The sequence below is a fragment of the Bos indicus x Bos taurus genome, chromosome 19 (assembly GCF_003369695.1).
Source record: "Bos indicus x Bos taurus breed Angus x Brahman F1 hybrid chromosome 19, Bos_hybrid_MaternalHap_v2.0, whole genome shotgun sequence".
NCBI lineage: Eukaryota > Metazoa > Chordata > Mammalia > Artiodactyla > Bovidae > Bos > Bos indicus x Bos taurus.
This window is the reverse complement of record NC_040094.1, coordinates 51342082-51444129: the sequence shown is the minus strand read 5'-3', so window position 1 is coordinate 51444129 and position 102048 is coordinate 51342082. Positions and strand designations below refer to the sequence as shown.

Genomic DNA, 102048 nt, shown 5'->3' with positions numbered 1-102048 from the left:
TCAGTGACTGCCGGCCTGCCCTCATGGAGACCGGGCTCGTCACTGGCTGTCATCTGAGTGAATGGCTGAGGCGCTTGATGAATAACACGTGTTTTCAGTTTAAAACCATTTCTAAGGTTTATTTCAGTTTATTTGTTTTGAAGTCAGAGAAAACCCCAACTCGTATGGAGAATGAGCTGGGAGGTTCAGACATTCGACACAGGCACAGGTCACACTCACTCAGCCTGCGCTCCGTGACTGTCCTGCCCACAGGCTGTAGACGGGCCTGCACTGGAGAAACCGCAGGACGTATGTGGGCAGCTCTCGTCGCCGCCACGGACCCTGCTGCTGGACACGGTGTGGGATGCCATGAGGGGACATCCTGAAGGGAATCACAAGGGGACCCAAAGAGGAGACACTATGAAGGGATAATCATGAGAGGATGCCACAAGGAGACACCATGAGGGAAACATCATGAGGGGATGTCATGAGAGGACACCATGAGGGCAGCCGTGAAGGGAACATCATGAGGAGCCGCCATGGGGAAACCGTTGGGTACACTATGAGGGGAACAGGATCAGGGACGCCACGGGGGGATAGTAAGGAGGAGACCCCGCGAGGAAGAAACATGATCCGGGGAATCCAGGAGGGAACAACCTGAGGAGATGTCATGAGGAGAATATCAAGGGGAACAGCCATGTGGGGGACATGAGGGGAACCGTGAGAGGATTCTCTGAGGGGATATCAGGGGAGTGTGCCATGAGGGGACATTGACAGATACACAAACGGCCCCACAGAGGCATAGCCACGCCTCCTACTTTATGCCCCTGTTCCTGCTGTGCGTTGCACTTTTGTTTAAAGACCCACGACTAGACAAAACCAGCATGTAAACACAAAACTGAATCACACCCATAAATCTTTGGGTAGTGAAAGGATTATGGAATCTGAGGGATTCCAGGAACCCTTGGCCTGCCCCACCGGCCTGTGGCAGGCCCCTCAAGTTCCTGGGGATCCCAAAGACATGGAGAAGCAGCCCTGGGGCGGCAGCATCCGCTCCCAGGCCTGGGACTCTGCTGCTGACTTAGTGTTTGCCAATGGCATCCCCTGGTGGTGACTTCAGGCTGCATGGACTGGTGTGTCCCCACCCCAAACCGCAGGCTCCAGAAAGGAGCCCCAGGCCAATGCCGGCCTGGCTCTCATCAGAACCAAAACTAAGAGCCTGTCCTTGGAAACGCTGAGAACTCCCGACTCTGATCTGTCTGGCCTCTGTTTTCTGATCTGTGGAATCAGGATGCTGCATCCTCAGCGTCCATTGTTCTCTCCCGGCAGAGCCCTGTCTGGTGGGTTGGGAACATGAGGAAGCCATCTCCAGGGCAGCTCTGCTGCATCAGCAGCCCCACAGACCTGCTGTGAGTGTGCAGGTGTGTCACGTCTGTGAGTGTGGGTGTGCAGTGTCTAACCGTGCATGCATGTGCCCCTGGTGTTAGGTGTGTTTCCAGGGCCCTTGGAGCAGATACCATGGTTCCTGGATCCCTCGTGCCTTGGCCAGGTCTAGTGACTGCAAGTCAATAGAAGACCTGATTAATAACCACAGGACCTTGAGATGCAGAGGGCTGGACCCCAAAGGCAGAAACCACACACTTAGAGGACTGAGAACCCGATGTTGGCCAAGGCCACATTTGGGAAGGATTTTCTGCTTATCTGTGTTTTCCTAGGCTTCCAAAATGAACATGAAATCTGTGGAAATAAGAAAACACACCACGGTAACATTCTCACCCAGTCTGTAGCCTATGTCCACAGTCTGGGTGAAGCAGAGACACGGAGAAGCATCAAGAAGGGCAAAGGGGCAACCCATCCAGCCTTCCCTTGCAGATGGAAACCCCAGGCCATGCAGAAGCCTGTGAGTGGGGTGCGGGTGTGTGGGTGCTATGTCTCTGTGCTGGGTTCGACAGCAAAGGGGCGGGGGGCGGTGTTAGTAAAATTACAATGGAGGAAGTCTTGTTCAGGTTTCAGAGGCTGGAGAGAAGGCCTCTGACTGACTTCTGATCTTGCCTGGACTATGTGCCTGCTTGCAAACACACAAATTGTTACCAGCAAGTCAAGGGGCACTTTGGATAAGAAAGGGAATGCGGCTTGGATTTTCTTGAGCCCCTGGAGTTCTGGCCAACTCCCTGGGGTCTGGAAAATCTCCTGACTCACAAGGTGCAACAAACAACAATGTAAAAGGTGAAGGAAAACCAGAGCTGCATTGTTGCACACCCACGGATGATGGTGTCAGCTGCACCCTGGGATTCCAAGTGGGAGTCTCCAAAACTGCAATTTGAAGTCTCCCCTGTGTGATGCGGACCTTTTCCCAACTGGGACTCCATATGCTGTTACCAAGGGACCTTCCAGCTCTGTTTACGTCTGGATGTGAGTCGGCCCCATGTGGTGATGTATGTGCTGTTACTTTTCTCTATTGTTTCTAATTTCTCTTTTTTTAAGGACTGTATATTGAAATTAAGCCAAATACTCTTCTAGTAAATACTGAAATTGTTTATTGTGTGACAAGTGGTTTCTTTTGTTGATGAATCCTTCGAACCAAAAACAAAAATTTCAGCAAAATGGTGAGGTGGGGTGGCTCCGAGGTCACCCAAACAGATGTGATGCGGCACCATCCTTGAGGACTGTTTTACCTCTTTCTGTGACAACTGAGATTCTCTGCAATCTCAACAGACTGAGCTGGCAGCATGGTGCCCACGAACACTCCCTGCGATGCCGGGAAAAGTGATACTGCGACAGGGGATGGTTTCCAAACTGGGTCCTGGAGCTCATCTATGTACTAAGACTCCAGGAACAGTCATGCTTGTCAGGGGTTCATCCCGTGCCCAGGCCGCATAGGACATGTGTGTGCTTACCACAGGGCATCCAACCCCGAGACACTGCGAGGCCAGTGCCTAGAAACTTCAAAACAGCCGAGTTCATGCCAGACTGCTGGGGCTCAAGGCCCCCACAACTGGGTGTGTCCTCTCATGGACTCCAGCCTGGGTCAGGCCCCCTGAGAACTGGAGAAACAGAAGGTGCCGTGTCAGAGTCCAAGGCCCCGAATCCTCAGCCAAAGGTCACTCTCATGTGGAGAAACCTCTACAGCCTGTTCAGGGTCTGGTGTTGACTGGTTCACACCCTGGGCATCTTGCCCTGAAAAAGACACTCTCTGCCCTAGCTTTCCAGTCACCACCAGAAACATCCACGACTGAGCGTCATTTCTGTTTGGCCCAGTCTCTTCATTCTTTCTGGAGCTGTTAGTAATTGCCCTCTGCTCGTCCTGCTCTTGCCCAGTATCATGTTGGACACATTCTGATCTGGGGCTGGGGTGCGGTGGGGCGCTCATGGGATATCATATCTTTTTGCCTTTGCATACTGTTCATGGGGTTCTCATGGCAAGAATACTGGGAGGAGTTTCCATTTCCTCCTCCAGTGGATCAATTTTGTCAGAACCCTTCACTATGTCCTCTCTCTCTTGGGTGGCCCCATGTGGCATGACTCACAGCTTCACTGAGTTACACAAGCCCCTTCACCACAACAGGGCTGGGATCTATGAAGGGGTTAAGAAGGTGTATGTGCCATAATCATGATGCTGGAGATTCTTAAAGGTGCTTTCTCAAACCCCTCAGCAGAGGCAGTGGCTGGTGTGCGCTCTTTTGGTGGACTTTGCTTCTTGGGATTTAGTGGCAATTCCTTTTCATTCTTTCCTGAATCTGCAGAAAGAGAAATTGTAGGAGCAAGTCCTTGGAACACTCCAGCTTCTAGAAGCACAGTCTTCAGTACCCCGGCTTGTCTTTGCCGCAGTTGAAAGGAGGTCACCATAGCAGTGACTCGGGAGTGGGCTGGGTAATCGGCCTGGTAGATGGAGGTCACACCCTAAAACACAATCTCTTCCCATCCAAGCCTTTCGAACAGACTGAGTAATGGGGCAGAGTGACACGCTTCCCTGTGGAGGGATGGGGCCTGCCTGGGGAGGAGGAAATGTGCCTTTTGCCAGCCACCCCCCGCACGGCCCTTGGTTAAAGCTGCACATTCTGCTCCTTTTTGGAAAGCAAGACTGTGGATGTTGGACTCTCAGGACATTTGGGCTAAAATGTACTCACATACTCAGACCCAGACGATGCAGGAATTCTCTGTCAATTTAAATGCCATTCTCTCAGGAATCGAAGTTTAAAAGTCATTTATATCAATAACTTAGGGAAATAGGATTTGTGGGTCGTCAAAGATGTTCCCCTTTTGCAACAGTCTTATAATTAGGAAAAGCGCTAAGAAGAAGCTATTAAACCATGTACGTGGTTTCCAATCTAAGCTGCGGGCAAACAAGACAAGGAAGCTCATTGCCCAGGTGTTAGGAAACCAATACCGAGAGGGCCAGGAATGCGGTGCAGGAGGTAATAGAATCACTCACTAATTAAAGCCATTGCTGCCCCCTGCCCTCCAGGCTTGGCTTCCAAGCCACTGCTGGAGGAAACAGGAGAGACAGGGTGGAAATGGTAAAAAGGGGCCAGGCTAGCTGCTACCCTGATTCTGGTCACTTGTGTTTGAAGGAGGAGGAGGAACTTGCTGCTTTTGCAATAGATTGCCAAGCTCCACATTTCTTCCCTGTGATCTTGACACTCCAATGTATCCTGATCCCAATGTATAGTGGATCACGATGGATTTTTTTAGACCCTCATCCTAAAGCCTCCCATTCTCTGGAAACCCTTCCACACCTGTGCCGGTGGCGCCCTCTGTAGGGTGGCTCAGCGACTTACAGGTTCATCATGCCCTCGCCCCGGGGGACAGGTGTGCTTTCCAGCCTCCCCTAAGGAAACTGGTCAAAGGAATGTCTCAAAATAAAACCTGGCAGGGAAAGTGCATCAGATGTTGGGTGGGTGAGTTGGAGCAGGAGAGAGAGACGAAGAAAGGTTGTGGGGTGATGGCCAAGGCAGGACGGTGGCAGCAGCCAGCCTGAGGAATCGCAGGAGACCTTATGGAGGAGCCTCAGCCTTGATGACACCTTTTCCCTGGCCAGCAGGTGGGGGCCCATTCCTCCAGCTCTGGTTTCCTTTTTGTGTGTCCTGAGGCTCTAGTGTCTTCCATCCCTCCAACCACTGGGACTCAGAACTGAAATAGAAACCCAAATCTCACTTTTCCACAATGAGGACAGGTTAACCTGAAGCCCCTCAAAGGAAACACAAATCAGAAAGTCAGAAGGCTTTAACTCTAATGAAAGAGAAACGTTGAGTCCTCTGGGCGTCTCTGGCCTTGATTTCCGAGTGCTGTGCTGTGATCTGCCTTGACTGTGTGTCCTGCAGGATGATAGAGAGAGCTCTGGCCACTGATCAGCCCTTGAAGCCGGGGGCCCCTCTCCTTCTGGGCTCCAGCCACAGGGGAAGGTTTTGCCTCTCGGAGGGCCGGCCACAGTGCCTGCCTGTGGAACAGGGTTGGATCCATCTGAAACAAGTCTGTGGCCACCAGGTTTGTGAGGTGTGGGCCAGCATGGGGCATGGCTCCTGGACACCTCCCCCGGTGTGGTCCAGGAGCAGCAGCAGCTGGTGAGCAGCACACAGCATCGCCGCTGTCCAGACCTGAAGAACAAAGCCACATGTGACCAGGTGCACCAGGGATGCACAGGCAGGAGACAGGTTGATCACAGCAGGCACAGTCCTGAGATCTGATGTGGTCTCCTGTGTGTTTATGAGCGGTGGACTGCCCTCTCCTCTTCAGCAGTGCTTAATTCTAAAATTAAATTCTACAATTCTCCTGACAATTTTAACCCCAAACCTGTCTTGGAGCTTTATTCTTTGTCTGACTCCAGCAGCAGAGATCGCTCCCAGCCCCGTGGCTCCATGGCATACACCATGTGAGCCTACGTGAGCCCGTGTCTGTGAGAGCACCCGGCTGTGGGTCAAGTTGAGCCCGAGGGCAGTGGCCACCGTCATGGGCCAGGTGGGCTAACGGAAGTGCACGGTGAGCCCGGCAGGACACCTCCTGTGGCATGAGGGGCTGCAGTCACACTGAGCTCCAAGGTCTAGTCACTCTGCAGAGTCTCAATGCTGTCTAAGTAAAGATTGAACATAAGACAAAAAAGAAAAAGATACACGCAAGTTGTGGCGAAGTCTGTTTTGAGAAAAAGGTGTAGATCTGGGTTGGAAGAGACACGGGGCAAACGTGACCCAGGGCGCTCCCTATCTTCCGTGACCTGCCCTGCAACACTGACAGCGACACACCCAGCCGGGGCAGGCCCACGTGCGATGCTGACGACGACAGTGTCACCAGCTGGGGGGGCCTCTGGCTGCCTGGACCCCTGAATGACCGTGTGGCACCGGCCCCCTGCACAGGCTCCCAGGGTAGGGCTGCTGCTGCTAAGTCGCTTCAGTTGTGTCCGACTCTGTGTAACCCCATAGACAGCAGCCCACCATGCTCCCGCGTCCCTGGGATTCTCCAGGCAGGAACACAGGATAGGGCTGGCGGCCCCTGTTTCCACAGATCCCCCACTGCAGACCGTCACCAGGAGGCCACTCTTCCAACAGAGGGCACGGGCAGCCACGGGGAGACCAGGTCAGGTGCATATGTGCGCAGGGGATCACCCACACATGACTCTCCCTCACCGTGAGCAGACCCTCAGACCAGGCCCCCCAGGCGTGCTGACTCAGACCTGCCAACAAGGGGCCAAGTTCAGAATCGTATTCCACCCCTCCTCCACCTAACAGCAGCTTCCTTCAAGGCCTGTCCAGTTAGAGCCAGACATGACACAACGGACTGGTTCCTTATTGGGAAAGGAGTATGTCAAGGCTGCATATTGTCACCTGCTTATTTAACTTATATGCAGAGTACATTGTGCAAAATGCTGGGCTGGTTGAAGCACAAGCCAGAATCAAGATTGCTAGGATTAACATCCATAATCTCAGCTATGCAGATGACACCACCGTTATGGCACAAAGCGAACGGGAACTAAAGAGCCTCTTGATGAAAGTGAAAGAAGAGAGTGAAAAAGCTGGCTTAAAACATGACATTCAAAAGACTAAGATCATGGCATCCGGAACCATCAGTCCAGTTCAGTTCAGTTGCTCAGTCGTGTCTGGCTCTTTGCGACCCCATGGACAGCAGCATTCCAGGACTTCCTGTCATTCACCAACTCCCAGAGTTAACTCAAACTCATGTCATTTGAGTCGGTAATGCCATCCAACCATCTCATCCTCTGTCATCGCCTTCTCCTCCTGCCTTCAATTTTTCCCAGGTTGAGGGTCTTTCAAATGAGTCAGCTCTTTGCATCAGGTGGCCAAAGTATTGGACTTTCAGCTTCCACATCAGTCCTCCCAATGAATAGTCAGGACTGATTTCCTTTAGGATGGTCTGGTTGGATCTGCTTACAGTCCAAGGGACTTTCAAGAGTCTTCTCCAACACCACAGTTCAAAAGCATCAATTCTTCTGCACTCAGCTTTCTTTATAATCCAACTTTCACATCCATACATGACCACAGGAAAAACCATAGCCTTGACTAGATGGACCTTTGTTGGCAAAGTAGTGTCTCTGCTTTTTCATATGCTGTCTAGCTTAGTCATAACTTTTCTTCCAAGGAGTAAACATCTTTTAATTTCCAGGCTGCAGTCACTGGTCCCATCACTCATGGCAAATCGATGGGGAAACAATGGAAACGGTGACAGACTTTATTTTCTTGGGCTCTACAATCACTGTAGATGGTGACTGCAGCTGTGAAATTAAAAGACATTTGCTCCTTGAAAGAAAAGCTATGACCAACCTAGACAGCATATGAAAAAGCAGAGACATTACTTTGCCAACAAAGGTCCATCTAGTCAAAGCTATGGTTTTTCTAGCAGTCATGTATGGATGTGAGAGTCGGATCATAAAGAAAGCTGAGCACCAAAGAATTCATGCTTTTGAAGTGTGATGATGAGAAGACTCTTGAGAGTCCCTTGAACTGCAAGGACATCCAACCAGTCCATCCTAAAGGAAATCAGTCCTGAATATTCATTGGAATAACTGATTCTGAGGTTGAAGCTCCAACACTTTAGCCCCTTGATGCTAAGAGTTAGTTCTTTTCTGGGAAAGATTGAAGTCAGGAGGAGAAAGAGACAACAGAGGATGAGATAGTTGGATGGCATCACCGACTCCATGGAAATGAGTTTGAGCAAGCTCTGGGATTTGGTGATGGACAGGGAAGCCTGGCACACTGCAGTCCGTGGGGTCACAAAGAGTCAGACACGACTGAGTGACTGATCTGGTCCTGAGAAGGCCTGCCTGGGTGGTAGGGGCCTCCTCCAGTGAACCTGGTCCCCATCTGGGCTCACAGCCTGAACACCCAGCACCTGCATCCTCGAGCAGGTGCCCACATTTCCAGCTTCTTCTGATTTTAGGCGTGAGGACACAGACAGCCTGTCAGACGAGAACTGTTTCCCAGAACAGTGGGCACAGTTCAGGGCAGCATGGTGAGCCTGGGGGAGGCAGGAAGAGGCTGTCCGGCTGACTCAGCTCTTCTGTGCAGATGCTGCTGAGGCTCGGCTCTACAAGGAAACATGGACCAGTTGTAAACAGTGAGGGAGGAACTCACCAGCACCCCACCCTGACAGATCTCCTCACCTGCCTCCCAGTCGTCTCAGCTTTCTGGCAGGATAGCCCTCACGGGCACACGGAGACAGGAGGCTGGGCTGCTCCGCAGGCTGGCCGTTCTGTCAAGGCCTCTGCCTAGTCCCTAGTCTGGCTTCTGAGACAGGATGACCTCCTGCTCCCGACAAGTGCCTTCCCCACCCACCTCCCCTCCCCCTCAGATCAGATCATATCAGATCAGTCACTCAGTCGTGTCCGACTCTTTGCGACCCCATGAATTGCAGCATGGCCTCCCTGTCCATCACCAACTCCCAGAGTTCACTCAGACTCACGTCCATCAAGTCAGTGATGCCATCCAGCCATCTCATCCTCTGTCTTCCCCTTCTCCTCTTGCCCCCAATCCCTCCCAGCATCAGAGTCTTTTCCAATGAGTCAACTCTTCCCATGAGATGGCCAAAGTACTGGAGTTTCAGCTTTAGCATCATTCCTTCCAAAGAAATCCCAGGGCTGATCTCCTTCAGAATGGACTAGTTGGATCTCCTTGCAGTCCAAGGGACTCTCAAGAGTCTTCTCCAAGACCACAGTTCAAAAGCATCAATTCTTCGGCTCTCAGCCTTCTTCACAGTCCAACTCTCACATCCATACATGACCACAGGAAATACAGAATGAAGCAGGGCAAAGACTAATAGAGTTTTGCCAAGAAAATGCACTGGTCATAACAAACACCCTCTTCCAACAACACAAGAGAAGACTCTATACATGGACATCACCAGATGGTCAACACCAAAATCAGATTGATTATATTCTTTGCAGCCAAAGATGGAGAAGTTCTATACAGTCAGCAAAAACAAGACCAGGAGCTGACTGTGGCTCAGACCATTAACTCCTTATTGCCAAATTCAGACTTAAATTGAAGAAAGTAGGGAAAACCACTAGGCCATTCAGGTATGACTTAAATCAAATCCCTTATGATTATACAGTGGAAGTGAGAAATAGATTTAAGGGACTAGATCTGATAGATAGAGTGCCTGATGAACTATGGAATGAGGTTCATGACATTGTACAGGAGACAGGGATCAAGACCATTCCCTCCCCCTAGCAGAGTGCAAGCCAGAGTCCTGCAGGAGTGATGAGTATTCCAGGCCCAAGGCCACGTCATTGGTTCCAGGTCCACATGTTCCTCTGTGTGTGTGTGAGTTGCTCAGTCATGTACAACTCTTAGTGACCCCATGAAATATCGCCCACCAGGCTTCTCTGCCTACGGAGTCCTCCAGGCAAGAATACTGGAGTGGGTTGCCATTCCCTCTTCCAGGGGTTCTTCCCGACCCAGGGATGGAAACTGGGTCTCCTACATTGCAGGCAGATTCTTTACCATCTGAGCCACCAGGGAATCCCATCTGCTCCTTTAGTAGCAAACAATCCCCACATTTTTTTAGCTTCTGAATGCTTTTTTGAACCCTTTATCAGCTGAGCCAATGAAAATCAAACAGCAAAATGGCAGCAGGGTGGCCGATACTCCATGCGCGAAAATGATGGAGTGAAGGAGTGTGGGGCCTCCATTCACATGCCACCAGTCAAGTCCCGAGATTTTGTGCCAAATGGCAACAAACCGGGATTTGTGACTAGTGTGCATATTTTATGAAGCAGGTGGGACTCAGTGCTCTTCGAAAACCATACTCACCTCCTTAATTTAGCAGTCTGCCTCCAAAAGCTTCCCAGGTGACTCAGAGATAAAGAATCTGTCTACCCAGCAGGAGAGGCAAGTTTGGTCCCTGGGTGGAGAAGAACCCTGGAGAAGGGAATGGCAACATACTCCAGGATTCTGCCTGGGAAATCTCAGGGATGGAGGAGCCTGATGGTCTACCGTCCATGACATCGTAAAACAGTTGGACTCAACTCAGCAAATAAAAGAGCAGCAGCCACCTCCAAAGTGGGGAGGGGCTGGGGAGCCGGCTCTGTAAACACTTGTTCCTCTGTCTCAGGGACACCCATGGCTGTTGAGCAACATTTACGGAGAACCCACTGTGTTAGGAATGGTTGGCCTTCACACCATGGAAGAGCAGGGACCTCGTCAGAACAAAACACCCTTGTTTACTGACCCCTCGAAGAAGGGAACTGCACGCTCTCTCCCTCCCTCACCCCCACCCCAGGGGGCCCAGCCTCAGTGTGGACAGTCCCCTGGGGTTCCCATGAAGCCTGAGTAGCTGGCTGGGCTCTGTTCTCAGCCTGTGGACTCCCCCTCAGGCTGACTCTGGCACATTCCGGAAGGTGGGGACCTGAACCCTCAGGTGTGTGCTGACCAGCTGACGCCCAGGCTTCTGGACCTGTCCCCTGGGCACCTGCCCTCAGCCTCCTGCTCACAGCCCTCCTCGGGGTCCCTTGTGGGAAAACACCCAATTTTAAACTTTGACCCTCAGTCACTCTCAGACCTGGTGGCCTCTGGCCTGTATTCTAGCCCTGGGCCTGGAAGCCTCTACCAGGAGAGGAGGTCAGAGTTCAGATGAGGATGCAGAGGAAGAAAGCACTGCCCCAGGGTTGGGGTGAGGAGGGGGAGGACAGGAGGGGCATCTGTGCTTCTGGAGTGTCCTGGTGCTGGGGGCCAATCTTCTCAGGCCAGGAGGATGGGAAGACCCTTGAACCTTCTGACCCCTACTCAAGGCTGAGTGAGCCTCTGAACAGGGTGGCGTTGGAGGAGTGTTCTGGGGGGATGCAGTTGACTAAAAGAAAACCACACAGTGAGAGAGCTATGATGGAGTGAGAGAATCCGTCCCAAGACACGGGGGAGGCCAGTTCGTGGGGCTTCTGGCCAGGAGTACAGGTGGGCTTTCCTGGTGCTCTAGTGGTAAAGAACCCGCCTACCAATGCAGGAACCGTAAGAGATCTGGGTTCCATCTCTGGGTTAGGAAGATGCCCTGGAGGAGGGCATGGCAACCCACCCCAGTATTCTTGCCTGGAGAATCCCATGGACAGAGGAGCCTGGCGGGGTACAGGCCATAGGGTCACAGAGTCGGAGACGACTGAAATGACTTGGCACATACAGATGGTCAAGGATACATCTGGGCGAAGGTGACTCTACTGCTTGCCACAGAGAACAGATATATCACAAGTTAAGGGTGAGGGTGCTTTTCTTTTTGTGGGAAATGCAAGCAGCTGGGGTCAGTGAAATTCTTCCTGAGTCACGCACCTAATCATCTGACAGGCTGCTTGTCCAGATACACAGAGTCCGTTAACGTCTCTAATTCCTGTCTGAGCACAGAAGTACACGGTGAGTCCTCGGCTGCAGCAGATCAACCTTTGCAGAACAGGACAGTGAGCAAGACACTCTGTGCTCCTCTTTTGTGTGCAGGGTCAAGCCCAGCAGGCTGCAGCCCTCAGCTGAGTCACTCAGGGATGGCCCCTCGGCTTTGGTGACCATCCAGGAGCCCCTGGGAGCTCCCTCTCTTCTCCAGATGGTCTTAAGATAACCTTCCACCCAGGAAAGGCAGCATGGTGGTGCCAGGGTTCCACAGCCCCTCCCTTGCGAAAGGCCGGGGATGGGTCAGAAGGGGGAGATGATGGCCTTCAAAGGACCCAGGGTTTTGCACTTAGAGCCCGTGGGCATTTCAGCCTGGTCCCAGCCCTTCCACCCACCACCTCGGGGCCTTGGGGAAGCCGGAGATAGCCAAGGAGGGATCATTCTACTGTCCCTTCTCCTCCCATCAACTCTGCTCTCTCTAACCCAATAAAAATTGCTGTTTATTCTTAAAGAACACGATATTCTCTGATTACTTGAGCACAGGACTGTTGTAGAAATTCTGGAGGAAAAAAAGTTGAAGAAACTGTAAAAACCTTTAGTTCCCAGACTCAGACTTACTTCCTGATGACATTCTATGTTCGTCTAGATTTTCTGGAAGTATATGTTTCTATGGATTCAAAAGGAAGGGGCTTCCCAGGTGGCACTAGAACCTGCTGCCAATTCAGGAGCTATAAGCACATGCAGGCTCGATCCCCGGATCGGGAAGATCTCCTGGAGGATCGCATGGCAACCCACTTCAGAATTCATGCCTGGGAAATCCCATTACAGAGGAGCCTGGCAGGCTACACGCCAGTGGATCCCAAAGAGTCAGACACCATTGAAACGAGTTAGCATGCAGGCAGGTACGCATTCAAAGGGAAATTGGGACGATGCTGTCTGCACAGTTGGGGGTTTAACCTGCCTGGTTCTGCTGATGCCCCGACTACTGTCAGGCATGCCCAGCCTCACCACAGCCCCTCAGTCCACACCAGACACGTCCACACACAGGAGCTGTGTATGGAACCTGTAACTGATGCAGCTGCAGTCACAGGAGCACCCCAACCAGATCCTCTGCTTCCCCGCAGACCCTCAGGTGGTCCCAGGAGCACTGGCTCCTCCAGGCTCAGCGGCACTTCCAGGACCAGGGCCCCTCTCTGCCACACGACAGACCCCAGGGGCCCTCCCCCTCGATGACCATTTCAAGCAGCCCCTGAAGAAGGTCTTTCCCAGCTCCTGCCTCCCCCAGGAACAGCTGAGAAGTCCCCGTCTGTCCCAAGCGCTCTTTCTGAGGTGTCTCTTGGAAACTCCCGTGGAGGAAAGGTGTCTCTGGGGATCAGAAGGAGCCGCATCGTGGGCCCTGGCCTGCCCTCTCTTTGGTCTGGGGTTAGAGTCTTCCCAGAGAAGGGTCTGGATTCTCGGCTAATTCTGGGAATGGAGGCAGAAAGTTGAAAGGAGAGAGCAGACTCTGTGTGTGAAGGTTCCTCCACCACCTTCTCTGGGGGTCACATGGGGTGACTGGGCCAAGAGAGACCCAGAAGTTGGGGCATGTGGGCCACTCTCAGGCTCAGTGGGATGAAGGGAAGCCTCTTTGAAGGGCTCTAACTTTTATGTATGTTTTTGTAACTGCATGTCCCTCTCGGGCCTGCTGGTCCAGGGACTTCCCAGGATTGGGGCATTAGCCTTACCCTTCCGGGCACTGGTTCCCACTCAGGCCTCCACAAATGTTTGTTGAATAAACAAGAGTTGATTTGGGAAAGAATTCACATTGTTAGAACAGAGTACTGTAAACAAATCAATAAATAACAACACAAAATGAACCAACCAACACAAAAATGGACTTATCCTACGCCCAAAATTCCCTTGCTAGGGATGCCTCTCACCTTACAGGTGAGGATGGTGTGGGGAGCAGGTGTGAACACCCCAAGTCATCTGGCACCCTGGCAGTTTTCGAGGATGCTCCCCCAGGGCCCAGAGTAGCCAGGCCAGTCCTCCAGGAAGGTGTGAGTCAGCTCAGGGACTCACGTCCGGTATCCCCAGCTCCTGTGCCTGCAGCCCCACCGGTGACCTTCCTGCCACAACCCTGGGTGATGCCAGGGAGCTCGTCACACTTGCACAGGACTTGCCTTTCAAGGTAAACACCCGACTGGGCCCCACCGGGGGAAGGACACCCACTCTGCGCTTAGAGGCACTAGAACAAGGGGGACCTTGCTCTTTGGGGACCAGGGGGAAGCGCAGGCTGGTAAGCCTGTTTGGAGGCAGGGGGACAGCAGCAGGATGGGTGCTTAACTGAGGAAAGCGGGCAGGCGGTGCCTCAGTCAGGGACAGATGTGAGAGCTGGACCATAAAAAGCTGAGTGCTGAAGAATTGATGCTTTTGAATGGTGGTGCTGGAGAAGACTCTTGAGAGTCCCTTGGACAGCAAGGAGATCAAACCAGCCAATCCTAAAGGAAATCAACCCTGAATATTCACTGGAAGGACTAATGCTGAGCTGAAGCTCTATTCTGTCGGCCACTTGATGAGAAGAGCTGACTCACTGGAAAAGACCCTGATGCTGGGAAAGATTGAAGTCAAAAGGAGGAGGCAGCAGAGGATGGGGTGGTTGGACAGCATCACTGACTCAATGGACACAAATCTGAGCAAACTCTGGGAGACAGTGAATGACAGGGGAGCCTGGCATGCTGCTGCCCACGGGGTCACAGTCAGGCACAACTTAGCAACCCAACAACAACAGCTTTTGTAAATGCTGGGCAATGAACAGGTTGTCAGGATAAGGGGGAAACAGTGCTCTAATGTTTAAATCACCTAGTGAGCCCTTCCCCTTCCAGGCAGAGCTGCCTCCCCCTGGCTACTGTGGCCACTGAATCTCCATTCCTGTTGCCCCATCAGCAAGGTGACCTAAGGTACACTGACAGGGCTCGTCCCCAGAGGGGAGAGGAGAGCGTCCAGTCGGCGGTGGCCTGCGTGCCAGGGTCTGGGCAGCCCGGAAGCATCAGGGACCCTGGAGGGAGCTGTGGGGACCACGTGGCTCAGCCAGACTGGCTGAGCCCACCTCCTCCCTGACTCTGAGGGGCCACTGCAGGAGTTAGACCCTCAGGACCGAGTTACTCAATGCAGGGCGGGGTTGGGTACCCAGACCAACCTCCCGTTCCCTGAAGCAGCAACAAGCACCCCAGTTATAAGCACTTCCATAAGTAAAATGTTATACTATGTTGAAGAAAATAAAAGAACGTTCAGATAAAGGGAAAGGCATATCTGGGTGTTGGTTGAGGAAGGATGAATACTGAAAATGTGATTCTTTCAAAAAATGAAGTGTAAAGACAAATAATTCCAAAGAGCACTGAAGGCTGGGGCAGCTGGGGACAAAATAACCTGATGTTGGAGGAATGCAGCCATTTCAGAAAGCAAACATCATGCTTCCGGGTGACTCCATCAGAAAGAGAAATACTAACGGGTCAAGAATTTTAGTCTTACCTTTTAAAACTTAGAAATGTCTAAAACAAGAAAGTTCCCTGGTCTCTAGTGATAAGGATTTGACACTTTCCCTGCCGTGGCCTGGGTCCAATCGCTACTTGAGGAACTGAGATCCCACAAGCCACGTGGCACGGCCAGCTTAGCTGAAAACATTCTGGACCTGAGACTGAAAAGACTGTGACGTGAATGCTGACATCTGGACTGCAGGAGCCCTAGGGAGATCACTGAAAAGGAAGAGGAAGGATGTGCATTTCTTGGAGTTTAGAAAAAGAAGAAAAGGAAATGCAAGATTTTGGTTGGAAGGGGGATATAGGCACTAGGGTGAGGAAGTAAGTAAACACTCCCCTCCCCTAACCAAGGGCTTCCCAGGTGGCTCAGTGGTAGAGAAGCTGCCTGACAAAGCAGGAGATGCAGGAGGCATGGGCTCAATGCCTGGGTCAGGACGATCCGCTGGCCGAGGACATGGCAACCCACTCCAGTATTCCTGCCTGGAGAATCCCATGGATAGAAGAGCCTGGTGGGCTGCAGTCCACGGGGTCGCAAAACACCAGACACGACTCAGCAACTGAGCCCAGCACAGCACTCCTCACCAGAGACAAGAGGAAAAGTTTAAATCTTCCCCACAAGGATGATGTACGTAGGAATGAGCACAAGCGGATTCTTCCTCAGCTGCTCTGGAAATAAGGCGACACTGGACCAGGGCTTTCGAAATATCGAGGAAACGAGAAGCCAGGATTCTGGGGCTGTGAACCCAGCCTCAAAGCTCACAAACACAAAGCCCTGTTTAAACACACCCTTAGGCCCATGAGCCCTTGGAGGGTCTGCACTCCGAGACCTGCCCTTCAGTGGGGGTGCCGAGTGTCTGAGATGCCAGCAGACATGTGTTCATGAACGTGGCCACATGCCTCGGGGAAGCTGCTCAACCAGAAAGAGGGAATACAAGTCTACACATGTCAGCATAGGATGGGTGAGGGCTGGTCCACAAGGATCCCACCCACACCAGCACTGTCTCTGCCCACCTGCCGAGGATTTGCCCAGCCTGGGTCCACAGCCTATGGGACCTCTCCCCTAGTGGCCACAGATACCTCTTTGCCCCTTACTCTGCTCTACACCTTGCCAGCAGGTCACTTTAGGTTCTAGTGGTAGGGGACAGTCCACATGGCACTCAGTTGGCACTATGGACCTCTGGGCTTCCTTACCCCACCTCCAAACCACTGATATCCGTGGGGTCTCCCTTCTCCATACACCTTCGAGGCTTCTGCTCCCTCATGGAAGGACCTTCAGATGTACTGCCCCCACCCCACTCCTGCCTTCCAGGGGGCTTTATTGGAAGTGCAGGTCTGATGAGGGACGTCCTACACTGAACAGAAACAAACTCTTTCTCCTGCCCCCAACCCCTGCCACAGCATCCCTGCTGGGTCTCTCTCTCCAAGCCTCTCTTCTCCGGGGAATGGGAACAGAGCCAGGCCCAGGCCTGCATGTGCCCCTTTGTCTCTGGTCACCCTTGACTCATGACTCGCTCCCCCTGGTGTGAGCTCCCAGGACACATGCTGCCCACAGCTGAGGCTGCACACCTGGCCCTCTGCCACAAGGAAAATGGAGCTGGGAGGGTGTACGCAGGCAGGCTAGGCAGCGGGATGATGACAGCAGCCTTCCTCCGGGTCTGCAGGAAATTTGGGTGCTGCTGGCGAGAGCCTGGAAGCTAGCGAGGCTGGACAGGGACCAAGGACTCTGGGTTCAACTCAACAACAGCCGCTTGCCTCCAGCAATTTGAAAAAAACGGAGCCTGGAGTCAAACAAAGAACAAAGAGTCGAAACACCTCTGTCCTTCCCCGCCCTTGTGACTCTCACACATTGCCCTTATTCCCCACTTTCAGAGTCTCAAAGAGAGACTTCTACCTTAGTGATTTTTATAAGCACCAAAACCATTTGTACAAGAGAAACATACATACCCCTGCAAGGGCACTCCCGGGTTCCAGCACTTCTCTGAGGTCAGCATCTATTGGACTCCACCCTCTGGGAATGAGGGCACTCAGGTATGCCCCAGTTTTGGCCACAGAGTGTCTCTATACCCAGCCTGCTAGGACCCTCCATGGAGAGGGAGCCGGGAAGAGGGGCTCCTTCTGCTCAAGGGCTAATGAAGGACAATTTATAGTTTAAACTCTTTACCACTTGCTCCTACTTACTCTCGCTCCTTATCCCTGCCTGTGTCCCCAGCATGACTTCTATCTAGGTGGACCCAACTTGCATTTCTGAAAGATGGAATCAGGCTCTGAGGATTCTCAATGGGCAGAGCTCGGCCCAGTGTCTGTGTGGGGGTGATGCACACAGCAGAGGACTGGCAGGTTCCCAGATCCACACAACGGGGTGAACACACCCGGCTCCCCAAAGGAGGATCTGTTCAGACGTAGCTTGAAAGGGGAGAACTCAGGCACTGGCTCTCCTGGAAAACTGCCACCTACCGTTTTCTTTACAACGATCATCTAATGCCCTGAGCCTAATAAAAATATAATAAGGAATGCACTGTCAAGAAACTCATCTTTTCCCCTGAACTCAGGGCAGTTTCTGAAATTCAAGTTCAGTTCAGTTCAGTTCACTCACTCAGTCGTGTCCGACTCTTTGCCACCCCATGAACCGCATTTGCCAGGCCTCTGTGTCCATAACCAAGTCCCAGAGTCCACCCAAACCCATGTGCACTGTGTCGGTGATGCCATCCAAGCATCTCATCCTCTGTCGTCCCCTTTTCCTCCTGCCTTCAATCTATCCCAGTATCAGGGTCTTTTCAAATGAGTCAGCTCTCTACATCAGGTGGCCAAAGTATTGGAGTTTCAGCTTCAACATCAGTCCCTCCAATGAACACCCAGGAATGATCTCCTTTAGGATGGACTGGTTGTATTTCCTTGACATCCAAGGGACTTTCAAGAGTCTTCTCCAACACCACAGTTCAAAAGTATCAATTCTTCTGCACTCAGCTTTCTTTATAGTCCAACTCTCACATCCATACATGACTACTGGAAAAACCATAGCGTTGACTAGTCAGACCTTTCTTGACAAAGTAATGTCTCTGCTTTTATGCGAAACTCGAGTGACTTCCCATAACTTGAGGTTTCTTTCCTGAATACAGGACCTGGGTATCAGAACTGAGGTGCATGGATTCTGAATCCTCCCCGCTTCCTCCTCTCCTGGCTCCGCCCTGGAATCATCATTAGGGTTTAATACAGGAGCTCGGACCTGTACACAGACAGCCTGCAGCTTCAGGCGTGGAGGAGCCGATTACCCGGTCCAGGTGAGAGCTGGAGGGGTGGTGGCCGGGGCTCCTGGTGTAGGATCGCACTCAAATAGGGGCTGGGTTGATGCAGATGGAGCGCTGAGCTCCCAGGCTCTGTGCTCTGCCTTTCCACTGAAGGAGGGAAAAAGACAAAGGCTTCCTGACCTGGTGGGGAACTGCGTCTCTGAGGGGCAGCTCCAGGCTTGACTCTGCCCTTGTCAGGAGGGGCAGAGAGTTGGCTTCTTGAGCTCCCGGATGTCCACCCATCTGCACAAAACCTACGTCCCGGACCACACCTGGGAACACCGGGACACCTGCTGTCCCTGACCACATCTGGCGTGAAACACTTTCATGTCCAGGCCAATGCTGCCACTCTCATACTTGCGCACACACACTCACTTTCATGCACATACACACTTGTGTGCACTGACAAGGGGCACACATGCACACTCAGCCCATTCTCTCATAAACACTCATTAAAACAGAGGAAACCTGGAGAGGGGCACTCCACTGACTCGTTCTATGCTCTCCTTTCATTTTTGGTTAAGCTGCAGCAGCAATCTAAATTCAATTCACCATCCACTACTGGTGAATAATCTGCAATTTGAAAGCCAATTTCCACTCCCAGTGCCTGGGGAGCCAGAGCCCCTGGGAGGCCCTCATCCCCTGGAACTAAATAGTGAAGGTGGTGGGGAGGTACAGGCCCCCACCTGCCCGCGGAGGGTGCCACCAGCTGGTGCTTTTCAGAGGAAGTGCCTTGTGAAAGAGAGTGAGAAGTAGCCCAGCTGATGGGCTGGCAGGTACTGATGGCCCGAGGGAGCCGCAACGGTTTACAGAGTCAGCCCTCAGGCCTGCAGGAACTTATTACTGCCCAGTAGGGATCCCTCCAGAGAAGGCAATGACAACCCAGTCCAGTAATCTTGCCTGGAAAATCCCATGGACGGAGGAGGCTGGTGGGCTGCAGTCTATGGGGTCGCACAGAGTCGGACACGACTGAAGTGACTTAGCAGCAAGGGCAGCAGCAGCACCAGGGACACTCCCTTCTGGCCATAGCAGCAGGGACAGGACACAGCAAAGGCTCCCTGGACTGGGGCATCCCTTCCCTCTGAGCCAGGGTTGGGGCTCCGTTTCAGTGTCTCCTGAAGGTGGTTGGTCGCCTCCCTGCACACTGTTGGTCAAAGGCCTGCCTGGACAGCAGGGTGCTCACCCTCTCATGTAAATATCCAGGTACATACACGTTACCACTGAGCCTTTACGTGGGAAACCTGGTCCAGCTTCTCCTGGTGCTGCAGGAATGGAGATCCCTGCTGACCGAGAACTCCTGTGCCCCTGGTCAGCTGATAAGCCTCAAAGCCACATACCTGCTGCTTCAGTTTCCCCAAGGTCCTGTGGCAGGACAAAGTGCTGGCAATGGCATGCACCTTCCAAGGTGTTCCACTGACTCCCAAATGTGATCATGTCCCCAGTGACAGCACAAATCCCAGCTGTGTGCCCCAGCTTAATACATGGAGATACCAGCAGCTGTGACAGTGATATGAGAGAATGGCGAATTGTTGCCTCACTTTTCCCAACTCCAGAAACCTCAGGGCCCCTCCAGGTCTTGCCCCATCATGCAGTCTTCCTGTACCACTCCCGACCCTCTGCCTTCTCATCCCTCTCTTCCCCTGTTCTGCCCTGGCCTCTCTCTCTCCCATTTTCCTGTCCTTTGCAGCATGAGAGAAAAGAGGAGGGACTCAGGCAGAGGAGTGGAAATGCCAAACTTAAAAACCCATCTGAATTTCAGATAACGAATCACTTTGAAATGTAAATATGTGGCAAATACTGCACAAAATACGCCTAAATTTAAAAATAAGACAGCAGTGGAACCCCAGACTGATAAGGCCGGCCAAGGTGCCTGAGGACAAGGGGAGCTCCTCCCATCCCCAGTCCAGCTCCTCCAGCCCAGACCAGCTCCCACATGCCCATTCCAGCTCATCCATGCTCAGACCAGCCCTTCTGCACTCAATAAGGTGGAAAAGTCTGTGTCTCCGATGTACAGATTTGGTTTAGTTGAGACTGGTCTATGGTTTCAAGGATCTACCCCAACCTGGAGTTCTTCCCAGCTCCTAGGCTGTATCATCTGACAATGAGGAGCCAGGCCCAGGGTGGTTGGAGTTTGGGGGCAGAGACTGGTGGGAAGGGACCCTGGCATCCCTGTCCAGATTCTAGAACCCTCCAGAGCCCTTCCTGGTGAGAACCTCAGTGAGCTCATGAAGTTGGACTGAGAGGTTCGTGTCGTGTGTGTGAGGGCAGAGCCCCGCCATGGCCTGGGGAAGGCTAAGGAAAGACTGGATGTTTGGGGGCAGCGGGAAGAGTGGCAGGGAGTCCCCACCAGTGCCCGTCTGGGAGCCCACACTTTCAGCAACCTTGGATAACATGACAAAAGATGGCCAGGGGTCACCTGTGCACAGGCCATACTCCCTCAGGAGGACTCCAAGTGGTGGTAGAAAGTCTGTGAGTCTCAGCACTGCTACAGGGAAATATCCTTCCTTATCTCTTCCAGCTTCTGGCGGCTCTGGCATCCCTTGGCTTGTGGCTACATCCCTTCAGTCTGTGCCTCTGTCAGTTCCGGGCCTCTCCCTTGTCTGTTTCTGAAAATTTTCTCTCTTCTTACAAGAAAGCCTGACACATTACACTGGGGCCCACACTGCTCTAATACAAATTCCTCTTTATTTATGGCTGCAAAGGCTCTATTTCCAAGTAAGGTCACCTTCACAGATTCTGGGTGGACATGTGTTTTGGGGCCACCTTTCACCCTTCCCTGATGGATCAGTGGTAAAGAAAGTGCCTGCCAACAACGGAGAGGTGAGTTTGATCCCTGAGTCGGGAAGATCCCCTAGAGAAGGAAATGGCAACCCACTCCAATATTCTTGCAAGGGAATTCCCATGGACAGCAGAGCCTGGTGGGCTCCAGTACATGGGGTTGCAAAGAGTCAGACATGGCTTAGTGACTAAAGAGTAGCATTCAGCCTAGTACATACAGTACAGAGGGTGAGAAGAGAGAGACAGTAGTGGGCTGTCTAACCTGATTCCACGTATGTAAAATCACATACATGTGTGTGCACAGAACACATGTCTCTCACGTGACGTCTTTCTTCCTCAACTACAAATGTTGTACTTATGTGAGAAAAGAAGGCTGTCCTTCTGACCGTAAATTAGGAATAGAAGCAAGTTTAGAAAATCAAGGGAAGCCAGAGACAGCAGCACTGTCACAGGGGTCTGGGGGCTGAGACTGTCCTTCGTCATGTCATTCTCCTTGTTTGACCCAGAGTCTCCTGGAGTCAGGACTGGGGCTGGTCACCAATGGCCCTCAGCTCCTGGAAGCGATTACATCCACACTTTCCTTTGCTCCTGGCCCTTCTGCCCAGTACCCCACAAAGTGGAAAAGGAAAATCAGACACTGAATTCAAAACCAGAGGGTACCAAGTCCATGGCATTCTGGAAAAGGCAAAACTCTGGACACAGTAAAAAGATCAATGGTTGTCAGGAGTTGGGGGGAAGGATGGATGAATGGATGGAACACAGAGGATTTTCCAGCAGTGAAGCAACTTTTTGTTGTTGAGTCGCTAAGTCACATCCCATTCTTTGTAACTCCATGGATTGTAACCTGCCAGGCTCCTCTGTCCTCCACTATCTCCTGAGTTTGCTCAAATTCATGTCCATTGAGTTGGTGATACTATCTAACCATCTCATCCTCTGTGTAGTACCTAATGGTAGCTACATGTCATTATGAAAAGTGAAAGTGTTAGTCACTCAGTCGTGTCTGAGTCTGTCCATGGAATTTGCCAGGAAAGGCTACTGGAGTTGGTTGCCATTTCCTACTTCAGAGGATTTCCCTGACCCAGGATTGAACCCTCATCTCTTGTGTCTCCTGCATCGGCAGGCAGATTCTTTACCACTGTGCCATCTGGGAAGCGCAAATATCAGTTTTACTGGATGCCAAAGCCTGAGATGAGCATTTGTTTCAGAGGAAGTGAAAGTTCAGCTTTTTGGACTGTAACTCACGAGTTTCACAACACTCTTGTTGTTGATACAAGCAAATCTGGAGAGTGGACCAAATGTCCCCAAATGCCAATCCTCAGAATGCAAGAGCCGAAAAGGGGCAAGGAGCATCCAAGGTGGTCTTAGGCTGGTGTCAGGTTCAAGTGGCCACACGAGATTCTGTGTGTCACGACCGTCTCTACAGGACACATGGCTCAGGAGTTTTTCATGTTTTATATAAAATTCAAGGTAACCCCAGCAATATAAATGGACTTTTCTCCCAGGGACTTGTTTCCTGTCTCATCTGTCTTTCTCATCCGTCTGACAGTGGTCCCACTGCAGACATTATAAAGGTGTCGAGAAGGGTCATGACACAGTTGGGTCAGGGGAGGAGCTTGGGGACCCTCACCCACCCTGGCCAGGCTGCAGCCCCTCTCACTGGCTTCCCAAGGAGCCTAAGGGAACTCTGACTCATCAGCTTTCCTTCTTCCAGGGAGTGTCCCAGAAACCAGTAAGGAGGACGAGGGACCCCTTAAAACTCATCCACGTCCTGCTGGCCATGCTGACGTCGGCATCCACTCTCCTCGCTCCCAGGATGTTCTGGGTCCTCTTGTTGTTGGCAGCCTTCAGGAGTGCTCAGAGTGGAAGTAAGTTGCATGGTCCCAACTCTGCCTTCGGGGGAAGGGGGTGGGGGGAGGGGGCGGGGAATGCAGCAGGGGCAAGATGGGTGTGGGAGGAGAGACCTAGATCAGGCCAGGAGGGGCCCAGGCTCCAGGTAGTGCCAGTGACCCCAGGAAGGGCAGCCACTGGATGTCCTGAGGTCCAGCCATGACCCACACGTGTGACTTTCCCCCCATAGCCTGGGACAACCCCAAGTGCACCAGGGGTGTGGTTTCTGTGCCGAGGGGCAAGCCAGCCACGATGAGCTGCGGCATCTCCAATGCCTTCTCCCACATCAACGTCTCCGTGAAAGTGAACCACACAGCACCCTGGAAGCTCATCTGCAGTGTAAAGCCGCCAGGAGACTTCTGCCAGGATGGATGGGATCTCTGGATTTGGGAGGGCCAGGCATACCTAGTAACTGATAAAGCCCGGGACACCCAGGCAGGGCAGTACAAGTGGACTCTGCAGGGACGCCAGATAAATACCGAAATCACCACACTGACCGTCGTAGGTGAGCAGGGCGGGGTGGGGGGTATTGACCCCAAGAGCTTCTCTTTTTGGCGGGCAGGAGTGCGGAGCAACTAGGGAGGAGTGACTCCTGCCCACCTGAGGTGCCCAGAGCCACGGAGATGAGGCCTGAAGAGGACTTCCACCCTGCCCCACGCACGCCACGGCTATGCCCTCTCTGAGCTTCTCAGGCCAGCCCCGGCACATGTGCCTGCTTACTGTCCCCGTGTGCTCAGGGAGCTGGCACCCCCTCCCTAAACACTGCCTATCCCCCCACCTCCACCCCTTGCTGTGCTGCAAACTCCCCAAGTCACCGTCGCTCCCTCCCTGCCCTCGCCTGTTCATACACAGTCAGAGTCACCCTGAGCACTGGGGACAGGAAGCAGGGCTCCAGCTTTGCCCCAGACAAGGAACAGTGGGAGGGGCTGAGAGGCACCCCTCAGCCTAGCCGGGCCCTGGGCGGGGAACTCAGTGGGGCCTTTTTGAGCTGCTGTATCAAGGGCTCATCTGATACCTGGGGCGGACGGGCTGTGTCAGGGCAGGCCCTGGGCAGCCCCCCGCCAACCTGCCCTGTGTCTCTTTGGCAGACTCGCATTGCCTGCCTCTCACACCTTCCGCAGGTAGGTGTTCCTATCTTCATCCTGGGCTACAGGAGGGGAGCCCCCAGAAAGCCCCCTTGGGTCTTCCGTCCACAGACACCCTCACCCTCTGTGCCTGGAGCCCTGCCCATCCCATGCACCCGTGCCCCTGTCATTCTCCCACCCATGGGCTTCCCAACCACAGGTGATGTCCCCCTCGAGGGTGCCCCCAAGGTGATGGGGGCTCCTGCACAGGTGAACAAAGGAGGGAGGGCCCGATCACCCATTTTTCGCAGGTTGGCAGGTGAACATACCCCATTCGGATCTTAATCTTGAATACACTGAGCCAGATCCGGTTAATCTTCCCGATCCTTGCCCTGGGTGCCCTCCTCAGCCTGCTGATCTGCACACTGGCGTGGTGCCAAAGGCCTGGCTCCCTGAACTTCAAGCTCCAGAAGGTATTGGCCGCTGAGCCTAGTCTGTGGGCTGGGGAGAGGCGGGGTCATCTCGGACATGGCATAGACACTCTGCCCCATGGTCTCATACCCACCGAGACCAGTGAGAGAGTGGGGGGAATCTGAGGTCCCAGAGAGCCAGAACACCTGCCCCAGAGGACCCCAGCCAGCAAATGCAGTCCTAGTCCCAGAACGCAGATGCCCCACCGCAGACAGGCCACAGAGTCCACACCACCCCTAGGACCCCCTAGGGGATGGCATGGGGGCTTTCTGCTTCTTCCAGGAGACCTAAGATGTGTGGGTGGGGGATGTTCCCAAAGGACGCACTTGTAGGCAAAGGTGTCTTGCATGGCTCTCATCCCCCCCATCCTCCCCACTTCCCCAAGTAAGGAGGCTCTGAGCCTGGGGTGGGGAGCTGAGTGCACCGTGCCCACTGGACTCTGCAGAGGGGACATGCAGCGAAGAGCAGGCTGAAGACTAGGAAGCTTGGCCACTTCCTGGCGTCTTCCTGATGGACATGCCAGGGAGGGCTCCTTAGCAGGTTCTGGGGCCCAAAGTGCAAAAATCTCACGTTCCATAACACTTGACCTAACGGGACCCTCCCCTTCTCCACCCCACCCAGGCCTGGGCTCCTCCCCAGGGCAGGAGTGCCATGCTGTGGTCACCTGGGAGATGCCCCAGTCTGGGGTCCTCAGCTGATCGTGGACACCCTCTTGTCTTTAGAACATGAATAAGAACCAGTTTGAGGGACCTTCAGAGAAGCACTTGAGGAACCAAAATGAGGAAATCAGTGGCCTGAGATGATGCATGAAGCCTCCTCCACCACCGCCACAGGGTAGAGCAGCCCCTCTGGATGGGAGGCTGGACAGGTGGCTGCTGGTGGAATCTCTGTCCAACCTCCCTGGTCTCCCCCAGCCCTGGGGCTCCCCTCTCTGCCACCTGCCCCACGTGCTGCCCCTTCCTGTTCCCAAACCACATCCCAAACCATATATGCCAGATGTCTTTACAAGCAAAGCTGTGCAACCCCACTGAGTGTATTCTTTGTCATTTTTTTGGAGGTGGGCTGGCACGTCTTTTTCTCTTCCTTTCCTCTTTTGTTCCCTTATGATTTGATGACTTTCGTGATGCACTTGAACTGCTTTCTCTTTTGTGTGTGTATACCTATGATAATAGACTTCCGGTTTGTGGTGACCATGAGATTTCCATACAGCAGTCTACATATACGTGCATGAGTGTTTTCAGTTGCTGATCTCTTCTTTCCAGTGCATTCCGAATGTCCTGCGTGCGTCCTCTCCTCCTCTGCTGATTCCTGGTTTTGACCTCCTGTTTGTGTGCGTGGATGGTGTCCTACTTCTACTGCGTGTTTGCCTTTACTGGTGAGCCCTCTTATTTCATCCTTTTCCTGTTTCTTGTTGTGGCCTTTTCTTTTCAGCATAGAGAAGTTCCTTTAAAGATGGAGCTGGTTGGTGGTTCATTGAATATGTTCCTAAAAGGTACATATAATGTGATAAAAAGAAGGTTTTTCTAGAAGTGCTACCTTCTGTGCTTTTCAAAACATCCACATTGCTAATCCTCAAGATGACTACACTAAACCTAGTTAGCGAATCATCGAATGAGCTGAGAAATATATCCTTAAGTGAAGAAAATAAAAATCTGAAAGAAGCTGCTGTGAGTCTTACAAGCGGAAAAGCCCAACGAGGGCTTCCCTGGTGGTCCAGTGGTTAAGAATTCGCCTTGCAATGCAGGGGACGCGGATTCGATCCCTGGTGAGGGAATTAGGATCCCAAGTGCTGTGTGGCAGCTAAGCCTACATGCCACAACTACAGAGCCGATGAGACCCAACACAGCCAAATAAATATATATTAAAAAAAAAAAAAGTAGTCCAAGTACATGCAGAAGGCCAGATATCTGGGAGTCCTCACTCACCACGAAGAATCTCAGGTTGGATCAATGCACGGTGCCTGGCGACTGTCCTCACAGGAGGGTAACGATCCCAGAACAGCTTCGCTGGCACCCAGAGTCCAGGTCTAGAACTGACTGCATTTGCATCTCCAGGTTAAAGAAAGGTTCGTGCCAGAAATGCTGGGTTTCTTCCACCCCCTGGGCCAGGCCCCTCAGACACAGTGGGCACGGCACGTGGGACCGCCAGGCTTTGGGGGCCGTGGAAATCTGTTCCGTTTTGCCTAAAACACACCAAAGGTGTTGATGCTTTGAAAGTCATTCAAAGGTCATTTTAATATTGCTATTATGGTGGGACGGGCTCACTTTAGGTCATTCAGCCCCTGCACACCCAAGGCAGGAAACCTAGAAAGAAATACTGTGTCTAGGTCTTTGACTAATTTTAATTTTCTACTTGTTGCTTATCTGTACGTTCAAGGATTTCTCTAAAGGAAGTTTAGCTCTGAGTCCTTGTACTGCCCTAGAGACCCTTCCCCCCAGACCCCCCTTGCTCATCCTCAGCCACACTGGCCCTCTTGCAGGCCCTCAGAAACCCCAGGCATTCTCTGGCCCTGGGGACCATGCGTGTGCTGATGCCTCTGCTTGGAACCCTGTTCCCAGATATGCCACCTGACCCTCTCTCACCTCCTGTCCTTTACTCCTGTGGCCCCTGAGGTTCGGCACCCCTCTCCCAACAGGTGCTGTGTGTCCTGCCGCAGGTCTGCTCGTCCTTCCCTGGAGTCGTCCCCAGTCCCCGGACCTCTCGTTCATCTCACCCTCTGCCCTTGGCACTGGCGCTGGCACACGCGGGCGCCCAGGGAGTGCTGGTGATGAACAAAGGCAGGATGAGGTTAGAATGGGGTGAGTTTGACAAGCCTGATGTTTTATTGGTTCCTGCCAACAGTTTTGTTAGGATCCTCTGGGCCTTTGGCAAGATCTGCCCCTGAAATAGATACACCCTCACTCAAGAAGTGTCTGTAGGTAGGTGGACAGCCCCTGCCAGGGGCAGGCACCCAGCAAACCTAATCTGCCCCCACCCCAAACCCCACCCAGGACCCTGAACTATCAGCAGAGGAGCGTCCAGTCAGAGGAGGGGGTCTCTAGGGAGGAAATCTCTTAGGGCTGTCTGGCCACACTTGGTCCACGCGTGAACCACACGCACACGCCCGGCACACCCACATGTGGCTTTGGGCCAACACTGGAAGCTTGGCCCTCTAGCCCAAGGCTGCCAGGACAGAGAAATGTCTTCCTGTTCCTGGTTGCCCAGAGTCTGTCTCCTCTTCAAGCACCGCTGAGCCCTTGGGGTCAGGGTCCAGGCATGGGTGTCCCTCTGCCCTGAGGGCTGCTCACCAGGACCCTGGTGCACCAACATACTGGATGGTAGCCCAGCTGAGCAGTTCCAGCCCTCGCACCCACAGGAAAGAGAATTGTGAGCCACTCGGGCAGCCACAACCTGGGCACATGCCCCGGGCCTTTCCCCCAATGAAAGGGTGACTGACTTGATACTCCAAGTTTCTGGACATAAATCGGGTCCCAGCAGAAAGTGAACCAGAAGACCCGGGCATCTGGAAGCGGACCCCCATCCCCACCTGGGGACCCCCTTGTCCTTCTCCTGGTCCTGCCCCTGCCCATTCTTGCCCTCCTTTCTCCTCTCCCTGGTGTCCAAGTGGGACAGAGTGGCAGGATCACGGGGCTACCAGTGTTATCTTAACTAGACACTCCTGTGAGAAAGTCAGCCCTGAGCTTCTGAGGGGGGCAGGGGCAGCTTGTGAGTTACCCTGGATGATCTGGAGGGGTCTCTGACGGGGACTCGACCTGAAGGCCATGTGGCTGGCCCCCAGCTCCTCCCCAGGCTCGCCCTAGAGTGTGGCAGGAAGGCTCACTCCAACCTGGAGCTCATCCACACCAAGAGGGGCTCTCTAAGGAAATTAACACAAAATCACCAGTACAAGTCCTGGGACAGAAGCAAATGCTTATTTGGAATGAGAAAAGAAATCACACATTTTATAAAGCATCCGAAATATCCAGGAAGTAACAGTATTTTAAAATTAACTGACACCACAGACCATTCTTTTTTTTTTTTTTTTGGCTGCATAATTTCACTGTCTCCTCTTTGGTGGCCTCTTCAGACGACCACAAAAGAGCACAGAGAAATGTCATTCTTATGAAAGCACAAGTCTGGCCGGAACAAGACGTTTATGATGGAGCAGGATGGGCTTGGCCTGCTGGGGTGTGAAACAAGTGCCTTGGCGCCCTACAAACACAGGAATTTCAGGAAATTCTAGTTTTCAAAGTCTCACACAGAAAGAAAGATGGGCAGCAGAGGGTGGGGGTGGGGGTGGAGTTGGTGCAGTTATAATTGTGTCTGACTGCATTGTGGAGAGCACTCCCGAAAGTGAAATGTGTGTTGACCAGCATGGGCGAGTACCACAGCCTCTGCCAACAATCTCACATCTTATACACCTCAGCTGATGCTGCCAGGCACCGAAGGACACAGGTCCCTTTCGTCCACCCCTTGAACCACACATCTCACAGCTTCCTGTGATGAAGCCAGAGAGCCCGCCCAGAGCAGGGGGCGTGTAGGGAAGAAATCTGTACCTGGAGGCCAGAATGATTGCAAATGTAGTGGTTTAAAACAACAGCAATTAATTTTTTCACAATTCTGGAGGCCAGAAGTTCAAAACCAGCGTAGGGTCAGTGCTTCCTGGAGGCTCCGAGGGAGAACCTGCCCCAGGCTTCTTCCAGCTCCTGGTGGTGCCAGCGATGCGTGCTTCCTGGGCTTGTGGCCACGTCTCCACACTCTCTGCCCCGTCACCGCATGACCTTCTCCCAGTATCCAAAATCGTCTCTCCTTGTAAGCACATCAGTCGTATCAGGATTAAGGCCAGACAGGATGGTTTTGTCTTGACTACATCTGCAAAGACCCTGACTCCAAATAAGGTTCCGTTCACAGGTCCGGGTGGATGAATTTGGGGGAGTACCATTCACCCTTGGCCTTTCCTGGTCCCTTAGCAGTAAAGAACCCTCCTGCAACGCAGGAGCCGTAGGAGACATGAGTTCGATCCCTGGGTCAGGAAAATCCCCTGAAGGAGAGCATGGCAACCCGCTCCAGTATTCTTGCCTGGAGAATCCCATGGACAGAGGAACCTGGTGGGCTACGGTCCATGGGGTCACAAAGAGTCAGACACGACTGAAGTGACTAAGCACATACGTTTTCAACCTCAGCTCACCATTCCTCTCCCAGATAGATAGCAAAACCTTCATTGATCTTAGAGACACTGGCACACCCATCAATAGACCTATCAAATCAACCAAATGTATTGTCAGGTCAATTTGCTCTTAACCAAGTCTCAGAGATGCTCTGGGCCAGACTGAGGCCTCCTGACACGCAAGCAGACTGGAGAGAGACAGGGGTCCGGATCACTGCGCTTACACATCTTCACCAAGTTTTACATCATATGCGATGCCCCAGGCCTTGGGAGCCTCTGAGGCCTGATTGTCAGAACCACATAGTAAAACCGCCTTGGCCCACTGGATAGGATGTTTCCAGGAGATGTTGTCCTTCCTGTGTTCCAGCTCAAACCCCCTACACACAACTTCTAGACACCGAGAGTGGATGGTTATTCCTATACAGCAGGTGTGATGGGGCCCAGTTCCTTGCAGGGCAGCACAGATCCCAGGTCAAAGACCCACCTCAGCCCCACACCCTGAAGCTTCTCTGAGAGTCTGCTGCGGGTCTCTCAACCATCAGAGCTGAGACCACCCCAGGCCTCTACCCCACAGTGGATCTTTCCAGCCCTACCTCATACCACATTGCTGTGGGGTCAGCTCTGGGCTCTACAAGGAGGGCATGCCCAGTTCAGGGTCAGTGGGTGCTCAGCCTGAAGAACACATCAGGCAGTGCCCTACAGATGCCTGACTGATGTAACCACATTAAGATCGAAAGACCCATGGACACCCCAGACTCAGTCCTGCTTAAGAGGAGATTTACCATCCTCTTTTATCCACCCTGGGCCAAGAGGAAGGCAGAGGAGGGGACTCAGCCTCCAGGCCACAGTCCTCCAAACAAGGAGGGGATGCCAGCCCCAGTGGGCCCAGAACGCCTGGGGAGAACCTGGCTGCTGTGGGAGCCTCGGCCCTGGGACAGCTGCCACGCTTCCAGCCCCTCAACCCAGGGTCCCACAACTACAGACTGAGGCCCATGTGGTCACCATTGTCCTGGCCTCCCTACAACACCCCAGGCTGGGAAGCACTGACCTCTCCACAACAGCCCCGGTAGCCATTAACAATGAATGAGGCCTTGGGCCTGGAGAGGAACAATGGTGAGTGGCCCAGAGACTGAGACATGGGGCCCACTGCAGCATCAGGAGAAAGGGACACAAATACCTATAAGTGAGAGGGAAGTTCTCTGTCAGATGGATTTTTTCCCATCTGAGACTCCAGGGAAGCCATAGAGTGACCCTCAAACATGCCTTTGCATCTGGCTGACCCTCCTCCAGTGTCTGGGTTTCCCAGCCACATCCCATGGCCACACAGACCAACTGGGTTTAACCCATTCATTTCCTTGGAATGTAGCAATTTTTTTTCTTTCATAAAGTCTATGTGGGCAGCTATCAGCTGAAACCAGATATAGCAAAATGTCCATCTTCCCATCACGGCTGAAAGCCACCTATTCTTGCAAAGGGTTCTGGTTTCAGACCACCTGCCCTCCCAGTTCATGCTGAGCGTGTCCTCATGTAGGAAGAGAGTGGCTGTGGGGTCACGCCCCTTGTCTCACGGGTGCCTCAGGCAGGCAGGGTCACTGCAGGCTGGGTGGGGGGTGGCAAATGAGGGGGCTGAAGGGACTGGGCGCCTGTCAGCACTGTCACTGAGAGTTGTTTGCCATCGATGGCTCCCTGCTCCCACCACTGGCAGAAAGCTCAGTCTTGTCACTTCAGCAAGAGTCAGGCCGTGACCTCTGCCAGCAGCCCAGTGTGCCATGGGCGTGGCCCTGTCGGTGCTCCCCGCCCTGCTGCCTAGAGACATGTGGAAGTCGGGGTGCCTGTGGAGTTGGGGCCACAGACTCCCCTGCTGGAAGGTTCCCAGGGAGGGAAGGCAGCAGCACGCCTCTGCTTAGATTCCCTCTGACTCACGCCCGCTGCCTCCCCAGTGCGCAGGTTGGGGGAGGCACACCTTCCACCCTGGCTTTCAGGTCTCCGCAGGTCCCCCTGCCACCACCTGCAGGAACGGATGCTGCCCTGTGAGCCAGGCTGGGGTTCCCCTGGTTCCCGTGAGGCAGAGAGAGGGCCTGAGCCCTGTGACCTGGGCCCAGCTCCCCACCCCTGCCTACCAGGCCACCAAGGGGACTTAGGATTCATGCTTCTGGGGTGCATGGGTTAAGGAAAGTCTCTGATCCTAAAGGCCTGAGTGATGCTGATCTGGTGAAACCTCTCACTCTGGCCCCACCTGAGAAACAGAGGTGGCCCCTCGGATATGGAATCCATTAGCCATAGACCTTCGCTTAAATACACCAAGCACCAAAGACGTAAACCTGGGTGCTTCTGGTAGACTTTCTTTTTTTCTCTCACCACCTGTAAAAAGAGCATCTCCTTCAAAACACACATTCCAGGAAGCTAATAGAAAAGGCTGAGGATTAAACATTCTGGGCAAACCATAGCAATGCGGCCTCAGTGACTGGCGACCTGCCCTCATGGAGACCGGGCTCGTCACTGGCTGTCATCTGAGTGAACGGCTGAGGCGCTTGATGAATAACACGTGTTTTCAGTTTAAAACCATTTCTAAGGTTTATTTCAGTTTGTTTGTTTTGAAGTCAGAGAAAACCCCAACTCATACGGAGAATGAGCTGGGAGGTTCAAACATTCGACACAGGCACAGGTCACACTCACTCAGCTTGCGCTCCGTGACGGTCCTGTCCACAGGCTGTAGACGGGCCTGCACTGGAGAAACCGCAGGACGTATGTGGGCAGCTCTCGTCACCGCCACGGACCCCGCTGCTGGACACGGTGCGGGATGCCATGAGGGGACATCCTGAAGGGAATCACGAGGGGCCCAAATAAGAGACACTACGAAGCGATAATCATGAGAGGATGCCACGAGGAGACACCATGAGGGAAACATCATCAGGGGATGTCATGAGAGGACACCATGAGGGCAGCCGTGAAGGGAACATCATGAGGAGCCGCCATGGGGAAACCGTTGGGTACACTATGAGGGGAACAGGATCAGGGACGCCACGAGGGGATAGTAAGGAGGAGACCCTGCGAGGAAAGAAACATCATCCGGGGAAGCCAGGAGGGAACAACCTGAGGAGATGCCATGAGGAGAATTTCAAGGGGAACAGCCATGTGGGGATCTTGAGGGGAACTGTGAGAGGATTCTCTGAGGGGATATCAGGGGAGTGTGCCATGAGGGGACATTGACAGATACACAAACTGCCCCACGGAGGCATAGCCACGCCTCCTACTTTATGCCCCTGTTCCTGCTGTGCGTTGCACTTTTGTTTAAAGACCCACGACTAGACAAAACCAGCATGTAAACACAAGACTGAATCACACCCATAAATCTTTGGGTGGTGGGAGGATTATGGAATCTGAGGGATTCCAGGAACCCTTGGCCTGCCCCACTGGCCTGTGGCAGGGCCCTCAAGTTCCTGGGGATCCCAATGACATGGAGGAGCAGCCCTGGGGCTGCAACATCCGCTCCCAGGCCTGGGACTCTGGTACTGACTTACTGTTTGCCAATGGCATCCCCTGGTGGTGACTTCAGGCTGCATGGATGGGTGTGTCCCCACCCCAAACTGCAGCCTCCAGAAAGGAGCCCCAGCCCAATGCCAGCCTGGCTCTCATCAAAACCGAAACTAAGCGCCCATCCTTGGAAACGCTGAGAACTCCCGACTCTTATCTGTGTGGCCTCTGTTTTCTGATCTGTGGAATCAGGATGCTGCGTCCTCAGCGTCCATTGTTCTCTCCCGGCAGAGCCCTGTCTGGTGGGTTGGGAACATGTGGAAGCCATCCCCAGGCCAGCTCTGCTGCATCAGCAGCCCCACAGACCTGCTGTGAGTGTGCAGGTGTGTCACGTCTGTGAGTGCGGGTGTGCAGTGTCTAAGTGTGCATGCATGTGCCCCTGGTGTTAGGTGTGTTCCCAGGGCCCTTGGAGCAGGTACCATGGTTCCAGGATCCCTCGTGCCTTGGCCAGGTCTAGTGACTGCAGGTCAATAGAAGACCTGATTAATAACCACAGGACCTTGAGAGGCAGAGGGCTGGACCCCAAAGGCAGGAACCACACACTTAGAGGACTGAGAACCAGATGTTGGCTAAGGCCACTTTTGGGAAGGATTTTCTGCTTATCTGCGATTTCCAAGGCTTCTAAAATGAACATGAACTTCTGTGGAAATAAGAAAACACACAACTGTAACATTCTCAGCCAGTCTGTAGCCTATGTCCACAGTCTGGGTGAAGCAGAGACACGGAGAAGCATCAAGAAGGGCAGAGGGGCGACCCATCCAGCCTTCCCCTGCAGATGGAAACCCCAGGCGGTGCAGAAGCCTGTGAGTGGGGTGCGGGTGTGTGGGTGCTATGTCTCTGTTCTGGTTCGACAGCAAAGGGGCGGGGGCGGTGTTAGGGAAATGACAATGGAGGAAGGCTTGTTCAGGTTTCAGTGTCCGGAGAACAGGCCTCTGACTGACTTCTGATCTTGCCTGGGCTATGTGCCTGCTGGCAAACACACAAATTGTTACCAGTAAGTAAGGGGCACTTTGGATAAGAAAGGGCATGGGGCTTGGATTTTCTTGAGCCCCTGGAGTTCTGGCCAACTCCCTGGGGTCTGGAAAATCTCGTGACTCACAAGGTGAAACAAACAACAATGTAAAAGGTGAAGGAAAACCAGAGCTGCATTGTTGCACACCCACAGATGATGGTGTCAGCTGCACCCTGGGATTCCAAGTGGGAGCCTCCAAAACCGCAACTTGAAGTCTCCCCTGCGTGATGCGGACCTTTTCCCAACTGGGACTCCATATGGCTGTTACCGAGGGACCTTCCAGCTCTGTTTACATCTGGATGTTGGTTGGCCCCATGTGGTGATGTATGTGCTGTTACTTTTCTCTATGGTTTCTATTTCTCTTCTTTTAAGGGCTGTATATTGAAATTAAGCCAAATATTCTTCTAGTAAATATTGAAAATGTTTATTGTGTGAAAAGTGGTTTCTTTTGTTAATGAATCCTTTGAACCAAAAACAAAAGTAAATCAGCAAAATGGTGAGGGGCGGGGATGGCTCCAAGGTCACCCAGCCAGATGTGATGCGGCACCATCCTTGAGGACTGTTTTACCTCTCTGTGACAATTGAGATTCTCTGCAATCTCAACAGACTGTCCTGGCAGAATTGGTGCCCATGAACACTCCCTATGATGCCGAAAAAAGTGATACTGCGGCAGGAGATGGTTTCCAAATTGGGTCCTGGAGCTCATCTTTGTACTAAGACTCCAGGAACAGTCATGCTTGTCTGGGGTTCATCCCGTGCCAGGCCGCACAGGACATGTGTGTACTTACCACAGGGCATCCAACCCCGAGACAGTGTGAGGCCAGTGCTGAGAAACTTCAAAACAGCCGAGTTCATGCCAGACTGCTGGGGCTCAGGGCCCCCACAGCTGGGTGTGGCCTCTCAGTGGACTCCAGCCTGGGTCAGGCCCCCTGAGAACTGGAGAAACAGAAGGTGCCGTGTCAGAGTCCAAGGCCCTGAATCCTCAGCCAAAGGTCACTCTCATGTGGAGAAACCTCTGCAGCCTGTTCAGGGTCTGGCGTTGACTGGTTCACACCCTGGGCATCTTGCCCTGAAAATGACACTCTCTGCTCTAGCTTTTCGGTCACCACCAGAAACATCCACGACTGAGCATCGTTTCTGCTTTGGCTCAGTCGCTTCATTCTTTCTGGAGCTGTTAGTAATTACCCTCTGCTGGTCCTGCTCTTGCCCAGTATCATATTGGACACCTTCTGATCTGGGGGCGGGGTCGGGTGGGGGGCTCATCGGGTATCATACTTTTTGCCTTTGCATACTGTTCATGGGGTTCTCATGGTAAGAATACTGGGAGGAGTTTCCATTTCCTCCTCCAGTGGACCAATTTTGTCAGAACCCTTCACTATGTCCTGTCTCTCTTGGGTGGCCCCATGTGGCATGACTCACAGCTTCACTGAGTTACACAAGCCCCTTCACCACGACAGGGCTGGGATCCATGAAGGGGTTAAGAAGGTGTATGTGCCATAATCACGATGCTGGAGATTCTTAAAGGTGCTTTCTCAAACCCCTCAGCAGAGGCAGTGGCTGGTGTGCGCTCTTTTGGTGGAGTATGCTTCTTGGGATTTGGTGGCAATTCCTTTTCATTCTTTCCTGATTCTGCAGAAAGAGAAATTGCAGGAGCAAGTCCTCGGAACACTCCAGCTTTTAGAAACACAGTCTTCAGTACCCCGGCTCGTTTTTGCTGCCGTAGAAAGGAGGTCACTATAGCGGTGACTCGGGAGTGGGCTGGGTAATTGGCCTGGTGGATGGAGGTCACACCCTAAAACACAATCTCTTCACATCCAAGCCTTTCGAATAGATCGAGTAATGGGGCAGAGTGACACGCTTCCCTGTGGAGGGATGGGGCCTGCCTGGGGAGGAGGAAACGTGCCTTGTGCCAGCCACCCCACGCACGGCCCTTGCTTAAAGCTGCACATTCTGCCTCTTTTTGAAAAGCAAGACTGTGGATGTTGGACTCTCCGGACATTTGGGCTAAAATGTACTCACACACTCAGACCCAGACGATGCAGGAATTCTCTGTCAATTTAAATGCCATTTCTCAAGAATCGAAGTTTAAAAGTCGTTTATATCAATGGCTTAGGGAAATAGGAGTTGTGGGTTGTAGAAGATGTTTCCCCTTTTGCAACAGTCTTATAATTAGGAAGGAGAAGGCAATGGCACCCCTCTCCAGTACTCTTGCCTGGAAAATCCATGGACAGAGGAGCCTGGTAGGCTGCAGTCCATGGGGTCGATAAGAGTCAGACACGACTGAGCGACTTCACTTTCACTTTTCTCTTTCATGCATTGGAGAAGGAAATGGCAACCCACTCCATTATTCTTGCCTGGTTAATCCCAGGGACGGCGGAGCCTGGTGGGCTGCCGCCTATGGGGTCACACAGAGTCGGACACAACTGAAGTGACTTAGCATAAAATTAGGAAAAACGCTAAGAAAGAAGCTATTAAACCATGTACGTGGTCTCCAATCTAAGCTACAGACAAATGAGACAAGGAAGCTCATTGCTCAGGTGTTAGGAAACCAATACCGAGAGGACCAGGAATGCGGTGCAGGAGGTAATAGAATCACTCACTAATTAAAGCCATTGCTGTCCCCCACCCCCCAGGCTTGGCTTCCAAGCCACTGCTGGAGGAAACAGGAGAGACAGGGTGGAAATGGCAAAAAGGGGCCAGGCTAGTTGCTGCCCTGATTCTGGTCACTTGTGTTTGAAGGAGGAGGAGGAACTTGCTGCTTTTGCAATATGTTGCCAAGCTCCACATTTCTTCCCTGTGATCTTGACACTCCAATGTATCCTGATCCCAATGTATCACGGTGGATCACTGTGGATTTTTTTAGACACTCATCCTAAGGCCTCCCATTCTCTGGAAACCCTTCCACACCTGTGCCATAGGCGCCCTCTGCAGTGTGACTTACAGGTTCATCATGCCCTCGCCCCGGGGGACAGGTGTGCTTTCCAGGCTCCCCTAAGGAAACTGGTCAAAGGAGTATCCCAAAATAAAACCTGGCAGGGAAAGTGCATCAGATGTCGGGTGGGTGAGCTGTAGAAGGAGAGAGAGATGAAGAAAGTTTGTGAGTTGATGGCCAGGGCAGGACGGTGGCAGCAGCCAGCCCGAGGAATCACAGGAGACCTCACAGAGGGGCCTCAGCCCTGACGACCCCTTTTCCCTGGCCAGCAGGTGGGGGCCCATTCCTCCAGCTCTGGTTTCCTTTTGTGTGTCCTGAGGCTCCAGTATCTTCCATCCCTCCAACCACTGGGACTCAGAACTGAAATAGAAACCCAAATCTCACTTTTCCACCATGAGGACAGGTTAACCTGAAGCCCCTCAAAGGAAACACGAATCAGAAAGTCAGAATGCTTTAGCTCTAATGAAAGAAAAATGTGAGTCCTCTGGGCGTCTCAGGCCTTGATACCCCAGTGCTGTGCTGTGATCTGCCCTGACTGTGTGTCCTGCAGGGTGATAGAGAGAGCTCTGGCCACTGATCAGCCCTTGAAGCTGGGGGCCCCTCTCCCTCTGGGTTCCAGCCACAGGGGAAGGTTTTGCCCCTGGGAGGGCTGGCCCTAGACCTACCTGTGGAGTGGGGTTGGACCCACCTGAAACAAATCCGTGGCCACCAGGTTTGTGAGGTGTGGGCCAGCATGTGGCATGGCTCCTGGACACCTCCCCCCGTGCGGTCCAGGAGCAGCAGCAGCTGGTGAGCAGCACACAGCATCGCCGCTGTCCAGACCTGAAGAACAAAGCCACATGTGACCAGGTGCTCCAGGGATGCACAGGCAGGAGACAGGTTGATCACAGCAGGCACGGTCCTGAGATCTGATGTGGTCTCCTGTGTGTTTTTGAGCGGTGGACTGCCCTCTCTTCTGCAGCAGTGCTTAATTCTAAAACAAATTCTAAAGTTCTCCTGACAATTTTAACTCTAAACCTGTCATGGAGCTTTATTCATTGTCTGACTCCAGGATAGCAGGGATTGCTCCCAGCCCCGTGGCTCCATGGCATGCACCATGTGAGCCTACGTGAGCCCGTGTTTGTGAGAGCGCCCGGCTGTGGGTCAAGTTGAGCCCGAGGGCAGTGGCCACCGTCATGGGCCAGGTGGGCTAACGGAAGTGCACGGTGAGCCCAGCAGGACAGCACCGGGTGCTTTGGGGCAGCCTCCAGCCACACTGAGCTCCAAGGTCTAGTCACTCTGCAGAGTCTCAAAGCTATCTAAGTAAAGACTAAAGAAAAGACAAAAAAGAAAAAGATACATGCAAGTTGTGTTGAAGTCTGTTTTGAGAAAAAGGTGTAGATCTGGGTTGGAAGGAGACACAGGGCAAAAGTGACCCAGGCACTCCCTATCCTCCATGAACTGCCCTGCAACACGACAGCGACACATGCAGCCAGAGCAAGCCCTGTAAGGTATAGTTCAGGCCAAGGCAGAAAAAGGAAAGACGACCTCAACAGACATTCAGTTCAGGTCAGTTCAGTCGCTCAGTCGTGTCCAACTCTCTGCGACCCCATGAATCGCAGCACGCCAGGCCTCCCTGTCCATCACCAACTCCCGGAGTTCACTGAGACTCAGGTCCATTGAGTCAGTGATGCCATCCAGCCATATCATCCTCTGTCGTCCCTTTCTCCTCCTGCCCCCAATCTCTCCTAGCATCAGTCTTTTCCAATGAGTCAACTCTTCACATGAGGTGGCCAAAGTACTGGAGTTTCAGCTTCAGCATCATTCCCTTCAAAGAAATCCCAGGGCTGGTCTCCTTCAGAATGCACTGGTTGGATCTCCTTGCAGTCCAAGGGACTCTCAAGAGTCTTCTCCAACACCACAGTTCAAAAGCATCAATTCTTCGGTGCTCAGTCTTCTTCACAGTCCAACTCTCACATCCATACATGACCACAGGAAAAACCATAGCCTTGACTAGATGGACTTTGTTGGCAAAGTAATGTCTCTGCTTTTGAATATGTTATCTAGGTTGGTCATAACTTTGCTTCCAAGGAGTAAGCGTCTTTTAATTTCATGGGTGCAGTCACCATCTGCAGTGATTTTTGAGCCCAGAAAAATAAAGTCTGACACTGTTTCCACTGTTTCCACATCTATTTCCCATGAAGTGATGGGACCGGATGCCATGATCTTCGTTTTCTAAATGTTGAGCTCTAAGCCAACTTTTTCACTCTCCACTTTCACTTTCATCAAGAGGCTTTTTAGTTCCTCTTCACTTTCTGTCATAAGGGTGGTGTCATCTGCATATCTGAGGTTATTGATAATTCTCCCGGCAATCTTCTTTCCAGCTTGTGTTTCTTCCAGTCCAGTGTTTCTCATGATGTACTCTGCATGTAAGTTAAATAAGCATGGTGACAATATACAGCCTTGACGTACTCCTTTTCCTATTTGAAACCAGTCTGTTGTTCCGTATCCAGTTCTAACTGCTGCTTCCTGACCTGCATACAGATTTCTCAAGAGGCAGGTCAGGTGGTCTGGTATTCCCATCTCTTTCAGAATTTTCCACAGCCTATTGTGATCCACACAGTCAAAGGCTTTGGCATAGTCAATAAAGCAGAAATAGATGTTTTTCTGGAACTCTCTTGCTTTTTCCATGATCCTGCAGATGTTGGCAATTTGATCTCTGGTTCCTCTGCCTTTTCTAAAACCAGCTTGAACATTAGGAGGTTCATGGTTCACATATTGCTGAAGCCTGGCTTGGAGAATTTTGAGCATTACTTTACTAGCATGTGAGATGAGTGCAATTGTGCAGTAGTTTGAGCATTCTTTGGCATTGCCTTTCTTTGGGATTGGAATGAAAACTGACCTTTTCCAGTCCTGTGGCCACTGCTGAGTTATCCAAATTTGCTGGCAGATTGAGTGCAGCACTTTCACAGCATCAGGTTACCTTTATTCAGGCAAGGACGGGTGAAGTCGGACTAACGACCAGGCTGAGCTTGGAGAGGGATCAGGGAGGCTCCATATTTATAGGGAGGTTTGTGCAGGTGATAAGGGAAACGTTCATCAGCCGGGATGTTTTGGGTAGTTTTTGGTTGAGATGGCATTGCAGTTGGGCAGGGGGTGATAAGTCTTCTGGGCAGGTGTAGGGGGTGGAAGGTTTCTGGACAAGGGGTGATAAGTCCCAGATAGATGCAACCAGCCTGGAGCATCAGGGCGGGACCTAAAGTTCTGTTTTGTTTTCTCTGAAATTAGATGATTCAGCAAGGGCCTTTGAGACTCTTGTTTTCTTTTCTTGGCCCAAAAGACTCCTTCATTCCAGACCTGAAATCATTGTAAAAAAATGGGAAAAAGGTGCCATATCTCTCTGGCTACTTCTTGCTGGATTGGGGCAACGAGTTGGGTCTGGAATGGAGGATCGTCCTAGGGCCCAGGGTCTCCTTTTTCTGAGCTTGGGGTGAGGCTCTCGAGAAGAAAAATGGTCTTGACCTGATCTTGAGAGATGGCCCGAATCCGTTCTTGGAGAAACCTTTGAAAGAGATTGAAGAAACAGGGTCCAAATAAGAGGAATAGAATGATAAGTACCAGTGGTCCCAGGAGGGAGCAACCAAGGGAACTGCTTTCGGGGACTGTAAAGGTTTTGTAACTCTTTTCTGCGGCGTTCAATTCTGTCTCTAAGTTCTTTGACTCTGTCCTGGACTACACCCGTTTCATTAACAAAATAGCAGCACACTTCTCCTAGGAAAAGGCAGGGCCCTCCCTTTTCTGCGGTGAGAAGGTCCAGGGCTCGCCTATTTTGAAGAGCCACAGAAGCTAATGAGTTAATTGGTCTTTGGATTGAAAGGAAGGACTCCACTCCCTGCTGCATGTCTTCATTAAGTTCTTGGGACAGCTTGTAGTAGAATTGGGCAGAGGTCGAGCTGCCTCCAATCCTGGTGCCTACGGCTGCTGCTCTGCCAGTCCCAATCAGGAGGGGGGCTATGACGGCTCGTCTTTTCCTGGGTAAAGTTCCCCTTGTGGGGAGACTCTTCTTCTCCCTCTTCTTCTTTGAGGAATGTTAGGCCCGGGGTCAGGAAGACCAAGATGCAAGGTCCAGGGGGTCCAACGGGAGACACGAGTATGTGCAGGTCCCGCAGAGAGTGAGGATTCCCGGATGGTGCAATTGTTTGTGCTGTTCCAGAGAACCCAAGTGGAACAGAAGGTGGAGTGGAGTTTGTAAGACCAGTGTAGTTGGGACTAGACTAGTTGATACAGGTTAGGTGTGAAGAGGCTGAGAGAAGGACATTGTCAGAGACTGGCCCAATGAGTTGTGTAGTTTTTTGTTGGGAAGGGGAGGTGTAGTTGCCCTGTAAAAGCCAGGTTGAATGTAAAGGAATTGTTATGACGGTGAGGGAGATAGTGACATGCATATCTTAGACTGGGATGTGTGTTGTGTGTACTGGAAGAATTGGAAGGAAGAGTTGAGAAGGCAGGTAAGGTGTTGGTTGCCAGAGGGAGGTTTTAGGACAGGCCGTAATTGGGAAAGGAGGTCTAGGCATTTATAAGGCTCAGGAGTCGCCTGTACCTGGGAAATTATGTTCTTGATGACTTGTTCTTGTTTCTTTTCCCGATTTTGATCTAGTACCCCGCCCCCCGACTGAGTATCCCCAGTGAGTAATGGGATAGAAACATATGTTTCTTCCATTTGGCTTATGGCAGGTACTAATGAAATTCCCTCTCTGTTGTACTTGAATAGTGAGTAGGGATTTGGACTTCCTGCCCCTGAGGTTCATGGTGCATGGTTTTGGAGCTGTATTATAACATGAGGAATGTACATAGGAATAAATGTCAGAGCAGGGGCAGGGAGTAGCCAGAAGGCTGGGGAGTGCAGCAAGGATGAGGAGCAGAGGAATCATGGGCTGTTAGTTAGGCAGTGCAGAGGAAATAGCACCCTGGGAGTAGAACACAGCTAGCAACGTAGGCGATACCCACGGAAAGACGAAGGCTAGGTGGCCAGTCCTGAGGGAGACAGTTACTAGGCCTACAGCAAGGATTAAGCTTAAGAGTGCTGTTATAGTTAGAGAGACAGGGAGAGGCCAGTGAGGGCGAGGGGAAAGGCCCCAAGTTGGTGGTGGTTTGAGTCTGAGGAGGAACACTGTTTATTAGGATGTAGAATGATGTAGAGAATGAGAGTAAAGAAATCAATTTCGTCTGGAGTCAGGTTGCAGAAGGTTCCCTGGAGCCACAGTTGAGACACCAGTGTAGTCAGGTCTTTGGAGGAGGTTCCTGTCGGGGCGCTGGTCCAGAGCTCTTGTAGTAGTTGGGTCAGGAACAGTTGCAGGCTGAGAGTCCAGGTCATTCAGTGCCTTCTTGGATGGTGGACAGAGGTTGTCGCTGGGTGAATTTTAAGGAGGTGGGTTCTGTGAGGGAGACCCGATAGGTGTCATTTAAGGAGGGCAGTGCAGGATCGGAGGTGACCCACTTTAGGCGAGACGGGTGTACCCAGGAGGTGACCTCGAGTTTATCTGCAGTTGGGGTGAGGAGGATGATTTTGAATGGTCCCTGCCACTTTGGGGTTAGGTCACCCTGGGGATTATCAGACAGACAGACTGTGTCCCCAGTTTGTAAAGGGGGCAGGAGGACTTGGGGATCAGGGGCAGGCAAGAAGTGGTTGACGTATTTCCAGAGGGCATTGCGGAGTTCTGCCAGCAGAGGGGAGTGTAAGAAGCTTGGTATGGGAGGGGGTTCACGGCTGCGTCCAGGAGGGAGCACGGGCCTTCCACACATCACCTCAAAGGGGCTCAGCCCCAGGGGCTTTTTCGACAAAGCCCGTATTCAGAGGAGAACACTTGGCACAAGTTTAGTCCAATCCAGATGTACTTCGAGGGTTAGTTTGGTAAGGGTTTCTTTGATTTTTCTATTCATCCTTTCTACCTTTCCTGAGGACTGGGGACAGTATGTAATGTGAAATTTCCAGGGTATCTGTAAGAATTGGACAAGTTGTTGGGTGACCTCGGATGTAAATTCCGGGCCGTTATCAGACTGTAGGGATGAAGGCAGGCCAAACCTGGGGATAATTTTTGTGAGGGGGATTTGGGCCCCGGTGTGGGCTCTTGTGTTTGTGGTGGGAAATGCTTCTACCCACCCCGAAAAGGTGTCCACAAGGTCCAGGAGGTATCTGACTCTCCGGACCGGGGGCATATGAGTACAGTCTATCTGCCAATCCTGTGTTGGGAGGCTGCCTCGCATCTGATGGGTTGGAAAGGATGTCAGTTTAAGGTTGGAATTGGGGTTAGTACGTTGACATGTTTGACAGGAGCAGGTAAGGTTATCTAAATATTGTTGGTCAGCATTGGATATGGGGAAGTGGTTACGGAGGAACTGTCGGAGTGTCTTGGATGAGGGAGGAAAAAGTGAGTGTAGATAAGAGAGGATTTCTGTGGTGGAGGGAGGGTCGGGTGGAGTCAGAGCTAGGATGACAGGGGACTGGAGGGAAGGATGGGACAGGGCTGTCTCCTTTCCTTCTGGTCTGCAGCATTGTTATAGCTGATACGACACTTCCCTTTTGATGCCCCTACAGTGGAGGATGGCGGCTTTGTTTGGTAAGAGTGCTGCCTCTAGGAGTTTGTGGATCAGGTCTGAATTAATAATGGGGGTCCCTTTTGGGTTAGGAAACCTCTTTCCCTCCATATTAGGATGTTTGAGTGAAGTATGTTATAGGCATATTTGGAGTCTGTGTGGATGTTAACCCTTAGATTTTTAGCCAGAGTTAAAGCTCTGGTGGCTTCCCAGTTAAAGGCTTTCCTGGTGGCTCAGAGGATAAAGCGTCTGCCTGCAAAGCAGGAGACCCAGGTTTGATCCCTGGGTTGGGAAGATCCCCTAGAGAAGGAAATGGCAACCCACTCCAGTATTCTTGCTTGGAGAATCCCATGGACAGAGGAGCCTGGCGGGCTACAGTCCACGGGGTCGCAAAGAGTCGGACAGGACTGAGCGACTTCACACACACACACTCAAAGCTCTGGTGAGAGCTATCAGTTCTGCCTGTTGGGAGGTGGTGTGAGGTGGCAGAGGTGAAGCTTCAGTTGTCTGGGTTCCGTGATTGTGACAAAGGTCCCCTGGATGATGGCGTATTCTGCTGCAAAGGGTGGGATTTTTGAGAGCTGCCATCAATGAACCAGTGTTGGGTGTCTGGGTCTAGGATGGGCTGATCTGTTAAATGTTGGAAGGGGTTTTGGGTAAGATCTACTGTTAGGCTGCAGCTATGTAGGAGGGAGTCTGTTGTAGAGGACGTGGGTAATAAGCTGGCGGGGTTAAGGGAGAGCAGGGGGAGAATGAGAGCTGAGGGTCGAGGAGAAAAGTATGTAGGACCTGTACCCTGGAAGGGGAAGGGAGAGGAAAGCCCGATGTGATAGTAAGTCTCCGAAGGTGTGTGGAGAAACAGACTGTTAAAGGGGCATGCCTAGAGGGTTTATTTGCTTTGGGTACGAGGGCTGCAATAGCAGCTATGGCCTGTATACAGGGAGGCCAGCCCTTGGTCACCAATGTCAGCTGGTTTTGATAGATAGGCTATGGGAGCCCAGGTGTCTCCAGCCCGCTGACACAGAAGTCACAGGGCCTGTCCTTGGTTGGAGTGTGCAAAGAGAAAGAATGGTCTGGTGTGATCTGGCAGGTGGAGGAGTGTGGCACTCGGAGGAGGCTCTGGGTGAGCTGGCAAAGAGGATTGGCCGTGAGGAGGGGTTTTAAAAAGGGGCTCATCCGGACATCCTTTAGTTGCCTCACAGAGAGGCTTTGCAGGATCGGAGGTGACCCACTTTAGGCGAGACGGGTGTACCCAGGAGGTGACCTCGAGTTTATCTGCAGTTGGGGTGAGGAGGATGATTTTGAATGGTCCCTGCCACTTTGGGGTTAGGTCACCCTGGGGATTATCAGACAGACAGACTGTGTCCCCAGTTTGTAAAGGGGGCAGGAGGACTTGGGGATCAGGGGCAGGCAAGAAGTGGTTGACGTATTTCCAGAGGGCATTGCGGAGTTCTGCCAGCAGAGGGGAGTGTAAGAAGCTTGGTATGGGAGGGGGTTCACGGCTGCGTCCAGGAGGGAGCACGGGCCTTCCACACATCACCTCAAAGGGGCTCAGCCCCAGGGGCTTTTTCGACAAAGCCCGTATTCAGAGGAGAACACTTGGCACAAGTTTAGTCCAATCCAGATGTACTTCGAGGGTAGTTTGGTAAGGGTTTCTTTGATTTTTCTATTCATCCTTTCTACCTTTCCTGAGGAACTGGGGACAGTATTGTAATGTGAAATTTCCAGGGTATCTGTAAGAATTGGACAAAGTTGTTGGGTGACCTCGGATGTAATTCCGGGCCGTTATCAGACTGTAGGGTGAAGGCAGGCCAAACCTGGGGATAATTTTTGTGAGGGGGATTTGGGCCCCGGTGTGGGCTCTTGTGTTTGTGGTGGGAAATGCTTCTACCCACCCCGAAAAGGTGTCCACAAGGTCCAGGAGGTATCTGACTCTCGGACCGGGGGCATATGAGTACAGTCTATCTGCCAATCCTGTGTTGGGAGGCTGCCTCGCATCTGATGGGTTGGAAAGGATGTCAGTTTAAGGTTGGAATTGGGGTTAGTACGTTGACATGTTTGACAGGAGCAGGTAAGGTTATCTAAATATTGTTGGTCAGCATTGGATATGGGGAAGTGGTTACGGAGGAACTGTCGGAGTGTCTTGGATGAGGGAGGAAAAAGTGAGTGTAGATAAGAGAGGATTTCTGTGGTGGAGGGAGGGGTCGGGTGGATCAGAGCTAGGATGACAGGGGACTGGAGGAAGGATGGGACAGGGCTGTCTCCTTTCCTTCTGGTCTGCAGCATTGTTATAGCTGATACGACACTTCCCTTTTGATGCCCCTACAGTGGAGGATGGCGGCTTTGTTTGGTAAGAGTGCTGCCTCTAGGAGTTTGTGGATCAGGTCTGAATTAATAATGGGGGTCCCTTTTGGGTTAGGAAACCTCTTTCCCTCCATATTAGGATGTTTGAGTGAAGTATGTTATAGGCATATTTGGAGTCTGTGTGGATGTTAACCCTTAGATTTTTAGCCAGAGTTAAAGCTCTGGTGGCTTCCCAGTTAAAGGCTTTCCTGGTGGCTCAGAGGATAAAGCGTCTGCCTGCAAAGCAGGAGACCCAGGTTTGATCCCTGGGTTGGGAAGATCCCCTAGAGAAGGAAATGGCAACCCACTCCAGTATTCTTGCTTGGAGAATCCCATGGACAGAGGAGCCTGGCGGGCTACAGTCCACGGGGTCGCAAAGAGTCGGACAGGACTGAGCGACTTCACACACACACACTCAAAGCTCTGGTGAGAGCTATCAGTTCTGCCTGTTGGGAGGTGGTGTGAGGTGGCAGAGGTGAAGCTTCAGTTGTCTGGGTTCCGTGATTGTGACAAAGGTCCCCTGGATGATGGCGTATTCTGCTGCAAAGGGTGGGATTTTTGAGAGCTGCCATCAATGAACCAGTGTTGGGTGTCTGGGTCTAGGATGGGCTGATCTGTTAAATGTTGGAAGGGGTTTTGGGTAAGATCTACTGTTAGGCTGCAGCTATGTAGGAGGGAGTCTGTTGTAGAGGACGTGGGTAATAAGCTGCGGGGTTAAGGGGAGAGCAGGGGGAGAATGAGAGCTGAGGGTCGAGGAGAAAAGTATGTAGGACCTGTACCCTGGAAGGGGGAAGGGAGAGGAAAGCCCGATGTGATAGTAAGTCTCCGAAGGTGTGTGGAGAACAGACTGTTAAAGGGGCATGCCTAGAGGGTTTATTTGCTTTGGGTACGAGGGCTGCAATAGCAGCTATGGCCTGTATACAGGGAGGCCAGCCCTTGGTCACCATGTCAGCTGTTTTGATAGATAGGCTATGGGAGCCCAGGTGTCTCCAGCCCGCTGACACAGAAGTCACAGGGCCTGTCCTTGGTTGGAGTGTGCAAAGAGAAAGAATGGTCTGGTGTGATCTGGCAGGTGGAGAGTTGGCACTCGGAGGAGGCTCTGGGTGAGCTGGCAAAGAGGATTGGCCAGTGAGGAGGGGTTAAAAAGGGGCTCATCCGGACATCCTTTAGTTGCCTCACAGAGAGGCTTTGCAAGGAGGGAGAAGTTAGGGATCCAGATACGGAAAAAGTTGAGGAGGCCGAGGGTAGACAGAAGCTCCCTTTTTGTTTTTGGAAGTGGACAGTTAATCAAGGCCTGGATTCTATCTGGGGGAATCGTTCTTTGTTGATGGGATATGGAGAGCCCCAGGTAGGTGACATTTGTCTGGGCTATTTGGGCCTTAGATTGGGATACCCGATAACCCCAGGATCCCAGGGCCCCAAGGAGTTTGGCAGTATGTTGGAGGCAGAGTTTTTGGGTTGGGCTACAAAGGAGGAGGTCATCTACGTATTGCAGGAGATGACTCAGGGCTAGGTCGAGTGTCTGTAGGTCCTTTTGTAAATCCTGTCCAAAAAAGTGGGGACTGTCTCTGAACCCCTGGGGGAGAACTGTCCATGTTAGTTGTTGGGAAACGTGAGTCTCGGGATCTTGCCAGGTGAAGGTGAAAAGGGGTTGGGAAAGGGGGTGGAGCAGGATGGTGAAAAAGGCGTCTTTGAGATCTAATATCGTGAAGTGGGTTGCAGTCAGGGGTATGGCGGACAGAAGGGTATAAGGGTTAGGGACTACTGGGAATGTCGATGTGATGGCCTCAATGACTTTCACAGATCCTGGTTCAGGATCCTGGACCTGATCCTGGTCCCTTCCTTACTGCCAGAGTAGGGTGTTGTGTGGTGAATGGGTAGGAATTAGGATAGAGGCTTGAAGAAGACGGTCTACGATAGGCTTAAGTCCCTTGTGGGCCTCCGGGGTGAGAGAGTACTGTTGTTGGGTGATTATAGTCAAGGGGTCTTTTAGGGTAATGTGGACTGGGAGATGATGTTTGGCTATGGATGGGTGATCAGTGTCCCAGACTTGGGGGTCTGAGGTGGGTAGATCCAAGGGAAGGTCAGGGTGAGGGATAGGGACCGTCCAGGTGCCATCTGCATGCAGAATATAGAGACTGTATCGAGAGGGGTATGGTCATAAAGACTCCCAATTTGGATAACAAACCTCCCCCTAGGCGTGCCATCGGGCACTGAAGCATTATGAGGAATGAGTGTATAAGGGTCGATTTTCCAAATTGACAGAGTAATAAAGGGCTGATTTTTGGCCTTAGGGGAACTCCAGAGACCCCCTTGACTGTGAGTTCTGAGTCTTGAGTTGGGCCAGAATAGGAAGTTAAGAGAGAGAAAGTGGCTCCAGTGTCTACTATAAAAGAGGTCTTTTTTCCAGCCAGTACCCCATCTACCCTAAGTTCCGAGCTCATGTTTGAGACACGGGCCGGGGGGCTGGAACCTGGGCCCCATCATTGGAACAACTCTCGTAGGGTTGGGCTGGGGTTCTGGGGAGAAGTGGGGATTTCCCCAGAGTCGCCAGGGCGTCCCTGGGGACAGTCCATCTTCCAGTGTCCCCATTGGCCACAGGTTGCGCATGCTTTTGGGGGGGCCGCGGGTGTGGGCATGCCTTTGCCCAGTGTCCTGAACTCGTTGCATCGGAAGCAGGGTCCCGGGATGGGAGGTCTTAAATCTCGTTCTGGGATGACGTGGGCCAGGTTGATCTCTTCCCTTAATTGCTGCCGCCAAAAGGGCATATTTAGCTTTTCTCTCACGTTCCTTTTCTCTCTTAGCCTCCTCCTCTCTATTAACACCTTGAAGCCTACTTCTAGAAAGTCTCTTTGGGGGGTCTCAGGGCCCTTTTCTAGTTGTCGAAGCTTGCGTCTGATGTCAGGGGCGGACTGGCCGATGAATTGAATGTGAAGGTAGAGTAAGCCAGCAGGGGTGGTGATATCTAGGTTGGTATACTTCTGGACTGCCTCTGTGAGGCGGGCCGAGAATAAAGCTGGATTTTCGTCTTCCCCTTGGGTGATTTCCCTGACTTTATCATAACTGACATGGATATGAGTATTTTCCTGCATCCCTTCTAGAATGCAGGTAATCATATGATTCTCCTGATACCTGGGTCACCAGGCTGGTAAGTCCAGTGGGGATCTAACGGAGGCACCGCCTCATCAGCACCTGGGCTCTCCCGATCTTGGTTATGTAAATGATCAGCATGGACTTTTGCAGCTTGCCAGATATGGTCTTTTTCATCAGGGGTGAGAGTGGCATTTAGGATATAATAGACATCACTCCATGTGAGGTTATAGGCCTGTGAGAGTCTCAGGAATTCTTTGCTGGATCTGGTAGGATTTTCAGAAAATGATCCTAACTTTTCTTCTATCTGGCTCATATCTGACCATGAAAATGGTACGTGGACTCGGGTGGGGCCCTCTGGTCCTGCCACCTCTCTCAGGGGATCGTGTTGGGTACATGACCGTGTGGCAGTGGGGGAAGGAAGTGGGGAGGGGGTGTCGGGGAGATGGAGTAGTGGGGTTGAGGGGGAGTCAGAGAGGTTTCTGGGCCAGTAGGAGAGTTGGATGAAGGGGAAGGAGAGGGTTGGCGGGTGGCGGGTAGAGAGGGTCTCTCCGTAGGTCGAACTCCTGGGGCGGGCGCGGAAGGTCTCAGTCTGCGGTTAATTGAGGAAGAGCCCATTTGCTTGGGAGGCAAGGTGCATAGAAGGATCTCGTGGGTGGAGCGGGCCTTGCATAGGGAGGGCCTGCTCCAAAGGGCCCAAAAGGCTTGGGCATATGGGACCTCCGACCACTTGCCATTCTGTTTAAGGAAGTTGATGAGATTTTGAAGAATGTTGAAGTCAAATGTGCCGACTACAGGCCAGTGGTCTTGATTGTCTAATTGGTATTGAGGCCACATCTGTGTACAGAGTTGTTTTAAATGGTTAGCTTTGAGTTCAGTGAGTGACAGTGGTTTGAGATTTTTGAGAACGCAGGTCAGAGGGGAATCTTTTGGGACGGATTGGCCAGACCCCATAATTGAAAGGCAAGCAGAGGCTCCTATTGAGAGCTCGAGTCCTCACCCGTAGTCGCAATAGGAGTTATGAGAAGAGAGCTCTGTGTTGAGGTGGAGCATCCCCCACCGTCACCTACAGACTGCCCCTGGGCTGGGGGTCCCCGGGACCTGAAGAGGACTGAGTTCTAGGGCACCTCCTGAACCGTCCGGATCTTACCTTAATCTAGGGGCCAGCTTGAGTGGAGTGTTGCATGTAGAGCAGTCGAATGGCAGGAGTTCCCTATTCTGGAGGTCGTCAGAAAGAGAGAGAGAGGGAAAGGGGGTAGAGTCGAGGCCTGGGGGTACGCAAAGCACCAATAAAGCCTTAGGCCAAGGCTTGCACCACTCACGAAGGCACTAGTGTCCCGGAGGGGAACTTGAGCCCTGGCAGAAAAGTGAGCTCGGAGGATGTTCGAGCTCCCAGATTCCTGGAAAAGGGAAAACATGAGAATGAGGGAGAGTGAGAGGGAGTGAGACGAGTGCCTCGCCCCTTCCAGGTTTCGGCACCAAGAACGTAAGGTATAGTTCAGGCCGAGGCAGAAAGAGGAAAGACGAGCTCAACAGAAGTAGGTTACCTTCATTCAGGCAAGGAGGGGCGACAGTCGGCCTAAGGACCAGGCTGAGAGCCAGAGGGACCAGGGAGGCTCCATATTTATAGGGAGGTTTGTGGAAGCGATAAGGGAAACGTTAATCAGGCGGGATGTTTTGGGTGTTCTTTAGTTGAGATGGCATTTGTAGTTGGGCAGGGGGTGATAAGTCTTCTGGGCAGGTGTAGGGGGTGGAAGGTTTCTGGACAGGGGGTGATAAGTCCCAGATAGATGCAACCGGCCTGGAGCATCAGGGCGAGACCTAAAGTTCTGTTTGTTTTCTCTGAAGTTAAATGATTCAGCAAGGGCCTTTGAGACTCCTGTTTTCTTTTCTAGGCCCAAAAGACTCCTTCAGGCCCAAGTGTGATTCTGATGACGACAGTGTCACCAGCTGGAGGGGCCTCTGGCTGCCTGGACCCCTGAATGACCGTGTGCCACAGGCCCCCTGCACAGGCTCCCAGGGTAGGGCAGCTGCTGCTGCTGCTGCTAAGTCGCTTCAGTTGTGTCCGACTCTGTGCGACCCCATAGACGGCAGCCCTCCAGGCTCCCCGGTCCCTGGGATTCTCCAGGCAGGAACACAGGGTAGGGCTGGAGGCCCCTGTTTCCACGGATCCCCCACCGCAGACCATCACCAGGAGGCCCCTCTTCCAACAGAGGGCACAGGCAGCTGAGAGGAGACCTGGTCAGGTGTATATGTGCCTGGGGGATCACCCACATATGAGTCTCCCTCACCCTGAGCAGACCCTCAGACCAGGGCCCCCAGGCATGCTGACTCACACCTGCCAACTTGGGGCCCAGTTCAGAATGGTATTCCGCCTCCCCCTGACCACCCCCGAGAGCAGCTGCCTAGGAGGCCTGTCCAGTTAGAGCCAGACATGAAACAATGGACTGGTTCCAAATTGGGAAAGGAGTACGTCAAGGCTATATATTGTCACCCTGCTTATTTAACTTATACGCAGAGTACATAGAGCAAAATGCTGGGCTGGTTGAAGAACAAGCCGAAATCAAGATTGCCGGGAGAAATATCAATAATCTCAGATATGCAGATGATATCACCCTTATGGCAGAAAGCGAACAGGAACTAAAGAGCTTCTTGATGAAACTGAAAAAGAGAATGAAAAAGCTGGCTAAAAACACGACATACAAAAAACTAAGATCTTGCCTGCCTCCCAGACATCTCAGCTTTTCAGCAGGATAGCCCTCACGGGGACAAGGAGGCAGGAGGCTGGGCTGCTCCCTGGGCTGGTCATTCTGTCAAGGCCCCTGCCTAGTCCCTAGTCTGGCTCCTGAGACAGGATGACCTCCCCCTCCCGACAAATGCCTTCCCCACCCACCTACCCTCCCCCCAGCAGAGTGCAAGCCAGAGACGTGCACGAGTGATGAGTATTCCAGCCCCAAGGCCACGTCATTGGTTCCAGGTCCACGTGTTCCTCTGTGTGTGTGAGTTGCTCAGTCATGTACAACTCTTAGTGACCCCATGGACTGTAGCCTGCCAGGCTTTACTGCCCACGGAGTTCTCCAACAAGAATACTGGAGTGGGTTGCCATTCCCTCTTCCAGGGGTTCTTCCCAACCCAGGGATGGAAACTGAGTCTCCTACATTGCAGGCAGATTCTTTACCATCTGAGCCACCAGGGAATCCCATCTGCTCCTTTAGTAGCAAACAATCTCCACATTCTTTTAGCCTCTGAATGCTTTTTTGAACCCTTTATCAGCTGAGCCAGTGAAAATCCAACAGCAAAATGGCAGCAGGGTGGCCGATACTCCATGCGTGAAAACGATGGAGTGAAGGAGTGTGGGGCCTCCATTCACATGCCACCAGTCAAGTCCCGAGATTTAGTGCCAAATGGCAACAAACCGGGTTTTGTGACTAGTGTGCATATTTTATGAAGCAGGTGGGACTCAGTGCTCTTCGAAAACCATACTCATCTCCTTAATTTAGTAGTCTGCCTCCAAAAGCTTCCCAGGTGACTCAGAGATAAAGAATCTGTCTACCCAGCAGGAGAGGCAAGTTTGGTCCCTGGGTGGAGAAGACCCCTGGAGAAGGGAATGGCAACATACTCCAGGATTCTGCCTGGGAAATCTCAGGGACGGAGGAGCCTGATGGTCTACCGTCCATGACATCGTAAAACAGTTGGACTCAACTCAGCAAATAAAAGAGCAGCAGCCACCTCCAAAGTGGGGAGGGGCTGGGGACCCGGCTCTGTAAACAGGTGATCCTCAACCCCAGGGACACCCATGGCTGTTGAGCAACATTCACGGAGAACCAACTGTGCTCAGAATGGCTGACCTTCACACCATGGGAGAGCAGGGACCTCGTCAGAACAAAACACCCTTGTTTACTGACCCCTCGAAGAAGCGAACTGCACGCTCTCTCCCTCCCTCACCCCCACCCCAGGGGGCCCAGCCTCAGTGTGGACAGTCCCCTGGGGTTCCCATGAAGCCTGAACAGCCGGCTGGGCTCTGCTCTCAGCCTGTGGACCTCCCACTCAGGCTGACTCTGGCACATTCCGGAAGGTGGGGACCTGAACCTTCAGGTGTGTGCTGACCAGCTGACGCCCAGGCTTCTGGACCTGTCCCCTGGGCACCTGCCCTCAGCCTCCTGCTCACAGCCCTCCTTGGGGCCCCTTGTGGGAAAACACCCTGTTTTAAACTTTGACCCTCAGTCACTCTCAGACCTGGTGGCCTCTGGCCTGTATATTCTAGCCCTGGGCCTGGAAGCCTCTACCAGGAAAAGAGGTCAGAGTTCAAATGAGGATGCAGAGGAAGTAAGCACTGCCCCAGGGTTGGGGTGAGGAGGGGGAGAACAGGAGGGGCATCTGTGCTCCTGGAGTGTCCTGGCACTGAGGGCCAATCTTCTCAGGCCAGGAGGGCGGGAAGACCCTTGAACCTTCTGACACCTACTCAAGGCTGAGTGAGCCTCTGAACAGGGTGGCTTTGGGGGAGTGTTTTGGGGGGATGCAGTTGACTAAAAGAAAACCACACAGTGAGAGAGCTATGATGGAGTTAGAGAATCCGTCCCAAGAGATGGAGGAGGCCAGGTCGTGGGGCTTCTGGCCAGGAGTACAGGTGGGCTTTCCTGGTGCTCTAGTGGTAAAGAACCCGCCTACCAGTGCAGGAACCGTAAGACACCTGGGTTCGATCTCAAGATCCCCTGAGGAGGGCGTGGCAACCCACCCCAGTATTCTTGCCTGGAGAATCCAATAGCTACAGGCCATAGGGTCGCAGAGTCGGACACGACTGAAATGACTTGGCACGTACAGATGGTCAAGGATACTTCTGGGTGAAGGTGACTCTACTGCTTGCCACAGAGAACAGATATATCACAGGATAAGGGTGAGGGTGCTTTTCTTTTTGTGGAAAACGCAAGCAGCTGGGGTCAGTGAAATTCTTCCTGAGTCACACATCTAATCATCTGAGGGGCTGCTTGTCCAGATACACAGAGTCCGTTAACGTCTCTAATTCCTGTCTGAGCACAGAAGTACACGGTGAGTCCTCGGCTGCAGCAGATCAACCTTTGCAGAACAGGACAGTGAGCAAGACACTCTGTGCTCCTCTTTTGTGTGCAGGGTCAAGCCCAACAGGCTGTAGCCCTTAGCTGAGTCACTCAGGGATGGCCCCTCGGCCTTGGTGACCATCTAGGAGCCCCTGGTAACTCCCCCTCTTCTCCAGATGGTCTTGGGGTGACCTACCACCCAGGAAAGGCAGCATGGTGGTACCAGGGTCCCACAGCCCTCCCCTGGGAAAGGCCAGGGATGGGTCAGAAGGGGGAGATGATGGCCTTCAAAGGACCCAGGGTTTTGCACTTAGAGCCTGTGGGCATTTCAGCCTGGCCCCAGCCCTTCCACCCACCACCCCGGGGCCTTGGGGAAGCCCGAGATAGCCAAGGAGGCATCATTCTACTGTCCCTTCTCCTCCCATCAACTCTGCTCTCTCTAACCCCCCCAAAATTGCTGTTTATTCTTAAAGAACACAGTATTCTCTGATTACTTGAGCACAGGACTGTTGTAGAAATTCTGGAGGAAAAAAAGTTGAAGAAACTGTAAAAACCTTTAGTTCCCAGACTCAGACTTACTTCCTGATGATATTTTATGTTCGTCTAGCTCTTCTGGAAGTATATGTTTCTATGGATTCAAAGGAAGGGGCTTCCCAGGTGGCAGCAGTGGTAAAGAACCTGCCTGCCAATTCAGGAGCTATAAGCACATGCAGGCTCGATCCCCAGATCGGGACGATCTCCTGGAGGATCGCATCGCAGCTCACTTCAGAATTCTTGCCTGGGAAATCCCATGGACAGAGGAGCCTGGCGGGCTGCACGTTAGTGGGTCCCAAAGAGTCAGACGCCATTGAGTTAGCATGCAGGCAGGTGTGCATTCAAAGGGAAATTGGGACGATGCTGTCTGCACAGTTGAGGGTTTAGGCTGCCTGATTCTGCTGATGCCCCAACAGTACTGTCAGGCGTGCACAGCCTCACCACAGCCCCTCAGTCCACACCAGACACGTCCACACACAGGAGCTGTGTAATGAACCTGTAACTGATGCAGCTGCGGTCACAGGAGCGCCCCAACCAGATCCTCTGCTTCCCCGCAGACCCTCAGGTGGTCCCAGGAGCACTGGCTCCTCCAGGCTCAGCGGCACTTCCAGGACCAGGGCCCCTCTCTGCCACACGACAGACCCCAGGGACCCTCCCCCTTGATGACCATTTCAAGCAGCCCCTGAAGAAGGTCTTTCCCAGCTCCTGCCTCCCCCAGGAACAGCTGAGGAGTCTCCCTCTGTTCGCAGTGCTCTTTCTGAGATGCCTCTCAGAAACTCCTGTGGAGGGAGGGTGTCTCCGGGGATCAGAAGGAGCATCATCTCGGGCCCTGGACTGCCCTCTCTTTGGTCTGGGGTTAGAGTCTTCCCAGAAGAGCATCCTGATTCTCGGGTAATTCTGGGAATGGAGGCAGAAAGTTGAAAGGAGAGAGCACTCTGTTTGTGAAGGTTCCTCCACCACCTTCTCTGGTGGTCACGCAGGGTGACTGGGGCAAGACAGAGCTAGAAGCCGGGGCATGTGGGCCACTCTGAGGCTCAGTGGGATGAAGGGAAGCCTTTTTGAAGGGCTCTAACTTTTATGTATGTTTTTGTTACTGCATGTCCCTCCCGGGCCTGCTGGTCCAGGGACTTCCGGGGCAAAGTATTGGAGTTTCAGCTTCAACATCAGTCCCTCCAATGAACACCCAGGAATGATCTTTAGGATGGACCAGTTGGATCTCCTTGACGTCCAAGGGACTTTCAAGAGTCTTCTCCAACACCACAGTTCAAAAGTACCAATTCTTCTGCACTCAGCTTGCTTTATAGTCCAACTCTCACATCCATACATGACTACTGGGAAAACCATAGCGTTGACTAGTCAGACCTTTCTTGGCAAAGTAATGTCTCTGCTTTTATGGGAAACTCGAGTGACTTCCCATAACTTGAGGTTTCCTTCCTGAATACAGGACCTGGGTATGAGACCTGAAGTGCATGGATTCTGAATCCTTCCCGCCTCCTCCTTTCCTGGCTCCGCCCTGGAATCATCATTTGGGTTGAATGCAGCAGCTCAGATCTGCACACAGACAGGCTGCAGCTACACGCGTGGAGGAGCCGGTTACCAGGTTGCAGGTGAGAGCTGGAGGGGTGGTGGCTGGGGCTCCTGGTGTAGGATCGCACTCAAATAGGGGCTGGGTTGATGGAGATGGGGCGCTGTGCTCTCAGGCCCTGCGCTCTGCATCTCCACTGAAGGAGGGATAAAGACAAAGGCTTCCTGACCTGGTGGACAACTGTGTCTCTGAGGGGCCGCTCCAGGCTGACTCTGCCCTTGTCAGGAGGGGCAGAGAGTTGGCATCTCGAGTTCCCGGACGTCCACACATACGCACAAAACCTGCGTCCCGGACCAAACCTGGGAACACCGGGACACCTGCTGTCCCGACCACATCTGGCGTGAAACACTTTCATGTCCAGGCCAACACTGCAACTCTCATACTTGTGCACACACACTCACTTTCATGTACATACACACTTGTGTGCACTGACAAGGGGCACACATGCACACTCAGCCCATTCTCTCATAAACACTCATTAAAACAGAGGAAACCTGGAGAGGGGCACTCCACTGACTCGTTCTATGCTCTCCTTTCATTTTTGGTTAAGCTGCAGCAGCAATCTAAATTCAATTCACCTCCCACTACTGGTGAATGATCTGCAATTTGAAAGCCAATTTCCACTCCCAGTGCCTGGGGAGCCAGAGCCCCTAGGAGGCCCTCATTCCCTGGGACTAAACAGTAAAGGCGGTGGGGAGCTACAGGCCCCCACCCGCCCGCGGAGGGTGCAACCAGCAGGTGCAAGGAGGGGGAGGATTCTCAGAGGAAGTGCCTTGTGAAAGAGAGTGAGAAGTGGCCCAGCTGATGGGCTGGCAGGTACTGATGGCCCATGAGAGCAGCAATGGTTTACAGACTCAGCCCCCAGGCCTGGAGGAACTTATTACTGCCCGGTAGGGATCCCTCCAGAGAAGGCAATGACAACCCAGCCCAGTAATCTTGCCTGGAAAATCCCATGGACAGAGGAGGCTGGTGGGCTGCAGTTCATGGGGCCTCACAGAGTCGTAGATGACTGAGCGACTTCACTTTCACTTTTCACTTTCATGCATTGGAGAAGGTAATGGCAACCCACTCCAGTGTTCTTGCCTGGAAAATCCCAGGGACGGGGGAGCCTGGTGGGCTGCAGTCTTTGGGGTCACACAGAGTCGGACACGACTAAAGGGACTTAGCAGCAGCAGCACCAGGGACCCTTCCTTCTAGCCATAGCAGCAGGGACGGGACACAGCAAAGGCTCCCCAGACTGGGGCATCCCTTCTCTCTGAGCCAGGGTTGGGGCTCCGTTTCAGCTGTCTTCTGAAGGTGGTTGGTCACCTCCCTCCACACTGTTGGTGAAAGGCCTACCTGGACAGCAGGGAGCTCACCCTTCCATGTAAATATCCAGGTACATACACGTTACCACTGAGCCTTTGTGTGGAAAACCTGGTCCAGCTTCTCCTAGGTGCTGCAGGAATGGAGATCCCTGCTGACCGAGAACCCCTGTGCCCCTGGTCAGCTCATAAGCCTCGAGCCACATACCTGCTGCCTCAGTTTCCCCAAGGTCCTGTGGCAGGACAAAGTGCTGGCAACGGCATGCACCTTCCAAGGTGTTCCACTGACTCCCAAATGTGATCATGTCCCCAGTGACAGCACAAACCCCAGCTGTGTGCCCCAGCTTAATACATGGAGATACCAGCAGCTGTGACAGTGATCTCAGAGAATGATGAATTGTTGCCTCACTTTCCCAACTCCAGAATCCTCAGGACCCCTCCAGCTCTTGCCCCATCATGCAGTCTTCCTGTAGCACCCCCGACCCTCTGCCTTCTCACCCCGCTCTTCCTCTGTTGTGCCCTGGCCTCTCTCTCTCCCTTTTTCCTGTCCTTTGCAGCATCAGAGACAAGAGGAGGGACTCAGGCAGAGGAATGGAAATGCCAAACTTAAAAACCCATATGAATTTCAGATAACGAATCACTCTGAAATGTAAATATGTGGCAAATATTGCACAAAATATACCTATATTTAAAAATAAGACAGCAGTGGAACCCCAGACTGATAAGGCCGGCCAAGGTGCCTGAGGACACGGGGAGCTCCTCCCATCCCCAGTCTAGCTCCTCCAGCCCAGACCAGCTCCCACCATCCCCATTCCAGTTTGTCCATCCTCAGACCAGCCCCTCCATCCCAGTCCAACTCCTCGACCCTCAGACCAGAAGCTCCTTCCCAGTCCAGCTCATCCATCCCCAGTCCAGCTCTTTGCAGACAGTCCTTCCGCACTCTATAAGGTGGAAAAGTCTGTGTCTCCGATGTACAGATTTGGTTTAGTTGAGACTGGTCTATGGTTTCAAGGATCTACCCCAACCTGGAGTTCTTCCCAGCTCCTAGGCTGTATCATCTGACAATGAGGAGCCAGGCCCAAGGTGGTTGGAGTTTAGGGGCAGAGACTGGTGGGAAGGGACCCTGGCCTCCTTGTCCAGATTCTGGAACCCTCCAGAGCCCTTCCTGGTGAGAATCTCAGTGAGCTCATGAAGTTGGACTGAGAGGTTCGTGTGTGAGGGCAGAGCCCCGCCATGGCCAGGGGAAGGCTCAGGGAAGACTGGAGATTTGGGGGCAGCAGAAAGAGCAGCAGGGAGTCCCCACGGGTGCCCATCTGGGAGCCCGCACTTTCAGCAACCTTGGATAACATGAGAGAAGATGGCCAGCAGTCACCTGTGCACAGGCCATACTCCCTCAGAAGGAGTCCAAGTGGTGGTAGAAAGTCTGTGAGTGTTAGCACAGCTGCAAGGAAATATCCTTCCTTGTTTCTTCCAGCTTCTGGCGGCTCTGGTGTCCCTTGGCTTGTGGCCACATCCCTTCAGTCTGTGCCTCTGTCAGCTCCGGGCCTCTCCCTTGTCTGTTTCTGACAAATTTCTCTCTTTTTACAAGAAAGCCAGACACGTTGCTTTGGGGGCCACACTGCTCTACTACAACTTCCTCTTTATTTATGGCTGCACAGTCTCTATTTCCAAGTAAGATCACCTTCACAGATTCTGGATAGACATGTGTTTTGCGGCCACCTTTCACCCTTCCCTGATGGATCAGTGGTAAAGAAAGTGCCTGCCAACGAGGAGAGGTGAGTTTGATCCCTGAGTCGGGAAGATCCCCTAGAGAAGAAAATGGCAACCCACTCCAATAGTCTTGCAAGGGAAATCCCATGGACAGCAGAGCCTGGTGGGCTCCAGTACATGGGGTTGCAAAGAGTCAGACACGGCTTAGTGACTAAAGAGCAGCATTCACCCTTGTACATACAGTACAGAGGGCGAGAAGAGAGAGACAGTAGTGGGCTGTCTAACCTGATTCCACATATGTAAAATCACATACATGTGTGTGCACAGAACACATGTCTCTCAGGTGACATCTTTCTTCCTCAACTACAAATGTTGTACTTATGTGAGAAAAGAAGACTGTCCTTCTGATGGTAAATTAGGAATAGAAGCAAGTTTAGAAAATCAAGGGAAGCCAGAGACAGCAGCACCGGTCACAGGGGTCTGGGGGCTGAGACTGTCCCTCGCCATGTCATTCTCCTTGTTTGACCCAGAGTCTCCTGGAGTCAGGACGAGGGCTGGTCACCAAAAGGCCTCAGCTCCTGGAAGCGATTACATCCACACTTTCCTTTGCTCCTGGCCCTTCTGCCCAGTACCCAGCAAAGTGGAAAAGGAAAATCAGACACTGAATTCAAAACCAAAGGGTACCAAGTCCATGGTATTCTGGAAAAGGCAAAACTCTGGACACAGTAAAAAGATCGATGGTTGTCAGGAGTTGGGAGGAAGGATGGATGAATGGATGGAACACAGAGGATTTTCCAGCAGTGAAGCTACTTTTTGTTGTTGTTCAGTCGCTAAGTCACATCCCATTCTTTGTAACTCCATGGATTGTAACCCGCCAGGCTCCTCTGTCCTCCACTATCTACTGCGTTTGCTCAAATTCATGTCCATGGAGTTGATGATACTATCTAACCATCTCATCCTCTGTGTAGTACCTAATGGTAGCTACATGTCATTATGAAAAGTGAAAGTGTTAGTCACTCAGTCGTGTCTGAGTCTGTCCATGGAATTTGCCAGGAAAGGCTACTGGAGTTGGTTGCCATTTCCTACTTCAGAGGATTTCCCTGACCCAGGATTGAACCCTCATCTCTTGTGTCTCCTGCATCGGCAGGCAGATTCTTTACCACTGTGCCGTCTGGGAAGCCCAAATGTCAGTTTTACTGGATACCAAAGCCCGAGATGAGCATTTGTTTCAGAGGATGTGAAAGTTCAGCTTTCCAGACTGTAACTCACGAGTTCCACAGGAAGACTCTTGTTGTTGATAAAAGCAAATCTGGAGAGTGGATCAAATGTCCCCAAATGCCAATCCTCAGAATGCAAGAGTGGAAGAGGGGCTGGGAGCATCCAAGGTGGTCCTAGGCTGGTGTCAGGTTCAAGTGGCCACACGAGATTCTGTGTGTCATGACCGTCTCTACAGGACACATGGCTCAGGGAGTTTTGCATGTTTTATATAAAATTCAAGATAACCCCAGCAATATAAAGGGACTTGTGTCCCAGGGACTTGTTTCCTGTCTTATCTGTGTTTCTCATCTGTCTGACAGTGGTCCCACTGCAGACATTATAAAGGTGTCGAGAAGGGTCATGACACAGTTGGGTCAGGGAGGAGCTTGGGGACCCTCACCCACCCTGGACAGGGTGCAGCCCCTCTCACTGGCTTCCCAAGGAGCCTAAGGGAACTCTGACTCATCAGCTTTCCGTCCTTCAGGGAGTGTTCCAGAAACCAGTAAGGAGAGCGAGGGACCCCTTAAAACTCATCCACGTCCTGCTGGCCATGCTGACGTCAGCATCCACTCTCCTCACTCCCAGGATGTTCTGGGTCCTCTTGTTGGCGGCCTTCAGGAGTGCTCAGAGTGGAAGTAAGTCCCATGGTCCCAAATCTGCCTGCAGGGGAAGGAAGGGAGGGGGGAAGGGGCGGGGAATGCATCAGGGGCAAGATGGGTGTGGGAGGAGAGACCTAGATCAGGCCAGGAGGGGCCCAGGCTCCAGGTAGTGCCAGTGACCCCAGGAAGGGCAGCCACTGGATGTCCTGAGGTCCAGCCATGACCCACACGTGTGACTTTCCCCGCACAGCCTGGGACAACCCCAACTGCACCAGGGGTGTGGTTTCTGTGCCGAGGGGCAAGCCAGCCACGATGAGCTGCCGCATCTCCAATGCCTTCTCCCACATCAACATCTCCCTGAAAGTGAACCCCACGGCACCCTGGAAGCTCATCTGCAATGTAAAGCCCCCAGGAGACTTCTGCAAGGATGGATGGGGTCTCTGGGTTTGGCAGAGCGAGGCGTACCTAATAACTGATAAAGCCCAGGACACCCAGGCAGGGCAGTACAAGTGGAGTCTGAAGGGACGCCAGATAAATACCGAAATCACCACACTGACCGTCGTAGGTGAGCAGGGCGGGGTGGGGGTTATTGACCCCAAGAGCTTCTCTTTTGGTGGGCAGGAGTGCGGAGCAACTAGGGAGGAGTGACTCCTGCCCACCTGAGGTGGCCAGAGCCACGGAGATGAGGCCTGAAGAGGACTTCCACCCTGCCCCACCCATGCCGAGGCTGTGCCCTCTCTGAGCTTCTCTGGGCAGCCTGGCACATGTGCCTGCTCACTGTCCCCCTGTGCTCAGGGAGCTGGCACCTCCCTCCCTAAACACCGCCTATCCCCCCACCCCCACCCCTTGCTGTGCTGCAAACTCCCCAAGTCACTGTCGCTCCCTCTCCCTCTTTGACTGTTCATACGCAGTCAGAGTCACTCTGAGCGCTGGGGACAGGAAGCAGGGATCCAGCTTTGCCCCGAACAAGGAACAGTGGGAGGGGCTGAGAGGCACCCCTCAGCCTAGCCGGGCCCTGTGCGGGAAACCCAGTGAGGCCTTCATGATCTCCTGTATCCAGGGCTCATCTGACACCTGGGGTGGAGGGGCTGTGTCAGGGCAGGCCCTGGTCAGGCCCCCACCAACCTGCCCTGTTTCTCTTTGGCAGACCCGCATTACCTGCCTCTCACACCTCCCACAGGTAGGTGTTTCTATCTTCATCCTGGGCTACAGGAAGGGAGTCCCCAGAAAGCCCCCTCGGGTCTTCCCTCCGCAGACACCCTCACCCTCTGTGCCTGGAGCCCTGCCCATCCCATGCACCCATCCCCCCTGCCATTCTCCCACCCATGGGCTTCCCAATCACAGGCGATGTCCCCCTCCAGGGTGCCCCCAAGGTGGTGGGGGCTCCTGCACAGGTGAACAAAGGAGGGAGGGCCTGCCCACCCATTTATCGCAGGTCAGCAGAGGAGCACACCCCGTTCCGATCATAATCCTGAACACACTGAGCGAGATGCTGGTAATCTTCCCCATCCTTGCCTCGTCGTCCTCCTCAGCCTGCTGATCTCCACACTGGCCTAGTGCCGAAGGTGTGGCTCCCTGAACTTCAAGCTCCAGAAGGTATTGGCCGCTGAGCCTGGTCTGTGGGCTGGGGAGGGGTAGGGTCATCCCAGACCCGGCATAGACACTCTGCCCCATGGTCTCGTACCCACCGAGACCAGTGAGAGAGTGGGGAGATTTGGGGTCCCAGAGAGCCAGAACACCTGCCCAAGAGGACCCCAGCCAGCAAATGCAGTACTAGTCCCAGAACGCAGATGCCCCAACGCAGACAGGCCACGGAGTCCACACCACCCCTAGGACCCCCTAGGGGATGGCATGGGGGCTTCCTGCTTCTTCCAGGAGACCTAGATGTGTGGGTGGGGGATGTTCCTACAGGACGCACTTGTAGGCAAAGGTGTCTTGTGTGGTTCTCACCCCCCCATCCTCCCCACTTCCCCAAGTAAGGAGGCTCTGAGCCTGGGGTGGGGAGCTGAGTGCACCGTGCACACTGGACTCTGCAGAGGGGACGTGCGGGGAAGAGCAGCTGAGGACTAGGAAGCTTGGCCACTTCCTGGCGTCTTCCTGATGGACATGCCAGGGAGGGCTCCTTAGCAGGTTCTTGGGCTCAAAGTGCAAAAATCTCACGTTCCATAGCACTTGACCTAATGGGACCCGCCCCTCCTCCACCCCACCCACGCCTGGGCTCCTCCCCAGGGCAGGAGTGCCATGCTTCGGTCACCTGGGAGATGCCCCAGTCTGGGGTCCTCAGCTGATCATGGACACTCTCTTGTCTTTAGAACATGAATAAGAACCAGTTTGAGGGACGTTCCAGGAAGCACCTGTGGAACCAAAATGAGGATATCAGTGGCCTGAGATGATGCATGAAGCCTCCTCCACCACCGCCACAGGGTAGAGCAGCCCCTCTGGATGGGAGGCTGGACAGGTGGCTGCTGGTGGAATCTCTGTCCAACCTCCCTGGTCTTCCCCAGCCCTGGGGCTCCCCACTCTGCCACCTGCCCCACGTGCTGCCCCTTCCTGTTCCCAAACCGCATCCCAAACCATATATGCCAGATGTCTTTACAAGCAAAGCTGTGCAACCCCACTGAGTGTATTCTTTGTCGTTTTTTTGGAGGTGGGCTGGGACGTCTTTTTTTCTTCCTTTCCTCTTTTGTTCCCTTATGATTTGATGACTTTCGTGATGCACTTGAACTGCTTTCTCTTTTGTGTGTGTATACCTATGATAATAGACTTTTGGTTTGTGGTGACCATGAGATTTCGATACAGCAGTCTACATATACGTGCATGAGTGTTTTCAGCTGCTGATCTCTTCTTTCCAGTGCATTCCGAATGTCTCGCATGCGTCCTCTCCTCCTCTCGTGATTACTGGTTTTGACCTCTTGTTTGTGTGCGTGGATGGTGTCCTACTTCTACTGCATGTTTGCATTTACTGGTGAGCCCTCTTATTTCATCCTTTTCCTGTTTCTCGTTGTGGCCTTTTCTTTTCAGCATAGAGAAGTTCCTTTAAAGATAGAGCTGGTTGGTGGTTCACAGAATATGTTCCTCAGATCAGATCACATCAGATCACTCGCTCAGTCGTGTCCGACTCTTTGCGACCCCATGAATCGCAGCACGCCAGGCCTCCCTGTCTATCACCAACTCCCGGAGTTCACTCAGGCTCACGTCCATCGAGTCAGTGATGCCATCCAGCCATCTCATCCTCTGTCGTCCCCTTCTCCTCTTGTCCCCAATCCCTCCCAGCATCAGAGTCTTTTCCAATGAGTCAACTCTTCGCATGAGGTGGCCAAAGTACTGGAGTTTCAGCTTTAGCATCATTCCTTCCAAAGAACACCCAGGGCTGATCTCCTTCAGAATGGACTGGTTGGATCTCCTTGCAGTCCAAGGGACTCTCAAGAGTCTTCTCCAACACCACAGTTCAAAAGCATCAATTCTTTGGTGCTCAGCCTTCTTCACAGTCCAACTCTCACATCCATACATGACCACAGGAAAAACCATAGCCTTGACTAGACAAACCTTTGATGGCAAAGTAGTGTCTCTGCTTTTGAATATGCTATCTAGGTGGGTCATAACTTTCCTAAAAGGTACATATAATGGGAAAAAAGAAGGTTTTTCTAGAAGTGCTACCTTCCGTGCTTTGCAAAACGTCCACATTGCTAATCCTCAAGATGACTACACTAAACCTAGTAGCGAATCATCAAATGAGCTGAGAAATATATCCTTGAGTGAAGACAATAAAAATCTGAAGAAGCTGCTGTGAGTCTCATAAGCTAAAAAGCCCAACGAGGGCTTCCCTGGTTGTCCAGTGGTTAAGAATCTGTCTTGCAATGCAGGGGATGCGGGTTTGATCCCTGGTGAGGGAATTAAGATCCCAAGTGCTGTGTGGCAGCTAAGTCTACATGCCACAACTAGAGAGCCCATGAGACCCGACACAGCCAAATAAATATATATTAAAAAAAAAAAAAAAGGAGTCCAAATACATGCAGAAGGCCAGATATCTGGGAGTCCTCACTCACCTTGAAGAATCTCAGATTGGATCAATGCACGGTGCCTGGCGACTGTCCTCACAGGAGGGTAACGATCCCAGAACAGCTTCGCTGGCACCCAGAGTCCAGGTCTAGAACTGACCGTATTTGCATCTCCCAGGTTAAAGAAAGGTTCGTGCCAGAAATGCTGGGTTTGTTCCACCCCCTGGGCCAGGTCCCTCAGACACAGTGGGCACGGCACGTGGGACCGCCATGCTTTGGGGGCCGTGGAAATTGGTTCCATTTTGCCTAAAACAAACCAAAGGTGTTGATGCTTTGAAAGTCATTCAAAGGTCATTTTAATATTGCTATTACGGTGGGACGGGCTCACATTAAGTCATTCAGCCCCTGCACACCCAAGGCAGGAAACCTAGAAAGAAATACTGTGTCTGGGTCTTTGACTAATTTTAATTTTCGACTTGTTGCTTATCTGTACGTTCAAGGATTTCTCTAAAGGAAGTTTAGCTCTGAGTCCTTGCAGTGCCCTAAAGACCCTTCCCCCCAGGCCCTCCTTGCTCCTCCTCAGCCACACTGGCCCTCTTTCAGGCCCTCAGAAACCCCAGGCATTCTCTGGCCCTGGGGACCATGTGTGTGCTGATGCCTCTGCTTGGAACCCTGTTCCCAGATATGCCACGTGTCCCTCTCTCACCTCCTGTCCTTTACTCCTGTGGCCCCTGAGGTTCGGCACCCCTCTTCCAACAGGTGCTGTGTGTCCTGCCGCAGGTCTGCTCGTCCTTTCCTGGAGTCGTTTCCGTTCCCCAGGGCTCTCGTTCATCTCACCCTCTGCCCTTGGCACTGGCGCTGGCACGCGCGGGCCCCCAGGGAGTGCTGGTGATGAACAAAGGCAGGACGAGGTTGGAATGGGGTGTGTTTGACAAGTCAGACGCTCTTATTGGTTCCTGCCAACAATTTTGCTAGGATCCTCTGGGCCTTTGGCAAGATTCTGCCCTTGAAATAGATACACCCTCATGCAAGAAGTGTCTGTAGGTAGGTGGACAGCCCAGGGGCGGTCACCCAGCAAACCTAATCCACCCCAACCCAAAACCCCACCCAGGACCCTGAACCATCAGCACAGGAGTGTCCAGTCAGAGGAGGGGGTCTCCAGGGAAGAAATCTCTTGGGGCTGTCTGGCCGCACTTGGTCCACGCGTGAACGACACGCACACACCCGGCACACATGCATGTGGCTTTGGGCCAACACTGGAAGCTTGGCCCTCTAGCCCAAGGCTGCCAGGACAGAGAAACATCTTCCTCTTTCTGGTTGCCCAGATCTGTCTCCTCTTCAAGCACCTCTGAGCCCTCGGGGTCAGGGTCCAGGCTTAAGGGAGATTTACCATCCTCTTTTATTCGCCATGGGCCAAGAGGAAGGCAGAGGAGGGGACTCAGCCTCCAGGCCACAGTCCTCCAAACAAGGAGGGGATGCCAGCACCAGTGGGCCCAGAACGCCTGGGGAGAACCTGGCTGCTGTGGGAGCCTCGGCCCTGGGACAGCTGCCACGCTTCCAGCCCCTCAACCCAGGGTCCCACAACTACAGACTGAGGCCCATGTGGTCACCATTGTCCTGGCCTCCCTACAACACCACAGGCTGGGAAGGACTGACCTCTCCACAACAGCCCCGGTGGCCATTAACAATGAATGAGGCCTTGGGCCTGGAGAGGAACAATGGTGAGTGGCCCAGAGACTGAGACATGGGGCCCACTGCAGCATCAGGAGAAAGGGACACAAATACCTATAAGTGGGAGGGAAGTTCTCTGTCAGATGGATTTTTTCCCATCTGAGCCTCCAGGGAAGCCACAGAGTGACCCTTGAACATGCCTTTGCATCTGGCTGACCCTCCTCCAGTGTTTGGGGTTCCCAGCCACATCCCATGGCCACACAGACCAACTGGGTTTAACGCATTCATTTCCGTGGAATGTAGCAATTTGTTTTTCTTTCATAAAGTCTATGTTGGCAGCTAGCGGCTGAAACCAGATATATCAAAATGTCCATCTACCCTTCACGGCTGAAAGCCACCTATTCTTGCAAAGAGTTCTGGTTTCAGACCACCTGCCCTCCCAGTTCATGCTGAGCCTGCCCATCTCCCCATGTAGGAAAAGAGTGGCTGTGGGGTCACGCCCCTTGTCTCACGGGTGCCTCAGGCAGGCAGGTCACTGCAGGCTGGGTGGGGGGTGGCAAGTGAGGGGGCTGAAGGGACTGGGCGCCTGTCAGCACTGTCACTGAGAGTTGTTTGCCATCGATGGCTCCCTGCTCCCACCACTGGCAGATAGCTCAGTCTTGTCACTTCCAGCAAGAGTCAGGCCGTGACCTCTGCCAGCAGCCCAGTGTGCCCCTGGGCGTGGCCCTGTTGGTGCTCCCCGCCCTGCTGCCTAGAGACATGTGGAAGTCGGGGTGCCTCTGGAGTTGGGGCCAGAGGCTCCCCTGCTGGAAGGTTCCCAGGGAGGGAAGGCAGTAGCACACCTCTGCTCAGATTCCCGCTGACTCGCGCCCGCTGCCTCCCCAGTGCACACGCGGGGGGAGGCACACCTTCCACCCTGGCTTTCAGGTGGCCGCGCGTCCCCCTGCCACCACCTGCAGGAACGGATGCTGCCCTGTGAGCCAGGCTGGGGTTCCCCTGGTTCCCATGAGGCACAGAGAGGGCCTGAGCCCTGTGACCTGGGCCCAGCTCCCCACCCCTGCCTACCAGGCCACCGACGGGGACTTAGGGTTCATGCTTCTGGGCTGCATGGGTTAAGGAATGTCTCTGATCCTAAAGACCTGAGGGATGCTGATCTGGATGACACCTCCCACTCTGGCCCCACCTGAGAAACAGAGAGGGGGCCCCGCGGATATGGAATCCATCAGCCATAGACCTTTGCTTAAATACACCAAACACCAAAGACGTAAACCTGGGTGCTTCTGGTAGACTTTCTTTTTTTCTCTCACCACCACAGAAATCCTCTCTTATCTACACTCACTTTTTCATCCCTCATCCAAGACACTCCGACAGTTCCTCCGTAACCACTTCCCCATATCCAATGCTGACCAACAATATTTAGATAACCTTACCTGCTCCTGTCAAACATGTCAATGTACTAACCCCAATTCCAACCTTAAACCGACATCCTTTCCAACCCATCAAATGCAAGGCAGCCTCCCAACACAGGAATGGCAGATAGACTTTACTCATATGCCCCCGGTCCAGAGTCAGATACCTCCTGGTCCTTGTGGACACCTTTTCGGGGTGGGTAGAAGCATTCCCCACCACAAACACAAGAGCCCACACAGGGGCCCAAATCCTCCTCACAAAAATTATCCCAGGTGTGGCCTGCCTTCATCCCTACAGTCTGATAATGGCCCGGAATTTACGTCCGAGGTCACCCAACAACTGGTCCAATTCTTACAGATACCCTGGAAATTTCACATTCCATACAGTCCCCAGTCCTCAGGAAAGGTAGAAAGGATGAATAGAAAAATCAAAGAAACCCTTACCAAACTAACCCTCGAAGTACATCTGGATTGGACTAAACTTGTGCCAATTGTTTTCCTCTGAATACAGGCTTTGTCCAGAAAGCCCCTGGGGCTGAGCCCCTTTGAGGAGATGTGTGGAGGCCCATGTTCCCTCCTGGACGCCACCCTGAACCTCCTCCCATACCAAGCTTCTTACACGCCCCTCTGCTGGCAGAACTCCGCAATGGCCTCTGGAAATACGTCAACCACAACTTTCCTGCCCCTGACCCCCAAGCCTCCCTGCCTCCTTTACAAATTGGGGACACGGTCTATCTGTCTGATAATCCCCAGGGTGACCTAACCTCAAAGTGGCAGGGACCATTCAAAATCATCCTCCTCACCCCAACTGCAGATAAACTCGAGAAGGTCACCTCCTGGGTACACCCGTCTCGCCTAAAACGGGTCACCTCCGATCCTGCGCTGCCCTCCTTAAATGACACCTATCGGGTCTCCCTCACAGGACCCACCTCTTTAAAATTCACCTGGCGACAACCTCTGTCCACCATCGAAGAAGACACTGAATGACCTGGACTCTCAGCCTGCAACTGTTCCTGACCCAACAAGACCTCTGGACCAGCGCCCCAACAGGAACCTCCTCCAAAGACCTGACTACACTGGTGTCTCAACTGTGGCTCCAGGGATCCTCCTACAACCTGACTCCAGACGAAATTGATTTCTTTACTCTCATTCTCTACATCATTCTACATCCTAAAAAACAGTGTTCCTCCTCAGACTCAAACCACCACCAACTTGGGGCCTTTCCCCTCGCCCTCACTGGCCTCTCCCTGTCTCTCTAACTATAACAGCACTCTTAAGCTTAATACTTGCTGTAGGCCTAGTAACTGTCTCCCTCAGGACTGGCCACCTAGCCTTCGTCTTTCCGTGGGTATCGCCTACGTTGCTAGCTGTGTTCTACTCCTAGGGTGCTATTTCCTCTGCACTGCCTAACTAGCAGCCCATGACTCCTCTGCTCCTCATCCTTGCTGCACTCCCCAGCCTTCTGGCTACTCCCTGCCCCTGCTCTGACATTTATTCCTATGTACATTCCTCATGTTATAATACAGCTCCAAAACCATGCACCATGAACCTCAGGGGCAGGAAGTCCAAATCCCTACTCACTATTCAAGTACAACAGAGAGGGAGTTTCATTACTACCTGCCATAAGCCAAATGGAAGAAACATATGTTTCTATCCCATTACTCACTGGGGATACTCAGTCGGGGGCGGGGTACTAGATCAAAATCGGGAAAAGAAACAAGAACAAGTCATCAAGAACATAATTTCCCAGGTACAGGCGACTCCTGAGCCTTATAAACGCCTAGACTTCCTTTCCCAATTATGGCCTGTCCTAAAACCTCCCTCTGGCAACCAACACCTTACCCGCCTTCTCAACTCTTCCTTCCAATTCTTCCGTACACACAACACACATCCCAGTCTTAGATATGCATGTCACTGTCTCCCTCACCGTCATAACAATTCCTTTACCTTCAACCTGGCTTTTACAGGGCAACTACACCTCCCCTTCCCAACAAAAAACTACACAACTCATTGGGCCAGTCTCTGACAATGTCCTTCTCTCAGCCTCTTCACACCTAACCTGTATCAACTAGTCTAGTCCCAACTACACTGGTCTTACAAACTCCGCTCCCTCCTTCTGTTCCACTTGGATTCTCTGGAACAGCACAAACAATTGCACCATCCGGGAATCCTCACTCTCTGCGGGACCTGCACATACTCGTGTCTCCTGTTGGACCCCCCTGGACCTTGCATCTTGGTCTTCCTGACCCCGAGCCTAACATTCCTCAAAGAAGAAGAGGTAGAACAAGAGTCTCCCCATAAGGGGAACTTTCCCACAGGAAAAGACGAGCCGTCATAGCCCCCTCCTGACTGGGACTGGCAGAGCAGCAGCCCTAGGCACCGGATTGGAGGCAGCTCAACCTCTGCCCAATTCTACTACAAGCTGTCCCAAGAACTTAATGAAGACATGGAGCAGGGAGTGGAGTCCTTCGTTTCAATCCAAAGACCAATTAACTCATTAGCTTCTGTGGCCCTTCAAAATAGGCGAGCCCTGGACCTTCTCACCGCAGAAAAGGGAGGGCCCTGCCTTTTCCTAGGAGAAGAGTGGTGCTATTTTGTTAATGAAACGGGCGTAGTCCAGGGCAGAGTCAAAGAACTTAGACAGAATTGAACGCCGCAGAAAAGAGTTACAAAACCTTTACCGTCCCTGAAAGCAGTTTCCTTGGTTGCTCCCTCCTGGGACCACTGGTACTTATCATTCTATTCCTCTTATTTGGACCCTGTTTCTTCAATCTCTTTCAAAGGTTTCTCCAAGAATGCATTCGGGCCATCTCTCAAGATCAGGTCAACACCATTCTTCTTCTCGAGAGCCTCACCCCAAGCTCAGAAAAAGGAGACCCTGGGCCCTAGGACGATCCTCCATTCCAGACCCAACTCGTTGCCCCAATCCAGCAAGAAGTAGCCAGAGAGATACGGCACCCTTTTTCCCATTTTTTTACAATGATTTCAGGTCTGGAATGAAGGAATCTTTTGGGCCAAGAAAAGAAAACAAGAGTCTCAAAGGCCCTTGCTGAATCATCTAACTTCAGAGAAAACAAAACAGAACTTTAGGTCCCGCCCTGATGCTCCAGGCTGGTTGCATCTATCTGGGACTTATCACCCCCTGTCCAGAAACCTTCAACCCCCTACACCTGCCCAAAAGACTTATCACCCCCTGCCCAACTGCAATGCCATCTCAACTAAAAACTACCCAAAACATCCCGCCTGATTACCGTTTCCCTTATCACCTCCACAAACCTCCCTATAAATACAGAGCCTCCCTGATCCCTCTCCAAGCTCAGCCTGGTCGTTAGGCCGACTGTCGCCCGTCCTTGCCTGAATAAAGGTAACCTGATGCTGTGAAAGTGCTGCACTCAATATGCCAGCAAGTTTGGAAAACGCAGCAGTGGCCACAGGACTGGAAAAGGTCAGTTTTCATTCCAGTCCCAAAGAAAGGCAATGCCAAAGAATGCTCAAACTACTGCACAATTGCACTCATCTCACATGCTAGTAAAGTAATGCTCAAAATTCTCCAAGCCAGGCTTCAGCAATATGTGAACCATGAACCTCCTAATGTTCAAGCTGGTTTTAGAAAAGGCAGAGGAACCAGAGATCAAATTCCAACATCTGCTGGATCATGGAAAAAGCAAGAGAGTTCCAGAAAAACATCTATTTCTGCTTTATTGACTATGCCAAAGCCTTTGACTGTGTGGATTACAACAGACTGTGGAAAATTCTGAAAGAGATGGGAATACCAGACCACCTGACTTGCCTCTTGAGAAATCTGTATGCAGGTCAGGAAGCAGCAGTTAGAACTGGACATGGAACAACAGACTGGTTCCAAATAGGACAAGGAGTACGTCAAGGCTGTATATTGTCACCCTGCTTATTTAACTGATATGCAGAGTACATCATGAGAAACGCTGGACTGGAAGAAACACAAGCTGGAATCTAGATTGCTGGGAGAAATATCAATAACCTCAAATATGCAGATGACACCACCCTTATGGCAAAAAGTGAAGAGGAATTTAAGAGCCTCTTGATGAAAGTGAAAGTGGAGAGTGAAAAAGTTGGCTTAAAGCTCAACATTTAGAAAACGAAGATCATGGCATCCGGTCCCATCACTTCATGGGAAATAGATGTGGAAACAGTGGAAACAGTGTCAGACTTTATTTTTTGGGCTCCAAAATCACTGCAGATGGTGACTGCAGCCATGAAATTAAAAGACGCTTACTCCTTGGAAGGAAAGTTATGACCAACCTAGATAGCATATTCAAAAGCAGAGACATTACTTTGCCAACAAAGGTCCATCTAGTCAAGGCTATGGTTTTTCCTGTGGTCATGTATGGATGTGCGAGCTGGACTGTGAAGAAGACTGAGCACCGAAAAATAGATGCTTTTGAACTGTGGTGTTGGAGAAGACTCTTGAGAGTCCCTTGGACTGCAAGGAGATCCAACCAGTTCATTCTGAAGGAGATCAGCCATGGGATTTCTTTGGAAGGAATGATGCTAAAGCTGAAACTCTAGTACTTTGGCCACCTCACGCGAAGAGTTGACTCATTGGAAAACACTCTGATGCTGGGAGGGATTGGGGGCAGGAGGAGAAAGGGATGACAGAGGATGAGATGGCTGGATGGCATCACTGACTCAATGGACCTGAGTCTCAGTGAACTCCGGGAGTTGGTGATGGACAGGGAGGCCTGGTGTGCTGCGATTCATGGGGTCGCAAACAGTCGGACACCACTGAGCAACTGAACTGACCTGAACTGAACGTCTGTTGAGGTCGTCTTTCCTTTTTCTGCCTTGGCCTGAACTATACCTTACAGGGCCTGCCCTGGCTGCACGTGTCGCTGTCATGTTGCAGGGCAGTTCACGGAAGATAGGGAGCGCCTGGGTCACTTTTGCCCCGTGTCTCTTCCAACCCAGATCTACAGCTTTTTCTCAAAACAGACTTCAGCACAACTTGCATGTATCTTTTTCTTTTTTGTCTTTTGTTTAGTCTTTACTTAGATAGCTTTGAGGCTCTGCAGAGTGACTAGACCTTGGAGCTCAGTGTGGCTGGAGGTTGCCCCAAAGCACCCGGTGCTGTCCTGCTGGGCTCACCGTGCACTTCCGTTAGCCCACCTGGCCCATGACGGTGGCCACTGCCCTCGGGCTCGACTTGACCCACAACCGGGCGCTCTCACAAACACGGGCTCACGTAGGCTCACATGGTGTATGCCATGGAGCCACAGGGCTGGGAGCAATCCCTGCTATCCTGGAGTCAGACAATGAATAAAGCTCCATGACAGGTTTAGAGTTAAAATTGTCAGGAGAACTTTAGAATTTAATTTTAGAATTAAGCACTGCTGCAGAAGAGAGGGCAGTCCACCGCTCAAAAACACACAGGAGACCACATCAGATCTCAGGACCGTGCCTGCTGTGATCAACCTGTCTCCTGCCTGTGCATCCCTGGAGCACCTGGTCACATGTGGCTTTGTTCTTCAGGTCTGGACAGCGGCGATGCTGTGTGCTGCTCACCAGCTGCTGCTGCTCCTGGACCGCACGGGGGGAGGTGTCCAGGAGCCATGCCCCATGCTGGCCCACACCTCACAAACCTCGTGGCCAAAGATTTGCTTCAGGTGGGTCCAACCCCACTCCACAGGTAGGTCTATGGCCAGCCCTCCCAGGGGTAAAACCTTCCCCTGTGGCTGGAACCCAGAGGGAGAGGGGCCCCCAGCTTCAAGGGCTGATCAGTGGCCAGAGCTCTCTCTATCACCCTGCAGGACACACAGTCAGGGCAGACCACAGCACAGCACTGGGCGAGTCAAGGCCAGAGACGCCCAGAGGACTCACATTTTTCTTTCATTAGAGCTAAAGCCTTCTGACTTTCTGATTCGTGTTTCCTTTGAGGGGCTTCAGGTTAACCTGTCCTCATGGTGGAAAAGTGAGATTTGGGTTTCTATTTCAGTTCTGAGTCCCAGTGGTTGGAGGGATGGAAGATACTGGAGCCTCAGCACACACAAAAGGAAACCAGAGCTGGAGGAACGGGCCCCCACCTGCTGGCCAGGGAAAAGGTGTCGTCTGGGCTGAGGTCTCTCCGTGAGGTCTCCTGCGATTCCTCGGGCTGGCTGCTGCCACCGTCCTGCCCTGGCCATCAACTCACAACCTTTCTTCATCTCTCTCTTCTCCTCCTACTCACCCACCCGACATCTGATGCACTTTCCCTGCCAGGTTTTATTTGGAGACATTCCTTTGACCAGTTTCCTTAGGGGAGCCTGGAAAGCACACCTGTCACCCGCGGGGCGAGGGCATGATGAACCTGTAAGTCACTGAGCTAGCCTGCAGAGGGCGCCAACGGCACAGGTGTGGAAGGGTTTCCAGAGACAGGGAGGCCTTATCATGAGGGTCTAAAAAAATCCACCGTGATCCACCAGGATACATTGGGATCACGATACATTGGAGTGTCAAGATCACAGGGAAGAAATGTGGAGCTTGGCAACCTATTGCGAAAGCAGCAAGTTCCTCCTCCTCCTTCAAACACAAGTGACCAGAATCAGGGTAGTAGCTTGCCTGGCCCCTTTTTGCCATTTCTATTCTGTCTCCTGTTTCCTCCAGCAGTGGCTTGGAAGCCAAGCCTGGGTGTCGGGTGGCAGCAATGGTTTTAATTAGTGAGTGATTCTATTACCTCCTGTACCTCCTGGTCCTCTCCCTTTGGGTTTCCTAGCATCTGGGCAATGTGCTTCCTTGTCTCATTTGCCCGCAGCTTAGATTGGAGACCACGTACATGGTTTAAAAGCTTCTTTCTTAGCGCTTTTCCTAATTATGAGACTGTTGCTAAAGGGGAACATCTTCGATGACCCACAAATCCTATTTCCCTAAGCCATTGATATAAATGACTTTTAAACTTTGATTCCTGAGAGAATGGCATTTAAATTGACAGAGAATTCCTGTGTCGTCTGGCTCTGAGTATGTGAGTACATTTTAGCCCAAAAGTCCAGAGAGTCCAACATCCACAGTCTTACTTTCCAAAAAGAGGCAGAATTTGCAGCTTTAACCAAGGGCTGTATGTGGGGTGGCTGGCACAAGGCACTTTTCCTCCCACCCAGGCAGGCCCCATCCCTCCACAGGGAAGCATGTAACTCTGCCCCATTACTCAGCCTGTTCGAAAGGCTTGGATGGGAAGAGATTGTGTTTTAGGGTGTGACCTCCACCCACCAGGCCGATTACCCAGCTCACTCCTGAGTCACCACTATGGTGCGCTCCTTTCTACTGTGGCAAAGACGAGCCGGGGTACTGAAGACTGTGCTTCTAGAAGCTGGAGTGTTCCGAGGACTTGCTCCTACAATTTCTCTTTCTGCAGAATCAGGAAAGAATGAAAAGGAATTGCCACCAAATCCCAAGAAGCAAAGTCCACCAAAAGAGCGCACACCAGCCACTGCCTCTGCTGAGGGGTTTGAGAAACCACATTTAAGAATCTCCAGCATCATGATTATGGCACATACACCTTCTTAGCCCCTTCATAGATCCCAGCCCTGTCGTGGTGAAGGGGCTTGTGTAACTCAGTGAAGCTGTGAGTCATGCCACATGGGGCCACCCAAGAGAGACAGGACATAGTGAAGGGTTCTGACAAAATTGTTCCATGGAGGAGGAAATGGAAACTCCTCCCAGTATTCTTGCCATAGGACCCCATGAACAATATGCAAAGGCAAAAGATATGATACCAGATGAGCACCCCACCCCACCCCGCCCCCAGATCAGAAGGTGTCCAATATGATACTGGGCAAAAGCAGGACGAGCAGAGGGCAATTACTAACAGCTCCAGAAAGAATGAAGCGACTGGGCCAAAGTGGAAACGACACTCAGTCGTGGATCTATCTGGTGGCGACCGAAAAGCTAGGGCAGAGACTGTCATTTTCAGGGCAAGATGCCCAGGGTGTGAACCAGTCAACACCAGACCCTGAACAGGCTGCAGAGGTTTCTCCACATGAGAGTGACCTTTGGCTGAGGATTCGGGGCCTTGGACTCTGACACGGCACCTTCTGTTTCTCCAGTTCTCAGGGGGCCTGACCCAGGCTGGAGTCCACTGAGAGGCCACACCCAGCTGTGGGGGCCCTGAGCCCCACCAGTCTGGCATGAACTCGGCTGTTTGAAGTTTCTTGGCACTGGCCTCCCACTGTCTTGGGGTTGGATGCTCTGTGGTAAGCACACACATGTCCTGTGCAGCCTGGCACGGGATGAACCCCAGACAAGCATGACTGTTCTTGGAGTCTTAGTACAAAGATGAGCCCCAGGACCCAGTTTGGAAATCACCCCCTGCCGCAGTGTCACTTTTCCCGGCATTGCAGGGAGTGTTCGTGGGCACCTATGCTGCCAGCTCGGTCTGTTGAGATTGCAGAGAATCTCAATTGTCACAGAAAGAGGTAAAACAGTCCTCAAGGATGGTGCCGCATCACATCTGTCTGGGTGACCTCGGAGCCACCCCCCCTCCTCAACATTTTGCTGGAAGTTTTACTTTTCTTTTTGGTTCGAAGGATTCATTAACAAAAGAAACCACTTTTCACACAATAAACAATTTCAACATTTACTAGAAGAATATTTGGCTTAATTTCAATATACAGCCCTTAAAAGAAGAGAAATAGAAACAATAGAGAAAAGTAACAGCACATACATCACCACATGGGGCCGACCAACATCCAGACTTAAACAGAGCTGGAAGGTCCCTCGGTAATAGCCATACGGAGTCCCAATTGGGAAAAGGTCCGCATCTCGCAGGTGAGACTTCAAGTTGCGGTTTTGGAGGCTCCCGCTTGGAATCCCAGGGTGCAGCTGACACCATCATCCGTGGGTGTGCAACAATGCAGCTCTGGTTTTCCTTCACCTTTTACATTGTTGTTTGTTTCACCTTGTGAGTCAGGAGATTTTCCAGACCCCAGGGAGTTGGCCAGAACTCCAGGGGCTCAAGAAAATCCAAGCCCCGTTCCCTTTCTTATCCAAAGTGCCCCTTGACTTGCTGGTAACAATTGGTGTGTTTGCCAGCAGGCACATAGTCCAGGCAAGATCAGAAGTCAGTCAGAGGCCTTCTCTCCAGCCTCTGAAACCTGAACAAGCCTTCCTCCGTTGTCATTTCCCTAACACCGCCCCCCGCCCCTTTGCTGTCGAACCCAGCACAGAGACATAGCACCCACACACCCCTCCCCACACAGGCTTGTGCATGGCCTGGGGTTTCCATCTGCAGGGGAAGGCTGGATGGGTCGCCCCTCTGCCCTTCTTGATGCTTCTCCGTGTCTCTGCTTCACCCAGACTGTGGACATAGGCTACAGACTGGCTGAGAATGTTACAGTTGTGTGTTTTCTTATTTCCACAGAACTTCATGTTCATTTTAGAAGCCTTGGAAAACACAGATAAGCAGAAAATCCTTCCCAAAAGTGGCCTTGGCCAACATCTGGTTCTCAGTCCTCTGAGTGTGTGGTTCCTGCCTTTGGGGTCCAGCCCTCTGCATCTCAAGGTCCTGTGGTTATTAATCAGGTCTTCTATTGACTTGCAGTCACTAGACCTGGCCGAGGCACGAGGGATCCTGGAACCATGGTACTTGCTCCAAAGGCCCTGGGAACACACCTGACACCGGGGGCACATGCATGCACACTTAGACACTGCACACCCGCACTCACAGACATGACACACCTGCACACTCACAGCAGGTCTGTGGGGCTGCTGATGCAGCAGAGCTGGCCTGGAGATGGCTTCCTCATGTTCCCAACCCACCAGACAGGGCTCTGCCGGGAGAGAACAATGGACGCTGAGGATGCAGCATCCTGATTCCACAGACCAGAAAACAGAGGCCAGACAGATCAGAGTCGGGAGTTCTCAGCGTTTCCAAGGACAGGCTCTTAGTTTTGGTTCTGATGAGAGCCAGGCCGGCATTGGGCTGGGGCTCCTTTCTGGAGGCTGCAGTTTGGGGTGGGGACACACCCATCCATGCAGCCTGAAGTCACCACCAGGGGATGCCATTGGCAAACAGTAAGTCAGCACCAGAGTCCCAGGCCTGGGAGCAGATGCTGCCGCCCCAGGGCTGCTCCTCCATGTCTTTGGGATCCCCAGGAACTTGAGGGGCCTGCCACAGGCCAGTGGGGCAGGCCAAGGGTTCCTGGAAGCCCTCAGCTTCCATAATCCTCCCACCACCCAAAGATTTATGGGTGTGATTCAGTCTTGTGTTTACATGCTGGTTTTGTCTAGTCGTGGGTCTTTAAACAAAAGTGCAACGCACAGCAGGAACAGGGGCATAAAGTAGGAGGCGTGGCTATGCCTCCGTGGGGCCGTTTGTGTATCTGTCAATGTCCCCTCATGGCACACTCCCCTGATATCCCCTCAGAGAATCCTCTCACAGTTCCCCTCAAGTTCCCCACATGGCTGTTCCCCTTAATATTCTCCTCATGGCATCGCCTCAGGTTGTTCCCTCCTGGCTTCCCCGGATGATGTTTCTTTCCTCGCGGGGTCTCCTCCTTACTATCCCCCCGTGGCGTCCCTGATCCTGTTCCCCTCATAGTGTACCCAACGGTTTGCCCCATGGCGGCTCCTCATGATGTTCCCTTCACAGCTGCCCTCATGGTGTCCTCTCATGACATCCCCTGATGATGTTTCCCTCATGGTGTCTCCTTGTGGCATCCTCTCATGATTATCCCTTCGTGGTGTCTCCTCTTTGGGTCCCCTTGTGATTCCCTTCAGGATGTCCCTTCATGGCATCCCGCACCGTGTCCAGCAACAGGGTCCATGGCGGTGACGAGAGCTGCTCACAGCTGCTCACATACGTCCTGCGGTTTCTCGAGTGCAGGCCCGTCTACAGCCTGTGGGCAGGACCGTCATGGAGTGCAAGCTGAGTGAGTGTGACCTGTGCCTGTGTCGAATGTCTGAACCTCCCAGCTCATTCTCCGTACGAGTTTGGGTTTTCTCTGACTTCAAAACAAATAAACTGAAATAAACCTTAGAAATGGTTTTAAACTGAAAACACGTGTTATTCATCAAGCGCCTCAGCCATTCACTCAGATGACAGCCAGTGACGAGCCCGGTCTCCATGAGGGCAGGCCGCCAGTCACTGAGGCCGCATTGCTATGGTTTGCCCAGAATGTTTAATCCTCAGCCTTTTCTATTAGCTTCCTGGAATGTGTGTTTTGAAGGAGATGCTCTTTTTACAGGTGGTGAGAGAAAAAAAGAAAGTCTACCAGAAGCATTCAGGTTTACGTCTTTGGTGCTTGGTGTATTTAAGCGAAGGTCTGTGGCTAATGGATTCCATATCCACGGGGCCCCCTCTCTGTTTCTCAGGTGGGGCCAGAGTGGGAGGTTTCACCATTAACCATCACTCAGGCCTTTGGGATCAGAGACTTTCCTTAACCCATGCACCCCAGAAGCATGAACCCTAAGTCCCCGTCGGTGGCCTGGTAGGCAGGGGCAGGGAGCTGGGCTCAGGTCACAGGGCTCAGGCCCTCTCTGTGCCTCATGGGAACCAGGGGAACCCCAGCCTGGCTCACAGGGCAGCATCCGTTCCTGCAGGTGGTGGCAGGGGGACGCATGGCCACCTGAAAGCCAGGGTGGAAAGTGTGCCTCCCCCCGCCTGCGCACTGGGGAGGCAGCGGGCGCGAGTCAGCGGGAATCTGAGCAGAGCTGTGCTGCTGCCTTCCCTCCCTGGGAACCTTCCAGCAGGGGAGTCTGTGGCCCCAACTCCAGAGGCACCCCGACTTCCACATGTCTCTAGGCAGCAGGGCAGGGAGCACCGACAGGGCCACGCCCATGGCACACTGGGCTGCTGGCAGAGGTCACGGCCTGACTCTTGCTGAAGTGACAAGACTGAGCTTTCTGCCAGTGGTGGGAGCAGGGAGCCATCGATGGCAAACAACTCTCAGTGACAGTGCTGACAGGCGCCCAGTCCCTTCCACCCCCTCACTTGCCACCCCCCACCCAGCCTGCAGTGACCCTGCCTGCCTGAGGCACCCGTGAGACAAGGGGCGTGACCCCACAGCCTCTCTCTTCCTACATGGGGAGATGGGCAGGCTCAGCATGAACTGGGAGGGCAGGTGGTCTGAAACCAGAACCCTTTGAAAGAATAGGTGGCGTTCAGCCATGATGGGGAGATGGACATTTTGCTATATCTGGTTTCAGCTGATAGCTGCCCACATAGACTTTATGAAAGAAAAAAAAATTGCTACATTCCAAGGAAATGAATGGGTTAAACCCAGTTGGTCTGTGTGGCCATGGGATGTGGCTGGGAACCCCAAACACTGGAGGAGGGTCAGCCAGATGCAAAGGCATGTTCGAGGGCCACTCTGTGGCTTCCCTGGAGGCTCAGATGGGAAAAAATCCATCTGACAGAGAACTTCCCTCCCACTTATAGGTATTTGTGTCCCTTCCTCCTGATGCTGCAGTGGGCCCCATGTCTCAGTCTCTGGGCCACTCACCATTGTTCCTCTCCAGGCCCAAGGCCTCATTCATTGTTAATGGCTACCGGGGCTGTTGTGGAGAGGTCAGTCCTTCCCAGCCTGGGGTGTTGTAGGGAGGCCAGGACAATGGTGACCACGTAGGCCTCAGTCTGTAGTTTTGGGACGCTGGGTTGAGGGGCTGAAGCGTGGCAGCTCTCCCAGGGCGGAGGCTCCCACAGCAACCAGGTTCTCCCCAGACGTTCTGGGCCCACTGGGGCTGGCATCCCCTCCTTGTTTGGAGGACTGGGGCCTGGAGGCTGAGTCCCCTCCTCTGCCTTCCTCTTGGCCCACGGTGAATAAAAGAGGATGGTAAATCTCCTCTTAAGCAGGACTGAGTCTGGGGTGTCCATGGGTCTTTGGATCTTAACGTGGTTAGATCAGTCAGGCATCTGTAGGGCACTGCCCGGCGTGTTCTTCAGGCTGAGCACCCACTGACCCTGAATTGGGTGTGTCCTCCTTGTAGAGCCCAGAGCTGACCCCACAGCAATGTGGTATGAGGCAGGGCTGGAAAGTTCCACTGTGGGGTAGAGGCTTGGGGTAGTCTCAGCTCTGATGGTCGAGAGACCCACAGCAGACTCTCGGGGAAGCTTCAGGATGTGGGGCTGAGGTGGGTCTTTGACCTGGGATCTGTGCTGCCCTGCAAGGATCTGGGCCCATCGCACCTGCTGTATAGGAATAACCATCCACTCTCGAAATCTAGAAGTTGTGTGTAGGGGGTTTGAGCTGGAACACAAGGTGGACACCATCTCCTGGAAACATCCTATCCAGTGGGCCGAGGAGGTTTTACTATGTGGTTCTGACAATCAGGCCTCAGACGCTCCCAAGGCCTGGGGCATCGCATATGAGATAAAACTTGGTGAAGATGTGTAAGCGCAGTGATCCGGACCCCTGTCTCTCTCCAGTCTGCTTGCGTGTCAGGCGGCCTCAGTCTGGCCCAGAGTATCTCTGAGGCCTGGCTCAGAGGAAATTGACCTGACGATACATTTAGTTGATTTGATAGGTCTATTGATGGGTGTGCCAGTGTCTCTAAGATCGATGAAGGTTTTGCTGTCTAACTGGGAGAGGAATGGTGAGCTGAGGTTGAAAACGTATGTGCTTAGTCACTTCAGTCGTGTCTGACTCTCTGTGACCCCATGGACCGTAGCCCACCAGGTTACTCTGTCCATGGGATTCTCCAGGCAAGAATACTGGAGTGGATTGCCATGCTCTCCTCCAGGGGATTTTCCTGACCCAGGGATCGAACTCACGTCTCCTACGGCTCCTGCGTTGCAGGAGGGTTCTTTACCTCTGAGGCACCAGGGAAGCCCAAAGGTGAACGGTACTCCTCCAAATTCATATCCACCCGGAATGTGAATGGAACCTTATTTGGAGTCAGGGTCTTTGCAGATGTAGTCAAGACGAAACCATCCTGTCAGGCCTTAATCCTGTTACGACTGATGTCCTTATAAGGAGAAACGATTTTGGATACTGGGAGAAGGCCATGCGGGGACGGGGCAGAGAGTGTGGAGACGTGGCCACAAGCCCAGGAAGCACGCATCGCCGGCACCACCAGGAGCTGGAAGAAGCCTGGGGCAGGTTCTCCCTCGGAGCCTCCAGGAAGCACCAACCCTACGCTGGTTTTGAACTTCTGGCCTCCAGAATTGTGAAAAAATTAATTGCTGTTTTTTTAGACCACTACATTTGCAATCCATTCTGGCCTCCAGATACAGATTTCTTCCCTACCCGCCCCCTGCTCTGGGCGGGCTCTCTGGCTTCATGACAGGAAGCTGTGAGATGTGTGGTTCAAGGGATGGACGAAGGGACCCATGTCCTTCGGTGCCTGGCAGCGTCAGCTGAGGTGTATAAGATGTGAGATTGTTGGCAGAGGCCGTGGTACTCGCCCATGCTGGTCAACACACATTTCACTTCCGGGAGTGCTCTCCACGATGCAGTCAGACACAATTATAGCTGCACCAACTCCACCCTCACCCCCACCCCCTGCTGCCCATCTTTCTTTCTGTGTGAGACTTTGAAAACTAGAATTTTCTGAAATTCCTGTGTTTGTAGGGAGTCAAGGCACTTGTTTCACACCCCAGCAGGCCAAGCACATCCTGGTCCATCATAAACATCTTGTTCCAGCCAGGCTTGGGCTTTCATAAGAATGACATTTCTCTGTGCTCTTTTGTGGTCATCTGAAGAGGCCACCAAAGAGGAGACAGTGAAATTATGCAGTCAAAAAAAAAAAGAGAATGATCCATGGTGTCAGTTAATTTTAAAATATTGTTACTTCCTGGATATTTTGGATGCTTTATAAAATGTGTGATTTCTTTTCTCGTTCCAAATAAGCATTTGCTTCTGTCCCAGGACTTGTACTGGTGATTTTGTGTTAATTTCCTTAGAGAGCCCCTGTTGGTGTGCATGAGCTCCAGGTTGGAGAGAGCCTTCCTGCCACACTCTAGGGCGAGCCTGGGGAGGAGCTGGGGGCCGGCCACATGGCCTTCAGGTTGAGTCCCCGTCAGAGACCCCTCCAGATCATCCAGGATAACTCACAAGCTGCCCCTGCCCCCCTCAGAAGCTCAGGGCTGACTTTCTCACAGGAGTGTCTAGTTAGGATAACACTGGTAGCCCCGTGATCCTGCCCCTCTGCCCCACTTGCACACCAGGGAGAGGAGAAAGGAGGGCAAGAATGGGCAGGGGCAGGACCAGGAGAAAGACAAGGGGGTCCCCAGGTGGGGATGGGGGTCCGCTTCCAGATGCCCCGGTCTTCTGGTTCACTTTCTGCTGGGACTTGATTTATGTCCAGAAACTTGGAGTATCAAGCCAGTCACCACTGCCCCCTGGGGGCTAGGTGTGGTCGTAGGGAAAGGCCGGGGCATGTGCCCAGGTTGTGGCTGCCCGTGTGGCTCACGATTCTCTTTCCTGTGGGTGCAAGGGCTGGAGACCGCTCAGCTGGGCTACCATCCAGTATGTTGGTGCACCAGGGTACTGGTGAGCAGCCCTCAGGGCAGAGGGACACCCATGCCTGCACCCTGACCCCGAGGGCTCAGAGGTGCTTGAAGAGGAGACAGACTCTGGGCAACCAGGAACAGGAAGACGTTTCTGTCCTGGCAGCCTTGGGGTAGAGGGCCAAGCTTCCAGTGTTGGCCCAAAGCCACATGTGCGTGTGCCGGGTGTGTGTGTGTGGTTCACGCGTGGACCAAGTGTGGCTAGACAGCCCTAAGAGATTTCCTCCCTAGAGACCCCCTCCTAACAGGGCGTTCCTGTGCTGATGGTTCGGGGTCCTGGGTGGGGTTTGGGGTGGGGGCGGATTAGGTTTGCTAGGTGACTGCCCCTGGCAGGGGCTGTCCACCTACTTACAGACACTTCTTGCGTGAGGTGTATCTAGTTCAGGGGCAGTATCTTGCCAAAGGCCCAGAGGATCTTAGCAAAATTGTTGGCAGGAACCAATAAAAGCATCAGGCTTGTCAAACACACCCCATTCCGACCTCGTCCTGCCTTTGTTCATCACCAGCACTCCCTGGGCGCCCACGCGTGCCAGCGCCAGTGTGAAGGGCAGAGGGTGAGATGAACAAGAGGCCCGTGGTCTGGAGACAACTCCAGGAAAAGACGAGCAGACCTGCGGCAGGACGCACAGCACCTGTTGGGAGAGGAGTCCAAATACACGCAGAAGGCAGTATCTGGGAGTCCTCACTCACCATGAAGAATCTCAGATTGGATCAATGCACGGTACCTGGCGACTGTTTTCTCACAGGAGGGTAATGATCCCAGAACCTCAGGGGCCACAGGAGTAAAGGACTCAGGAGGTGAGAGAGGGTCAGGTGGCATATCTGGGAACAGGGTTCCAAGCAGAGGCATCAGCACACACATGGTCCCCAGGGCCAGAGAATGCCTGGGGTTTCTGAGGGCCTGAAAGAGGGCCAGTGTGGCTGAGGACGAGCAAGGGAGTCTGGGGGGAAGGGTCTCTAGGGCACTGCAAGGATTCAGAGCTAAACTTCCTTTAGAGAAATCCTTAAACGTACAGATAAGCAACAAGTTGAAAATTAAAATTAGTCAAAGACCCAGACACATTATTTCTTTCTAGGTTTCCTGCCTTGGGTGTGCAGGGGCTGAATGACTTAATGTGAGCCCGTCCCACCATAATAGCAATATTTGAATGACTTTCAAAGCATCAACACCTTTGGTTTGTTTTAGGCAAAATGGAACAGATTTCCACGGCCCCCAAAGCATGGCGGTCCCACGTGCCGTGCCCACTGTGTCTGAAGGGCCTGGCCCAGGGGGCGGAACAAATCCAGCACTTCTGGCATGAACCTTTCTTTAACCTGGAAGATGCAAATTCGGTCAGTTCTAGACCTGGAGTCTGGGTGCCAGCGAAGCTGTTCTGGGATTGTTACGCTCCTATGAGAACACATTCGCCAGGCACCGTGCACTGATCCAATCTAAGATTCTTCATGGTGAGTGAGGACTCCCAGATATTGCCTTCTACATGTATTTGGAATCCTTTTTTTTTTTAAATATATGTTTATTTGGCTGTGTCGGGTCTCATGGGTCTCTAGTTGTGGCATGCAGACTTAGCTGCCACACAGCACTTGGGATCTTAATTCCCTCACCAAGGATCGAACCCGCGTCCCCTGCATTGCAAGGCAAATTCTTAACCACTCGACCACCAGGGAAGCCCTCATTGGGACTTTTTAGCTTGTGAGACTCACAGCAGCTTCTTTCAGATTTTTATTTTCTTCACTTAAGGATATATTTCTCAGCTCATTCGATGATTTGCTACTAGGTTTAGTGTAGTCATCTTGAGGATTAGCAATGTGGATGTTTTGCAAAGCACGGAATGTAGCACTTCTAGAAAAACCTTCTTTTTATCACATTATATGTACCTTTTAGGAACATATTCAATGAACCACCAAGCAGCTCCATCTTTAAAGGAACTTCTCTATGCTGAAAAGAAAAGGCTACAACGAGAGACAGGAAAAGGATGAAATAAGAGGGCTCATCAGTAAAGGCAAACATGCAGTAGAAGTAGGACACCATCCACGCACACAAACAGGAGGTCAAAACCAAGAATCACGAGAGGAGGAGAGGACGCACGCAGGACATTCGAAATGCACTGGAAAGAAGAGATCAGCAACTTAAGACACTCATGCACGTATGTGTAGACTGCTGTATCGAGATCTCATGGTCACCACAAACCGGAAGTCTATTATCATAGGTATACACACAAAAAAGAGAAAGCAATTCAAGTGCATCACGGAAGTCATCAAATCATAAGGGAACAAAAGAGGAAAGGAAGAAAAAAAGACATCCCAGCCCACCTCCAAAAAAACAACAAAGAATACACTCAGGGAGTTGCACAGCTTTGCTTGTAGACACATCTGGCATATATGGTTTGGGATGCGGTTTGGGAACAGGAAGGGGCAGCACGTGGGGCAGGTGGCAGAGTGGGGAGCCCCAGGGCTGGGGAAGACCAGGGAGGTTGGACAGAGATTCCAGCAGCAGCCACCTGTCTGGCCTCCCATCCAGAGGGGCTGCTCTACCCTGTGAGGGTGGTGGAGGATGCCCCATGCATCATCTCAGGCCACTGATATCCTCATTTTGGTTCCACAGGTGCTTCCTGGAACGTCCCTCAAACTGGTTCTTATTCATGTTCTAAAGACAAGAGAGTGTCCATGATCAGTTGAGGACCCCAGACTGGGGCATCTCCAAGGTGACCGAAGCGTGGCACTCCTGCCCTGGGGAGGAGCCCAGGCCTGGGTGGGGTGGAGGAGGGAAGGGTCCTGTTAGGTCAAGTGCTATGGAACATGAGATTTTTGCACTTTGGGCCCCAGAAACTGCTAAGGAGCCCTCCCTGGCATGTCCATCAGGAAGACGCCAGGAAGTGGCCAAGCTTCCTAGTCCTCAGCTGCTCTTCCCCGCACGTCCCCTCTGCAGAGTCCAGTGTGCACGGTGCACTCAGCTCCCCACCCCAGGTTCAGAGCCTCCTTACTTGGGGAAGTGGGGAGAGTGGGAGGGATGAGAGCCACGCAAGACACCTTTGCCTACAAGTGCGTCCTTTGGGAATATCCCCCACCCACACATCTAGGTCTCCTGGAAGAAGCAGGAAGCCCCCATGCCATCCCCTAGGGGGTCCTAGGGGTGGTGTGGACTCCATGGCCTGTCTGCGGTGGGGCATCTGCGTTCTGGGACTAGTACTGCATTTGTTGCCTGGGGTCCTCTGGGGCAGCAGTTCTGGCTCCCTGGGACCTCAAATGCTCCCCAATCTCTCACTGGTCTCGGTGAGTATGAGACCATGGGGCAGAGTGTCTATGCCGGGTCTGGGATGACCCTACCCCTCCCCCACCCACAGACCAGGCTCAGCGGCCAATACCTTCTGGAGCTTGAAGTTCAGGGAGCCACACCTTCAGCACTAGACCAGTGTGCAGATCAGCAGGCTGAGGAGGACGACGAGGCAAGGATGGGGAAGATTACCAGCATCTCGCTCAGTGTGTTGAGGATTATGATTGGAACGGGGTGTGCTCCTCTGCCGACCTGCGATAAATAGGAGGGACCGGGCCCTTCCTCCTTTGTTCACCTGTGCAGGAGCCCCCACCACCTTGGGGGCACCCTCGAGGGGGACATCGCCTGTGGTTAGGAAGCCCATGGGTGGGAGAATGGCAGGGGGATGGGTGCATGGGATGGGCAGGGCTCCAGTAACAGAGGGTGAGGGTGTCTGCACAGGGAAGACCCGAGGGGGCTTTCTGGGGGTTCCCTCCTGTAGCCCAGGATGAAGATAGGAACACCTACCTGTGGGAGGTATGACAGGCAGGTAATGCGACCCTGCAAAGAGACACAGGGCAGGTTGGCGGGGGCCTGCCCAGGGCCTGCCCTGACACAGCCCGTCTGCCCCAGGTATCAGATGAGCCCTGGATACAGGAGTTCATGAAGGCCTCACTGGGTTCCCCGCCCAGGGCCCGGCTAGGCTGAGGGGTGCCTCTCAGCCCCTCCCACTGTTCCTGGTCCGGGGCAAAGCTGGAGCCCTGCTTCCTGTCCCCAGCGCTCAGGGTGACTCTGACTGCGTATGAAAGGCAAAGCGGTAGAGGGAGCGACGGTTGACTTGGGGAGTTTGCAGCAAAGCAAGGGGTGGGGGTGGGGGGATAGGCGGTGTTTAGGGAGGGAGGTGCCAGCTCCCTGAGCACACGGGGACAGTGAGCAGGCACACGTGCCGGGGCTGCCCTGAGAAGCTCAGAGAGGGCACAGCCGCGGCGTGGGAGGGGCAGGGTGGAAGTCCTCTTCAGGCCTCATCTCCGTGGCTCTGGGCACCTCAGGTGGGCAGGAGTCACTCCTCCCTAGTTGCTCCGCACTCCTGCCCGCCAAAAGAGAAGCTCTTGGGGTCAATAACCCCCACCCCGCCCTGCTCACCTACAACAGTCAGTGTGGTGATTTCGGTATTTATCTGGCGTCCCTGCAGAGTCCACTTGTACAGCCCTGACTGGGTGTCCTGGGCTTTATCAGTTACTAGGTATGCCTGGTCCTTCCAAATCCAGAGCTCCCATCCATCCTTGCAGAAGTCTCCTGGGGGCTTTACATTGCAGATGAGCTTCCAGGGTGCCATGGGGTTCACTTTCAGGGAGATGTTGATGTGGGAGAAGGCATTGGAGATGCTGCAGCTCATTGTGGCTGGCTTGCCCCTCGGCACAGAAACCACACCCCTGGTGCAGTTGGGGTTGTCCCAGGCTGTGCGGGGAAAGTCACACGTGTGGGTCATGGCTGGACCTCAGGCCATCCAGTGACTGCCCTTCCTGGGGTCACTGGCACTACCTGGAGCCTGGGCCCCTCCTGGCCTGATCTAGGTCTCTCCTCCCACACCCATCTTGCCCCTGCTGCATTCCCCGCCCCCTCTCCCCCTCCCCTTCTTCCCATGCAGGCAGAGTTGGGACCATGCCACTTACTTCCACTCTGAGCACTCCTGAAGGCCGCCAACAAGAGGACCCAGAACATCCTGGGAGCGAGGAGAGTGGATGCTGACATCAGCATGGCCAGCAGGACGTGGATGAGTTTTAAGGGGTCCCTCGTCCTCCTTACTGGTTTTTGGGACACTCCCTGGAGGAAGGAAAGCTGATGAGTCAGAGTTCCCTTAGGCTCCTTGGGAAGCCAGTGAGAGGGGCTGCACCCTGTCCAGGGTGGGTGAGGGTCCCCAACCTCCTCCCTGACCCAACTGTGTCATGACCCTTCTCGACACCTTTATAACGTCTGCAGTGGGACCACTGTCAGACAGATGAGAAACACAGATGAGAAAGACAGATGAGACAGGAAACAAGTCCCTGGGACACAAGTCCCTTTATATTGCTGGGGTTATCTTGAATTTTATATAAAACATGCAAACTCCCTGAGCATGTGTCCTGAGAGATGGTCATGACACACAGAATCTCGTGTGGCCACTTGAACCTGACACCAGCCTAAGACCACCTTGGATGCTCCCAGCCCCTCTTCCACTCTTGCATTCTGAGGACTGGCATTTGGGGACATTTGGTCCACTCTCCAGATTTGCTTTTATCTACAACAAGAGTCTTCCTGTGGAACTCGTGAGTTACAGTCTGGAAAGCTGAACTTTCACTTCCTTTGAAACAAATGCTCATCTCGGGATTTGGCATCCAGTAAAACTGACGTTTGGGCTTCCCAGACGGCACAGTGGTAAAGAATCTGCCTGCCGATGCAGGAGACACAAGAGATGAGGGTTCAGTCCTGGGTCAGGGAGATCCTCTGGAGTAGGAAATGGCAACCAACTTCAGTAGCCTATCCTAGGGAATTCCATGGACAGACTCAGACCTGACTGAGCGACTAACACTTTCACTTTTCATAATGACAGGTAGCTACCATTAGGTACTACACAGAGGATGAGATGGTTAGATAGTATCACCAACTCAATGGACATGAATTTGAGCAAACTCAGGAGATAGTGGAGGACAGAGGAGCCTGGCAGGTTACAATCCATGGAGTTACAAAGAATGGGATGTGACTTAGCAACTGAACAACAACAAAAAGTAGCTTCACTGCCCGAAAATCCTCTGTGTTCCATCCATTCATTCATCCTTCCCCCCAGCTCCTGACAACCATCGATCTTTTTACTGTGTCCAGAGTTTTGCCTTTTCCAGAATGCCATGGACTTGGTACCCTTTGGTTTTGAATTCAGTGTCTGATTTTCCTTTTCCACTTTGCTGGGTACTGGGCAGAAGGGCCAGGAGCAAAGGAAAGTGTGGATGTAATCGCTTCCAGGAGCTGAGGGCCATTGGTGACCAGCCCCAGTCCTGACTCCAGGAGACTCTGGCTCAAACAAGGAGAATGACATGGCGAGGGACAGTCTCAGCCCCCAGACCCCTGTGACTGGTGCTGCTGTCTCTGGCTTCCCTTGATTTTCTAAACTTGCTTCTATTCCTAATTTACGGTCAGAAGGACAGCCTTCTTTTCTCACATAAGTACAACATTTGTAGTTGAGGAAGAAAGACGTCACCTGAGAGACACGTGTTCTGTGCACACACATGTATGTGATTTTACATACGTGGAATCAGGTTAGACAGCCCACTACTGTCTCTCTCTTCTTGCCCTCTGTACTGTATGTACAAGGCTGAATGCTGCTCTTTAGTCGCTAAGCCGTGTCTGACTCTTTGCAACCCCATGTACTGGAGCCCAGGCTCTGCTGTCCATGGGAATTCCCTTGCAAGAATATTGGAGTGGGTTGCCATTTCCTTCTCTAGGGGATCTTCCCGACTCAGGGATCAAACTCACCTCTCCTGCATTGGCAGGCACTTTCTTTACCACTGATCCATCAGGGAAGGGTGAAAGGTGGCCCCAAAACACATGTCCACCCAGAATCTGTGAAGGTGACCTTACTTGGAAATAGAGCCTTTGCAGCCATAAATAAAGAGGAAGTTGTATTAGAGCAGTGTGGGCCCCAGTGTAATGTGTCAGGCTTTCTTGTAAAAAGAGAGAAATTTGTCAGAAACAGACAACGGAGAGGCCCGGAGCTGACAGAGGCACAGACTGGAGGGATGTGGCCACAAGCCAAGGGATGTCAGAGCCGCCAGAAGCTGGAAGAGACAAGGAAGGATATTTCCCTGCAGCTGTGCTGACACTCACAGACTTTCTACCACCACTTGGAGTCCTCCTGAGGGAATATGGCCTGTGCACAGGTGACCCCTGGCCATCTTCCGTCGTGTTGTCCAAGATTGCTGAAGTACAGGCTCCCAGATGGGCACCCGTGGGGACTCCCTGCTGCTCTTTCCGCTGCCCTCAAACCTCCAGTTTTCCCCAAGCCTTCCCCAGGCCATGGCGGGGGTCTGCCCTCACACACACGAACCTCTCAGTCCAACTTCATGAGCTCCCTGAGGTTCTCACCGGGAAGGGCTCTGGATGGTTCCAGAATCTGGACAGGGATGCCAGGGTCCCTTCCCACCAGTCTCTGCCCCCAAACTCCAACCACCTTGGGCCTAGCTCCTCATTGTCAGATGATACAGCCTAGGAGCTGGGAAGAACTCCAGGTTGGGGTAGATCCTTGAAACCATAGACCAGTCTCAACTAAACCAAATCTGTACATCAGAGACACAGACTTTTCCACCTTATAGAGTGCAGAAGCGGTGTCTGCAAAGAGCTGGACTGGGGATGGATGAGCCGGACTGGGAAGGAGTGTCCTGTCTGAGGATGGAGGAGTTGGACTGGGATGCAGGGGCTGGTCTGAGGATGGATGAGCTGGAATGGGGATGGGGGGAGCTGGTCTGGGCTGGAGGAGCTAGACTGGGGATGGGAGGAGCTCCCCTGTCATCAGGCACCTTGGCAAGACTTATCAGTCTGGGGTTCCACTGCTGTCTTATTTTTAAATATAGGCATATTTTGTGCAGTATTTGCCACATATTTACATTTCAAAGTGATTCGTTATCTGAAATTCAGATGGGTTTTTAAGTCTGGCATTTCCACTCCTCTGCCTGAGTCCCTCCTCTTGTCTCTGATGCTGCAAAGGACAGGAAAATGGGAGAGAGAGAGGCCAGGGCACAACAGGGGAAGAGCGGGGTGAGAAGGCAGAGGGTGGGGGGTGCTACAGGAAGACTGCATGATGGGGCAAGAGCTGGAGGGGCCCTGAGGTTTCTGGAGTTGGGAAAAGTGAGGCAACAATTCACCATTCTCTCAGATCACTGTCACAGCTGCTGGTATCTCCATGTGTTAAGCTGGAGCACACAGCTGGGATTTGTGCTGTCACTGGGGACCTGATCACATTTGGGAGTCAGTGGAACACCTTGGAAAGTGCATGCCGTTGCCAGCACTTTGTCCTGCCACAGGACCTTGGGGAAACTGAGGCAGCAAGTATGTGGCTCGAGGCTATTCAGGTGACCAGGGGCACAGGGGTTCTCGGTCGGCAGGGATCTCCATTCCTGCAGCACCTAGGAGAAGCTGGACCAGGTTTCCCACGCAAAGGCTCAGTGGTAACGTGTATGTACCTGGATATTTACATGGGAGGGTGAGCACCCTGCTGTCCAGGCAGGCCTTTGACCAACAGTGTGGAGGGAGGCGACCAACCACCTTCAGGAGTCACTGAATCGGAGCCCCAGCCCTGACTCAGAGGGAAGGGATGCCTCAGTCCTGGGAGCTTTTGCTGTGTCCTGTCCCTGCTGGGATGGCCAGAAGGGAGGGTCCCTGGTACTGCTGCTGCTGCTGCTGCTATGTCGCTTTAGTCTTGTCCACTCTGTGTGACCCCATAGGCGGCAGCCCACCAGGCTCCCCCATCCCTGGGATTTTCCAGGCAAGATTACAGGAGTGGGTTGTCATTGCCTACTCTGGACGGATCCCTACTGGGCAGTAATAAGTTCCTGCAAGCCTGGGGGCTGAGTCTGTAAACCATTGCTGCTCTCACGGGCCATCAGTACCTGCCAGCCCATCAGCTGGGCTACTTCTCACTCTCTTTCACAAGGCACTTCCTCTGAGAATCCTCCCCTCCTTGCACCTGCTGGTTGCACCCTCAGGGGGCACCTCCCCACCACCTTCACTATTTAGTCCCAGGGGATGAGGGCCTCCCAGGGGCTCTGGCTCCCCAGGCACTGGGAGTGGAAATTGGCTTTCAAATTGCAGATCATTCACCAGTAGTGGGAGGTGAATTGAATTTAGATTGCTGCTGCAGCTTAACCAAAAATGAAAGGAGAGCATAGAACGAGTCAGTGGAGTGCCCCTCTCCAGGTTTCCTCTGTTTTAATGAGTGTTTATGAGAGAATGGGCTGAGTGTGCATGTGTGCCCCTTGTGAGGTCACACAAGTGCATACGTGCATGAAAGTGAGTGTGTGTGCACAAGTATGAGAGTCGCAGCGTTGGCCTGGACGTGAAAGTGTTTAAACCTAGATGTGGTCCGGGACAGCAGGTGTCCTGGTGTTCCCAGGTGTGGTCTGGGACGCAGGTTTTGTGCGTATGGGTGGACATGCAGGAGCTCAAGACGCCAACTCTCTGCCCATCCCAACAATGGCAGAGTCAAGCTTGGAGCGGCCCCTCAGAGACGCAGTTCCCCACCAGGTCAGGAAGCCTTTGTCTTTTTCCCTCCTTCAGCGGAGAGGCAGAGCACAGAGCCTGGGAGCTCAGCGCTCCATCTCCATCAACCCAGCCCCTATTTGAGTGCGATCCTACACCAGGAGCCCCGGCCACCATCCCTCCAGCTCTCACCTGCGACCCGGTAACCGGTAACCGGCTCCTCCACGCCTGCAGCTGCAGCCTGTCTGTGCGCAGGTCTGAGCGGCTACATTCAACCCAAATGATGATTCCAGGGCGGAGCCAGGAAAGGAGGAGGCGGGAAGGATTCAGAATCCATGCACCTCAGGTCTGATAGCCAGGTCCCGTATTCAGGAAGGAAACCTCAAGTTATGGGAAGTCACTCGAGTTTCCCATAAAAGCAGAGACATTACTTTGACAAGAAAGGTCTGACTAGTCAACGCTATGGTTTTTCCAGTAGTCATGTATGGATGTGAGAGTTGGACTATAAAGAAGGCTGAGTGGAGAAGAATTGATACTTTTAACTGTGGTGTTGACAAGACTCTTGAAAGTCCCTTGGATGCAAAGGAGATCCAACCAGTCCATCCTAAAGGAGATCAGTCCTGGGTGTTCATTGGAGGGACTGATGTTGAAGTTGAAACTCCAATACTTTGGCCACCTGATGTGGAGAGCTGACTCATTTGAAAAGACCCTGATACTGGGAAAGATTGAAGGCAGGTGGAGAAGGGGACGACAGAGGATGAGATGCTTGGATGGCATCACCAACACAGTGAACATGGGATTGGGTGGACTCTGGGACTTGGTTATGGACAGGGAGGCCTGGCAAATGCGGTTCATGGGGTCGCAAAGAGTCAGACACAACTGAGCAACTGAACTGAACTGAACTGAACTTGAATTTCAGGAACTGCCCTGAGTTCAGGGGAAAAGATGAGTTTCTTGACAGTGAATTCCTTATTATATTTTTATTAGGTGTAGGGCATTAGATGATCATTGTAAAGAAACCGGTAGGGGGCAGTTTTCCAGGAGAGCCAGTTCTTGAGTTCTCCCCTTTCAAGCTCCGTCTGAATAGATCCTCCTTTGGGGAGCCGGGTGTGTTCACCCCCCTGCATGGATCTGGGGACCTGCCTGTCCCCTGCTGTGTGTATCACCCCCACACAGACACTGGGCTGAGCTCTGCCCATTGAGAATCATCAGAGCCTGATTCCAGCTTTCAGAAATGCAAGTTGGGTCCACCTAGATAGAAATCATGCTGGGGACACAGGCAGGGATAAGGAGCGAGAGTGAGTAGGAGCAAGTGGTAAAGAGTTTAAACCATAAATTGTCCTTCATTAGCCCTTGAGCAGAAGGAGCCCCTCTTCCCGGCTCCCTCCCCAGGGAGGGTCCTAGCAGGCTGGGTATAGAGACACTCTGTGGCCAAAACAGGTGTCCCTGGGGCATACCCGAGTGCCCTCATTCCCAGAAGGTAGAGTCCAATAGGTGCTGACCTCAGAGAAGTGCTGGAACCCGGGAGTGTCCTTGCAGGGGTGTGTATGTTTCTCTTGTACAAATGGTTTTGGTGCTTATAAAAATCACTAAGATAGAAGTCTCTCTTTGAGACTCTGAATGTAGGGAATAAGGGCAATGTGTGAGAGTCACAAGGGCGGGGAAGGACAGAGGTGTTTCAACTCTTTGTTCTTTGTTCGACTCCAGGCTCCATTTTTTTCAAATTGCTGGAGGCAAGCAGCTGCTGTTGACTTGAACCCGGAGTCCTTGGTCCACGTCCAGCCTCGCTAGCTTCCAGGCTCTCGCCAGCAGCGCCCAGATTTCCTGCAGACCCGGAGGAAGGCTGCTGTCGTCATCCCGCTGCCTAGCCTGCCTTCGTACACCCTCCCAGCTCCGTCTTCCTTGTGGCAGAGGGGCAGGTGTGCAGCCTCAGCTGCGGGCAGCATGTGTCCTGGGAGCTCACACTTGGGGCAGCGGAGTCATGAGCCAAGGGTGACCAGAGACAAAGGGGCACGTGCAGGGCTGGGCCTGGCTCTGTTCCCGCACCCCCGAGGAGAGAGCCTGGGAGAGAGAGACCCAGCAGGGATGCTGTGGCAGGGGTTGGGGGCAGGAGAAAGAGTTTGTCTCTGTTCAGTGTAGGACGTCCCTCATCAGACCTGCACTTCCAATAAAGCCCCCTGGAAGGCAGGAGTGGGGTGGGGACAGTGAGTCTGAAGGTCCTTCCATGAGGGAGCAGAAGCCTCGAAGGTGTATGGAGAAGGGAGACCCCATGGTTATTGATGGTTTGGAGGTGGGGTGAGGAAGCCCAGAGGTCCGCAGTGCCAACTGAGTGCCATGTGGACTGTCCCCTTCCACTAGAACCTAAAGTGACCTGCTGGCAGGGTGTAGAGCAGAGTAAGGGGCAAAGAGGTATCTGTGGCCACTAGGGGAGAGGTCCCATAGGCTGTGGACCCAGGCTGGGCAAATCCTCCGCAGGTGGACAGAGACAGTGCTAGTGTGGGTGGGATCCTTGTGGACCAGCCCTCACCCATCCTATGCTGACATGTGTAGACTTGTATTCTCTCATTCTGGTTGAGCAGCTTCCCCGAGGCATGTGGCCACGTTCATGAACACATGTCTGCTGGCATCTCAGACACTCGGCACCCCCACTGAAGGGCAGGTCTCGGAGTGCAGACCCTCCAAGGGCTCATGGGCCTAAGGGTGTGTTTAAACAGGGCTTTGTGTTCGTGAGCTTTGAGGCTGGGTTCACAGCCCCAGAATCCTGGCTTCTCGTTTCCTTGATATTTCGAAAGCCCTGGTCCAGTGTCGCCTTATTTCCAGAGCAGCTGAGGAAGAATCCGCTTGTGCTCATTCCTATGTACATCGTCCTTGTGGGGAAGATTTAAACTTTTCCTCTTGTCTCTGGTTAGGAGTGCTGTGCTGGGCTCAGTTGCTGAGTCGTGTCTGGTGTTTTGCGACCCCGTGGACTGCAGCCCACCAGGCTCTTCTGTCCATGGGATTCTCCAGGCAGGAATACTGGAGACGGTTGCCATTTCCTCGGCCAGCAGATCGTCCTGATCCAGGCATTGAGCCCATGCCTCCTGCATCTCCTGCTTTGTCAGGCAGCTTCTCTACCACTGAGCCACCTGGGAAGCCCTTGGTTAGGGGAGGGGAGTGTTTTACTTACTTCCTCACCCTAGTGCCTATATCCTCCTTCCAACCAAAATCTTGCATTTCCTTTTCTTCTTTTTCTAAACTCCAAGAAATGCACATCCTTCCTCTTCCTTTTCAGTGATCTCCCTAGGGCTCCTGCAGTCCAGATGTCAGCATTCACGTCACAGTCTTTTCAGTCTCAGGTCCAGAATGTTTTCAGCCAAGCTGGCCGTACCATGTGGCTTGTTGGATCTCAATTCCTCAGATAGTGATTGGACCCAGGCCACGACAGTGAAAGTGCCAAATCCTTATCACTAGAGACCAGGGAACTTTCTTGTTTTAGACATATTTATGTTTTAAAATGTAAGACTAAAATTCTTGACCTGTTAGCATTTCTCTTTGTGATGGAGTCACCCGGAAGCATGATGTTTGCTTTCTGAAATGGCTGCATTCCTCCAACATCGGGTTATTTTGTCCCCAGCTGCCCCAGCCTTCAGTGCTCTTGGGAATTATTTGTCTTTACACTTCATTTTTTGAAAGAATCACATTTTCAGTATTCATTCTTCCGCAACCAATTCCCAGATATGCCTTTCCATTTAACTGAACGTTCTTTTATTTTCTTCAAAATAGTATGACACTGTACTTATGGAAGTGCTTATAACTGGGGTGCTTGTTGCTGCTTCAGGGATCATGAGGTAGGTCTGGCTCTGGCCCCGCCCCCGCCATGCATTGAGTAACTTGGTCCTGAGGGTCTAACTCCTGCAGTGGCCCCTCAGAGTCAGGGAGGAGGCGGGCTCCGCCAGTCTGGCTGAGCCACGTGGTCCCCACAGCTCCCTCCAGGGTCCCTGATGCCTCCGAGCTGCCCAGACCCTGGCGCGCAGGCCACCACCGACTGGATGCTCTCCTCTCCCCTCTGGGGACGAGCCCTGTCAGTGTACTTGAGGTCACCTTGCTGATGGGGCAACAGGAACGGAGATTCAGTGGCCACAGTAGCCAGGGGAAGGCAGCTCTGCCTGGAAGGGGAAGGGCTCACTAGGTGATTTAAACATTAGAGCACTGTTTCCCCCTCATCCTGACAACCTGTTCATTGCCTAGCATTTACAAAAGCTGTTGTTGTTGGGTTGCTAAGCTGTGTCTGACTCTGTGACCCCCATGGGCAGCAGCATGCCAGATTCCCCATCCTTCACCATTTCCCAGAGCTCGATCAGATTTGTGTCCATTGAGTCAGTGATGCTGTCCAAACACCGCATCCTCTGCTGCCTCCTCCTTTGACTTCAGTCTTGCCCAGCATCAGGGTCTTTTCCAGTGAGTCAGCTCTTCCCATCAGGTGGCCAATGTATTAGGGCTTCAGCTCAGCATTAGTCCTTCCAGTGAATATTCAGGGTTGATTTCCTTTAGGATTGGCTGGTTTGATCTCCTTGCTGTCCAAGGGACTCTCAACAGTCTTCTCCAGCACCACCATTCAAAAGCATCAATTCTTCAGCACTCAGCTTTTTATGGTCCAACTCTCACATCTGTCCATGACTACTGAAAAAAACATAGTTTTGACTATATGGAACTTTGTCAGCAAGTGATGTCTCTGCTTTTGAACATGCTGTGTAGGTTGGGCATAGCTTTCCTTCCTTCTGAAAGAAGCAAGTGTCTTAATTTCATGGCTGCAGTCACCATCAACAGTGAATTTGGAGCCCAAGAACAGAAAATCTGTCATTGCTTCCATTTTTTCCCTTTCTTTGCCATGAAGTGATGGGATCAGATGCTATGGTCTTAGTTTTATGAAAATTGAGTTTTAAGCCAGCTTTTTCACTCTCCTCTTTCACCCTCATCAGGAGGCTCTTTGGTTCCTCTTCACTTTCTGCCATTTAGAGTGGTATCGTCTGCATCTATGAGGTTGTTGGTATTTCTTCCAACAGTCTTGACTCCAGCTTGTGCTTCATCCAGCCCGGCAATTCGCATGATGTACTGTGCATAGAAGTGAAATAAGAGGTAAACAGAAAGTAAGTCTCCGGGGATGGTATCCCGAGAGGGAATCCTCTGGTGTGCTCACAAGCAGTGCGTTTATGTACAGGATGCACAGTGCCATGAGGGGGTTAGTGGCCCCATCCCTCGGTGGCCCTGACTGAGGCACTGCCTGCCCACTTTCCTCAGTTAAACACCCATCCTGCTGCTGTCCCCCTGCCTCCAAACAGGCTTACCAGCCTGAGCTTCCCCCTGGTCCCCAAAGAGCACAGTCCCCCTTATTCTAATGCCTCTAAGCTCAGAGTGGGTGTCCTGCCCCCGGTGGGGCCCAGTCGGGTGTTTACCTCGGAAGGCAAGTCCTGTGCAAATGTGACAAGCTCCCTGGCATCACCCAGGGTTGTGGCAGGAAAGTCACCGGTGGGGCTGCAGGCATAGGAGCTGGGGATACCAGATGTGAGTTCCTGAGCCGACTCAGACCTTCCTGGGGGACTGGCCTGGCTGCTCTGGGCCCTGGGGGAACACCCTCAGAAACTGCCAGGGTGCCAGATGACTTGGGGTGTTCAAACCTGCTCCCCACACCATCCTCACCTGTAAGGTGAGAGGCATCCCTGGCACGGGAACTTGGGGGGCAGGATAAGTCCATTTTTGTGTTGATTTGTTGATTTTGTGTTGTTATTTATTGATTTGTTTAAAGTACTCTGTTCTAACATTGTGAATTCTTTGCCAAATCAACTCTTGTTTATTTAACAAACATTTGTGGAGGGCTGAGTGGGAATCAGTGCCAGGAAGGGTGAGGCTTATGCCCCAATCCCGGGAAGTCCCTGGACCAGCAGGCCCGGGAAGGACATGCAGTTACAAAAACATACATAAAAGTTAGAGCCCTTCAAAGAGGCTTCCCTTCATCTCACTGAGCCTGAGAGTGGCCCACATGCCCCAGCTTCCGGCTCTCTCTTGGCCCAGTCACCCCGCGTGACCCCCAGAGAAGGTGGTGGAGGAACCTTCACACACAGAGTCTGCTCTCTCCTTTCAACTTTCTGCCTCCATTCCCAGAATTACCCGAGAATCAGGATGCTTCTCTGAGAAGACTCGAAACCCAGACCAAAGAGAGGGCAGGCCAGGGCCCAAGATGTGGTTCCTTCTGATCCCGGGACATGCCCTCCCTCCACGGGAGTTTCCGAGAGGCATCTCAGAAAGAGCACTGCAGACAGAGGGAGACTCCTCAGCTGTTCCTGGGGGAGGCAGGAGCTGGGAAAGACCTTCTTCAGGGGCTGCTTAAAATGGTCATCTAGGGGGAGGGTCCCTGGGGTCTGTTGTGTGGCAGAGAGGGGCCCTGGTCCTGGAAGTGCCGCTGAGCCTGGAGGAGCCAGTGCTCCTGGGACCACCTGAGGGTCTGTGGGGAAGCGGAGGATCTGGTTGGGGTGCTCCTGTGACCACAGCTGCATCAGTTACAGGTGCCATACACAGCTCCTGTGTGTGGACGTGTCTTGTATGGACTGAGGGGCTGTGGTGAAGCCTGGGCACATCTGACAGTACTGTCGGGGCATCAGCAGAAGCAGGCAGCCCAAACCCCCATCTGTGCAGACAGCATCGTCCTGTTTTTCCTTTGAATGAGCACCTGCCTGCATGCTAAGTCGTTTCAATGGCGTCTGACTCTTTGGGACCCACTGGCATGCAGCCTGCCAGGCTCCTCTGTCCATGGGACTTCCCAGGCAAGAATTCTGAAGTGGGTTTCCATGAGATCCTCCAGGAGATCTTCCCGATCCGGGAAGCCTGCATGTGCTTGTAGCTCCTGAATTGGCAGGCAGGTTCTAGTGCCACCTGGGAAGCCCCTTCCTTTTGAATCCATGGAAACATATACTTCCAGAAAAGCTAGACCAACATAGAATGTCATCAGGAAGTAAGTCTGAGTCCGGGAACTACAGGTTTTTACAGCTTCTTCAGCTTTTTTTCCTCCAGAATTTCTACAACAGTCCTGTGCTCAAGTAATCAGAGAAAACTGTGTTCTTTAAGAATAAACAGCAATTTTTATTAGGTTAGAGCATGATTGACGGGAGGAGAAGGGACAGTAGAATGATCCCTCCTTGGCTATCTCAGGCTTCCCCAAGGCCCCGGGGCAGTGGGTGGAAGGGCTGGGGCCAGGCTGAAATGCCCACGGGCTCTAAGTGCAAAACCCTGGGTCCTTTGAAGGCCATCATCTCCCCCTTCTGACCCATCCCTGGCCTTTCCCAGGGGAGGGCTGTGGGACCCTGGCACCACCATGCTGCCTTTCCTGGGTGGAAGGTCACTCCAAGACCATCTGGAGAAGAGGAGGGGCTCCTGGATGGTCACCAAGGCTGAGGGGCCATCCCTGAGTGACTCAGCTGAGGGCTGCAGCCTGCTGGGCTTGACCCTGCACACAAAAGAGCAGCACAGAGTGTCTTGCTCACTGTTCAGTTCTGCAAAGGTTGATCTGCTGCAGCCCCGGACTCACAGTGCACTTCTGTGCTCAGACAGGAATTAGAGACGTTAACGGACTCTGTGTATCTGGACAAGCAACCCCTTAGATGGTTAGATGTGCGTCTCAGGAAGAATTTCAATGACCCCAGCTGCTTGCGTTTTCCCACAAAAGAAAAGCACCCTCACCCTTAACTTGTGATATATCTGTTCTCTGTGGCAAGCAGTAGAGTCACCTTCACCCAGATATATCCTTGACCATCTGTATGTGCCAAGTCATTTCAGTCGTGTCCGACTCTGTGACCCTATGGCCTGTACCCCGCCAGGCTCCTCTGTCCATGGGATTCTCCAAGCAAGAATACTGGGGTGGGTTGCCATGCCCTCCTCAGGGGATCTTCCTAACCCAGAGATCGAACCCAGGTCTCTTACGGTTCCTGCACTGGTAGGCGGGTTCTTTACCACTAGAGCACCAGGAAAGCTCACCTGTACTCCTGGCCAGAAGCCCCACGAACTGGCCTCCCCCATCTCTTGGGATGGATTCTCTCACTCCATCATAGCTCTCTCACTGTGTGGTTTTCTTTTAGTCAACTGCATCCACCCAAAACACTCCCCCAAAGCCACCCTGTTCAGAGGCTCACTCAGCCTTGAGTAGGTGTCAGAGGGTTCAAGGGTCTTCCCATCCTCCTGGCCTGAGAAGATTGGCCCTCAGCGCCAGGACACTCCAGGAACACAGATGCCCCTCCTGTCCTCCCCCTCCTCACCCCAACCCTGGGGCAGTGCTTACTTCCTCTGCATCCTCATTTGAACTCTGACCTCCTCTCCTGGTAGAGGCTTCCAGGCCCAGGGCTAGAATATACAGGCCAGAGGCCACCAGGTCTGAGAGTGACTGAGGGTCAAAGTTTAAAATTGGGTGTTTTCCCACAAGGGGCCCCGAGGAGGGCTGTGAGCAGGAGGCTGAGGGCAGGTGCCCTGGGGACAGGTCCAGAAGCCTGGGCGTCAGCTGGTCAGCACACACCTGAGGGTTCAGGTCCCCAACTTCCGGAATGTGCCAGAGTCAGCCTG

General features: G+C 52.7%; 3 protein-coding genes across 7 annotated transcripts; 2 read left to right on the top strand and 1 right to left on the bottom strand.

The window, feature by feature from the left end:
- The first annotated feature begins 1775 nt into the window (after positions 1 to 1775).
- On the top strand, positions 1776 to 64078 carry LOC113877632 (secreted and transmembrane protein 1A-like). 4 transcript variants are annotated; one of them, XM_027517918.1, is made up of 8 exons: positions 34010 to 34274; positions 51314 to 51439; positions 56451 to 56613; positions 61347 to 61497; positions 61712 to 62026; positions 62609 to 62641; positions 62897 to 63057; positions 63774 to 64078. In XM_027517918.1, exons 3-7 carry the CDS (start codon positions 56542 to 56544, stop codon positions 63016 to 63018), a joined length of 693 nt encoding a protein of 230 aa, XP_027373719.1. In that variant the 5' UTR covers positions 34010 to 34274; positions 51314 to 51439; positions 56451 to 56541; the 3' UTR covers positions 63019 to 63057; positions 63774 to 64078. The 4 variants fall into 4 exon arrangements, with proteins under 4 accessions (XP_027373718.1, XP_027373719.1, XP_027373720.1 ...); XM_027517919.1 differs by lacking the exon at positions 51314 to 51439 and adding an exon at positions 34637 to 34807; XM_027517917.1 differs by lacking the exons at positions 34010 to 34274; positions 51314 to 51439 and adding an exon at positions 1776 to 1879.
- Positions 17217 to 26452, top strand: LOC113877633 (secreted and transmembrane protein 1A-like). Of its 2 annotated transcripts, XM_027517921.1 has the most exons (7): positions 17217 to 17335; positions 18424 to 18585; positions 23081 to 23234; positions 23447 to 23761; positions 24345 to 24377; positions 24632 to 24793; positions 25514 to 26452. In XM_027517921.1, the coding sequence occupies exons 3-7, from the start codon at positions 23147 to 23149 to the stop codon at positions 25522 to 25524; spliced, it is 609 nt and encodes a 202-aa protein (XP_027373722.1). In that variant the 5' UTR covers positions 17217 to 17335; positions 18424 to 18585; positions 23081 to 23146; the 3' UTR covers positions 25525 to 26452. The 2 variants fall into 2 exon arrangements, with proteins under 2 accessions (XP_027373722.1, XP_027373723.1); XM_027517922.1 differs by lacking the exon at positions 24345 to 24377 and having other exon boundaries at positions 17238 to 17335.
- Positions 64079 to 85697: 21619 nt separating the features above from the next.
- Positions 85698 to 93828, bottom strand: LOC113877588 (secreted and transmembrane protein 1A-like). Its single transcript, XM_027517812.1, has 6 exons — positions 93658 to 93828; positions 88914 to 89064; positions 88384 to 88698; positions 87769 to 87801; positions 87353 to 87513; positions 85698 to 86634 (listed from the first exon to the last, which is right to left on the bottom strand). The coding sequence occupies exons 2-5, from the start codon at positions 88996 to 88998 to the stop codon at positions 87392 to 87394; spliced, it is 555 nt and encodes a 184-aa protein (XP_027373613.1). The 5' UTR covers positions 88999 to 89064; positions 93658 to 93828; the 3' UTR covers positions 85698 to 86634; positions 87353 to 87391.
- Positions 93829 to 102048: the final 8220 nt, after the last annotated feature.

Coding starts and splice junctions, on each gene's coding strand:
- LOC113877632 (XM_027517917.1), top strand. CDS start 56,542: ATGCAGCAGCTCAGATCTGCACACAGACAGGCTGCAGCTACACGCGTG. Junction 56,614..61,346: donor AGCCGGTTACCAGGTTGCAG/GTGAGAGCTGGA, acceptor TCCGTCCTTCAG/GGAGTGTTCCAGAAACCAGT. Junction 61,498..61,711: donor CAGGAGTGCTCAGAGTGGAA/GTAAGTCCCATG, acceptor TTCCCCGCACAG/CCTGGGACAACCCCAACTGC.
- LOC113877588 (XM_027517812.1), bottom strand. CDS start 88,998: ATGCTGATGTCAGCATCCACTCTCCTCGCTCCCAGGATGTTCTGGGTC. Junction 88,699..88,913: donor CAGGAGTGCTCAGAGTGGAA/GTAAGTGGCATG, acceptor TTCCCCGCACAG/CCTGGGACAACCCCAACTGC. Junction 87,802..88,383: donor CACCACACTGACTGTTGTAG/GTGAGCAGGGCG, acceptor GTCTCTTTGCAG/GGTCGCATTACCTGCCTGTC.
- LOC113877633 (XM_027517921.1), top strand. CDS start 23,147: ATGCTGACGTCGGCATCCACTCTCCTCGCTCCCAGGATGTTCTGGGTC. Junction 23,235..23,446: donor CAGGAGTGCTCAGAGTGGAA/GTAAGTTGCATG, acceptor TTCCCCCCATAG/CCTGGGACAACCCCAAGTGC. Junction 24,378..24,631: donor GCCTCTCACACCTTCCGCAG/GTAGGTGTTCCT, acceptor CATTTTTCGCAG/GTTGGCAGGTGAACATACCC.